Below are 144,179 nucleotides of genomic sequence, written 5' to 3' on the forward strand. Positions count from 1 at the left end.
CAAGTTTTCTGCTGACTTATCCCAAATACTTCAGTAGGTTCCCAAGAGGCTTATGTATAGATTGGGGGGGGGGGGTGCTCTTTTTTGTTTTTTTTTTGACAGCCAGAGTTAGAGAGAGAGAGACAGAGAGAAAGGTCTTCCTTTTCCGTTGGTTCACCCTTCAAATGGCCGCTATGGCTGGTGCACTGTGCTGATCCGAAGCCAGGAGCCAGGTGCTTCCTCCTGGTCTCCCATGCAGGTGCATGGCCCAAGCACTTGGGCAATCCTCCACTGCCTTCCTGGTCCACAACAGAGAGCTGGACTGGAAGAGGGGCAACCGGGACAGAATCCGGCACCCCGACTGGGACTAGAACCTGGGGTGCTGGCGCTGCAGCCAGAGGATTAGCCAAGTGAGCCATGGTGCCGCCCCCCCCCCTTTTTTAAAGATTTATTTGTTCATTTGAAAGAGTTAGAGAGAGATTCTCCATCCACTGGTTTCTTCCCCAGATGGCCACAATGGCTGGGGCTGGGCCAGGCCAAAGCCAGGAACGAGGAGTTTGTTCTGGTTTCCCACGTAGAAGGCAGGGACCCAAGTACTTGTGTCATCTTCTGCTACTCCCAGGCCATCAGCAGGGAGCTAGATTGGAAATGGAACAGCAGGGATTTGAAAAGGCACCCAAGTGGGATCCCAGCATTGCAGGTGATGGTTTTATCTATTGTGTCACAGCATTGTCTTCCAGAGCGGTGGCTCTGATTGCTACAGTCACACTGTGTGTCTTCTAGTACTCTGGTTCCTGCCCACAGAGCTTTAACACTGAAACTCTGAGCCCAGGAGCCACAGGCTTCTTTATGAGATGGGGAAATGGAAGAACTCAAACTGTTGGGTCCCTTGGCCCAGGGGGTAACCAGTTCTGTTCTGGTGTATTTTGTTTCTGTTCTGCATATGAGATAAGTTTTTCAAAGATGATTATTATTTTGATGAGCTTTTCAAAATTGCTGCCATTATCTAGTGTGCATGTGCATATTCTCTGCCTTCTGTCCCCAGCAGAGGAGAGCTGTTCTCAGATGAAGTAATTCGTACTGACCTGCAAAAGCAGGTGAATCAGGCATCAATAATGCAGAACCTTCCCTGTCAACTTCACTGTGTAGATCAGGTCAGGGAACAATCATACATCTGACTTGTATTTCTCAACCAGAAATGGTTTAATCTCAATAGGTGATCTTAATGACTTCTTCCTCCATGAAACCTTACCTGTGTCTCACCCACCCTCCATACCACTCTCTGAACTTCCATTGCATCCTAAATTTACCTCTAAGGTCTTATCAAAATGTGTTGTATTTGTCCTTTTTCCTCATTTCCTCCTAAGGGAAATAACTGTTCATTATCTCTGAAGCCCTGGTTTTTATTATAATAGCTGTTGATGAGTTTAGACCAAAGGCTAGCAGGAAAATACAAATAATTTTTAGAGATCATCTGACAGGCATACTCATTAGCTGAAAGCAGCTGTCTAGAAATGGTTCAGTAGTTAATTATTGATGTCTGACATAGGCATGGACAAGGTCCTGGGGGCTCTAGTTTAGTGTTAGATGCACACCATTTCAGAATTAGAGTGCATGATCTACTATGAAAGCAAGTACGCTGTCACTTTTTCATAACTTCCCTAATTTAGAAAAATTTGTAATTAAAGTCTGATCGGATGGATACCGATTCAGAAGGCCATTCTGCTTATGTGTTTATCTTTTTCTCTCTCTTCGATAGAGAAGTTCTTAGGTATCTATAAACAGAGTGATCTAAACTAAATCATTTAGAATGAGAGGGCATCCATGCAATATTCTTTGTGAGAACTCTTGCCTCTTCTATTGAAGCACTATGAAATGGAACAAAATATGAAGAAAACATTGTGAAATGTTTCACATTTCGGATGGAATGAAGCCCATATTCTGAGGAAAAATTGTAAATGTTTTCGAACTTTTATTTTCAAAAATGTGATATCCTTGGTGTCTATGTCTGGAAGTATTTTCAGTTCCTGTATTTCCTAACATTTATACTTTCATAATGTTATACAATTTAATAAAAATACAGAAGTACATAAATAGTAATATATAGTTATAGATATACAATGAATGATACAGCTTTTTCTTTGTATATAAACACACAAAAACTATATCTATTGCTATTATTACTAAATAAATAATTTGGTATATGTATTTGATTATGCATCACCATACATCTGGTAGGCATATGGTGTAACTGATGGCTTAGCAATATCTACATACCTTTCAGCTGAATGTCCATGTAACTGGCTTACATATAACCCCTAAAATTGATTACTTTTTTTTTTTTGACAGGCAGAGTGGACAGTGAGAGAGAGAGACAGAGAGAAAGGTCTTCCTTTGCCGTTGGTTCACCCTCCAATGGCCGCTGCGGCCGGCGCAATGTGGCCAGCGCACCGCGGCCGGCACACCGCGCTGATCCGATGGCAGGAGCCAGGTGTTTCTCCTGGTCTCTCATGCGGTGCAGGGCCTAAGCACTTGGGCCATCCTCCACTGCACTCCCTGGCCACAGCAGAGAGCTGGCCTGGAAGAGGGGCAACCGGGACAGAATCCGGCGCCCCGACCAGGACTAGAACCCGGTGTGCCGGCGCCACTAGGCGGAGGATTAGGATTACTTTTCTAATTAAAGATATACACCACTACTGATGATACTAATAACAATTAAAATCCAGTTATGTCTTTTATTAATATGAAACTGTTATTAAAAATATATGTGAGAATACCATGTAAGATTGGCAGTCTGTGATAAAAAGGCGAGTTTAAGGGTGAAAAGCCTAAAACTGTGAGAAGATGATGAGCCAAGTTTGCTGTCCTTGATGTATCAGAGCTCCCCTGCTTTTCAGCCTGCATGAAACATCCACACTGGATCACACTCAGTCTTCATTGACGTTATTGGCTGTGGCAGAGATTGGTGATCTCCCAGTATTTACCCCTCCTTTCTTTTTGTAGTAATATAGCTCCAAGTTTTAGCTGGGCATGTGTGTTTCCAGCCTTCATTTCAGCTGCATGTGTCCACGTGACCAAGTTTTGACTAATGGGTTATGCAGAGAAGTGATATTTGCGACTACCAGTTGTATCTTCCACTTCTCTCTTTCTGCTTTCGGCTAGATCAAACGGAAACTTAATGGCAGGAGGCTGAAAAGTCATCTCAGATCAAAGGTGGGATCTGTATATTGTCAGCCAGTCTCTAGCAACCTGACATGTAATCATCACAAGAAACATGAGAAAGATCATTATCCTCTCCATCTTGAAAGGACGATACCGGGGCTTGGAGAGGCAACAGAACTGGCCTGCAATTGCCTAGTTAGTACCTGGAGTACCAGGAATCAATCATACAATTGTCTGACTTCAAACCTTTATCCTTCCTTACGTTGTTTATATACGTTGACTTCCCATTTTTAAGTTACAATATTTGAAAGAGAAATATTCTTATTTTATGGGTTTCAACAACGGGAAATATTCCAAATGACCAAAATGAACAGATTGAATATATTTTTGGTACTATTCTATGGCAAGGATGTTTCATGGCAGTCTTATGCTAAAATGGTACTTAATGAAAGGCTTCCTGGGAAGCTTGCTCCATCCATAGCCTGCCTTCAGAAGTTCAACTTCATAGCATTGAAGTCATCCATCTATTTGACAACAATGTTTTGAGAACCCTCATGTGCCAAGCACTGTCCTTAGTGCTGGAACACAGTGATGAATAAGAGTTTGGCAGGGCTCCTGTCTTCTAGGAACTTATTTCATCTTTCACTTAAGGGTGAACAGTACCAGCAGCCAGGTCATCACAGACTTTGTAGCTTGTAATTTATTCTGAGGGCAAGTGTCTGAACCAAGTAAGTAATGTGATATTTCTATTGTATACAGATCATTCTAGAAACAGTATGGGGGAATAAGAGGAAACCAGAACAGAACATCTAGCTAGGAGGCTAGATGTATCTTGTTGGGGGATAACCACTGGGTTGTGCCTTTGGTGATAGAACAGCATGTAGGCACCACACCCTGCTGAAAGGAAGTCTGATTGCTCTCTGATCAAGAACACAAAAATGAAGAAGGGAGAAGTAACACAAGGCATTACTTTCCTTTGCATACATAGTTCAGCCCCACTACTACTGGCATCAGGAATCCTTCTTCCAAGACTTTTTGCCTCCTTCCTATCTCTCTTGAGATAGTGTGGAGGGATTCAGGTGGTTATCCTCATGGTGATGGAAGTGAGAAAGACAGTGCAAAAATTGCAGAAGGTCACAGATACCACACCATGGGGTGACATTCAAGATAGAATCTGGAGTTTCAGATTTCAAGAAAGAACTGAGTAAAGGAGAAGAAAATAAATCATTGGGTAGAAAGAAGGCAGTCTCTGTTTAGATGTGAGGGAGTAGTGACACAGACAGGACTTAAAGTAACTTCTGGGCAGCAGCTAATTGATGCCACCAGCTGAGTAGAACTATTGCAGACCAGAACAGACAATCCAGTCAGAAGTAAAGCTATGGCATTTGGGTAGACACTGAGGAGCAAAACAAAGACAGGACCAGAATAGCAGGTGAATTCACAAGAGCTCTGTGGTGAGCCAAGGGAGTATCTGACTGAAGATTTTTTTTATTTGCTTGTTGAAAACATGCTCCAGTGCACAGAGACTCTGGTTGCCAAGGAACTCATGTTAAATGTTGAGATGCCTCCCCTCCAAGGACCTATCCTGCCTGACCTCTCCCCTTGGTCTCCTTCTCACCTTCCTAGGCTCCTCTCCTCCATTTCTGTCCAAAGCTAACACACACACATATCCAGTTGTTTCTTTCTGTCATTGATTTGATTTCTACTAGACCTATGAGGATTCTACTTGTTTCTTATCGTGTCAGCTGACCTTAGAAAGACTAAGAGAGACACTGAGAGAGAGAAATTATGACTAATGTGAACCACACTTACTACCACAGTAAGTCGGATGTCCATACATGAAGGATTTGAAGGTATAGAGAAGATAACAGAAAACCACAGTTCTCAGATAGTTGAGCATCTTCTGTGTTTCTGTGTACCTCCTGCCGGACTTTCTAGAAGCACTTGTGCATATGGGATTAGAGACATTGGCCCAGCCTCCCAAGCATTTTACAGAATTGAATTTTGTCTCCAGCATAGCAGGTAACACTTGGCCAAGATTGTCTTAGAGTCTGACTGATCCACATGTGTACCTTCTTTGTTTCAACAGTAGATCTTATTGTTCACTAAATCTTGGATTGAGTGTCCTCAATACACAGCCTTGTTTGTGCAAGCCCCAAGAGAATGACAGCAAGTTCTTCCTCTCATCAGATGATCAATGCAGCCTTACCAAGTACTTACTACTAGATTCTTACCGCCATTGAGTGTGTAGCTTTCTTCTCACACCCCAAGACACATGTACAGCTACCTATTCGCTGCTGCCACTCTCCCTGACCAGACTTTTTGAAGTCTCTCAAAGCCTGGAGCTATTTTCAAAATTTTCTTTCATACTCCACTGTATTTTATTCAAATGAATTTCCTTACTGCATTCTGTACATGATCATAGATGTTAAGTCTTTATATTTGTTTGATTATCTTATTTCTTTTAAAAATATTTGTTTTGAAAGGAAGACAGATAGGTAGGAGGAGGCAGATCTTCCATCCACTGGTTCATTCCCCAGATGCCTGCAGTAAATGGGCACAGCTCGGCCCAGCTGAAGTCAAGAGCCTGGATCTCAATACAGGTCTCCTGTATGGATGACAGGGACCCAAGTATTTGAGCCATTACTTATTGTGTGCTAGGGAGTACATTTAATAGTAGCTGGATTCAGAAGTGGAACTGGAGCACAAACCTTGATCGTTCTCTTTCTTTATTGTCATGGCTTTGTCCATATCTGTTATCATCCAAGTCTTCATCATAAGAATTTACTGTCCAGGTGGTAAAGATGTCTCCCTCCTCTGAACTCCCATAGTAATAAATTTTTCTTATTTACAGATGTTTCTCCATTTCCAGACTGTCCTGTCTATATTTAAAACCAAGCTCACATAAAAATATTTGTGCAATGTCTACTACTTGTCATTCAGTATGCTAGGCACAGGACATAAGTCCCTGTCTTGATAGAACTGAGGAAAGCACAATAAATAAGGTGTTTTAACCATATTAATCAGCTCAGAAGGCCAAAGTTGTGATGTAGCAGATAAAGCTGCCACCTGCAATGCAGGCATCCCTTACGGGCACCAGTTCATGTCCTGGGTTCTCCTCTTCCAATCCAATTCCCTGCTAATGGCCTGGGAAAGGCAGCGGAGGATACCCAAGTACTTGGGCCCTCGTCACCCATGTTAGAGACCAGGATGAAACTCCTGGCTCCTGGCTTCAGCCTTGTCCAGCCCCAGCAGTTTTGGCCACCTGGGAACTGTGTCAGAATACAGAAGAGCTATCTGTCTCTGTATCTCTCTCTCTCTCTCTCTCAATAATTCTGACTTCCAAATAAACAAATGAATCTTAAAAAAAAAAAAAAAAGAACAGCCCAGAATTTAAAGTGATGCCAAGTTTCCTTTGTGATCTTGTGGGACAATACAAAATAACTAGAGATCTGGGTTTGAATCCCATCAACCCCTGTCACTATCTGTGAACAAGGAGCAATGGCTCTAACTCTGTGATTTACTTCCTTCATTCACCAAATGGAGATATTTTTATGTACTTCATAATTTTGTATTATTGAGAAAAGTATGTATGTTCTACCTTTGTGCCAGGAACATAGCAAAAATTCATCCCTTCTTTCACTTCAGATGAAGCTCAATCCTTGGTTTGCATTTTACTAATGATCCTAACTGATGTCTGAAACTCAAACCCTGTGCTTATCCTGTACATGAAATTCTTTCTCTGGTGTGCATTTATTCAGGCAACTTCTATATGTGACACTCTTTGTCACATGGCTGACTCCTACTTGTGGGGAGCAACTGGGAGCAACTCGGACTAGACTAAGTTACTGGAATTAAGACTTATTCTATGCATCTGCTCTCCCACAATATGGCGCTGAGAAGGGAGAAATAGCTTCTACACAGCTGCCTCCAGTTCAACCAATAAACTGTAGGACCTGCTCCTGATTGGAGGAGAGCAGCATACTCGGCGTGTGGGTAGCAGAGTTGGGATTGGTGGAAGAGGACTATAAAGGAGGAGAGAGACAACATGCACGAGGAACATCTAAGGGGAACATCTATCTGAAGGAACACCTGTGCAGCCCCCGAGAGAGCCGGCCGGCGGTGTGCTGCTCCCCCGCGGAAGTGGGGAAAGTGGCCAGGGGGAACCGCCCTTCCACGGAGGTGGAAGGGACGGCAGCCAACCCAGGAAGAACCAGCAGTAAACCCGGGGAGGGCCGAGAAGACAAAAGAACAGCGCAGGGTCCTGTGTCGTTCCTCCATGAAGAGGGGGAGCAACACTACTTATTATAACAAGTTCAGCCAAAGTGTCACTTCCTGAGGGCACTGTGACCATTAACCACCCCAGTCACCTCGAGTTTGGTCAGTCTTCCTTAACTATGATGTCATAGCACTCCATCCTTCTTCATAACAATTGTCACAAATTGAATTAATTCTGTTTTTAAAAACTATCTATCACCAGCCAGTGCCATGGCTCACTAGCCTAATCCTCCGCCTACAGCACCGGTACCCCAGGTTCTAGTCCCTGCTTTCTACTGTGGCCTGGAAGTGTAGTGGAGGATGGCGCAAGTCCCTGGGCCCTGCACCTGCATGGGAGACCAGGAGGAAGCACCTGGCTCCTGGCTTCAGATTGGCACAGTGCGCCGGCCATAGCGGCCATTTTGGGGGTGAACCAACGGAAGGAAGACCTTTCTCTCTATCTCTCTCTCTCACTGTCTAACTCTGCCTGTATATTGGGTATATTCTCAGGAGTGGGATAGCTGGGTCAAATGGTAGATCTGTATTTAGTTTTCTGAAGAATCTCCATACTGTATTCCATGAGGGTTGCATAAATTTGCATTCCCTCTGTTTGATATCACCTCTGTTTGATAGTAAGCTTGAGGAAGACAGAGGCCTGTGTTGTCACCATGATTACTAGCACCAAATGTCTGCCACAAAGAAGGCACTCAACAAATACTTACATAATTAATGAACTGGGGTTGGCTTGCAGTGGTAGTTTGAAACACAAGAGTAAACTCAGAGGACACACAGTCAACAGTTTTTGAAAAAATCCAGTAATATGAAAAAAATGCTCAGAATCACTACCCATTGGGGAAATGCAAATAAAAAAACACAATGAGGTATCACTTTAGCCCAGTTAGAATGGCTCTTATGCAAAAATCAAAAAATAATAAATGCTGGCAAAGTTGTGGAGAAAAAGGTACCCTAATACACTGTTGGTAGGAATGCAAATTTATGCAACCCTTATGGAATACAGTATGGAGATTCTTCAGAAAACTAAATACAGATCTACCATTTGACCCAGCTATCCCACTCCTGAGAATATACCCAAAGGAAATGCAAACAGAATATGAAAGAGTTATCTGCACTTCTGTGTTTATAGCAGCTCAATTCACAATAGCTAAGATATGGAATCAACCCAGATGTATGTACACACACACACAGACACACACACACAATGGAATACTACTCAGCCATAAAAAGAATTAAATCCTGACATTTTCAACAAAATGGACACAACTGGAGATCATTATGCTAAGTGAAATAAACCAGATCCCAAAAGACAACTATCACATTTTCTCTCATTTGTGATAGTTAATATATAGAAAGACTATCAAAATTATGTGGATGTCTTATCATTTCCAATGAGGATCAGACCTGCCTCAACCTTTAACCCCCATGCCCTTAATCTATAAAAGGAGCCCTTACAATCGCTGACGCGTGACTTCCCCGGCCCCTGGTCTGTTGCTCTGTTGGGACTGGGGAACCTCGCCCAGAAGCAGAACCCCAATAAAAGACTGTGAATTAAAAAATAAATAAATAAATAAATAAATATTGCTTCACTGAATCAATAAAAAATTTAAAAATCCAATTAATCCTGACTACCACTACTTCCAGAGATTGTTCTTCTTGAGCACTTTAATGACCAGTCTTCAGAAGATTATGGCATTAAAGGGTGAGGGTTTTCCGTGAACCAAAACAAAGGGTCCTCCATTCTATTTTCCAGCTAACTAGTTTCTCTGGACAACAACCCCAGATTGCCTATGATGAGCTGTGCAAGTTCCAACAAATGGAATTCTTAATGTCAAATGTTTCAGACCAACCAGCAAGCTGCTTCCAGCTGAGTGTAATAGCAAACCCACAAAGGTAACTGATAATTTGAGACAGTTACAGCTGGACTAACTACACTTACTAAAGTAGTCATGCTGTGGTACCATAATCCTTCTGAGACATAAGACTCCAAGCCCCAAGACCTTTCAAATTTGAGTGCCTTACAGAATTTTAACTAAAAGCTGTCTTTACCTGCTGTTAGGTAAACAGGCCATTCTCCCAAAGTACTGTAAAACAGCCTTATCTAGTCTATGCTCATAACCAAAGAGATGCAATAAAATATCTTCCCTCCTTAAAGTATGCCACCAAGTATAGCAACGATAAAAACAAAAATAAAACTTGGAATCCCTTGTGCAGTTTTGGTACAGTTATTTCTATAGAATATGAGGCCCAAATCCTCAGAGTGTGTAGCTAAATAAGCACTGTGCCTATTATTACCAAAATGCAAGACACAGTTCCAGATCTACTTCCCAGCTCCCAAAGCTTCCTGAAGATTGACTGTGTAGAGCTGAGTTCTCTGAAGTCTAGCACGTCCACTGACCCAAGGGCCACTATGATAAGAAGTAGAATAGATCATAATTTTAACTTAGGATATATAGCTTGAATAAAATTTCACATACCTTTTATATTTTAACAGATTGCAAGTAACTCTCCTTATAGAGTTACAAAAGATGGCTGAGAGATGTGAGAATAAAAGGGAATTGGTACCTGTTATAGGCTGTCTTTTACGTATCTGAAGAATATTGTGCAGAAATTGAATAAAGTCTATTCCCACTTTGCTATCTCTGGCATTTTTCATATGCTAGATCCTGAGAAATTTCATTCAGCTCTACTTCCTTTTTGTTCCAGATATATAACTACTATTAACATGAAACAGGGAGGAAAAGCAAGATTAATGCACCTCATTTTCCCATAAAAATTTTTCTCAGAAGAGAAAAAGGATTTCTCTTCATCTTTCATGCAGAAAATTCTTTGTAAGTTTCTATGAAGTTCTCCAGCCAAATAAGATCTGATACTACACCAAGTGGAAGAAGCATATCTTTGCTCCCTAGGTTTCATTCTATGAATGAACACTGCTTTTGGTTCCAATATTCCCTGCCTAATGAAATATTTCATATTGTTGCTATTGGAAATACAAAGACAATACCATCATCATCAACTCTCTCATTTAACAATGAGCACTGCAGTAAGCACTGTGGGAACAGGAAATATCATGAAAGGTAGGCTTCCAATTCCAGACAAGATGGGGACAACCAAAAAGCCCTACCGAATAAAAACATATAGGTAATGCAAGTGAAATAGTGGACATCAAATAACGAAGAACAGTGATCTTTGAGAGTTGGGAAACAAATGAGATGAAACCTCTCCTTATTAATGCCTTGAAAGAATTTACAAGTGGCACAGTGAAGGGATGCGAATTGGAGGAACCTAGAATACTCCTCGAATGAGACAATGAAGCTGAGAGCCAGGATCTTCATCTGGGTCTCTGATATGGTTGTAAGGGCTTAAGAACTTGGGCCATATTCCACTGCTTTCCCAGGTGCATTAGCAGGGAGCTGAGTTGGAAGTGGAGCAGTCAGGCTCAAACCAGTGCCCGAATGGGATGCTGGCAATGCAGGTGGCAACTTTATCCAATAAACCACAGCGCTGGCCTTGAGAATTATATTCTTAAGGAGGAAAACAATTAAGCAATTGAAATTGACCCAGTACTGACACAGAAGTTAGAATTTACAGATAAGGATGTTAAAACATACGCAATCGCCATGTTACATATGTTTGAAAAGGTAAAACAAGATTATTACAAATTCCAACTGAAATTTTGTGAATGAAATCTATAATATAGGAGAGGAAAATTATACTGATCTGGTTAACCACAGATTAGACGGCAAAGGAATTGGTTAGCAACAAAACTTATCTAAAACTTATCTAAATATGGAGTTTTAGGCTCCTGGCTTTGACCTGGTCCAGCCCCAGCCACTGAGTCCTTGCAGCAAATGGCAGATGTCTGTCTGTCTCTCACTCTGTCTCTCTATAATTGTGCCTTTCAAATGAATACATTTTTATAAAAATAATCCAAAACAAACGCAGTAGAGAAGAATTTTTAAAAATCCAATGAAGAATTGGGGGTTTATGGGATAAATTTAAGTGACCTAATACATAGGCAATTGGTATCCAAAAGGAGAGGAGAAGATAAAAAAAAATTTAAAAAGTAATAGCTGGGGCCAGTGCTGTGGTATACTGGGTAAAGCTGCCACCTGCAGTGCCGGCATCCCATATGGGCTCTGGTTCAAGTCCTGGTTGTTCCACTTCCAATTCAGCTCTCTGCTATGGCCTGGGAAAGCAGTAGAAGATGGCCCAAGTCCTTGAGACCCTGCACCCACACGGGAGACCCAGAGGAAGATTCTGGCTCCTAGCTTCGGATCAGCCCAGCTCCAGGTCTTGTGGCCATCTGGGGAGAAAACCAGCAGATGGAAGACCTCTCTCTCTCTCTCTCTCTCTCTGCCTCCATCTCTTTGTAACTCTGCCTTTCAAATAAAATAAATAAATCTTAAAAAAATTTTAATAGCTAAAACTTTCCAAACTTTTTGAAACTTACAAACCTACAGATCCAAAATATTCAGCCCATTCCAAGCAAAGGAAACATGAAGAAACCTCCACTGAGGCACATCATAATCAGACTACTGAAAACTAGTGATAAAGAAAAAATCTTAAAGGCAGCTAGAGAAAATAAGACGTTGTGTACCTAGGAGCAAAGATAAGGATGACAGCACATTTCTCATGTGAAATGGTATAAGCGAGAAGGCAGTGGGGCAACATTTTTAAATTGCCAGGAGGGGAAAACAAATCTGAAAAATACTGAGAGAAAAAGGAATCCTATAACCCACAAGTATCTCCCAGAAATGAAAGTCAAATAAGAATGTTTTCAGACATACAAAAGTAGAAATAATTCATCACTGACAGGTTTGTGCTACAAGAAAGGTAAAAGAAAGAACTGCAGACAGAAGGAAAAGGATACCAAACAGGAATGTATATCTGCAGAACAAAATGTTGATTAAAAATAATAAAAGCTAGGCTCAATATATAGCTTTCCTCTTTTCTATATATCTCTTTTAAAAATGATTGACTCTTTAAAACAATGACAGTAAAGGCAGTGTAGAGTGTGTAACATATATAAAAGTTAAATGTGGGGCTGGCATTGTGGCACAATGGCTTCAGCTGACCTCTTCAACACTGGCAACCCATATGAGCTCTGGTTCAAGTCCCAGCTGCTCCACTTATGATCCAGCTCCCTGCTAATGCACCCGGGAAAGCAGCAGAGGATGGCCAATCCGAGCAGTTGCTGCCATTTGGGGAGTGAACCATTGAATGAAAGATTTCTCTCACTCTCTGTCTCTCCCTCTCTGTAACTCTGTATTTATTTCAAATAAATAAATAAATAAATCTTTTTATTTATTTATTTATTTTTTTTTTTTTTTTGACAGGCGGAGTGGACAGTGAGAGAGAGAGACAGAGAGAGAAAGGTCTTCCTTTGCCGTTGGTTCACCCTCCAATGGCCGCCGCTGCAGCCGGCGCACCGCGCTGATCCTGGCAGGAGCCAGGAGCCAGGTGCTTTTCCTGGTCTCCCATGGGGTGCAGGGCCCAAGCACCTGGGCCATCCTCCACTGCACTCCCTGGCCATAGCAGAGAGCTGGCCTGGAAGAGGGGCAACCGGGACAGAATCCGGCGCCCCAACCGGGACTAGAACCCGGTGTGCCGGCGCCGCAAGGTGGAGGATTAGCCTATTGAGCCACGGCGCCGGCTCAATAAATAAATCTTAAATAGTGCATAGACTAAGAGGGGACAATTAGAAGTATAACTAATATAAGGCTTTTGTAACATAATGTGATATATTATCATTAGAAGGTAGATTTTGACAATTTGATGATACAAACTCTAAATCCTGAGAAAAAATATAAGAGCAAATTGAAACTAAAATAAATAAAAAAATATTTATAGAGGATTGACAAAATACACACAAATAGAGACAAACTAATAAAACTAAATTCTGGTTCTTTGTGAAGAAAGGGTGGAAGTGGGGGAGAAAGGAAGAGAAGGAAGAAGAAAATAAGAAATAGAAATTGATTAAGTGATTAATTGAGGTTTATTCTAGAAAAGCAAGCTTAGTTTAATGTTTAAAACCAGCATTAACCATATTAACAAAACGAAATAGGTTCATTTATGTTATGATTCATAAAGCCACGGTCAGGAATTTGCTTGAAGGTAGAAATCCATGTAAATCATTATTATTTTATTCATAGTCTTGCAGTGCCTGAGCTGTTGTCTAGTTGTCATTTTCAGGTTGCTGGATGATACTTATAAATGCATAGAATATCTTTATTTTTTTAAATATTTATTTTATTTATTTGAAAGAGTTACAGAGAGAGGTAGAGACAGAGAGAGAGGTCCTCCATCCGCCGGTTCACTCCCCAACTGGCTGCAATGGCGAGAGCTGCACCGATCCGAAGCCAGGAGCCAGGAGCTTCCTCTAGGTCTCCCATACGGGTGTAGGGGCCCAAGGACTCGAGTCATCCTCCACTGCCCTCCGAGGTACACAGCAGAGAGCTGGATTGGAAGAGGAGCAGCCAGGACTGGAACTGGCGCCCATATGGGATGCTAGGCCAGGGCTTCAACCCGCTGCACCACAGCGCCGGCCCCTAGAATATCTTTCTTAATTGTAGATCTTGTACATTTGTTTTTCCTGTAAATAATGTTAATACCTGTTCTCAAGATATAACATTTGATTGTTTATTTTTGATCTCTTTTTTCATGTTGGCATTTGTCACTATAAGCTTACCTCTTAAAACTTTTTTTGTTATATCACATATCTAGGTATTGATATGTCGTTTTCCATTTTTTATTTTCTCAAGCTATTTTATTTCTTCATTGACCCATTGATTATTTAGTAGCATTTGTTCAATTTTCATATATTTGAGATTTCCCAAAATGTCCTCATGTTATTGTCTTCTAGTATCATATTATGATGTTTAGGAAAATTCTTGATATTATTTCAATATTCTTTGATTTGTTGGGATACATTTCACTAATAAAGTATGAGCCAAACCATCCTGGAGAATGTTCCATATATGCTTCAGAACAGTATGTATTCTCCGGATAGGAAACTCTGTGTATGGTATGTTTGTAAAGTCCATATGGTCTAGAATGTAGTTTTTGTCTCCAATGTTGTCTTATTGACTTGCTGTCTGGGTGGAATGTCCATTGTTGATGTAGTCCGTTTTTCCTTTCATATCTGTTAATATTTTCATTCAGCATAGACATTAAGAGAGTGTTTGGGATGCTTGCATCCCATATCAGAGAGCTTCGACTTGAGTGCCAGCTCCACCCCAAATTCCAGTTTCCAGCTAATGCACAACCCAGATGCAGCAGATGATGGCTCAAGTGGTTAGGTCTCTTGCACCCATCTGAGAGCTCTAGATTGAGTCTTCAGCACCCAGCTTCTGCCTGGCCCAGTCCTGGCTGGCATATAGCTTTCAGGGAGTTGAGCCAACAGAGGGAAGATCTCTGGTGCTATTTCTGTCTTTCAAATAAATAAAATAATAAATCAATTTTAAAAAAGTTTAATATTTACTATATACATTGCTTCTAATACTGTAGTGCATGTATACTTACAATTATTATATCCTCTTGATGAATTGACCCTTTTATTGTTTTTATAGTGACCCTCTTTATACTTTTTTACTTTAAGTCGATTTTTTCTGTGTTATTATAGCTACTCATGCTCTCTTTTGGTTTCTACTTGCATGGGTCATCTTTTTCCACCCCTTCACTTTGAGTCTATATGTATCCTTTCAAGGGAAGTAAGTCTTTTAGTAAGAATATGGTTGAGTTTTGTTAATTTTTATTCACTCAGTCCCTCTGTGTAATTTTATAAAATTTTATTCATTGACACATATGTGTCATTTTCTAAAATTTTATTTATTGCTATATATGTGTATATAATTAAGCAGTACAATATGAGGTTTTGATTTACATGTATATTGGATAATAATCAACTCAGTCAAACCTTTATCATTTCCTTTTGGTGAATACATTCAGAATCCTCTCCTACAACTATTTTGATATCTATAATGCACATTTTAAATTATATTCATGCTACTGTGCCCTAAAACACCAGAGCCTATTCTTCCTGTCTAACCATAACATTGTATCCATTGACCAAACCCCCTACACCAATCTCTTCTCCTCATTCTCTTCTAACTACTATTCTACTCTCAACTTCTATGAGATCAAGTTCTTTAGACTTTACCAGTGAATGAGATCATGTGGTGTTTGATTTTCTCTTCACTTAACATAATGTCCTCCAGGCCTGCCTATCTTGTCACAGAAGACAGTACTTATGTCTTTATGGCTGAATAGTATTCCATTGTGTATTTATATCACATATTCTATATTAATCTATTGATTTGCATTAGAGTTGATTCAATATCCTGGCTGTTGTACATAATACTACAATAAACATGGGGGTGCAAATGTCTCTTTCACATTTTAAAAATGTTTTTTATTTTAATTTTTAGTTTTTAACAGATTCATTGTGATTTGTAGTACAATTTTAAGAGTGTAGGCATAGTTCCTTCCTACCCACTTTCTTTCTCACCCTCCTTCCTTCTCCCATTCTTTCATTTTTTTAGCTTTTCAGATAACATATTTTAGATTTATATTGTAGTAAAAAAGCTTAATACTTCATAAAATAAGTTTACTGAGTGAAAAGCAAAATGACTCTTATTTAGTGGGAATATAGACAATGGCTATAAAGAATAATTTATGGGCTGGTGCCATGGCTCACTTGGTTGATCCTTTGCCTGCGGTGCCAGCATCCCATATGGGTGCCAGTTCTAGTCCCGGTTGCTCCACTTCCAGTCCAGCTCTCTGCTGTGGCCTGGGAGGGCAGTAGAGGATGGCCCAAGTGCTTGGGCCCCTGCACCCGCATGGGAGACCAGGAGGAAGCACCTGGCTCCTGGCTTTGGATTGGCACAGCGCTGGACATAGCGGCCATGTGGGGAGTGAACCAAGGAAAGAAGACCTTTCTCTGTCTCTTTCTCTCTCACTGTCCATATCTCTACCTGTCAAATAAAAAAAAAGAAGAATTTAATGGAAAAATGACCATTTCACCCATACATAGTAAATTTTAAAGTAATCACGATCATTAAAAACATAGTAATATAACATTCTTAGCCATTGGTTTGACAAAAGTATAAGAGTTCTACAAAACTATAACTTGTTACAGTACAGGTATACACAGAGACATTTTTATCTTTCTTTTTTGTTTCTTTTTTAAATTTTAGCTCTCATGAATAAGGGAGAACAAGGGGTATTTGCCTTTCTGAGTCCAGGTTATTTCACTCAATGTGATGCCCTCCATTTGTGTTTATTTTGCTGCAAACAGTCAAATTTCATTCTTTTTTTATATAGCTGAATAATATTCTACTTTTTAATATATTATCTCATTTTCTTTACCCATTTATCTGATAATGGACACCTGGGTTGGTTCCAAATTTTAGCTATTATAAACAGCACTGTCATAAACATGGAGGTGCAGGTATCTCTTTGATATACTGTTTTCAAGTTTTTCAGGTATCTACCCAATATCAGGATCACAGGATACTATGGCAAGTTGATTTCTAATTTTTCAAGAAATCTCCACACTCTTTTCCACAGCGGCTGTGCTAATTTATATTCCCACCAACAGCATATAAGTGTTGCCCTTTGTCCACATCCTTGCCAGCAGTTGTTACTGTTTTGGATTTCAGCCATTCTGATAGTGGTGAGGTGATATCTCACTGTGGTTTTGATTTGAATTTCCCTGATGGCTAGTAATGCTGAGGAATTTTTCCTGTATCTGTTGGCCATTTGTGTTTCTTCTTTTAAGAACTGTCTTTTGTCCATTTTGGGATCATATGATAGGTTTTTTTTTTTTTTTTTTTTTTTTTTTTTTTGACAGGCAGAGTGGACAGTGAGAGAGAGAGACAGAGAGAAAGGTCTTCCTTTGCCGTTGGTTCACCCTCCAATGGCCGCCGCGACCGGCGCGCTGCGGCCGGCGCACCGCGCTGATCCGATGGCAGGAGCCAGGAGCCAGGTACTTATCCTGGTCTCCCATGGGGTGCAGGGCCCAAGCACCTGGGCCATCCTCCACTGCACTCCCTGGCCACAGCAGAGGGCTGGCCTGGAAGAGGGGCAACCGGGACAGAATCCGGCGCCCCGACCGGGACTAGAACCCGGTGTGCCGGCGCCGCTAGGCGGAGGATTAGCCTAGTGAGCCGCGGCGCCGGCCATATGATAGGTTTTTTTTAGTATTTTTTAAGGAACATTTATACTGTTTTCCAAAATGACTTAACAAATTTAAATTCCCACCAACACTTTACCTACATCTGCCCCAGCATTTTTTTTTTTTTTTTGGTCTTTTTGATAATATCTCTTCCAACTGGAGTGAGAGTGTATCTCATGGTTTTGATTGCTATTTATTTTTGAAAGAGTTACAGAGAGGCAGGGAGAGACACATGGAGAGAAACAAAGATCTTTCATCTGCTGGTTCACTCCCCGCATGGCCATAACTGCTGGGGCTGGGCCAGGCTGAAACCAGGACCCAGGGACTTCATCTGGGTCTCCTACATGGGTAGCAGGTGCCCAAGTACTTGGACCATCTTCTGCTGATTTTCCCAGGCAACTAGCAAAGAGTTGGATCAGAAGTGGAGCAGCTTTACCCATTGTGCCACAATGCCAGCCCCATTTGTTGGCCATTTTTATTTTATGTTTATTTAATTTTATGTTTTGAGAACTGTCTATTTAGATATTTAGCCAATTTAAAAACTGCATTATTTGGGTTGCTTGTCTATTTGTGTGCTATGGAGTTGTTTGAGTTCCTTGTGTATATGGATATTAACCTTTTGTCCAATGTATAGCTGACAAATATTTCTCCCATTCTTTAGGCTGTCTCTTTGCTCTGTTGATTGTCTCTTTTGTTGTGCAGAATGTTTTTTTAGTTTGATGTATTAACATGCATACACCTTCACTTTTACTCTATCCTCTCATGTATTTAATGTTTTGATGTCAGAACTTACATAGTTTTATATTATATATTTCTTAAATTATTATTGTTATTATTATTTTAGTGGCTTTTCCTTTGAGCTTTCGTACTAAATACATAAGTGATTTACACAGCACTATTATAGTATTAGAATATCCTGAATTCGAGCTTGTCTTTACTTTTACTAGTGACTTTTATATTTTGATAAGTTTTTGTGTTGCTACTTAATGGCCTTTTCACAGCATGAAATTCCCTTAAGCTTTTCTTTAAGACAAGAAATCCTTCAGTTGTTGTTTGTCCAAAAAAGTCCTTATTTCCAACATTTCCGAAGGGCAGATTTGCAAGTAAAATGCTCCTGGTGGCAGTTTTTTATGTTTGTTTTTTATTTTTATTTATATTTTCACATTTTGAATATCTCATCCCATTCTCTTCTGATTTGAAACATCCCTACTGGGAAATCTGCTAGCCTTATTAGAACTCCCTTAAATGTCATTTACTTTCTTTCACTGATTTCAGGATCTTCGCTTTGCCTTTGGCCTTTAACATTTGTATGTGATAGGAGGAGGTTTCAAGGAAAGTTCAAGTAAAAATGTAATTAAAAAGATAACACAAATTTTTTACGAAGTTACTGAAGCCCCCTCATGTATCTTGGTTTGTATTTATTGAAACTTACCTTTCAATACCTGGTATTTATAATTTTCCCTAGATTTTGAAAGTGTTCTGTTTTGTCTTTCTCTTCTCTCTTAGGCACTTGTATAGCTTGAGCAGTTCTTTTTATATTACTGTCTCATGAATATCACAGGCTTTGTTCAGTAATCTTAATTCTGTTTCCTTTTTAAAAATCTGGACTGTATGTTTTTAAGTAATCATCTTTGCTGTTGATACACTTGATTGCATTTTTCATTTCACTCATTGTTTTACATTGCCAGAATTATTGTGTCAATTTTTGTAACATAATTTTCTCTGTTAAATTTTGTATTTTGGTCATTTCTCGTTTTCAATTTATTGAATTGCTTCCCTGTATTTTCTTGAAGCTTGATGAGCTTCCTTAAAACAATTGTTTTCACATTATTCTGCAGTTTTTTTTAATTATTTATTTGAAAGAGTTACAGGGAGAGACACAGAGAGACAGAGAGAGATATTTTCCACCCACTGGTTCACTCCAGTTGGCCATAAGGCCAGATCAAGGTCAGGAGCCAGGGGCTTCATCTGGCTTGCTCACATGAGTGCAAGGGCCCAAGCACTTAGGCCATCCTCCATTGCTTTCTCAGGCACATTAACAGGGAGCTGGGTTGGAAGTGGAACAGGTGAGAATTGAGCCAGTGCCCGATGCCAGTGCTCCAGACAGTGGCTTAACCCACTGTACCTCACTGCCTGCCCCCTTTCAGCTGGTTTCTATATGTCCATTGTTGGGGGAGAGGGTCATCTACTGGGAGATAATTATGTTTTTTGATGCTGATAAACCTCCTTGGTTTTTCATGTTTCTTGTTTCCTTCAGTTGATCTCTGTGCATTTGAAGAAGCAGAGAGTTACACCAGTTTTTGCAGACCAGGTTTGTCTGGGAAAGCCCTTCACTAGGCAGCCCATCTAAAAATTCATGGCAGGCTTTCTGGTGTGGTGCAAGAGCAGGCTTTCTGTTTGAGTCCTCAGGCGTGGTGCCTGGGTCCAGGGCATTGGCCTTGATGTCTGAATCCACTGGAATAGACCTATTGAACGTATCTGAAGGGATTATTGTTGGTCTATGAAGGTGGAACTAGAGCCTTACCTTCAGAGGCCAGCCTGAAGCCTGGATACACAGTGTTGAACTTGGTACTAGTATAGTCCTTGAGCCTGAACTTTCAAAAGATAGCCAAGCACTAGGGCAGGCTGGAATCTGGATCTATTGTGATAAGCTTGAATCCTATGTATATTGAGCCTCACCTACAGCTTTAGTCTGATGGGGTGGTCTTGGACTCTCATTCCATGGTGTCCAATTTGGCATTAGGGTCACCTGGATCTTCAGGACCCTGAGGCTACAAGGATTGGTCTAGAATCCAGGACTGACCAGCCAGTGTTGGGTCCATTATGGAGCTTGGGTCCATGTGGCTTGTCCAGAACCCAGGTTCTTTGATGTTTGTCTGCAGCCTGGCACCATAGGGAAAAACTTGAAGTATGCACCTGCTGATGCTAGCCTACATGTTCAGGTGCTGGCAAACAGGCTAGATTTGCAAGGGCTGCCTGGGCCTTGGGCCTTGGGTATTGCAAAAGTCTTTATTCTCTTTTCATTGCTCCTCAAATCTTCATCTCTCTACAACATGTCTTCCTAGAAACTAAATCAAATAGACATAAAATATTTTATATATAATATTTCTCAGTAATTATTTACAAAGTTTAATGATAAACATCACCAGGGAACTCACTGTTTTACCTCTATTTTCTAACATTAACTTCTAACATCTTTTACTTTTAACCCAGTTTTCTAAGGATAGATCCTTCTTCCATGAGATTATTTTCGAACTTTATTATGCTGTAAAAATGTGTTTTACTACTTCAGAGAGTTATAGATAAAACTGACTCTACCTAGCAACTCTGAACTTTTGTCTTTTAAGAATTTATTCTCTATCTGCTACTTTCAGATATGATAGACTAACTGATCCTGGACATACTTTCCTGCCACAAACAACTATAAAACTAAAAATATCTAGATAGATAGATGTAGACATAGATGTAGGTGTATGTAGATGGATACCTTCAATTATTAAATAGTATTCAGGGTAGGAAAAGTTATTGAGGAGAAAAATCATGTGGGTGATGCCTCTGTTTGCCCTGGTTTTCTGCATGAAGGCACTTTATGACAAGAAGAAGGATTTAACCCCAAGGAGAGGAAGGAAAACAACCCAGTATATTTTATGATATCATCATAACAAAATTAGTAAGACCTGAAGATGTAATTATCCACATATATAATTTCAAATCAATATCCCTTATTAACATAGTTGTAAATGGTACCAGCAAAATATGACCAGCAATGCATAAAAGTATTAAATAGCATATTTAAGAGGGAGGAGGAGTTTAATCCTTATAATGCAAGTCAGTATAGCATTGACAAGTCATAAATATAATTCAAACTATTAATAAAGTTTAAAAGCCAGTAATTATTAATTGTTATGGAAGAGGCATTTGAAAACATTTTTCACCCTCCCATGAGATCAGCACAGCTCCAGCTGCTGTGGCCATCTGGGGAGTGAACCACTGGATGGAAGACCTCTCTTTCTCTTTCTCTTCTTCTGCCTCTCTGTAACTCTGTCTTTCAAATAAAATAAATAAATCTAAAAAAAGGTAATAGCTAAAACTTTCCCAAACCTTTGAAACTTACAAACCCACAAATCCAAATGGACTTGAAAGAAAAAGCAGTCTGACAATATCATCAACCTGAAAATACTTAATAAATCAGTTTAACTGGAGATGTACAAGAACCCTGTATTGAAAATTACAAAGCATTATTAAGAAACTGTGAAGAAGTCCTACACAAGTAAACACATATACAATAATGTGATGGTGTCAATTCTCCTTGTATTGATTAATAGATACAATGATAAACTTTCAAATGGTTCTTTTTGTAGAAATTATAATCTAATTTTAAAATTGATATGAGAAAAAGGGAAGGATGTGGAATAGTCAAAGCAAATGTAAGAAAGAACAAAATGGGATGATGTTATTATAAAATAACAAATTTTAAAATTTAATATAAAGCTACTATGTCTGTATGCTTACATATCCTTATATATCCTTTGCTATATTGCCATAATAAATTAATGGAATGGAGTCCAGAAATACACTCACACATTGATTTTCAACACATGTGCTGAGTGACCGCTCTAGGTTCAGTGAGACTGTAACGGTGCTCCTAAGGGATTTTGTTTCTTCATGCATCTTCCTTTTGTCAGTGGTTGGAAGGCTCCAGATTGCTCTGGTTCAGCCTCAGCACCACCTCAAGAGGGTGCTTCACAGACAGCTGCACGCTGATCCCTTCAGAATGGCAGCTTTCAAACTTTTCTTGGAAGGAAGTCTACAGTAAGAAATACACATTGCATTATGATCCAGTAAACACAAACATGCCTAAATCAAATAAAAGCACACATAATATGGATAATACTTTGTAATTCTAGTCTAGCATTTTAGGCAACATTATTTCGTGGCATTATTTCTCTTTAAAAACAAACAGTAAAAAAATAAGTACAGTTTCACATTAGACATGGAAGCCCGGATACCAAGAGCTGATGTTAGGTTTTCTTTTTGTTATTCAATAGATACATGATCCTGTTAAAATTTACTCCCAATACTTTATTTTATTTTTCATGGTTTTATAAACTTAGTCTGGATATGTTAAATCATTTTGGGTAATTTTGCTACAATGTAGTATTCAATGTATTAGATTAAGACCAGAATTCCCTTTGTTTTTACAGAATAATTCTTCTCCCTATTATTTGTGATGCTATACTCTATTTAATTTTTAAAAGATTTATTTGTTTATTTGAAAAGGGGAGAAAGAGAGAGAGAGAGAGAGAGAGAGAGAGAGAGAGAAATAGAAATTCTCCATCCACTGGTTCACTACCTTAATGCCTGCAACAGCCACGGCTAGGCCAGGCTGAAATCAGGAGCCAGGAACTCCATCTGCGTTTCCCATGTGGGAGTCAGGAAACCAATTCCCAAAGATGTCAACTGCCACACATCAACAGGAAGTTGGGATTGAAAGCAGAATAGCTGGGACTTGAACCAGGAGCTCTACATGGGATGTGAGTGTCCCAAGCAGTGCCTTAACCTACAGGATCACAGCCCCACCCCTATGTAATTCTTAAATGAGGTTCACAGCCTCTTGAATTGATTTAATGACTAATAATGGGTTAAAGCTTGGTATCAGAAGAACATTGCTCTAGAGTTAGCAGTTAATAGAAGGCATTAACTTTAATGGAAGTTTTTAAATTAATTTCAAAAAATTCAAATGTAAAGGAATGAATTATTTCTAACATCTTGAATACATACACATAGGAGAGGTCTTTAGAAAATTCAGGAGAAGTGTGAATTCTGGGAAAACTGCATGAATTTCAGATTTTTAAATATTTATTTTATGTTTTATTTTTTAGGGTGAAAAAACGTCATGTATTTCATTTATACAGATTTAGGATCATAGTGATACTTCCCACTCTGCCCTCCTTCTCGTTCACACTCCCACACTCCTTCCTCCTTCCTTTGGTATCCTTTGTTTTAATTTTTACAATAATCTATTTTCAGCTTATTGTATACTCATAAAATTAACCCTACACTAAGTAAAGGATTCAACAAATACAAGGAAAAAACACTGTTCTGCAATAGTGGAGAGAAGGGCTGTAAACAATATCAAATCTCAAAACATCGATTTTAACCATAAATATTGCATTTTTGTATTAGTTATCATAGCTGAGGGAAAACATGATATTTGTCTTTTTGAGACTGGCTCATTTCACTAAGTGTAATGATTTCTGGTTGTATCCATTTTGTTGTGAAAGAAAGGATTTCATTCTTTTTTACAGCTGAATAGTATTCCATTGTGTGTGTGTGTGTGTGTGTGTGTGTATCACATTTTCTTTATCTAGTCATCAGTGGATGGTCATCTGGTTGATTCCACATCTTAGCTATGTGAATTGTGCTGCAATAAACATGGGAGCAGAGGTAACTCTTTTGCATAGTGATTTCATTTCCTTTAAGTAAATTCCCAGGAGTGGGATGGTTGGATCATATGGTAGATCTATCTTCAGAACTCAAAGTAATCTCCACACTGTCTTCCATGTTGTCTATACTGGTTTATAATCCACCAACAGTGGATTGGGGCACCTTTCCCCTGACATCCTCACCAGCATTTACTGCTTTCGATTTCTGTATGAGAGCTATTCTAATTGGGGTGAGATGAACCTCGTTGTGATTTTGATTTGCATTTGCCTGATGGCTAATGATCCTGAGTATTTTTTCATGTTCTCTTGGCCATTTGAATTTCCTCTTTTGAAGAATGCCTAGTCAAGTCTTTTGCTCATTTCTTAACTGGATTATTTTTTTTGTTATTGTTGAGTTTCTTGAGCTCTTTATAGATTCTGGACATTAGTCTTTCATCAGTTGCATAGTTCCAAGAGAAACTGATCTTTTAATTATAGTTTTCTATGAACTTTTTGAAGTTCTCTCATATTTACTTATATGGAATATAATCAGGTATTCTTACAATAGACACAGTGATAAATAATACAGATAAAAACCATACACTGTTTATTGCAGCACTACTCACAATAGCCAAGCAATGAAAACAACCTAAGTGTCTATCAAAGGAATAAATGGAAAGAAAACATGTGGTACATATATACAATGTAATACTATTTAGCCATTAAAAGGAGACAACTTGCAATTTGCAAAAATGTGGATGAACTGGAGTTGATGGTGTTAAGTGAAATGAATGAAATAAGCCAGGCACAAAAAGACAAGCATTATATTATCTTGGTCATACAGAGAATCTAAAAAAGTTGATTGCATAGAAATTGAGAGTAGAATGGTAGTTACCAAGGACTTGGGAGAGCAGAAGGTAGGAAGAATAATTTATAAAATTTCTTATGAAAAGTCCCTTGGGAAGGCGGCATGATGGAGTCTGACATGTTATCTTTCAGCAAGCCTGACACAGACAAGGTTTCCCCAGTAACAGAGCATATCTCAGTGAGCAGATGAGCACCTATCTAACAATAACTGATAGTTAGATAGCAGCTAATGATCTGATGTTGTGTTCATATTCACTAACAATAATGTATCACATCTTTTTCTAGGGAACAAAAGGAGAAAAGACTTTGAAAGTTTTCACCATCAACAGATGATGAACATCTGAATAGATTAGATTTAAAAATGTGCTATTTTCTTCTGCATCTCCAATGAACGTTTTTTTTTTTTAAATCTCAGCATACATTATATTTTCATGATTAACTTCCTCTGAAAACTAGTTACTTCAAGTGTTAAAACATAATAATACTGGCTTAAAACATATTGCAGTGTATCTTCTATGTTTTCATGTAAGAAAATTCACTCTGATTTTTTGTGCTTTGGAATTACACAGTTTTGGGGTTTTGTGAATTCAGATAAGTACAGACACACACCTTGGGTTTGTCCTCTGCCTCTGGTCATCATTATACATTTGGCTTCCCAGTTGGATGCACTATTTTTACTTCTAAATTTTCTAGAATTAGGGCATGAAACCAAAATCCCACCGGGGAAAATTTCCCATGAAAAGTCCCTTGATGGGGGTGGGGAGGCTGGTTGGCATTATGGCATAGCAGGTAGAAGCTGCCACCTGTGATGCCAGCATCCCCTATGGGTGCCAGTTTAAAACCCATCTGCTCCATTATATAGTTCCTTGCTGGCCTGAGAAAGCAGTGGAGGATGGCCCAGGTATTTGGGCCCATGATACCCACATAGGGGACTTTGAAGAAGCTTCTAGCTGCTGGCTTTGAGCTGGCTTTGAGCTGGCTCAGCCCTGGCTGTTGCAGCCATCTAAAGAGTGAGCCAGCGGATGGAAGATCTCTCTCCCTCTCTCTTTACATCTCCCACTCTCTCTAATGCTGACTTTCAAACAAATGAATAAATCTGAAAAATGAAATGAAAAGAAAAGAAGAAAAGAAATGAAATGAAATTCCCTTGGGCAGGTGACATGCTAGAGTATGATGTGTGATGTTTCAGCAAACCCAACATAGGCAGGGTTTTCCTCCGTGTTGAGCAGAGTTCTCAGCTTTTAGCTATGTGCTTCAGGAACCTATTTGTTTGTACTGGGGGCCAATATGAAAAACATAAAAGTTAAAAGCCAGACTCTTTGGGGCAGATGTTGTGGAACAGCAGAGTTGAGTCGTTGCCCAGGATGACCACGTTGAATATCATAGGGCCCAGGTTAGAGTCCTGCCTTTGCCTCAGATACAGATTCCTGCTAATGTGCACCATAGAAAACAGCAGATGATAGATAAAATGCCTGTGTCCCTGTACCTGCAAGAGAGATCTGGATGGAGTTCCTGGCTCATGGCTTTGGCCAGGCCAAGATCCAGCTGTTGTGGAAATTTAGAGAGTGAATCAGCAGATGGAAAACCTCAATCCCTCTCTCATTCACACTCTTGCTCTCTCCTTCCCTTCTTTTTTCCTCTCTCTCCTTTCCTTCTCTCTCATTCTTCCTCTCTTGTTCACTCAATCTTCCATCTGCTGGTTCACTCCACAAATGGCCACAATTACTGGAGCTGCTCTGATCCAAAGCCAGGAGCCAAGAGTCTCTTCCAGGTCTCCCATGTGGGTGCAGGGGCCCAAGCACTTGGGCCATCCTCTGCTGCTTTCCCAGGCATATTTGAAGGAACTGGATGGGAAGTGGAACAGCCGGGACTCTAGCTGGTATCCATATGGGATGCTGGTACCCATATACTTTCCTCATAGGTGTTTGTAGGAGTATCTGTGTATACTACTCATATAAATATATAAACACACACATAAAACCTAAATATTTGAAACTTATAGGCACTGAAAATTATCGCATTGACATTATATCCATGGTACACATGAGAAAATGATGCTCAGACAGATTAAGGGAGTTATTTATTGTCTCTTAGTTAATGAATGGAATAACTAGAATCAGCTATTGGACATGTTTCTGCCCCAAACCCATGCTACCTCACAACTCGAAGATAAAACAAGCAAGAGGAAATATACATGCAGTGTTCAGCAATCTGCACAGATTGTAAACTGATCATTGCTGAGGCACTCAAGTCACTAGGACAATGTATTCAACCAGAAAATAGCCTCCTGTGTCCAATTGCTCATAAGCAAGTTTTGAGTATTTTCCAAGCCCAGTGCTAATGTGACAGGGACTTGGACAACCTGCTACCAAGTAAACAGCAGGGTTACGTTTTTGACGGTTTGACTAGTGATTCAGATGTCACTCAGGAACAGCCTGAGGGCACATGCATTCTCTTGCTCCTATTTCCTGAAAACCAAATGGACAGAGTTTCTGTCAGAGCCCGTGTGAGGCGCAGCTTTGGCACAAATCCCGGGACGACCATGTAGCTACCACAGCCCTTAAAGTCTTTATATTCCGGAGTCATAAGAGCAGGATCTGGTCTGAATTGGAAAAGGGAAACTCTACATTGTGTCCCAGGGGAAGAGAAGGTAGAGAGCAAATAAATAAATTTCACTGATATCAAAATAGAACTTGTGAATTTCATTATTAGGTATTATAGGAAATTTTCCAATTTTTCGGTTTTTCTGTTTATTTAACAAGCTCTGGGATTATTTTCACCAGACTCCATGATGACTAGGTCATGCATAGAGTAACAATTTTCTGTTGTATGATACTCAATTATCTTTTTAGAAAGTCTGACAGTCAACAACAGTGGTAATTTCTTTTTTAAGATTAATTTATTTTAAACAATGACAAAAAGAGAGAGAGAGAGAGAGAAGAAAGAAGTCTTCTACCTACTGGCTGATTCTCCTCCTCATCTCCCCCCTCCCTGAATAGTTGCAATGGTCAGGGCTGGGGAAGATTGGAACCAGGAGTCTGGAACTGTATCTAGTTCTCTCAGATGGATGGCAGGGTCCCAGAGATGTAGGCCATCCTCTGCTGCTTTCCCAGGCACATTAGCAGGGAGCTGGATCAGAAGCAGATTTGAAGAGGCACTCTACTATGGGATACCAACAAAAAAGCAGGGGCAACTATTTAAAGTTATGATATCTCTGGGAAAAAAAATGAGCCTTTGCCTCATTTTCAAAATGCAATAAAAATAGATTTAGCTTGAAAATTGATTTTCTTCTTGATCAGCCCTTGACCCGACTGTTGATGTACAATATAATACTTTATCCCTTTTAGTATTTATTTTGTTCTACTTAATACTACTGGTTGAACTCTGTAATTAGCACACAATTATTCTTAAGTGTTTAAATTTAACTGAAAAGTGATCTCTGTTAAATATAAGAGTGGGAATAAGAGAGGGAGGAGATGTACAATTTGGGACATGATCAAACTGACTTGCCCCAAATGGTGGAGTTAGAAATGTGACTTGATCAGCATAGCCCTGACTGTAGATGAACAACTTAATATGTTATCCCTCTTAGTATTTTTTTGTTTGTTCTACTTAATACTTTTGGTTAAATACTATAATCAATACACAATTATTCTTAAGTGCTGAAACTTAACTGAAAAGTGATCACTGTTAAATATAAGAGTGGGAATAAGAGAGGGAAGAGATGTGCAATTCGGGACATGCTCAAGCTGACTTACCCCAAACGGTAGAGTTAGAAACATACCAGGGGATTCCAATTCAATCCCATCAAGGTGGCATGTATCAATGCCATCTCACTAGTCCCAGTGATCAATTTCTGTTCACAATTGATCATAATGATAGGACTAAGAGTCAAAGGGATCACATAAACAAGAATAGTGTCTGCAAATACTAGTTGATAGAATAAAAAAGGGAGAGAATGATCCAACATGGGAAGTGAGGTACACAGCAGACCAATAGAACGGCAGATGTCCTAAATAGCACTCTGGCCTCAGAATCAGCCCTTAGGGCATGCGGATCCGGCTGAAAAGCCCATGAGAGTATTTCAGGCATGGAAAGCCAAGACACTCTGGGGGAAAAAAAAAAAAAAAACTAAATGAAAGATCTCCACAAGTGAGATCCCAGTGGAAAGAATGGGTCATCAAAGAAGGAGGTACCTTTCTCTGAAGGGAGGAGAGAACTTCCACTTTGACCATGGCCTTGTCTAAATATGATCAGAGTCAGTGAACTCAGGGGCTTCCATAGCCTTGGCAACTCATGACAAGAGCCTAGGGTGATTACTGATGCCATAAACAAGAGTGTCAATTTGTTAAGTCAACAACAGGAGTCACTGTGCACTTACTCCTCATGTAGGATCTCTGTCCTTAGTGTGCTGTACATTGAGATTTAATGCTATAACTAGTACTCAAACAGTATTTTTCACTTTATGTTTCTGTGTGGGTGCAAACTGTTGAAATCTTTACTTAATGTATGCTAAACTGATCTTCTGTATATAAAGAGAATCGAAAATGAATCTTAATGTGAATGGAAGGGGAGAGGGAGTGGGAAAGGGGAGGGTTACGGGTGGGAGGGATGTTATGGGGGGGAAGCCATTGTAATTCATAAGCCATACAATGGAAATTTATATTCATTAAATAAAAGTGAAAAAAAAAAGAAATGTGCCAGGGGATTCTAATACAATCCCTTCAAGGTGGCATGTACCAATGCCATCTCACTAGTCCCGGTGATCAATTTCAGTTCACAATTGATCATAATGATAGGACTAAGAGTCAAAGGGATCACACAAACAAGACTAGTGTCTGCTAATACTAACTGATGGAATCAAAAAGGGAGAGAACGATCCATCATGGGAAGCGGATACACAGCAGACTCATAGAATGGCAGATGTCCTAAATGGCACTTTGGCCTCAGAATCGGCCGTTAAGGCATTCGGATCTGGCTGAAGAGCCCATGAGAGTATTTTAGGCATGGAAAGCCAAGACACCCTGGCAAAAACAAAAACAAAAAAAAAAACAAAAACACACAAAAAAGCCAAAAACCTAAATGAAAGATCTCTGGGAGTGAGATCCCATTAGAAAGAACGGGCCATCAAAGAAGGAGGTACCTTTCTCTGAAGGGGGGAGAGTACTTCCACTTTGACTATGACCTTGTCTAAATAAGATCGAAGTCAGCGAACTCAAGAGGCTTCCATAGCCTTGGAAACTCATGACTAGAGCCTAGGGAGATTTCTGATGCCATAAACAAGAGTGTCAAATTGTTAAGTCAACAACAGGAGTCACTGTGTACTTACTCCTCATGTAGGATCTCTGTCCTTAATGTGTTGTTCAATGTGAATTAATGCTATGACTAGTACTCAAACAGTATTTTATACTTTATGTTCTGTGTGGGTGCTAACTGATGAAATCTTTTTAATATATACTAAATTGATGATCTGTATATAAAGATAATTGAAAATGAATCTTGATGTGAATGGAATGGGAAAGGGAGCAGGAGATGGGAGGGGTGGGAGTGGGAGGGAAGTTATGGGTGGGGGGAAGCCATTGTAATCCATATACTGTACTTTGGAAATTATATTTACTAAATAAAAGTAAAAAAAATAAAAAATAAAAAATAAAAATAAAAAAAAGATAATTAATTGTCTTCAGCATAGGCTTATAAAACCAATGCTATAATATATGCCTATTACCTTTTCAAAAATAAGAACTGGAGTGAGGTCTCCCAGTCATGTGAAAAGCTGGCAATGTCTTCCCCTTATTATCTTGCTACTGGTGTTATGCTGCTTTGACTACTGTTAGTGACCAGTTCTCAGGGAAGCATCACACACTGTGACAGGGAAGTGACATTGATCTTGCATCTTGTTGAGACTGATCGTTTTTCAGAAAGTTGATAATTGACCTATGGAAAAGAAATCCCTCCATTATTTTCTGTGGGATTGTAGAAAATCTGCATCCAAGTCCAAATATTGGGCTTGGCATTGTTGATCATAACTGGGAAGCAAGGCTGGCAGATTAGTGATGATCATTTGATCTCCAAATGTGCTCTGAAAACGCAGCTGGATGAGGCATTAATTATGAATCTTCGAGGAAGATCATGGTTTTCTCCTTCCTGTACATGAGTGTGCCATTTTATTACATGCTCCCTTAACTAAGAGAAAATAAAGGAAAAAAGAATTCTTTACAACACCCCAACTTAAGTTTTTTTTGAGATATTTTATGTATTTTATCTCCCATAGGAGATAAGTATTATGACTTCCATTTGATGTAAGAGAAAACTTAATTATACATGATCTCAAAACAATAAATAGCAGAACTGAAGCTCTGCCTTCATCTGTTCTCTGTTGTCACTGAATACCAGAGATAGGGTAACTTATCAAGAGGTTATTTAGCTTACAATCCTGGGAGCAAGGAAGTTCATTGTTGGGATAGCAGTGGCTGTGGCTGCTTGCTGTGTCATAATATGGTGGGTGATATCACACAGCAGGAGCATACACAGAACAGAGAGGACAGAGGTGCTGACCTACCTTATAACCTGTTCTGTGGTAATAATCCAGTGCTGTGAGAGGGAGAACCCTCTCCCTCCCTTGAGACAACATTAATCTACTCACAAGGGCTGCATCCCCACGATCTAAACACCTCCCATTAGGCCCCAGCTCCCAACGCTGCCACAGTGAGAAATTAATCCTCAATTTGAGTTTTGGTTGGGACAAACCTAAATAGGGTTTAAACCATAGCAAATACAAATGCTGATCAGACAATTTCTAGAAGCCATTTGTTCTCATTTATATCCTGTCCCCAGGCAGAGAAATCTAGACTCATTAACTTCCTCGTTATAACCATCAGTACGAGATGGAAAGCAGATTATCTGTTTCTGTCCTCATATTCTACAGTGTGAATGCTTAAGGTGAAGGTCATTGTTAAGAAGGGTAACCCAGGTGGGAAGGAATCTGCACTTCATGACATGGGGGAATGTCAGAGACACAGAGAAAGTGGAGAATCCATGACCAACAAGCAGGATGGGCAGCTTCAATATCACACAAGCTCACACAGGGAAGAAGGATTGCCCATATTCTGATGGCTCTTAGAGAGAGGCAATGCCAGCCCACTGCTAGAAGTGATTTACTTTGATTAGAGGACATTTCCAAAATGGAACAGATTACACCATGTGATGTTGACACAGAGACTTAACAATCCTTTAAGGCTGAAGAGAAGGCTTCTGCACTGGATATAGGATCGCATGGGATGACTTCTACTGCACTTCCTGCTATTAGTCTTTCATCCTATGACTAGAACCCTGTGTTGTGGATCTATGGTGGCTCTTAGCATTCCTATAGCCAAAAGAAGTATGATATAGGGAAATGAGAACCCAAAGAGCATGGCTTAAAAACTATTTACTCAAAAACAAAGCAAATCAATAAAGGTATTCATGAGGATGCTGCCTTCTTACATTAGATATTTCTGAAAACTAAGTTTAGAAGTCTAGCGCCCAGCATTTTCACACAGCCAGTTAAGCTGCCACTTGCAATATTGGCATCCCATATCAGACCCCTAGTGTGAGCTCTGGATGTTCCACTTCCGATCCAGTTCCCTGCCAAAGTGCCTGGGAAGGCAGGAGAGATGGCCCATGTCCTTGAGCCCCTGCCACCCATGTCGGAGATGCAGACAGGGTTCTAAGCTCCTAGCATCTGCCTGAACCAACCCTGGTTATTGAGTCATTTGAGGGCCATTTGAGAAGAGAACCAGTAGATGGGAGGCTTCTCTCTGTCTCTCCCTTTCTCTCTCTCTCTGTCACTCTGATTTTCAAATAAATAAATAAATCTTTGGAAACTTTACTTCTAGATCAAACAAAAGGAACTAGGGAATTAGGAGGGAGAATTGTAGCATTAGGCAAGAATATTAGATAGTAACACTGAAAGCAGTCAGGGATATCTTTGGCTTAGGGAATATGTCTTGTTCTTCTGCTTATCCAGGGCAGCATCTACCACCCATTTTTTAGACACAGAAGATATTCTATATTCCTCAGAGCTTTCAAAAGGACATAAAACTTAACAAAAGGCAGAATTCTAATAAATGGGGAAAATGAGAGAGTTATATGCATTATGCAAAATAAAATTTCTTATTCTGTGCATACCCAGTCATTGTGAATGTCAAAATCTCTGTAGAATGTGAGCTGAAAGAGAGAGAGAAAGAGAGAGAGAGATGCTGAGTGGTCTATCAGGTAGACAGTCATTAGGAGTCTATCAGCAGAGATATTCTTTACAAGTGACCATCCTTAACACTTACCTTCAATATTTTCAGATTTAATAAATAAAAATATGGATCTCCCAGTTAAATTAGCATTTTATGTAAATAATGAACCATTTCCTTATATGAGTTGTTATAACAATAGTGAGTATCATATTGATACAAAATGAATTTTCTATTTATCTGAAATTCAAATTAAAGATTGAATATACTGTATTTTTTAATCTGGCAGCTCCAGTCAGATTAGAGCCCAAGACATAGCATTTGATGGAAATAGAGGGGGAAATGAAGTAACTGAAGACACATTGTGAGGAAGATGAATGGATTTCATAAGCAGGAAGTCATAGTTACTGCCAGGGAAGGATAAAAAATGACCCAAGCACTAGAGCTGCTGCCATGCCAGGAGGGTGCTGGGGCCCCACTAATAACACTGAAGTTCTTCAAGAGGTCTAAGGAGGCTCTGCTGAGATGACTTCCCAGGCTTTGTATCTCTCCACGGCATAGTACAGTGAACAGCCAGTTACTGAGGATATCTGAGTGAATTTCTATTACTGGAAAGCAAAAAGTCTATAACTGCTACAGATAATGTTATTTGCCTGCTCAATATTCATCCCCACTTAACCCTGATGTTGGTTGGGACAGTAATTTTCTCATATGACTTAAATCAAGCAAGACAACCTGGTTGCATTTCACAGTCTCCCTTGCAGCTAAAAAGGGCAACATGGCCTGTTTCTGACCAAGACTTCTATATTGAAGTATTCCTGAATGTAGTTTCTACAGAAAATTTGCCTTTACTAGGGAAAATGAACAGATGCTGCTGATGTATTCACCCCCACCACAGTCTTCCTGCCTCAAATAAGGCCTGGGTATCTCGAATGTCAGAAGCCTTGTTGTGACCATGATATAGTAAACATGAAAAATGAAAGCTAACGGGGGCCAGCATTGTGGCATAGCGGGGAAAAGCCACCACCTGCAACATCAGCATTCTATATGGGCGTCGGTTCATGTCCTGGCCATTATTCTTCTGATCCAGCTACCTGCTAATGTGCCTTTAAAAGCAGCAGAAGATGGCCCAAGTGTTTGGGCCCCATTGGTAGGCCAGGATGAAGCTCCTGGCTCCTTGCTTTGGTTTGGCCCAGTGCTGGCCATTGTGTCCCTCTGGGGAGTGAACCATTAGATGGAAGATCTCACTCCCTTTGTCTCTCCTTCTCTCTGTGTAATTCTGTCTTTCAAAATAAGTTAATAGGCCGGCGCCGCGGCTCACTAGGCTAATCCTCTGCCTTGCAGCACTGGCACACCGGGTTCTAGTCCCCTTCGGGGCGCCGGATTCTGTCCTGGTGCCCCTCTTCCAGGCCAGCTCTCTGCTGTGGCCAGGGAGTGTAGTGGAGGATGGCCCAAGTCCTTGGGCCCTGCACCCCATGGGAGACCAGGATAAGTTCCTGGCTCCTGCCATCGGATCAGCACGGTGCATCGGCCGCAGCGCGCTGGCTACAGCGGCCATTGGAGGGTGAACCAACGGCAAAGGAAGACCTTTCTCTCTGTCTCTCTCTCTCATTGTCCACTCTGCCTGTCAAAATATAAAAATAAAAAATAAATAAATAAAAAAATAAGTTAATCTTAAAACTGAAAGCTAACATGAAGAATGGCAACATGAATGAATAGTTGATACAGCACTTGCATGGTCACACACAAGTATTTGGTTATACAAAAAAAGCAAGAACTTGTTTACTTATACTACTGTGAGTTGGGTTTCTTTTACTTGCAGCCAAATCTAATCCTAACTGATAAATAAATCTGTTGACTTAGAATCCACTGAACATTACCATACCTCAAGTTTCATAACAAATCATCACAAACAAGAAGACTTAATTGGCCCCCCCATAAATATTCGTGACTTTATAACTCTTTAGAATTACTCTTACACAGAATTCAAGCTCATTCCTCTCCACTTATTTGAATTCTGTCTTTTGTTAAGATTTATTTCCTTTTTGAGATATTCTATCATCTTAGCCTACATTGATTGTTTACCTATTCCAAACCTGATGATGTTTGTAGCCTAAACCATGAAACATTTATTTCCTACTTGGAAAAAGCAACCCTCTGTTCTTTAATTGTTTGGTTCCTGTGCTGTTTTATATGCAACATATTCATTTTTGGATGGTAAAACTCTGGAGGGAAAACACTGTGCTCATACTCATTGTTATTTTAGTGTCTATCATGGTGTTTTCTGGGGGTAAATATTTGCCTCGACACTGGTGACAATGATAATGTTTTTGAAAGACATGTGGGAGTTACTTGGTTGGACCCCAAGTCATGAGTTCTGGAGGACAGGCTAGCCTAGGCAGATTCACCAAGGTAGCCATAACTTGAGGGAGAACCAAGCAGAGCAGAAACTTACTAGATATGGTCCTTTAGCAAGTTAGTTAACACCTCTAGGCTGCATTTTCTCTTCTACAAAATATAGAGTGTTACTATGAAGATTAAAAATAATGTTGATAAGCACATCTCCCAGTGTCTCTGACATAACAGGCATAAGTATCATTAGAATTCAAATTTAATCTCCTAATATAGTCTAACCAAATTATAAGCTTTTTTGGCAGAATTGAGAAAGGTTGTAATTGTGTATTTCCCTAGTGTTTTTAAAATATGCTGAACTAGTAAACAGAATTTCTAGTTATAATTTTAAATTTGTCTCTAACTGGCTGTGTGACCATGGATGGGTCACTTAATCTTTCTGGGACTCAGTTTTCTGTTCATAAAATGCAGATATTCAGAATTTATTTACCTGCTGAGGCATGTGAAATAATGTATGAAAAAGTACTTTGAAAAAGCATTATATTAATTTAAGGGAGGGAGGAAGGAATATATATATAGATTCAAGAATCATCAAAAGATGCAAATTTATTCATGGCTTGAAAAATGTCCAAATTTTAAAAGCACATTGAATGATTTAGCAAAACTGCAGCACTTAGGAAAGAATTCAAAGACAAATGAGCTAGACTTTAATTAAATGGAACTGAGATGAAATTAAAACAAAAACTCATTTCCCTAGAATAAAATGCTAATGCATTTAAGTACACACATTTTAGCACTATTTAATTTTTTAAAGAAATACTTGTGACCAATACGAATCACATTTAGGGTCATTGTCCTTAGTATTTTCAGTGTTAGGCTTGAGACAGGGCAGGTGTCAACCTGATACTGGATGTAGTCTACCATCATGAGGGTTCAAACTCTTCCTCTGCTCAAAGATGTGCAGAGGCAAGGTTGAGGAATAAAAATTTTCTATCATCCCTGCTTATTGCCTCATTTCCAATGCTTCCTGGAATATGATTATGCAGTTTTATTTATCTGTGGGGGTGGAATGTGGTAACAAGGGTACAGAAGTGAAAAGGAAATCATGCAACATTTTATTTGTTAAAAGACATATGATGTTAACTGTCTCTGGCCTCCTTGCTACTTGGGTCAGTGGAGGTCCCTGGATGAGAGTCTTTACAGTGATAGGAGCCTACGCCACTTCCAGTGCATTCAACGTTTCTCTTCTTTTTTAAAGATTTATTTATTGAAAGGATTACAGAGAGAGAGGGAGAGTTAGAGAGATATTCCATCAGCTGGTTTACCACACCCTCTATGGCCACAACAGCCAAGGCCAAGCCAGGCTGAAACCAGGAGCCAGACCTCCATCTGGGTCTTCTATATGGGTTCAGGGGCCCAGCTGCTTTCCCCAGGCCACTGGCATGGAGCTGGATTGCAAGTGGAGCAGCGGGAGCTCTAACTCATGCCTGTATGGGATGCTGGTGTCACAGGAGGCAGCTTTACCAGCCATGCCACAATACCAGCCCAACATTTCTCTTCTGAGATGATGGTTCTACTTTCTTGGTGAAATGAACATTCCCTCATTTCCCCAGTTGCAAAGTATTTCTTGTAGCAGATCTCATCTGTACTGAACATCTGGGGATTTTTCTCTCCTTTGTAAACTATTTGTGTCCATGTCTGATTACCCATAACAGATTGTGAACTCTTAAACTGCTAGATATGTTTTTGTACCCCTACTCCAAGGTTTTCTAAGCCAGTGCCTTTGACATTTCTTGAGAGATTAGTTATGTCATTTGAAGTTTTAGTTTTGCTATATCTCTAACTGTTGGCTGTTAGGCTAAGGTTTATTGGTTCCTATTGGGATCTATGAGTGATCTTTTACAGTACCCTTGACTTTTGGTCACTCTAGCTGTCACATTTATCTATCTGAATATCTGTGTGAATTGGTCTGATTAGGTGAATATCTATGGATCCAGCAATGTGGCACAGCATGTTAAGCCACCAGCTAGGATACCATATAAGTTCTGGTTCAAGCCCCAGCTGCCCCACTTCTGGTTCAGCTCCCTGCTAATGTACCTGGGAAGGCAACAGAAGATGGTCTACATGTTTGGAACATTCAGATGGAGCACCAGACTCCTGGCTTTGGCCTAACCCAGCCCCAGCTATTATGGCTATTTGGAGAGTGAACTGATGGAAGGAAAATCTTTCTCTGTCTCTTCCTCTCTCTGTAATTCTGATTTTCAACTAAATAAATACATCTTTAGAAAGATGACTATCTATGACTTTCATGAAAAAAATCTCAAAAGTAATAGAAAATCATTGCAGTCTTCTTGCCTTAATGTTGTAGAACTTCACATTGTAGTTCTCATTTTTTACTTCACATTAGATAGCTTTTTTGAAATACATCAAAAATTATAATACAGTTGGTCTGGGGTGGAACTCAAGCATGAGCACTTTTAATGTGAAGGTAATGCTGGTCCCTAATTTCAGAAACCTTTTTCATTATTGGTTATTGGTTGGATGGCATTCCAACCTCCATTCTGTGAGAATCTTTACCATTCCTACAAGGAGCAGTTTTTTAGAGTATAATGTTAAGTCAGGCTCTAATTTGGTATTCTTCTGGCTCAAACTCCAAAATTATTCTTTTAGTCATTTAAAGTTTCTGTCACTGTACTCAGTTCCCTCTTATCCATGATTTCTAATGAAGAACATAGATGTTTTCTTCCTATTGTCTGGCTGTTTACCCCAGGAAAGAAAGAAATGCATTATTAGTAATGCTCAGGGGAACCTTTCCTCATATGGTCATGTGTAAGTACAAAATAACCTTGCAAAAAATAGCGTTAGCAATTAGGAGGCCTCCTTCAGACCACTGGTGTCATAACCCTGGCAAGAACAGCTTCTTGTACATTAGCTTTGATTTCTATGACTCACCAGAAGACACAAAACTTGATTTCCTTCCCCCATTTCTCCTATGCTAGCAGTTGACAGCTTTTGGAACAGAAATGGATTTCTGAAACATTGTCAGATAGATATCTTCTGGGCATACTTCGTGACTACAGTGTTTATCTCAATTTGCCATTTCCTATAATTAGGCAGCACATTGCACATCTGATTCTTTGTGAGATAATTATTCATTGTGTAGATCATACCAGGCTCTTTACTTCTCTGCCTTCTAGAGGTAACCTCATTGGGCATTTTATCTCTATTAGTAATTCTGCCAAAGTATGAAGTGTAGAGGAAGGAAAAAGAAAATCAGTTTTACGTGTGCTTCTCTTATCTTTGTTCAGGGTTAGGTAGGTGAAGAGGTCAGATTTCATAGCTTAAGCATATTTTGCTGTTGCTCATGGATGTGTTCACCATCCTAGTCCAAAGTACATGGAGATTTCTAAGAGGCTAGCTCACTTTGTAAATGTCTTTTTAAGATGCTTTTTTTCTTCCTTTGCTCAGAGTGGCAGATGAGGTTAACTTCACTTTTACTTCCACTGAATAACTCTCCAATGTCAAAGGCCACAGCCATCTTTACAGCCTGAATAGGACCATGATAAGGTGACCAATAAAGAATATAGAAAAAGAAGGGAAATTAAAAGTTTGTACATATAATGAAGAGAAATTATGCAAGTAGAAGCAGAGGCTTAAGTAGCTAATGGGGAATGTAGACAAATATGCCTGAACAGAGAACGTGGCAAAACCAGTGAAAGTTCTTGTATTACAAAGTCAGTTGGCAGTTCTCATAGAGCACTCACAGGATACTTAGTGCTGAGACTTCTTGATACAGCTGGATGTATAATCTTGAACAGACAGCATGATAAGAAGAAGGACCACCAGCTGCCTTTATACTTAGGGCAAACCAATCAAAACAATAACCAAGTTCTCTCGAAGTATGGATTTTATACCATTATGAAATACAGAGATCATGGAGACCAAACAATTTCAGTATTGGGAAAAAGAAAACTCATTTTTGAAGCAAACTGGACTTCTCATCAATCTTTCTTCTAGGGACTTAGTCTATATTTCTTAGGTTTTAGGGGAGTCCTATTGTATAGTAATTCAAGATATGGGTCTCAGATAGGCAAGGGTTCAAATCTCAATGCTGTCATTTATTCACTGCGTTACTTTGTTTTTATTTATTTATTTATTTATTTATTTATTTTTGACAGGCAGAGTGGACAGTGAGAGAGAGAGACAGAGAGAAAGGTCTTCCTTTGCCGTTGGTTCACCCTCCAATGGCCGCCGCGGCCGGCGCGCTGCGGCCGGCGCACCGCGCTGATCCCATGGCAGGAGCCAGGTGCCAGGTGCTTTTCCTGGTCTCCCATTGGGTGCAGGGCCCAAGCACCTGGGCCATCCTCCACTGCACTCCTGGGCCACAGCAGAGAGCTGGCCTGGAAGAGGGGCACCAGGACAGAATCTGGCGCCCCGACCGGGACTAGAACCCGGTGTGCCGGCGCTGCTAGGCGGAGGATTAGCCTAGTGAGCCACGGCGCCAGCCTCGCTGCATTACTTTGATATTTTTTAAACTACTTTGAGCCTGGCACAAATATGTGATTAATATATATGAGGGAACTTCATAAAGTTTATGGAAAATGGAATTAAAATGTTTATTTTGGTCTAAAATTGCTTAGCTTTTCATGATATACATTTCCAATAACCTTCTGAAGCTCCCTCATATCAGCTTCCATCATCATCATCATCATCATCATCATCACCATTATTATTATTATGTCAACCATCAAAGACAATTAAGCATTTAGCATGATCTTAGGTACCAAGATAGTTCATGAACCTAGAGAACCCTGAAGGCAGTCTAACGTGGAGAAAATAGTATGTTTCCAAGGCATATAGACCTTCATTCTCGTCTCAGCTCTACCAACTGTTCTTTATGATTCATGAAAAGTTACTTAAAAGGTTCATTTCCTCACTTTAAAAGTGAAAGTTCTAACACACAGCTAATAGTTATATGTGAATGAATGGATGATAAAGTAACACATGCTACATGGTTAGCAAAATGTTTGCTTTCTGATTGTCCCACAAACAATGGTCCTTCCCTTGCTCTCCTCTGCAATCTTCTTGACACCAAGTGTCTAGGTTGGTGTGGAGAATGGCAAGTCATATTCTGACCCTAACACAAGACTTAAGTAAGCAAGCAAGTTAAGGTAGAGTGAGGGAACATGCATAATCAGATAGAAGAATCAGTGGAACAATGCATGGTGAAGCCAGCATTGGAGCTGAGATCTCAGATGTAGAATGGCCATGAAATGTTCACTAGTAGTGGATGAGATTAACTCAAACAATGTTGCATTAGAAAGCATGGGGTGAAATCTTTACTTATTGTATGCTAAACTGATCTTCTGTATATAAAGAGAATTGAAAATGAATCTTGATGTGAATGGAAGGTGTCGCTCCCCCTCTTCGTGGAGGAGCAACACAGGACCCTGCGCTGTTCTTTCGTCTGCTCGGCCCTCCCCGGGTTTGCTGCTGGTTCTTCCCGGGTTGGCTATTATCCCTTCCACCTCCGTGGAAGGGCAGTTCCCCCTGGCCGCATTCCCCACTTCCGCAGGGGAGCGGCACACCGCCGGCCGGTTCTCTCGGGGGCTGCACGGGTTCCCTTAGATGTTCCCCATAGATGTTCCTGGTGCATGCCGTCTCTCTCCTCCTTTATAGTCCTCCTCCGCCAATCCCAACTCGGCTGCCCACACACCGAGTACGCTGCTCTCCAATCAGGAGCAAGTCCTACAGTTTATTGGTTGAACTGGAGGCAGCTGTGCGGAAGCTGTTTACTTCTCTCCCAGCGCCATATTGTGGGAGAGCAGATGCATAGAATAAGTCCTAATTCGAGTAACTTAGTCTAGTCCGGATTGCTCCCCACAGAAGGGGAGAGGGAGTGGGAAAGGGAAGGGTTATGGGTGGGAGGGACGTTATGGGGGGGAAGCCATTGTAATCCATAAGCTGTATTTTGGAAATTTATATTCATTAAATAAAAGTTAAAAAAAAAGAAAGCATGGGGAAGGCTTCGTGAAGTCTTTTTGCTTCCTAAGACCTTATGAAGTACTGGTAGCTAATAATCATAGCAATATATCTTTGATTACTGGGCAGGGCTGCAAGATGGTTAAAGCTCAAGAAGTATAATCAAATATTGGCCACTAATATGGCTACATTGTAAATTTAGGAGATTGAAAGCTTACAAAGAAGTTCCAGGGATGGGAAGAGGATGGATTTTGTTACTGTTGTTCTCAATACAACCATCAGAAAATTAATAGGCTATTAACCCTTTTTTATGATACTAAGTACTTTGTTTATTAGTGTTTGTTTATTAGTTTGTTTATTAGTGTCTATGGTCTGCATTGTGGTTAGCACTTCAAGATGGCATTGATTGAGAACTAACTCAATTTGCCAAGAAACTCTGTATTTACTCTTTTATTCTCAAGTTTAATTTTTGAAGCCAGCATGTCCTTTTTGATGGGCTGACAGCCTCTGACAGAACAGTTAAATAAACAAATCATTAGTCTGAGAACAGACATGCCACCACAAGCCCAACTGCCCAATTTAACTGATCACTGGTGGATGCTAGTCATGACATATGACATCCAACTTTCCAAAAACCAAAGTGCCTGTACTGTTTTGTCAATTATTATAAAGAGTGACAGCTTACAAATGTGCTGAACCAAGAAAAAGAAATAAAAGTTGTACCATGTCACTGGTGCTTGTTTTCTGAGGTCTGTTCTTTTTCCTTTGACAATAATAAGTTATTTCTGTTGGATCACACAAATACAGCTTGTTGCTGTAATCAGTATCTGCCCTGTATGAACGTGTTTTTAGGAACAGGCAGTGGCTGTAATTCTAGTTATTCAAACCTGCAATTTTTCTTCCGTTAAATAACAGCTTTTATTTGGAGCATTTGTGTTGATTCCATTCCAACTTCTTTTCTTACGTTGGAGGACGATGGCCCCCGGAGCCCTTGATACACCCTTTCCAGCTAGGAATTATTTTCTAATAATACACACAGGAGAGTTGCTCCCCAAAGGCAAAGGCTTAAACTCCAGCACCTGCCTTCTTGTTTCTTAACTGAGTTCTGAGTGTTCTTGCTGAGTCAACTATGGGAATGGAATCAGCTTTCTCTGTATTGAGTAGATATGATTAGCGTGGGAGAGGAGAATTTGTATCTGCAAAGGGCTTTAGAAATATTACTTTGCAAACCTCAGTTAAGAGGTATAATAGAAGTCCTATATAAGAGGTATGATAAAAGGCCTTTGTTTATTTCTTAAAGAAATGGCCTAAAGGAAGCATAAGTATGAAGAGTAGGAGGCAATTATTCCCTCCTGGCTGCTTTGCTGGTTACCAAAATAAAATGGTCTTGGCAATGTGCTTTTCTAATTTCTCTTTTTCCATGGAAACAATACTCAGGAATGATTGTGTAGTGTCCTACATACAGTAAGGTTGGAAAGCAAAAGTACTAGGGTCTGTCCTATTAAATGTATATTTGGGACAACACACCCCTGCCCTAGTAAGGGTTATAGCTAACTCTTAGAATGCTGTTAAATATACCAACCAGTGTGGAAGGTTGATATCTGCGCTGTATGGCTATAGATTTTATGCTTACACCAGAAATAATAAAGATAATTATAAGAGCTAACATTCATCAAAGCATTTACTATGTGCCAGTGTCTGGCTCAGCAGTTCACACATATAACTCATTTACTACTTACTGCTGCACCATAAGGTAAGTGGAATCCTCTCTACATCTGTTTTTGTTGTTGTTGTTGGTTGATTTGAGACAGACAAAGGTCCTGCTTGCTGGCTCACTCCCATAATGCCTGCAAAGACTGGGGCCAAGTCAGGCCCCAATCGGGAACTCAGTCTAGATCTCCATGTAAATGGCAGGAATCCAATCAGTTGAACTATCAGGACTGTCTCCCGCCCCAGAGTTTGCATTAGCAAGAAGTTGGAGTCAGGAGCTACATCTGGGAATCCAACCCAGGCACTCTGATATGGGACATGGGGGTCTTAATCTACATTTTGACCACTAGGCTACACACTCATTGCCAGTCCCCTTTTGTTCAGATGAGAAAACTTAATGATTCACATAATCTGCAGAAAATCATATAGTCTAATAATTTGTGGAGCCAAGAATTGGATCTAAATCTGACATCAAATTTTGTACTCTGTTTTTTAGGCTTGCCTCTCCGTTTAGTCTAAAACACCAACTTCAAGCTTTGTATTTACCAACTGAGACATCTATTTCTAGAATGGACCCATAGTTAAAAGTTTCATTTCATATCTTCTGGGTTTTCTTCTGTCTATGTTAGAATAATAATAAATATTTAGAAGCACAGAAATCTCAATAACTTTCTTCCAACTCCTTTGAGACCTTGAATCATCAGTTTTCAGCTTTCTCTACAATGCTTACCATCTCTACAACGGCTATCATGTCAACCTTGCCTCTTCTTCATTTTAAAAAAATCCCTATATTCCTCCCATTCTTAATCTGGTTGTCTTTCTTGATGAGACTTTTTGACAGATTGGTCTGTATGCCTGTGTAGCTGCATTTCTTTATCTCCTAATCACTTGCAGTCCACCTCACTCTGTAAAGCCACTGAAGCTTCTCTTACTACCATAACTATGACCACTTAATTGTCAAATCTAGAGGCGACTCTCCAGCCTCTGTGCCTTCTGCCTTCTCTCAGAATCTCTTTCCCCACTCTCTCCTTCTCCTCTTAAGTTAGTCTTTGTTGTTCCTCTTCCCTTTTCCCGCTTCGAGTATTGTTTGCATGTATCCTTGAACTTGTGCATGTCATTCAAGACTTGTCTTCTTTATTGTAACATCTTCGTTTCTAGCATGTAAATCTACCGCCAATACTTTCCAACCATCTAATATTTATCTACTCAAAATAAAAATATTGAGTGACCAAATACCTATAAGGCACTGTGCTTGAGTTCGTGCCCTAAGAAATGTGGGGTGTGGGGGGCTGGCACTGCGGTGTACTGGGTTAAGCCACACCTGTGGTGCTGGCATACCATATGGGCGCCAGTTCAAGTCCTGGCTGCTGCACTTCTGATCCAGCTCTCTGCTAATGTGCCTGGGAAAGCAGTGGAAGATGGGCCAAGTGCTGGGGCCTCTGTACCTATGTGGAAGACCCAGAAGAAGCTCCTGGCTCCTGGCTTCGGATTGGCCCAGCTCCAGCCATTGCAGCTATTTGGGGAGTGAACCAGCAGATGGAAGACTTCTCTCTTTCTCTTTCTCTCTCACCACCTCTCTGTAAAACAAATACATTGCAACTATGAGTATCTGACTTGTATTTCCAATCGCCTGCGTGGCATTTCACTTGCATATCAGTTGCCTCGAACTCAGCATGTCTTTGATATTATTTATAATATTTGATATTATTAATAATATCCTGCCCAGAAAATTCCTTTGAAAAGTTTTAAGGTTTTAAAAATATTTAACCGACAAAGAAAATGTACATATTTATGGGATACCATGTAATGTTTTCATGCATGTATACATTTCATAATATCCAAATCAAGGCAAACATAAATGTCCCCTCGAATTTTTATTATCTGTTTGTGAAAGCATTCGAAATCCTTCCCTTGAGCTTTTTTTAAAACTTTTATTTAATGAATATAAATTTCCAATGTACAGCTTATGGATTACAATGGCTTCCCCCACCCCATAACTTCCCTCCTACCTGCAACCCTCCCCTTTCCCTCTCCCTCTCCCTTTCCATTCACATCAAGATTCATTTTCAATCCTCTTTATATACAGAAGATCAGTTTAGCATTCATTAAGAGGAGATTTCAACAGTTTGCACCCACATAGAAACACAAAGTGAAAAATACTGTTTGAGTACTAGTTATAGCCTTAAATCACAATGTACAGCACATTAAGGACAGAGATCCTACATGAGGAGTAAGTGCACAGTGACTCCTGTTGTTGACTTAACAATTTGACACTCTTGTTTATGGCATCAGTAATCACCCTAGGCTCTTGTCATGAGTTGCCAAGGCAATGGAAGCCTTTTGAGTTCACCAACTCTGATCATATTTAGACAAGGTCGTAGTCAAAGTGGAAGTTCTCTCCCCCCTTCAGAGAAAGGTACCTCCTTCTTTGATGACCCATTCTTTTCACTGGGATCTCACTCGCGGAGATATTTCGTTTAGGTGTTTGTTTGTTTGTTTGTTTTTGCCAGATTGTCTTAGGTTTCCATGCCTGTAACACTCTCATGGGCTCTTTAGCCAGATCCAAATGCCTTAAGGGCTGATTCTGAGGCCATAGTGCTGTTTAGGACATCTGCCATTCTATTGGTCTGCTGTGTATCTCGCTTCCCATGTTGGATCGTTCTCTCCCTTTTTTATTCTATCAGCTAGTATTTGAAGACACTAGTCTTGTTTATGTGCTCCCTTTGGCTCTTAGTCCTATCATTATGATCAATTGTGAACAGAAATTGATCACTGGGACTAGTGAGATGGCATTGGTACATGCCACCTTGATGGGATTGAATTGGAATCCCCTGGTATGTTTCTAACTCTACCGTTTGAGGTAAGTCAGCTTGAGCATGTCCCGAATTGCACATCTCTTCCCTCTCTTATTCCCACTCTTATATTTAACAGTGATCACTTTTCAGTTAAGTTTCAGCACTTAAGAATAATTGTGTATTGATTACAGTATTCAACCAAAAGTATTAAGTAGAACAAACAAAAAAAATACTAAGAGGGATAACATATTAAGTTGTTCATCAACAGCTTTTTTATTATAGTTGTTAAAACAATACTGAACATTATCATTATCTGTAATCACTCTACTGTGCAGTAGACCATCAGAATCTTTTTTAAAGATTTATTTATTTATTTGAAAGAGTTACACAGAGAGAGGAGAAGCAGGGGGTGGGTCTTCCATCTGCTGGTTCATTCCCCAATTAGCTGCAACGGCTGGAGCTATGCCGATCTGAAGCCAGGAGCCAGGAGCTTCTTCCAGGTCTCCCATGTGGATGCAGGAGCCCAAGGACTTGGGCCTTCTTCTCCTGCTTTCCCAGGCCACAGCAGAGAGCTGGATCGGAAGAGGAGCAGCCGGGACTAGAACCGGCGCCCATATGGGATGCCAGCACTTCAGGCCAGGACATTAACCCACTGTGCCACAGCACTGGCCCTGACCATCAGAATTTCTTCATCATAACTATAACTCATCACCAATGCCCTTGAAGTTTAGATTAAAAATATATCTAGGCAGTTCATGGACAACGCGACTTAGATATTTAATAGGCAATTCAAACTTACCGATCATCAGATATTATTTCTGTTGTTACATCATTGTCCACCTATTCATCCAACCTAGAAACCTCAGGGTTAACCATGATTACCCTCTTTTGCTCAAAACCTGTGTCAATTTTCAGATTTTTCTGCCAAATACTGCAAAGTGGTCATACATAAACAAATCTCCTTTCGTAGTGGCAATTCACACACCAAAATGCAAACTCCCTGTACTTGATATAATTTGTCTTAGAAAGTCAAGCAAATTTTGCCTTTAACCCAAGATATATCTCTTTTGTTTGAAGTTTACTTCATAGATAGAGCTCTAAAATAAACAACCACAAAAAATCAATAGCATACAGCAAAGAAAAAATTTATTTAGTACATCTGCCAGTCAACTGGCCTCAGATGAGGAACTCTGCTGATTTAGCTAGGCTTGCTTGCCCATCTGGAACAATTCAACATTAACCAGTGTGGTCCATGCTTGACTTGGGGGGATAAGCTGGAATCCATGTATCTCTTATCCTCTTCACAGGTTAAGTAAAGAAGCTGAATTATAAGTGAGGTGCAAGAAAGTGAGCCTAGTCAAGTAAGTAATTTCCAAGCCTTTGCTCATGTCCTGTTGTCTAACATATCATCAGAGAAAATAAATCAATGGACAAACTCAAAGCTGGGGGCAGGAAATAGACTGTACCTTAATAGTGAAGGTTATAGCAAAGTCATTGGCAAAGGTTATGATCATTAATGTTAACTGTCATGACCATAAAAGCATTTTAAATGACATAGACAAATTTATGCACATTTTGTTGTATAACTGAATATGAAATTGATTTCACAGAAGATGGGCCATGTGTTTATTTTATGAATCTTCTTGTCTACAAAATGTGGCTAATCATGACATTTTTGAGAGGAGTAAATTGCTTAGTCCATAACCTGGCATATAGTAACCACTTGACAAATGTTAACTATTATCAATATTATTACTTCTGAGAGAAGATTGAAATGTATACTCTTGCAGTACCTCCCTCAGCTTTTCAAACTTGTACTATGACAAACATATACCCTAGGATTAGCCATGGCTTTGAAAACAAATGAGATGAGCCTGCCAGACTATGCCGAATTTATGCCCCCATCATGTCACCACATATACTAATTTGAGAAGTTCATTAAATCAAGATTATAAAAATTCCATGCTATATTAATGGAAAAATATCATATCTTTTCCAATCTTTTTCTTTAAGCCTGAACTTTCAGGAATCTGCATGGTTAGAAGCCCCTAAAATCAAATAAACCTATACATTTCCCTGTCCTTCCTTGATGGATCACCACTTCAAAACAAATTCTTCCCTACCCTCATTACATTTTTGAACTGGAAATAAAAGGTAATTTGGACATAAATTCGTTATAAGTAGATCAATAATCTCCTCTGCTCCCGGCTGCAATTCTGTTACATAGGATTGGAACACATTTACCACTCTCAGCACCTAGGCCTCCAGTGATTGTGTTCTGCAAATCAATGCCTCATAATATAATTCAAACTAATCCCATAATTGAGTCTAATTATGAACAGCCTCAGACAATTATTACAGAATTATCGAAAGCAGAGATTGAAGAGATTTGTTCATTTATCCCATGTTCCCCCTGCTGCCTACAGTTCCCTGTTGCTTTGCTTTCTAGTGATCTGTCTGGTCTTGTTTTAAGACTTGTAAGAATTAGTCTGATTTTTAAATTTCATACCACACTTAGAATTATAATATGTTTTATCAGATGCTTTTCTGCAGAGTTTATTTTCAGTGATACTTGCCTCTCATCTTTCTTCTCAGATTTGTGTTTCCTTTGGAGAGCTACAAGGCAATCCAGACTACAATCCATTCCCCACAGAGGACATGTAAAATGACTTTTTAAAAACAGATAATGAAAAGTTTAATGAAAATTAAAGACAGGCCCAGCTACTCATATGGGATTTTGTTGCTCTTGTTCTTGCTCTGTCCCATCAGCTTCCTTCTGCAACAGGCTGAGAGTAGTGGTAGCAAAGATGGACCTCGATGACTGGACTTCCTCAAGGGATTTCCTAATTTCTATATTAACCCCTTACCAGAATGCTGATTGGTTCTGCATTGTGTGCCCAGCCTAGACCAATCCTATCCCAGCTTTGGATGGGACATACTGACTCGCCATATAGACTCCCATGTCCGTCCTTGTGGTAGAGGAAGTAAGATCTGTTAATCAATAGCCCCACCACCACCATCACCATAACATCAGTAAGAGAGAGGGCTAGCTCTTTAATTGTCTAATTCTTGTAAGAAAGGGATTTAGGGACAAAGCAAAAAACAAATAAATATTTACTACTTTTTAAAAAAATTTATTGATTAAAGGAAACTTCATGTATCTCATATATAAAATTTTAAGATCATAATACTTCACACCCTACTCTCCGTCCCTCCCTCACTCCCACCCACCTTTCTGCTCCTATTTTTCTTCTAATTTTTACAATGACATGCTTTCAATTTTCTTCATGATCACAAGCTTAACCCTCCACTAAATAAAGAATTTAGCATGCAGTAAGTAGAAAAAATCACTGTTCCTCAAGAGTATAGACAAGGACTAAAAACAGTAATCAAATCTCAAAATGTCAATTTCTCTCATATACATTACATGTTTTATATTCTTTATGTTAGTTACCTCAAATCAGGGAAAACATGTTTTATGTCCTTTGGGAACAGGCTTATTTCACCACACATAATAGTCTCTAGTTATATCCATTTTGTTACAGAACAGAGGATTCCATCCTTTTTTATGGATGAATAGTATCCCATTGTGCTTATATACCACAATTTTTCCTTTCATCAGTTGATGGGCATCTGGATTCACTCCATAGGCTATTGTGAGTTGAGCTGCTGTAAATGTGGGAGTACAGATAACTCTTTCATATGCTGATTTCATTTTGTGAGTGTAAATTCCCGAGAGTGGAATGGCTGGGTCCTTTATTAGATCTATTTTGAAATATCTAAGGAATCTTCATACTGTCCTCCATAATGGTTGCACTAGTTTGCATTCCCACCAACAGTGGACTAGGGTACCTTTTCCCCCAAATCCTCATCAGCATTTGTTATTTTTAAATGATTTTTAGTGTTAGCTAGGGTAAGGTGATACCTCATTGTGACCTTTATTTGCGTTGCCCTAATGGCTACTGATCCTAAACATCTTTTCTTGTATCTGTTGGCCATTTATATTTCATCCTTTAAAAAATACCTGTTCATATCTTTAGCCCATTTCATAATTGGTTTGCTTGTTTTGTTGTTGAGTTTCTTAAGCTCCTTACAGCATTTCCACTGTGTTTTCCTCTAGTAATTTGATCATCTCAGGTCTTAGATTTAGAGCCTTGATCCGCTGTGGGTTGATTATTGTATAGGGTATAAGGTAGGGGTCTTGTTTTATACTTCTGTATGCAGAGATCCAATTTTCCCAGCACCATTTGTTGAAGAAACTGTCCTTTTTCCAGGGAGTGATTTTAGCTCATTTGTCAAAGATTAGTTGGTTGGAGTTACTTGCAACTTCTTCAAATGTATTTCCTCAGGATTTAACACCCTGAATCAGCCCCACCTGCTGTTCCAGCTCTCTAAAGTGCACAATATAAAGTTTCTTTTTGCTGAATTCTGAACAATTTCGGAGAAAGTGAAAAGATAACATCCTGAAATTTTGAGTATCCGATGAGCCTGAGCTGTTAACTATACGAAAGAGGATGTGCTGGGCAGTGTGCAGAGGAGGGGCAGGGAAAGGAACTAAAGGACTTCTACTTGCCCTTCTAATTCTGAAGACCTGCAGCCAAGTGATGTTCTTGATCCAGGGTTAACTATATGATCATTAAGTAAACTAAAAATAGATCTTTGTAAAAATTAAGAGTGGGAATGTGAGAGGAGGAGGAAGAAGGGTTGGAGCGTGAGCAGGAATGGGGGTGAGGAAGGAAATGTCACTATGTTCCAAAACCTGTGTGTATGAAATAGATGAAACACGTAAAACTTAAATAAAACTTAAAAAGTAAAAAATCAGCTAAAATATAGCATCCCTGTCATTTCCAAATTATAATTCCTCTTCCCCTGCAAACCAAATTTTAATCAAGAGTTGGGTCTGACTTCTGTTAACCAAAGATATGATCCTGTGGATAGAGGAATTTGTGTGGTTGGATTTTGTGCATGTCATGGCAGCCCGTGACAAATTGTTGTGGAGGGCTACCACTGGAGGTGGGGAGGAGGAATCTGAATATTTCATCTACTAGGAGTCAGTTAAAGAAAAACCATGTCTTCATACCATGACAATCACCTGCTTGGATAGTCTTTCTTGGTAACAGATGGAATTCTTAGATTATACCTTTATCTTCTTTTCCCCTCCTCAGCAGAGCAAGTCATTTTGCCACTAACATTAAAAAAATATACATATGTTTCCTTGTCCTTTCTCTTTTCTTTGGTGAATTTGCACCAGAATATAAGAAAAGAACTAGGAGAAATTGAACTTATTTTTGATTGGTGATTTTGGAAACATAGTTCTACCACAAGTGATTTTTAATATACATTGAAAGACATCTGATAAGAAGTTAATAACAAAATTCAATGAATAAAACATTGTTGTGGTTCCTCTGTGACTTTGTCTTATGCATAATTTTAAAAATGCAGAACAAAAATTCTGAGAGGAGCTAGCAGCTAGGAGAAAACTTCCATGCAATCCTGGAATTTGTGTAGTTATAAATATTGTTTATAGCCCTTGCCTATATTCCTGTAGAAGAGTGATCTCTCTATAGTTTGTTGAGTGCTGTATTTACTGGAGCATTAAGCCTATAATTATAAAGTAAATTAAAAATATGCTACCACAAACATTAAAATAAAAAAGAAAGGATGAAGGAGAGAGGAAAGGAGGTATCATTATATTCTTAGAAATATATCTATGAAATACATGAAATCTTTTTTTCTTTATATTAATTTATAAAATCAGTTTGGAGAGAACCAGTATTTACAGAGGATTATTGAAACACTAAATCCAAACATTATTTCTGATACTCTAAAATGCATTAGATTAAATGACCAATCCTGAATATTGATGAAAATTATGCAAGACTGAAACTGAGAGATTGACATTAAGGAATGGGGCTTCTCCCCAGAAAGATATTAACCTGACTTCTGGGCTAGTAACCACTCACACAGTTTTAAGGAGGATCAGGAATATTCAGAATAGTGTGATTTAGGTCTATTAAAACTGATACAGCTGTGCCACTCTTGGCTACCCTATAAAACTGCCTTTGAACCCCAATCCATATCTACTTATCTCAAGAAGTGAAATACATCACTGTGTATTGAGGTTTTCTGTAACTGGTTTTAACTTGGTTGCACTGTAGTTTATACACAAACTTTCTTAGAAAGTATCTTAAGGAGCCAGTATTGTGGCGTGAGGGTGAAGCCACTGCCTGCAATGCTGGCATCCCATAAGGGCATTGGTTTAAGTCCAAGCTGCTGCACTTCAGATAAAACATGCTGCTAATGTGCCTGGGAAAGCAGTGGAAGATGGCGCAAGTGCTTGGGCTCCTGCACCCATGTGGGAGACCTGGAGGAAGGTCCTGGCTTCTGGATGTGGTCTGGCTCAGCCCTGGCCATTGAAGCCATTTCGGGAGTGACCCAACAGATGGTAGCATGCATGCTCTCTCTCTCTCTCTCTCGATCTCGCTCTCTCCCTCCCACCCTCCATAACTCTGGCTTTCAAATAATTTTTTAAAAAAATCTTAGATGATGATATTATGACCTGCTCAGCTTCCCCCTTCACCTCACCACTTTTATACATTCAACTCTTGGACTCTTCATAGATGTTCCATGTACACAGGATTCTTGGGAGTTGTCTGACCAATCTGAGGGCCCTAGGCAAATATTTAGGCACACATTTCCTGTCAAGTTAACCTAATCTGACTGTAATCAGTACCTTAGGCTTGAGGAAAATTTTACTTATGTCTAATGAACAATCAGTTACTGACATGGGGTTGGCAAGACAGCACAGTGGCTGCTTGTGATAATGACATCCCATAGCAGAGTACGAATTCAAGTCCTGGCTGCTCTGTTTCTGATCCCTCTCTCTGCTAATGCCCCTGGGAAAGCATCAGCAGATAGTCCAGGTACTTTGGCCCCTGCCACCCATTTGGGAGACCAGAATGGGGTTCTGATTCCAGACTTCGGCCTGGTCCTGAGTCTTGGTGCCATTTGGGGAGTGAGCCAGTGGATGGAAGATCTCTCTGTGTCTCTGTCTGTGTCCCTTTTTCTCTGTCACTCTTTTTTTTTTTTTTTTTTTGGACAGGCAGAGTGGACAGTGAGAGAGAGAGAGACAGAGAGAAAGGTCTTCCTTTGCCACTGGTTCACCCTCCAACAGCCCCCGCGGCCAGCGAGCTGTGGCCGTTGCACCGCTCTGAACAGATGGCACGAGCCAGGTGCTTCTCCTGGTCTCCCATGGGGTGCAGGGCCCAAGTACTTGGGCCATCCTCCACTGCACTCCCGGGCCACAGCAGAGAGCTGGCCTAGAAGAGGGGCAACCGGGACAGAATCCGGTGCCCTGACCGGGACTAGAACCCGGTGTGCCGGCGCCACTAGGTGGAGGATTAGCCTGTTGAGCCGCGGCGCAGGCCTCTTAACCCCTTTTCTATTTCTGCTTCCTCTACATCTAAAAAGCTTAGAGAACCAACATTCTAGCTATTAAGGATTCAGACTATTCAAACTACTAATTGTTCTCCAAATAAATTTCACAAAATCAGATCTTTGAAACTTGACAACATTTTAGACAGCATTTGATCTACCTGGCTTATGACTATTGCAAGGTGTCCCGTGCATAACAAATCTTCCCAGGCAGACGAATCAATTAATTCACAGGCTTTTATTGGGGTTCCGCTTCCGGGCGAGGTTCCCCGGTCCCAACAGAGCAGGGGCTGGAGAAGTCTCGCGTCAGAGATTGGGAGAGCTCCTTTTATAGATTCAGGGCATGGGGGTTAAAGGTTGAGGCGGGTCTGATCCTCATTGGTTGACCTTTAGGCACCCGCAGGGACCTTGACAAGGACTTTTCTTCCGCAGAAGTACAGGTAGGAACTTTCCATTCCCGGAAGTATAGGCCTTCCCTCCTTGCGGATCCCAAAGCTACCAACTATAAACAGAGTGGATGAGAGAATTCTGGTTTTGGCAAGTGGAGAGGCTTCTGCTTATTAGGGAGGATGTATTTATGGTTAAGGTCACAGCAATGGAAGATGTTCCTTGTCTGTCTCTCCATTGTGATCTTATTTGATGAGGGTCAGACAGAGGGTTGACAAGGAACAGATGAAGGCGTTTAGCAGTGATAAATGTATGTTCTGTTAGAATGACTCTTGTGCCCAATGAAATAAGAACTTATGTGTAAGTCTGCTCTATTATAGCTTTACAATTTTGTAACTGAATGTGTTTAAGAATTCACGCAGTAGTTACTCTCCCCTCCCTAAGTGTGGGAAAGCCCTATGAAATTGTCCCAAACATTGTCAATATTACTTAAACACAACGTATTATATTACTATTTGTTGGAGTCTTACCTATTCTGGGCTGATTCATATTTTGTCCTTTTTAGCTTAATTTTTACTTTTGTCAATACTATATATTTATAATAGAGAGTAAAAATTTCCATAAAGATTGTTATTTGAGTTAGAAGTTCTGATTTCCATTGTATAGAATGACCATAGATAGTGAAAACATATTGTATGTTCCCCCCCAAAAAAATAGAAGAAATGATTTTGAATGTTTTCACCAGAAAGAAATGATAAATGTTTGAGGACATAGATGTATTTACTCTGAACATTATAAGATCTAGACGAGTTGACAGAATTATGTGGTATACTGAAATGTGTACAATTTTTATGTCAGTTAAAAAATTTAAAAATATTTTTAAAAATTAACCTAGAGAAAAACACCTGTTCTAGCAGTTCAGCCACTGACATCCAATATTGGAATATCTGGATTTAATTCCTAGCTCTTGCTCCTGGTTCCAGCTTCCTGATAAAGTGTACCCTAAAAGACATCAGTGATAGCCCAAGTAGTTGGGTTCCTGCCACCCACATGGTACTGAGTTCCTTGCTACAGGCTTCAGCTGGCCGAGTTCCAACTGTTGTGGGTATTTGGGGAGCAAACTAATAGGTGGGAACTTTGTCTATTTGTCTCTCTGCCAGTCAAATAATAATTTAAAATATTAAAACAGCTGTCCTCTCCCCAGACCTATGCACATTTCCTGCTTCTCAGAGGTAACCACTTTAAATGTGTTTGTTAATTTTAATGTTCCATGTCTCTAATTAAAATGACTGTTGTGTTATTTCTTGGCTTGGGGGAGATTTGAGTATGAACAATTAGAATCCCAGGGGAGAGGGTTTGGCTCTCTTTCAACACCATATCTTGTGCTCTATTTTCCTGAAATGATGTATCATGATTATGATTAAAACAGCATTCAGTCCTTACCTTAGTATGAAAACACTACTCACAACTGAATATTTTATTATTACGCTAAAAATATTTTATTTTCTTGCATTGCTTGTTTTTGTGTATGTAAAAGCTGTACTCTGTTCACTTAGCTTTCTATGTATTAACATACATTCATCAACAAATTTACAGTTAGCTAAACTCTTCTCCCAGATATACAGATATATCGGGCAACTCATCAGCTACATTTTCTTATAGCTCTCCACCTGGTTCCAATGTGAAATGTTGTCTCTCTATCTCACAGAAGACATCTTGGGCTCTCCCCTTATCATTAGCATGAGGATTCTGATACTTAGATCCTGTTTCTTTTTTCTTGGCCTGCTTGCTTATGTTTCTGAGACACATTTTTCTAGCAGCCTTCTCAAAAAGGGTGTTCAGAAGGGTAGACATTTTTGGTAACTTTCAGATATGAAAATCTCTCTAGTAGAACCTCACAGCTATATAAAAATGTTCTGGATGTAAATTTCTCTGTTAAAAATGAATTTGTTTATAGTTATGAGGCACAGATCTGTTCTGGTACTCAGGTTGGTGTTGAGAGGACCAAACCCATCCTGAATCGTTATCTACTGTGGGTGACCTAAGTCTAACATCTTTCAGTCACTGATGTTGTTAAATTTTACAATAACATATCTAGGTATGGGTCTACTTTCCCCAATTGTGCTAAACATTCAGTGGGATCCTTTAATCTAAAAATTCAAGCCTTGAAACTTCCTTGAAACATTTCTTGGCTTATTTCCTCTCCTGTATTTTGTATGTTCTCTCTTTCTATGTAGGTTGGATGGGAAGCTTTCTTAATTAACACTGCATTTCTCAGATTCAGCAACTTCTTGTTTAGTAGCCAATGCTCTGGGAGTTTAATTGAGGGAAGATTGCTGTATATTTGGCATAATTTATCATTCAGTCTTTTCACCTTTTTCTGGTTTTACGTACCTTTAACTATATCTGGAGGTGACTCCTGCTATACTCTCTCTAGAAAATTAGCTTTCACATTCCTTCTAGAATTGAAGAGGGATAATGTACATGACTTTATGGAATGGTGGGTTTGGAAGAGGGTATATATGGAGATCCAATATCTTACTCAGACCAATTCCCAGGGAATAGGTTGCCTCCCATTTCTGAGCCTTGCATGGATTTGGTTTGCTCTCTGGCTTTCTCCAATGTGGGGTCGTTTATCACTTATCCTTCTGCTTTCATGGCTCTGATCTTTTCTTTCCTTTGTGGACTTTTAGAATTAACTTAATTTTTTTTTTTATTTTGGTGAGATTCCTAGGACTCAACATGGTAAATGATATCTGTCGAGCTAATCTTAAAGGTAAGACCTTAGCCATGATTTTATGAGATAAATAACAGTAAGAAATGGATAGCAATAGTTATACATTAAAGGAACTACACTTGCTGCTTGGATCCAGACCAGTTTCAGACAGAAGTGCTCAACCCTCTTCAGTAGAAGGTTTTCCCATATTAAGCACACACACACACACACACCAGTGTGATACCACCTTTTCAATGGATAATAGCCCATTTTAAATTGCTCATTCTTCTCAGAAAGCAATTTGTGACAAATACAGACCAAGAGACATCAAGTCAGAAGTGTTAATATTTGGCATCTATCATAATTACTATAGAATTTTTAAAGATTTATTTATTTATTTGAAAATCAGAGTTACACACTAGAGGAGAAGCAGAGAGAGAGAGAGAGAGAGAGAGGTCTTCCATCCATTGGTTTACTCCCCAACTGGTCAAAACAGCCAGAGCTGAACCAATCTGATGCCAGGAGCCAGGAGCTTCCTCTGGGTCTCCCTTGGGGGTGCAGTGGCCCAAAGACTTGGACCATCTTTTACTGCTTTCCTAGGCCACAGCAGAGAGCTGGATTGGAAGTAGAGCAGCTGGACTTGGACCGGCGCCCATATGGGCTGCCGATGCTGCAGGTGGCGGCTCTACCCGCTACACCACATGGCTGGCCCCACTTACTGTAGTATTATGGCAGAGCAGTTCTCATTCACTTACTCATTCAATTATTCTCTGAGCCTCTACTATGTGCAAACACCAGCTAGACACTCACCAGTGCTGCCTGAAAGAGATATGAAGAAAAGTAGCAGAGCTAGTAATTCCAACAACTGCAATCAACTTTAAGGCAGAAACTCAAGGGGTATGAAGTTATGGAGAGTTCATAAGTATGATCCAGTCTCAAATTCCTCACAAAATGTACAAACATTTGTGATAGGCAAACATTGATAGTTATTACCCCGTCTTCTCCCTGTTGAACTAAAGTGTTATATCCAGTGTCCAAATGTGATACTTGAGGATTATTCGATAGCTATAATGTCAGTATAATAAAATTGTAGCCCTTTCTTCCTTCCTCTTCGCCCTGGTCTCTTGCCAGTAGGGGGCTGACTGTAGCCCTGCACCTTCAGGGCGTGTGGCCTTCATGCCAACCCACCCTATGCCTCCTGGCTTAGATGCTCTTCCACGTGGCTGGTTCCTGGTACTCAGTATGAACCCTCTCTCTTAGATAAAGCTCTCTTCGTCACATCTTTCACACTGAATAAAAGCTTAAAATGTAAAAATAAATAAATAAATAAATAAAATTGTAATCTTTTTAAAAATACATGAGATTATCATGACCTTATATCTTTGCTCATTGTTGCAAAGCAACACAGAGTCCAAGCTGGCTCTGGTTCAGTTCGGTGTTCCTGTAAAGGAGGTCTGAGTCACAGGTCCCATAATCCTAAAATATTTGCACAATACTTTCACATGCTCTGTGAACCTTAATATACACAAAGGGAATTCACAAAGCCCTGTAAGACATTGATTGTTTGACCAGCACTTTGTAGGGTATTTCTTAATAACTTTCATTAGTGCCATTTGTCCATAGCTTAAGAAACTTGGAACCAGCAACTGCTTTCTATGGTTTACAGAAAATTTAAGTTTTCTTGCTTGTATAAATGGGGATACCTTAATAACTAAGAAAAGACTTTGGAGCTCGATTACAAGGCTTAAGTCTTGCCTGTCATTTACTGGCTGCATAATTATGACTATACTACTTGCATTCTCTATGTTTCATATATTTCCCATCTGAAAACTTGGGCCAGTGATCACAGGATTAACATGGGGAAATGCATGTTGAGCACTTTGGCCAGTACTTGGTCCTTAATATTCTAATTATTATCTATTGTTATTGCTCCAGATACAATTAATGTGTAAAGAAAAATATAAGAATTTCTCTTTTAGAGAAATTATCCATCTCTTCCCTCTCTTTGTGGCATGCATTTGATTTCCTTTTGACTGTTAAAATTCCCATTTCTTTTGACAACAAAAATAATATGACTATTAGTATCCCATTTTTATGATAAGCAAACTGAGATTCAGATGCTAAATGACTTGTACAGTGTCCAGATTTAAACCCAGGTCCTCTAATCAAAATCCTGTGCTCATATCATTACATCAAATGGCCTCTGTATAAACAGTAAATGACAAGAAATTACCGATATCAATTTGCACACATTTTGTTTTAATGAAATGACTTTGGCTCTTGTCTTTGAAGAAAATGCTGACAGCAGTGAATCCATCTACAAGGATATATTAGAAAAATTAATTCAGCCCAAGGCGATTCTACAAGACTGCATCTATTGAAATGGCTGTGACTTTGGGTAATTCAGTCTCCCAAACCTACAGTGAGCTTAAAGCCTTGCTTAGGAAGAAGAAAGTCTCTAGCATCTAGCTCCAAAGTTATTGAAAGAAAATTGTCAAGATACATACAATTTTAAAACATATGTCCAATTTTATGCTATAAGTTTAAAATTCAAGCTGTGGAGAGGAGTAACATATTTATTAGGAGTTTAAAAATGCTTGAAGTAGCTGAAGGACCAGATTTGCACTAAAGATTTCTTACTGGTTTTGTTGATTTTTAAGTTGAAACATGTAGTAACTTTTTTTTTTTTTTGACAGGCAGAGTGGACAGTGAGAGAGAGAGAGACTGAGAGAAAGGTCTTCCTTTTGCCATTGGTTCACCCTCCAATGGCCGCCATGGCTGGCGTGCTGCGGCCAGCGCATCGCGCTGATCTAATGGCAGGAGCCAGGTACTTATCCTGGTCTCCCATGGGGGGCAGTGCCCAAGTACTTGGGCCATCCTCCACTGCACTCCCTGGCCACAGCAGAGAGCTGGCCTGGAAAGGGGCAACCAGGACAGAATCCGGCGCCCCGACGGGGACTAGAACCCGGTGTGCCGGCGCCGCAAGGCAGAGGATTAGCCTAGTGAGCCGCGGTGCTGTCAACATGTAGTAATTTTTGTTACCCTCTTCCTTATCTGTGGTGAGGACGGGGACCTTAAAGTTGCAAAGCACATCCAAATGAGGCTTTGACATATTGTTCAGTATTAGTATAAGATAAGGATTTTGTCCTGTAAATGCTGACATGTGTCCAGAATGAATCTATAACACAAGGGAAAAGGTTCCACCAACCAAAGGAAAGGGGGCAAGAGAAGTGGGATTATAATTACCGCAGGAGGAGTAAAGGAAGGAGGAAGAGAGCAAGACAAAGGAACCCAGGCTCTCCACTGGAGGAAGAATCTGTGGATTGACTTTTTATCAATGACAGCTGCAGAGAAATGTTTTGTACTTGTTGCAGTCCTCCCAGTGTGTTCATGAGATGCTATTACTAAGATTTTTTTTTCTTGCACTGCTATGCACTGCTACTATGTTTCTATTTTTTTTTTTTTTTACAGGCAGAATGGACAGTGAGAGAGAGACAGAAAGAAAGGTCTTCCTTTTGCCGTTGGTTCACCCTCCAATGGCTGCTGCGGCCGGCGCACTGCGCTGATCCGAAGGCAGGAGCCAGGTGCTTATCCTGGTCTCCCATGCAGGTGCAGGGCCCAAGGACCTGGGCCATCCTCCACTGCACTCCTGGGCCATAGCAGAAAGCTGGCCTGGAAGAGGGGCAGCCGGGACAGAATCCGGCACCCCGACCGGGACTAGAACCCGGCGTGGCAGCACCGCTAGGTGGAGGATTAGCCTATGTGACCTACCATAGGACTACAGATGCATGAGTATTACTGAGCATGAGATGAAATAGAGTTGTGTAATGTAAAGAATAAAAAATGGAGAGACAGAGAGGGAGGGGTAGAGATAGAGAGAGGTGTCTCCCATCTGGTGGTTTACTCCCAACTGCCAACAAGGGCTGAGAGTGAGACCCCGATTTAAGTCAGGAGCCAGGAAATTAATCCGGGTCTCCCACATGGACAGCAGGGTCTAACTACTTCTACCATCACCTGCTGCCTCCCAGGGTGTATATTACTGGGGCACTAGAAACACTTGAAGAACTGAGACTGAAACCCAGGCAGTCCCATATGAGGTGCGCACATTCAAACTTCTAGGGTAAATGCCTTCCCCAGATCTTTTTTGAGAATTCAAAGACTGCGCAACGATCATCACTAGATCCTTTTTCTTTTTTTAAAAAAAGCATAAATTTAGAATAAATGCTTAAACATCAGTAAAAACCCTGCCTGAAGATAAAACATCAAGACAATACTGCTAAGAACCATCTGAGGCCCTGGAGTCTTCATGCAACTGAAAACTTCCCACATATCTGAAACAAGAAAAAGTTGAAAGAGCAGTTGAATACATTATTTCATTCTCTAACATCCAGTACTTTTGTATAATTAGATTCTCATTGCTTTTACATTCTTTGTTTTAAATATTTTTAATAAATATAATATATAAAAACAGAGGACCTTTTTGCATTCTTTGTTTCAGTGTTTACATCAATCATGCAGCAAAGTGGTTTCTTGAATACTGAGGTATAGTCACCATGCATGTCTATACTTCAGACAGAGACTGTCCAACCATCCAGCGTGACCAGAACAGCTTGGAGCTGACCTGTGCCCCTGCCCTGTCCCCTCACTCCCAGATAGGTGGAAGAGCTCTCAGAGTACAGTGGCCTTCACCTTGGAATAAAATAACTTGTCCTTATCCTGGGCTCTGTAAGAGTTCAGTGATAGTTTGGAGAAAAACAACTCCTTATTTGGAGCTGTTTACTCTTTCTGGCTTTCTTCCTTCCCTAGGACCTCAAGGGGCCCCTCCCTGAAAGGAGGGAGCTCTCCAGAGGTACCCACCAGGCTAATCTTGACTTGGGAAGCTTTTTCTCGCCTAGAGGCAGCCAGATCTTTGACTTCAGCACAGGCAAGCCTGAAATGGGCAAGATTACTTCTGTCAGCCTTGTTTAATAACCAGCTCTGTCCTTTTCAAAGCAACATTTCCCAAGTCTGAAGTGACATTAATAAACCAGAATTTTGAAAGCATAATTTTGTGAGTAGAGGCTGAATGAAGTAAGATACTCTGGGCTATTCTTCATGAAAATCTGGTGATGGGCAAAAAGACAAGGGCAGTATCTGAAATCCTTGGTCCTCACTTGAGTCATCTGATCTGCTGAAACCTTCTCCCAGAGCTGCCTTGATAGCAATGCAATTGGTAGATTCACACTTTATTCTGCAATCTCTAGCAGAGATGATGACAAAGCCAAGTTTGCCTAAAGACAGGTGGAAGAGATGTGTGTGAGGGGGCAGGGGTGGGGGGAGGAGAGACTGGTAAAAGAAAAGATATAATTGATGCTCAATTGTGCAATTGAGCCTCAGCTGCATCATGTTTGAGTAATTTCACGCCAAAGCCCAGATGGGGATGTGAAACACAGTTTAAGAGTTTATAGGACTTGGTCTTAATAATATTTTCATGCTTGGCATGGACATTCTAGCAAAAGAGAAAATGTTTTTTAGCTAATTAGATCCATTAGCACATTTCCGGGAAGGGGAAGGTAAATCAGTACCTTGTGTGATGAGGGGAGGGAAAGGATCCAGCTGGATGCAGCACAGACACTGAGAAGAGCCATCGTTTCTGATGGGCCAGCAGACTCCAGAAGGGCTCAGACTGCGGGACTGGGAAGGCATCCAGCGTCAAGATGAGCCTCTCAGACAAGCCAATGCTCATATGCAGACCCGCTTAGCCAGAGAGAAAGACCCAAGTCACGAGTTATGTACACACACACACACACACACACACACTGCCCCATTATGAACCAACACCAGTGGCGACCTCACAGCATCTGCCATGTGGCATTAAGATCCAGGTACCTGCATTCTGGGGAGCTGCAGAATTTAGATAATTGTTGCTCCTGACACAGAGAAACAACAACACTGTGGAAATTTAGGTTGGATATTTGAGACTATAGGAGAAACCCATTCAAGATGGATACTGAGATCAACATCTTTGTCTTGATAGCCCAGACATTTTTTTCTCTCTCTCTCTTTTAGGAAGCAGCCCAAGGGGTGTGCCAGTGAGAAGTCGAAGGGAGGTGCTGCTCCACTCGATCAGATTTAAGTGGAATTCATTGGCTCCACCAATGAGGTCCTTGGAAACTTCAAGAGGCTGCTCGTGTGAAGGAGGAGCAACTGGTCCAGGAAGAGGGCCTGTCTGGCAAGGCATTGAATCAAAGGAGCAGCACAATGTACAGGTAAAGTTCTATGCTCACCTTGAACTGCACCATGATAGGGAAGGACAGAAGGAAAAGATCACACAGGGATGGAGGCCAACCATTGTCCTGGCAAACATCCCTCAGTGTCCAGCAAAAAGTAGAGGAAAGGGAGGCTGTGAGACAGAGTAGGGACAGTCTTCTGATTAGTGCCACTGCTATAGAACGTGGCATCACACTGACCTACTTCCAAATCCAAGCTTAGTAATTTCTTCTTCATTTACTACCTTTCTTGGGAATAAAATGAATTTTTAAATAATATCTTGAAGGGCACTTGCAGGCATTAAGGGAAAGAATGTCTAAATTACTAAGCACACCACACAGAGAACACTCAAGTGTTACTGGTGCTGCCAAGAAAAGGAAAAGTGTCCTCCATGGAAGTGAGATGAGCAGGTTTCCACAATCAGAGTGCCTGTTATACAGCTGCACTCTAGCCGAAACCTCCTCTCAGGCACTGCAGACAATTGTTGCAAAAACAAAAACAATTGAAACCAGGAGCACAAGGATCTACTTCTGTTATGGAATGTCTCAGAGAAATTCAACATGGAAAATGCCTCAGCAGTAATTTGAATCAAAGCTGAGACCCAACTTCTTGGTTTTGTTGAGTGGGGGTCCCTTTCCCTGTAGCATGAGGTCTCCCAGAGCTAACTACTTAGAAAGCCCAAGGGAGTAATACTGCATCCTGCACTCCATCCTCTCTGCTTTCTACTCTCTGTGTTTCCTCGTCTCTCTTGCTTAGCATTTGGCTGTGGAGACATGTAGTTGTGGAATCCTTGTAGCAGGAGATGCTCTTGGATTTCCACTTTCGTAGTTACAGGGAGACTAATATGTCTTTGCCAGTTCCAGTTCCAAATATCTTAAGGTAGATGGGAAATGTGCATAACCAAGTCTGTGATGGGCACTGTTTGGATCAGGTGTCCAGGGCTGGATCAAGTACCATTGCCACTGTTGTAGACTCACATCAAATTACCCTAGTGGCTCCCATTATAACCACGAAGATGGGGCAGAGTGGGAACTTCCCAGAAAAAGTAGAAATCTAGGTTAGCATAGTTTAAAATGCGTTGCCCCAGAGTCCTCTCCATACTGGAAAAGTGATGTGAGGGAAGCAGATTTTTTTCCCCATCCTTGGATTTCACAGTCCTGTCATGCTTTAACCTTGTTTTCTTTACAGAGGAAGAATGAGCTATGTCATCATGATGAATTGAAGAGTTCCTGTAATCTTGGAAAGGGGGTGAGTGTTGGAAGAATTTTGTTTTTGAAATATGTATTTTGGAATCTGTCCAATGAAAATAAGTCAGAATTTACTTAACCTCATTCTACTAATTGATGTTTTATAAAGGTTAAGATGTGGAAATGAGCCTTGCTTGTGCCACATAATAGCTGCATGGTCCAGGGTATATTGCTAGACTTGGCTTCTTCATGTTTAGGATGATGATAATAAAGATATCATCCATCCAGCGTCATGAGGCATACTAAGTACAGTGTTCATGATATAGCACACAAGATACATTAGCTATCATTGTTTATACCCCCTGAATCAGTTTCCATTCAACAGATTCATAATATATAACCCTGAATTACAGCTATTAGTATTTTCCCTTCCTTCAAAGATGATTGACCCCATGAGCACAGTGATTGCTTCTTATTTCTTTGTATCACGGGCCTGCCATAGTGCTCCCATAGTAGAAGTTCATTAAATATTGACTGAGTGAATTCCAAATGAGTGATAATTGGGCCAGATGGCTGGTTGCCCCACATACTTTTTGCTGTCTCTTGGGGTTCTGCAAGCAGATAGCACCCTGTGTAACACATAACTGGGATATACATTCTTGCATCTTCCACAGTTTCACATTTTATGTACTTACTTATTTGAAGGTGGAGAGACACAGATAGATCTCCGATCTACTGGTTCACTCCCAAATGTCTGCAACAGAGGGGCTGGGCCAGGCCAAAGCCAGGAGTCAAGAACTCAATCCAGGTTTCCTGTGTGAGTGGCAGGGACCCAATACTGGTACCATCACCTGCTGCTCCCAGGTTGTGCATTAGCAGGAAGTTGAAATCAGGAGCAGAGCTGAGAGCAAGATCTAGGCACTCTTACTGGATGTGGATGTCCAAAGTAGCATCTTACCCACTACCCCGAATGCCAGCCATGATATTTTCAATAATATTAGAGAATTAATTTCATTTGTTTGTTCATTTTCTTATTCATTCTTTTAACAAACTTTTATTGATATTACTAATATTCAAGAAATAGGTCAATTTCAGTTTAGGCAGAAACAATCAAATTCACATCTTCCATGATGTTTTCATGAAATACCTAATCCTAGTGGCAGGGGTTTGGTGTCCTCCAGTGCCATTCTATTAGCCCTATTGCATAACTGCTGTTTAATTCTCTATCTACCTCACTTACTAGTGACCTCCTTGATAACAAGAACCATATACTTTATTTCTGTGTCTTGCTCAATGACTTTTACATAATAGGGTTCAGTAAGTGGGGAACAAATGGATAAGTAAGTGGATAAATTATTTCCAAAGTAATTCCAGAGAACCATGATAGCCTTTGCATATATTCATTCCTTATTAAATCTGCAAGTCCATTCAGTGAGATCAGAAAAGCAGCGAGTTTTACAGGTTGGGCTTCTTTAACCTTGCAAGTCTTGCATGAATGGCTCGAGTGAAAGACATACTCATGGTCTCTGAAACAAAACAAAGACAAAAGAAAAGCAAAAGCTAACACTGAAAATAAAATTCAGTTTTAAGAAAACACCTCAATGACATACTTTCCATTTATTTTCCAAAGAATAAGAAAGGAAAGGGGAAAGAGAGTGGAAGCATGAGCAGGAGGAAAGGTAGGGTGGGAAGTATCACTATGCTCCTCAATCTGTGTATATGAAATAAATTTAATTTGCTCATCTTATATAAATAAAAAATATTTAAAAAGAAAATACCTCTTCCTCTAATCTTAAATTTTCTCTTTATTGCAGAGAAGAGCCACACTTTCTCTATTCTCACCTTTGCTCTTTGCCCTCTGAGCTCAAACTTGTCTTATTAATCATTTGAAACTATTGTTTCCATAGGAATAGTCTAATAGCTTCCCAGAACAAGGCAGCAGCTTTGGCAACTTTTGCACACTTGAGTCAGACACACAATTGCTTTGACTATTATAATTTTAAAGGTGTTTTTTAAACAGATTTTTAACCAAGCTTTGAAATAAAGATTAATTTTAATGCTTTATTTTGTCTAAAAGAAAAACTTATCTAGACAATCGATGGGTTGTTCTTCCTCCTCCAAGAAAATAATAGGCCCTAGTAACTGGGTCACTAAAAATTGCCCCTGCAAGAGGTGTGAATGGACAGGGGAAATAATTTCCAATATTGTATACCACAGTAGGGTAACCATGGTTATTTAAAATTAATTCTATATTTCAAATTAGATAATAGAGAAGATTTTCAATGTTCCCAAAACTAAGAAAAAATAAATGATTGAGGTGATAGATATACTATTACCGTTATCTGGTCATTATCCATATACTGAAATATTCCACACTGTATGCAATAGTCATAATTATTTTGTGTCAGATAAAAACAATTTTTTTCATGATTATAGCATTTTTTTATTTTTATTTTTTATTTTTTTAAACTTTTATTTAATGAATATAAATTTCCAAAGTACAGCTTACGGATCACAATGGCCTCCCCCCCATAACGTCCCTCCCACCCGCAACCCTCCCCTTTCCCACTCCCTCTCCCCTTCCATTCACATCAAGATTCATTTTTCGATTCTCTTTATATACAGAAGATCAGTTTAGCATACATTAAGTAAACATTTCAACAGTTTGCTCCCACACAGAAACATAAAGTGAAAAATACTGTTTGAGTACTAGTTATAGCATTAAATCTCAATGTACAGCACACTAAGGACAAAGATCCTACATGAGGAATAAGTGCACAGTGACTCCTGTTGTTGACTTAACAAATTGACACTCTTGTTTATGGCACCAGTAATCACCCTAGGCTCTTGTCATGAGCTGCCAAGGCTATGGAAGCCCCCTGAGTTCACTGACTCTGCTCATATTTAGACAAGGCCATGGTCAAAGTGGAAGTTCTGTCCTCCCTTCAGAGAAAGGTACCTCCTTCTTTGATGACCTGTTCTTTCCACTGGGATCTCACTCACAGAGATCTTCCATTTAGGTTTTTTTTTTTCCCCAGAGTGTCTTGGTTTTCCATGCCTGTAATACTCTCATGGGCTTTTCAGCCGGATCCGCATGCCTTAAGGGCTGATTCTGAGGCCAGAGTGCTGTTTAGGACATCTGCCATTCTATGGGTCTGCTGTGTATCTCACTTCCCGTGTTGGATCATTCTCTCCCTGATAAAAACAATTTTAAAGGTTAAAATTTCAAATTGACTTCTAAGTGAGTCATATTTTAGTTAAGATTTTTAAATAGTATATGTTCATTTAAAACTTTTTTGAAAAAAAAACACACAAAAAATTTAGATTTATATCCCTCCACGAAGATTCACTTTTCATTAAGCCTGTGTCCCCAGACATTGGATGAAAATAAGCCATATTATATACACTGAAATTTCAACTTGTTGAAACTTGAAAGTCTAGTATACACTTAGTATCTAATTCATTAACAGGTTCATTTTCCTCTAATTTCTGTAAGAACAAAATGAAACACCTTGGTTTTCTTAAGCCAAGAGCAATTGCAGAAGACTGCCAACCATGTTAGATGTTCACCATTGATGTAACAAAATACGATTCTAAGGGCTTTAGGAATTTTAACTCGTTAGTTGTCATAACAATCTTATAAAATGTGTAATATCTGTATTTTGCATGAGGTATCCTGGAGCTTTAACAGGTAGAGTAAATGAGAGAGATAGTATGTATGATGCACTTATATTCTCAGGAGAGTTGCTGAAATACTCTAAAAATCTGCTCCAGATCAAATGTTTGATTTACTTATAAAATTAACTATTTTTAGAGCAATTATAGGTTCACAGCAAAACTGAGCAGAACACAGAGTCCTCATATTCTCCTTTCCCTACACAGGCATAGCTTCCCCTACCACCAATATCCCATGAGAGAGTGGAACATCCATTATAGCTTATGAACATGATTATATTCAGCGCTATGAGTCCAGCTGTGACTCTGGACGATTTCCTTAGCATCAACACTCTTTCTGTTCCTCCACCCTTGGCCCAACAACTATTGTCCACAGCATTTTTTTCTGATAAAAGTTCAGAAGTTATTATACATCTGCAGTTAATATATTTTGGCATACATAAGCAATCATTTTGTCATAGGTAGTTTAAGCTTCAACTCTAGGGATAATCAGTTAATTTAACTGAAAATGAACATTTAAAAAGTCTTCAGGTATGTCAGGAGGACCATACTCCAGGGACAGCTAAAACTTGTATCTGATAGCCAGGTCTTATTCAATTCTTAAAGCTTTGCTGATTAATAAGAGAAATGACAGAAATGGCTTTATTATTGGTGAAAGTAATGACTTTTCAGTTAAACCAATAAGTGTTAGGAATGGACTTTCAATAAAAATTATAGGTGTTAAGATATGTGCTTTGGCTTATATATCTTAGAAATATTTCCTATACGTGTTTGAGATAGGCCTGGTAGCTTATGCAACTCATTCTAGATCCAGCTGGTGACTCAGATTCCCAGTTGGCTTATGCCAAGTGTAAAGTAACAGGATCCTATCTCTGGAATCTTGTCCTGAGTATCTCAAGTAAACATTCCTGGGAAGTGGTGCACAGAGCACCTGCAGTGACAGAGAGCTAGGACTTTGTTGAACCCAATGAACAAGTTGTGTTAACCATTTTGGGCTTGACTATTAAAGCATGCTTGTTTGGTAAAAGTCTTCGTTTATGGCAGAATGTAGCCAGAGACTTATTAAATTTTAATATTATAGAGTAAGATACCAGCCAGTAGTCACTAACTCTTACCTACTTAAACTTCTTTTGAAGCTACTGTTATTTATCAAAAAGAACCATGTTTTGATGGTGAAATGATAGAATCTCAGTTTTAATAGGCTTACCAAGAAGTGACTAGGAAAGAGAACAAAGAAGAAATCTGCACACTCCTGTTGCTGAACCTATTGTCAATTTCCTGCCTCAGACATTGTTTTACTTGTTTTTCTCTTTGAATCCAAGCTCATTGGTGTGTTGCTAGAACCCACTCTTCTTTATTTCTCTGCATGCTTGGCAGAGAACATTGTCACTGTGTTCCTGGCATAATTTTGCTCTTCCTTAGTCTTGACCTCTCCCAGTTGGATTGGCCTGAGGCCCATGACATTTGTTTTTTTCTACATAAAAGTGGTTTTAATAATGATGGTCATCCTTTTCCTTTCCTTTATAATACAGAAATATCTCCAGGGTTTAGTACCACATTTGCTTCCTTCATTTGTTCATCTAGAAGATGAGTGATCCACTGATGAGCCAGTCTAAGCAAAAGTTTGAAATTGGCAAATTTTATCTTCAGGGCTCTAAGTATCTGTATGCACTTGCACCACAAGGTTTGATCCTTTGCCAAACAGTTCTCAGGGAAGGGCTTTTAACCTTGTTGTTACTGGGGTATTGTCACATGGTGGACTTCTGAGCAGGGAGTGAAGGCAGAAAAATGCAAGCAAGGTCTACGTTCAACAAATGTCAGCTACCTTTACCTCTCACAATAGGCACATCTTAGAGGGTGGATTATAAAGACTGAAACCACATATGTGCCCTCAGGACATCAGAGGGTGACTAAGTGATGATTTTTTTTTACAGCCACTCTTCCCTCTGCTGTTGGGTTTGCAAGGCAATGAAATAGAGAGGCTAGCAGAACCCATGTCTGGGCTAGAGAAAATTCCTAAAGAAGTATGCATTATATAGATTGTGGGAATACTGCACATTTGGTTCTGTGCATGAAAATTTACTTTCTAAACTACCTTCATCCTAAGACACTGTGGGAGAAAATACAGTATATGTAGCACAGAGGTTTTTATGACACTGATTTTGCTTCCTAAAATCACATATGGACATCCTGCCTGCTGAGCACTGTCTCAACAGGCAGAGATCACAGCCTGCTGTGTTGATGAAGCCATTTCCCCCACAGTCAGCCACCAGTGGCCCAGCTTGAAAGCTCTGGCTCCCTGTCTGATTGCAGTGGAGTGCAGAATGCAAAGTCTTCTGGGAATTAGCACTTCTTGAACCTGGCCTACATTTTGATTACAGAAACCAAAAATAGGTAAGCAACTGTAGCACTCCAGGTAGGAGGCACTGCAGGTAAAAAGCATCTGCTTTGTCCCATAGTGGGAGGCAGAGTTTTAAGAAGTGTTAGTTCTAGCACTGGCTCCATCCCAGCCTGTGATTCTTTTGGGGGGAATGGCAGGAGCAATGCATGCAGAGGGCTTGGGGTGGGGGCGCAGGGTCCGTACAGGGACACCAGGATGCTACACGTCCTTGTTCTTCCTAGAGGCTCACAGATTATCAACTGAGAAAAAGGTTGTGAATTCTTCACAGATACTTAAAATAACTCCTACTATTCAAATGTAATATATCATTATAGTGAGACTATGTAGGCGCTTTTTGAAATAAATGAATTTAGCACAAAAGCTCCATAGCAACAAATGATCTTTAAGTACCTGAGTCCCTGTCTTCTGCACCTTCTTCAATCAAGGAGACTAGTTCTTACACATCGAGTATTTTACCTTCACTTGACTCTCATTTCTCAGTTTGTAGAAGAGGGTTCTACAATTCTCGCCTTCTCTCCTCATCCCTTGCTGGGATTGGAAATTAAAATGCTGTCTTCAGGAGTGCCCTAAGTGCCTGGCTCTCCTGTGACTGCCTTTTTTTACCTTCTGCCCCATTTTTTCTTCTTTCCTATAATTGATCTGTTCTGTAAAACCATGGAATAGCGTTTAGAGAGTAGAGGATTTGAGTAACACAGGTTTGAATCCCATTAGTATCTTTTGTAGTTGGATGGCTTGAACACATTATCTACTATCTCTGGATTTGAGGCTCTTCATCTGAAAAGATAAGTAAGGATAATAATATACAACTTGTTGGTTGCTGTGAGGCAAATAACACATGAAAAGGCTTTAGAGCTGTGCTTAGATCAGAGTTGGTATGACGCTATTTACCTTACATGCCTCCAACCTTCTCCATCTATTCACTCTCTTAAAATAGATGCTTGTGCTTTACTTTATAAAGATCTCAGATCATGTAAAATTGTGTCCCTGGATTCCGGATTAAGAACTCCTCCTCCAAACCTTCTTTTACAGGTGAGAGGAATATAAATATTAGATAGTCGTGAGTTGTCTTCCTTTAGCCGTGATAACAAAAACAGACTTCCCAAAGCCGTGTTCATCCTTGATGATGTTTCATCACCCTGGGAAAATTAGCTGATGTCTCTGCACCTGACTTTCAACAATAAGTTTCTGTGATGATTTAATGAATCAATGCATGCAAAGAACTCAAAATACTTTTTATCAATTAGTAAGCATTCTATAAATGTGAATTGTTATTAATAGTAATAAGCATAATACTGTATATTGAGTGCCAAATAACTTCCAATGAAGTGAATGTTCTATGTCTACCATTCTTTGCCAAAATATCCAGAAAGACCTTTTATTAATATCTCTCTTCTCTATGTACTTCATACTGCCTCACCTTAAAGAATACATTCCAAGAGATGAAAGACAAGAGAAGCCGCAGTATGGAAAGTCCAAGAAGTTAAAAGCCAGAGAAACTAGGCTTTAATGCATACACTGTCATTAAATAGTTTTGTGACCCTGGCAAATGATCTTTCCTTTTCAAGTGTCAGCTTTGTCATTGTCTTATCAACTAGCTCTTGAGAACGTATCCTAGCTTCAGCATCTCATGAATCTGTGTTCTACACCAATAACTACAGATTGGAGGGAGATGTTTACAGAGATCAGAAAATCTACCTCTTCCCCAGTGCTTCACATTTGGCTGACTTCCTTGAACCTGACACTGGGAAAAAGAAACTCAGAACATTTTAATTTATGGCCCAAACAAAAGGTACTCTTAATTAAAATTTAGAATCCAATTCCACAGACAATGTCTGGAAGTAAGCCCAGAAGAAAAGAGAGATTACAACATAACCAAATAAACTTGTAAAAGCTTAAAAAAATGGTTGAAGAGAAATCTGTGTGTATCTATGTATATCAAGGCAAGGTCATTTGAGGATAAAAGAGGGTAAGAAAAACTGACTTGGGCATCCAGCCTCAGCTCAGTTGGTCTATAGACCTATGTGTCCCCTCTAAATGGTCAAGAAAATAAACAGTCAAAAGCTCTTTTGCTTTGAAGGATCATTTATGGACTGTACCATATAGTAAAATGTAGATGGGTATCCATTTCTGGGAGACATGACTACTAACTGGAAGTATGAGAAAACTTTTGGGATGACGGAAGGCTAAGTATGTGTTGTAGTTTTCTGGGTGTGTATATGTCAAAATTTATTAAATGGTACCCTCGAAATGTGCAGTTTATAGTGTGTCAAATATACCTCAGTGATGCACATCAAAAGAATTCTACAATCATTACAATGATCACCTTATCTTTTCATGATCTTATTTATATGGCTTCTTTGGGGATCCTTTCTAAAAGAATCGCTGTTGCCAGAAACAGAGCTTGAGCGTCACTGGCTGCCTGGCCAAATCCCATCTCAGCAGCACTGAACTTGATCTTAACTAATAAAAGTGATACTTTTCCCCTCTTTGCATAAAGGATGTTTCTTTCCCAAGAAACGATCCTATGCCTACTTCCTTCTGTCTCAGTACAGCTTCCTGGTAACAAGATAGTCTCTGATGGCCTAGTGAATCATACTGAGCAACGAATGTAACAACAAGGGAAGTAGTCAGGAAATAATGGATAGATACTGAGACCAGGAGAAATGATACAAAAGGCTAGAAGAAGAGGAAGACTTCTGAGGAAGTCACGGTACTATCTTAGCCTACATGGCCTTTGTTGTGTGTTAACTATGAGGTGTAAACAGTATGATGCAGAAGCTTAGGAACTCCACTGATAAAGCACTATAAAGTACAGCAGGAAGATAAGGGAACAAGATCATTTTTATGTTATAGTTATGTAAAACTGAATGTAACTCCAGGTTGCCAGAGATCTTTGTAATGATTCTTTGGGAAGACTTGTAAATATGTATCAAGCATATGCTTTTCATTTTAATGTGAGAGTAACTGATAAAATAATGCATGTGAGTGTACTTTGTAAAGTATAAAGCATAGGTAACCCTAAACACTAAGTGTCCTTTAACACAGCTCAGAAATGATGATTATGGACAAAATGTGTCCTGATAAAATAAAAGGCACAAAGAACAGAATATAGAAATCCTAAAAAATCTGAGTGTCTTTATAGAGTTTATTTCTGAGATATTTTAAGAGAATCACATCAATCAAAGAGTTTCCAAGGGGTGATATATGTTAACAGACTCTATAAAGTATTATGCAAAATGCTTGTTTTGAATAATATACATGCACTTATGAGCCTGTATTCATGTCTATATTTGCCCCTTTTATATATTTTGAATGTTGTTATATGCCTTACCTTTTTTTTTTTTTTTTTTGGACAGGCAGAGTGGACAGTGAGAGAGAGAGACAGAGAGAGAAAGGTCTTCCTTTGCCGCTGGTTCACCCTCCAATGGCCGCCGCTGCAGCCGGCGCACCGCGCTGATCCTGGCAGGAGCCAGGAGCCAGGTGCTTTTCCTGGTCTCCCATGGGGTGCAGGGCCCAAGCACCTGGGCCATCCTCCACTGCACTCCCTGGCCATAGCAGAGAGCTGGCCTGGAAGAGGGGCAACCGGGACAGAATCCGGCGCCCCAACCGGGACTAGAACCCGGTGTGCCGGCGCCGCAAGGTGGAGGATTAGCCTATTGAGCCACGGCGCCGGCTGCCTTACCATTTTGACTTCTGTGCGATGTTAGAAGTCTGGCTCTATACTCAACTCAAGAGTCTGGCATTGTCCTACAGCAATTCTGAAAGTTTAAGATTGCACCTGTTATATTGGTCAAGTCACAGCTACATTCTTGCAAAAGGAGAGACTGTGTTATTAGCTTAGAACACATTGAAAGATCCTTGTTTTAGCAAAGCTCAAACTCTTTATGCTGCAATGCACTGCGGAATTCAGGTGTGGTTTTCTTGGCCATTATGTCGTCAAGGAATTCCTTCTTCCTACCTTGTCAATACAATGACACAGCCCTAGTTGATGAGGATGTCATGTCCTTGACCCCAGTGATTAGTTTAGCTAGGGGCACATGATCCAGGCTGGGCCAATGAAGTCATAATTGAGATTTTTTGATAGAATTATTGATATTAAGATAATCAGTTTTCAATAGATCTGCTAAGGTTGTAAGACTGAGGCTTCTTGTGGTTGCCCTAAAATAGAATTTATTACAAGATTAGGCCTATATGTAGAAAGGAAAGCCAGCCTAGAGATGGGTAATGTTTGCATATCAACATTTGCTTCTCTGGATCAAATCATTCTCCAAATCCAGGCATATCAGTGTATATTCCAAATGCATGAGCCAGTAATTTATTTATTTCTGAAATGAATTTTTGAGCTGAGTTTCTGCTATTGGACACCCACAAATAGCAATAATATATTAGGGTTTTAAAATGAAGGTCCTCAGAGCTATGGAAGTTATCACTGGTGCCACCTTATCAAGTACTCTTCCCACCCAAACTGCAAGGAAGAGTTAGATTTCAGAGAAGTAATATCTATCTTGGGGAGTATCAGGGATGTCTTAGCCACAAATTTAGTGCTAGAATGGCTCAAAACTGCCTTTGAGGCCAGCACCGCGGCTCACTAGGCTAATCCCCCACCTTGCGGCACCGGCACACCGGGTTCTAGTCCCGGTCGGGGCGCCAGATTCTGTCCCGGTTGCCCCTCTTCCAGGCCCGCTCTCTGCTGTGGCCAGGGAAGTGCAGCGGAGGATGGCCCAAGTAATTGGGCCCTGCACCCCATGGGAGACCAGGATAAGTACCTGGCTCCTGCCATCGGATCAGCGTGGTGCGCTGGCCGCAGCGGCCATTGGAAGGTGAACCAACGGCAAAAAAAAGGAAGACCTTTTTCTCTGTCTCTCTCTCTCACTGTCCACTCTGCCTGTCAAAAAAAAAAAAAAAAAAAAAAAAACCTGCCTTTGAGTACTATTAAAGAGATAAACCTAGCAAAAAATGCTGGTGCAATGGATATTTTCAATGTCTTCTTTGGACAGTGAAAGATATACAAAGCAGCCTCTTTGACTTAGGTGATTTTCATTTCTGTTTGTCTAGTCCAAAAAATGCAGGTACATGTTTATGTTGACCATATCTTATCAGACTGAAGACAGAAAGTCATTCCAATTTTCCTCTGTGATAGGAACATCCTAAATATTTACACACTATTCTGCACATACTTAAGATTACCATAAAGGTTCTTGGGAGCAGGATGGGGATCAGCAACTCTGGTGTGTTCAGGTATTTTAGTGTAAACAGTGAGGGGCAGGAGGGAAACTTAACACTCTTTGTATTTCATTTTTATGCTAAATGAATCTTAAAATGGTTCCTGTAGGTCTCATGTGCTGATACAGTGAAGTTTTCATCCCTCAGGAATAAATTTAGAAGACAGAGTCTGGTATATCACTCATCTCAAAAAGCCTCCAAATAAGAAGTGGTTCCTTTAAATGTTTGGTAAGTTGACTCTATGTTTTCCAACAGGAGTCATATGTTTGCCATGACTAATCAACAAGAAACATTTGAGGTAATTTATAATACAGAAATATCACTGGTGTGGATCTTACTGGAATCAATTCTCTAGAGAAGAAATTAATTTTTTCCTAAATCAATATGTATTCTCAGGACTAGAACTTTCCTTAAGTTAGAAAATGTAAACTAACCTGTTAAAGTGAAATGAACACTATGAGAAATGGTGACTTGGTCAGCCCTTGCCCTCACTGTTGATGAACAACTTAATACATTATCCCTCGTAGTATTTTTTTTGTTTGTTCTACTTAATACTTTTGGTTGAATACTGTAATCAATACACAGTTATTCTCAAGTGTTGAAACTTAACTGAAAAGTGATCGCTGTTAAATATAAGAGTGGGAATAAGAGAGGGAAGAGATGAGCAATTCAGGACATGCTCAAGCTGACTTGCCCCAAATGGTAGAGTTAGAAACATACCAGGGGATTCCAATTCAATCCTGTCAAGGTGGCATGTACCAATGCCATCTCACTAGTCCCAGTGATCAATTTCTGTTCACAATTGATCATAATGATAGGACTAAGAGCCAAAGGGATCACATAAACAAGACTAGTGTCTTCAAATACTAGCTGATAGAATAAAAAAGGGAGAGAACGATCCAACATGGGAAGCGAGATACACAGCAGACCAATAGAATGGCAGATGTCCTAAACAGCACTCTGGCCTCAGATCAGCCCTTAAGGCACGTGGATCTGGCTGAAAAGCCCATGAGCATATTACAGGCATGGAAGGCCAAGACACTCTGGGAAAAAAAAAAAAAAAAAAACAAAACAAAACAAAACAAAACCCTAAATGAAAGGTCTCCACGAGTGAGATCCCAGTGAAAAGAACAGGTCATCAAAGAAGGAGGTACCTTTCTCTGAAGGGAGGACAGAACTTCCACTTTGACTACAACCTTGTCTAAATATGATCAGAGTTGGTGAACTCAAAAGTCTTCCATAGCTTTGGCAGCTCATGACAAGAGCCTAGGGTGATTACTGAGGCCATAAACAAGAGTGTCAATTTGTTAAGTCAACAACAGGAGTCACTGTGCACTTATTCCTCATGTAGGATCTCTGTCCTTAATGTGCTGTACATTGAGATTTAATGCTATAACTAGTACTCAAACAGTATTTTTCACTTTGTGTTTCTATGTGGGTGCAAATGGTTGAAATCTTTACTTAATGTATGCTAAACTGATCTTCTGTAGATAAAGAGAATTGAAAATGAATCTTGATGTGAATGGAAGGGGAGAGGGAGCGGGAAAGGGGAGGGTTGCGGGTAGGAGGGAAGTTATGGGGGGGGGAAGCCATTGTAATCCATAAGCTGTACTTTGGAAATTTATATTCATTAAATAAATGTTAAATAAATAAATAAATAAATAAAAAGAAAGAAAATGTAAACTAGTCTTTGACTACAAATTAAACTCCTAGACAGTGGATTGCAGAATATTAATATAAAGTGCTATTTGCTTATACAATACACATACATACACATTTTTAGGAGTAGCTGAAACTTGAAGTCTACTCACATTTTAAATTAAGATTTATGTGTGTATTTTATTTGAAAGGTAGGGTTACAGAGAGGGAGAGACAAAGAGAGGCCTTCTATCCCCTGGTTCACCCCCTAAAATGGATGCAACAACTAAGCATGTGCCAGACTAAAACCAAGAACCAAGAACTTCATCCTAGTCTCCCATGTAGGTGGCAGAGGCTCAAGTACTTGGCCATTAACTGCTGCCATCCCAGGCATATTAGCAGGAAGCTATATGGGAAGCTGAGCATGTGGGACCTGAACTGGCACTCCCATATGAGATGCTGGTGTTGCAAGCTTCAACTTAACCTGCTGTGCATACCACCATCCCCTATGTTTACATATTTACCTTTGGATAAAGGAAATATTTATCCTCTAACTCTTCATCAATTTCTCTGATTATTTTCTGCATCATTAAAGAATAAAAACTTAAGTATTTTCCTGCAGCCAAATCTTCATATTCCATTTGTTCTATATTCTTTAATCCACCATTTTTGCTGCTATGATTCAATATTCAAATAAAAAGCAATTTTCTGTATTGTGATATGCATGATCCAGTTTCCACTGTTTAAATGTCCAAATTAATTTAACAGTTATCCTAGTTATGTCAGCTTTTGAAATGTTGAAATGCAGTCTCCTGAATGAGTGGCCAGTAACTGACAGTAAATCCATTTTCCTGCATATAAGCATACTTCAAAAAGTTCATGGACAATTAGAATGAAGCATAAGTCTATTTTGGAGAATAAAGATAATGCCTTACTAATTCAATGGTAAGGATGAAATGTGCTACCTGGAGAATGATTGAGCACCTGTTGCTGGGGTCATATTAGCCAGAGACCCCAGGTGCATTGCATGTATCATTATCACATTTCCATGAATTTGTTGAAGTGCTCTCATATTTGATATTTTGATCACAGATCAAGCCTTGAATTTTTCCATTAAAAATTCTTTTAAAAAGCAGGAAGGATATAAAATGATGGGTTTGGAGCTAGCATATTCAAGGAAGGCGGGGAGTGGCTTTGGGGTTTGTAATGACGGACAAAGATAGTGAAATGCAAAGGTGGGTAACAGGAGTCTCAAGCTGGCAAATATAAGGAAGTAAGGAAAATGGGCCTGAAGGTGAAAACCCAAGGAAGATGCAGGAGGCCCTTCAGGGTCAGTGGCACGAAAGCTATAGAAATTAGAACCAAACTTCAGTTGGAACAAGAAGGTGAAGGGAATATGCAGAGCAGGGCATTCTACTAATGACTGACCTTGAGTTTAAGAAACAGCTTCTTGAGTTTAGGAGTGGAGAGGAGAGGAAAGAGGTCAGAAGGCAGCTATGAAGAGTGTGGTGGGGCTGATGGTAACAGCTGAGGAATAAACAGGGGTCCTGAGCTGCTTATGGTGACCTGCAGTGCAGGGTCATAGGCAGAATTCTTTTTTTTGTTTGTTTGTTTGCAGAGTGGATAGTGAGAGAGAGAGAGACACAGAGAAAGGTCTTCATTTAGCCGTTGGTTCACCCTCCAATGGCCACCGCGGCTGGCGCACTGCGGCCAGCGCACTGCGCAGATCCGATGGCAGGAGCCAGGTACTTATCCTGGTCTCCCATGGGGTGCAGGGCCCAAGTACTTGGGCCATCCTCCACTGCACTTCCTGGCCACAGCAGAGAGCTGGCCTGGAAGAGGGGCAACCGGGACAGAATCCGGTGCCCCAACTGGGACTAGAACCCGGTGTGCCGGCGCCGCAAGGCGGAGGATTAGCCTAGTGAGCCGAGGCGCCGGCCGGCAGAATTCTTAAGATGATTACTGACATCAGTGTGTTAGTGAAAGTATTTTGTGAGTTAGCTATTTCTGTCCCTTAACAAGATCTTAATTATAATTGTTATTTTTCTTACTTTATGCTATAGTCCCTTCAGTCATTATTCATTTGGTGCTGTGTTTCCCCAAATTTGACCTTTGAGAGCTGCTTCAAGCCAACTCTGACCCTTTTGAAATCCTCCCAATAATTCTTTGACCACTTCCTTACTTTTTGCCATAACATGAAACTGTATTTTTTTCTGTTCCATATCTGGGATCAGCCATTTATTTCTGCAAGGAAGTCTGGAGTAGAGAATGGTATTTAGAAATCAAGATCTGACTGCTAGACAAGCTTGTTACAACAAGGGTTCCATTGCCTCTACGTCTGGTAAAGGCACTCAGATGTGTTTTAAGGAAATGTTGCAATCACATTTTATATCAATTTTTTCCTTACTTTGCCCCATTTTACATGTTTGTGGTTTGCTCCTCTAAAAGTCAGAATCATGTTCCTCCAAAATATCAATGTATTTGAACCATCTGTTCTACTTTACAATGTACACAAAATAGGCTGAGAATTACTACATCAAGACTATGGCCAACAACAAACCAACTAAATGGACTTCAAGATATCTTTACTATTTTTTTTTTTGCTTTTAGAATATACCCCACTAAAGATACACAGAGTACTATATTCAAAAGTTGTTTATTAATACTCTTTTCTTTGTAATGTATAAATTTGATATAAAGCTAGATTTGCTTTGGTTTGTTTGTATCCAATGTTTCATTTTATACATAAAATGTTGTGGCTTAGATTTACATTTTTGATAACACATATGAAACATGAAAAGGATCTTCAGAAATTCATGAAAAATGCATACTTTGAAAAAAACTATGCAGAAATTTACAGTTTTTATAAGTCTGTTGACTTAATAAAATAAAATTTTTAATTAATTTTCCATAGATATAATTCTAACAATGTGATGATGTTTTCTCCTTCCTTATCTCCTTCTTCCTTTCCTTCTTTCTTTCTTTCTCCCTCCCTCTTTTCTTCCTTCCTTTTTTAATTTTCTAGAGAATGTATTTTTAACTTACACTATAGTCAAAGGCTTAATGTTCCAAAATATGCATAAATTTTATTTTTTGCCACAAAATAAACTTGTACCAATGTGCCAGAACATGATATAGTTGGAGGCACGAAGGACAAAATGCTGGTTTGAAAATAACCTCTGTTAGAACATGAATTCTGCTAAAGTTGAAACAAGAACAAACATCAGATTTATGGTGAAGCCTAGCTGGAAGAAAGGTTAAGTCATTGATTATTTACAAAGAGTTTATAGGTAGAAGCACCAAAGAAATCAGCAGTTTACAAATGGGCGACTTATTTCAAGAAGGAACAAGATGATGCTGAAGATGGACCCCAAGGTGGCAGACCATCCACATCAGTTTGTGAAAAAAAAAATCAATTTTGTTCTTGCTGTAATTTAAAATGACCAAAAATTCAAATGAGAAACAACAGCTACCACCACTAAAATATCAATTGGTTCAGCTTACGTAATTATGACTGAAATATTAAAGTGGAACAAACTTTCTGCCCAGTGGTGCCGAAATTCTTACGTCCTGATTGGCTGCATAAAAGACCAGAGCTTTCAGTGGAAGTTTTCGTTAAGTAGGATCAAGATCTTGGAGTATTTCTTTGAAGAATTGTAACAGGAGATGGAACATGGGTTTACCATCATGATCCTGAGGACATAGTACCATCACAGCAATGGCTTCCAAGAGGCAGAGTGGATCAGTCTAGAACAAAGGTTATGTCAACACCTTTTTGGGATGCTCTAAGGCATTTTTTTGGCTAACTTCTTAAAGTGCTGAGAAATGATAGTATCTACTTGTTAGGAAAGTTTTCTGAGAAAGTTAGACAAAATTTTAGCAGAAAAATGTCCAGGAAAGCTGCCCCAGATAATCCTCTTCTACCAAAACAATGATCCTGTTCATGCTTCTTACAAACAAGGGCAATTTTACGAGAGTTACAAGGGAAAATCATTAGATACTCACCTTAAAGTCCTGATTTGGCTACTTTGACTTCTTTCTTCTTTGTAATACATTTTTTAATATTCACTTATTTATTTGAAAGACAGTAAGAGGGAGAGACAGACACATACACACACACACACACACACACACAGAGAGAGAGACAGAGACAGAGACAGAGACAGAGAGAAAAGCTTTCATTTGCTGGTTCACTCCTCAAGTGACTGAAATGACTGTAGCTGGTTGAGGTTAGAGCCAGGAGCTTAGAGTTCTACCCTGATCTCACACATGAGTGGTGGGGGCCCAAGCACTTGGACCATCTTTTGCTGCTTTCCCAGGCACATTGTTTGCAGGGAGCTGGATCAGAAGCAAAGTAACTGGCCCTTGAAGTGGTGCTCCAACATGTGATGCTGACATTGCAGACTGCAGCTTAACTAATTGTGCACAGTGCTGGCCCCATCTCCTTTAAAATCTTAAAACTATTTAAATGACAGACAATTTTATTCAGTTAATAATGTAAGAATTACTGCATTGACAAGGTTAAATTTCCGAGATCCTCAGTTCTTTACGTATGGACAAAGTGGCTGGTATTAGCATGTACAAAAGAGTCTTGACCTTGATGGAGCTTAGATTGAGAAATAAAGTTTATTTTTAATTTTTTCTTTTAATTATATTTTTTACAAACTTTTAGACATTCCCTCGTATAGTCTGTATGAAAAAAATCTTTCATTTTTCTTAAATTTTTCTATAGATTTGTGTTTCCCTTTTGTTTCCTTTTCCTGTTTAAATAACAGTATCTAACCAAGAATCTTTGCTCATGTAAAGAAACATGTGGTCATGTCACATGTTTCTTTATTTCCGTGTATTCTAGAATAGCTACCTCTAACCCCATCCCCCACCTAGATGTTTCATGACTGACATGTTTTTAAGAATCTAGAATAATTGTCTTGTTAAGTGCCCCAATCTTATTTTTCTGATATTTCCTCATGAGTAGATTCAAGATAACACTTCCCATTAAATCATACCAGGAGGGATACAATGTCAGTTTGCTTCAATATTTAAGTTTAAGTCCTTTGCCCATTTCTTAACTGGGTCATTTGGCCATATGGACATCTGCATTGATACCTCTCATATCTCCCTATTGTAAAGGCACTTTCATTTCTTGGTGATTAATAAATAATTACAAGTTGATACTTTGATACTAAGTAAATTCTGTAATAAATTTGCACCAATGATTGCACCACCCTATTAATATTCCTTGCTTGGCTCAATTATAATAATAATGTTAGTTATCTTATGTTACATTTTTAGGTACATAATGATACTGTAGTTGTTTAGGCAAATTTCTTTGTTCTTAGGTGAATAGATTTAAATATTTATGTAAAAAATGTTATAATGTCTGCAAAATTAAAATGTTCAGCAGGAGAAAAAACAGAGAGAAGCAAATGTGATGAAATCTTAACAGCTGGGGAATCTAGATGAAGTATACATGGGTATTCATTGTACTATTCCTTTTTAAAAAAAGATTTATTTATTTATTTGAAAGTCAGAGTTACACAGAGAGAGAAGGAGAGGCAGAAAGAGAGAGAGTCTTCCATCTGCTGGTTTACTCCCTGATTGGCTGCAATAGCTGAAGCTGTGTCTATCCAAAGTCAGGAGCCAGGAGCTACTTCCGGGTCTCCCACGCAGGTGCAGGGACCCAAGCATTTGAGCCATCTTCTACTGTTTTCCCAGGCCATAGCAGAGAGCTGGATCGGAAGTAGAGCAACCAGGACTCATACTGGCACCCATTTGGGATGCTGGCACTGCAGGTGGTGGCTTTACCTGCTACACCACAGCATCGGCCCCTATACTATTCTTTACATTGCCTGTAGATTTGACATTTTTTAAGCTAAAACACTAGGGGAAAAAAGACTCTCCACTCTTTATTTTGGTGAGTCTCATATTTCAGTTCAGCTAAAAAAACACTACATGCCATCACCCTTCATAAGTCTCTTAAGTAGATTTTATGATTTCTCCTAAACTGCCCCAAGTTGTTTTGATAAACTCACAAGATTATTTCTGATGAAATTACAGAGTCAAGTAAAAGAAAAATGGCATCTGTGATCCAAAAAGGAAAAAAAATAATCTGTCAAAATGTTACTTTGAGTCTTTGTTGTGCCCAGCAAATAATGTCACTTTATTATTTTTAATCCCAGTAAGAGAAATTTAAATTTATTTTAGAAGCACATATAAACAGATCTCAGTAGGATTTGTTCTTATCAATTTATAAGTCTAGTAGAGACACATGTTGTTCTATTTAAGTGTGTATTATTGAGATAAAAGTCTCATTAAAAATTAGATGGCAAGAAGCAGGCGTATTGTGCAGCTGTTCAAACACAATGAGATGCCTGCATATCATATTAATGCGTCTGGGTTTGAGTCCTAATGTCATTCCTGTTTCCAGTTTCCTTCTAGTGCACACCCTCAGAGGCAGCATGTAATGACTCAAACACCTGGGTCACTGCCACCCACTGGGAAACCCATATTGAGTTCCCAGTTCCTGGCTTTGGCCTGGTCCAGTTCCAGCTGTTGCGAGCATTTGGAGAATAAACCAGTTCACTGAAATTTTTTTTCTGTCTGTCTCTGTCTTTCTCTCTGTGTTTCTCTGCCTTTCAAATAAATCATAAATTTAAAAATGATATAGTAAGTTGCAAGACTATTAAAGCCATTCTTGTTTCAATAGACACTACATTCAAATCTTAATTCTTAGTATGGCAATGGCAAGGGCAGGAAGGATGGAGTTATACATTGATTTACATAGGACCTCATTCAAAAAGAGCATGAACCGGGAGCATACTGTGCGCATCCACACCTTTCCATGTTTTACATATTCTACATGCCGAGGTCCCATTTTCCCAGCACCATGTAGAGAGGAGAAGCAGCAAGGGTCTGGAGCATGTCATTTAGAAGGGAAAATTCATCCTTTCCATGCTCAGAATTAAGCAACTTAACAGAAGGCTTTGTAAAGAGTTCAGAACCCACCTGCTCCTGAGCCTGGCATGTGGGGAAGCTAGGGGGGGGCCCACAATGATCACAGAGCCTAGGCTCCAAGTGCTTGCTCCTTGAGGTGTGTTCCACAGCACAGGCAACACTTAAAGCACCATCTCAGGCCCCTATCCAAGACAGTGTAATAGAATCTGCCTTTAAGCAAGATCCTATGCACATTCAACTTCTAGAAGCACTGTTTTGAAAGTGGTTCTCTGCTTTACCTTCTGTATTGTAAAGTCACCTTGGAACTCAAAAAATTACCAGTGCCTGGTGTGTTGAGCTAAACTATATCTTTCCAAATAGATACATGCCAAGTGCTAATGCCCCAAACTTGTGAATATGAGCTAATTGGAAATAAGGTCTTTGCCAATGTAATGAGGTTACAATGAGGTCATACAGGAGTAGGGTGGATCTTAAATCTAACGGTGTCTTTATGAAAGAGAGGAGAGAAAGATCTGGATATAGATACACAGAAGAATTGCAGGGAAGAAGCCAGATAATGAAAGGGAGAGACTGGAATGATAAAAGGCAAGGAATGCCAAGGATTGCTGAAAACTACTAGAAGCTAGGGACATGCAAGGAAAGGTCCTCCACAGTACCTAGAGACATGGTGTGTCCCTGCTCAGAGTTTGATTCAGAGTTCTAGCTCCAGACTGGGAGGGAATATTTTACTGCAGCTTTGAGCCAGCAAGTTTGTGGCAATTGTGGTGGCCCTAGAGAACTAATACACCACTGATTAAATATTTCTAGGGTACAGTCTGAGTATTGGGATTTTTTTAAAATACTAAGATTGCAATATACAGCCAAAGTTGTGATCCACTATTCCAAATATGCAAAGCAGACTATTTATTTTACCCAGAAACCTTTTACTTAAGGCATATAAACTTCATGCACTTCATAAATACAGCTATAGAAAATATTGATTCTTCCCATCCTACCAACCATCCCACCCACTGTCCCACTTTTCTTACTCTGCCTCTCCTATTCCCATTCTTATTTTTTACTAAGAGCCACTTTAAATTAACTTTATACACATATAATTAACTTTATACTTAGTAAAGAGTTCAACAAATTGTATGGAACAAAAGCTATCCCTCAAAATTTGAGACAAGGGCTGTTCAAAGTCATTGCATCTCAAAGTGTCAATTTCACTTCTGTAGAATGCCTGTTAGGTGCTCTATTAGTTATCACAGACCAGAGAGAACATATGCTATTTGTCCTTTTGAAACTACCTTATATCACTAAGTGTAATGGTTTCCAGTTGCATCCATTTTCTTGCAAGTGACAAGATTTCATTTTTTACAACTGTGTAGTATTCAATGATGTACATATCCCATGATTTCTTCAATTGATGGGCATTTTGTTTTATTCCATATCTAGCTATTGTGAATTGAGTTTTGCAGTATCCATGGGGGTGCAGATATCTTACATATGATGATATCATTTCACTTGGGTAGACTCCCAAGAGTGGGATGGCTGGGTCAAATGGTAGGTCTATATTCAGATTTCTGAGGTATCTCCATACTGTCTTTGACAGTGGCAGTACCAGTTTACATTCTCACAAACAGTGGATTAGGGTACCTTTTTCCCCACAAGCTTCCAGCATTTGTTTGTTGATTTCTGTATGAAAGCCATTCTAACAGGCTGAGGTGAAACCTCATTGTGGTTTTGATTTGCATTTCCCTGATGGCTAGTGATCCTGAACATTTTTTCATGTGTCTGTAGGCCATTTTCATTTCCTCTTTTGAAAAATGCCTGTTTAAGTCCTTTGCCCATTTCTTAACTGGGTTGTTTGTTTTTTTGTTGTTGAGGTTCTTGAGCTCTTTATATATGCTGGATATTAATCCTTTATTAGTTGCATAGTTTGCAAATAATTTCCCCCAGTCTGTCAGTTGCCTCTTCACTCTGCTGAGTGTTGTTTTTTGTTGTTGTTGTTTTGTTTTGTTTTGTTTTGTTTTTTGAGTACAGAAGCTTCTCAATTTGATGTAATATCCAATTTGTCAATTTTGGCTTTTATTACCTGTGCAACTGGGGTCTTTTCCAAAAAGCCTTTGCCTGTGCCAATGTCGTATAGGGTTTCCCCATTTTTTTTCTGATAATTTGATGGTATCAGGTCATAGATTTAGGTCTTTGATCCATTTTGAGTGGAATTTTGTGTAAAGTGTAAGGCAAGGGTCTTGCTTCACACTTCTACATGTGGAGATCGAGTTTCCCCAGCACCATTTGTTGAAGAGACTGTCCTTGCTCCAGGGATTGATTTTAACTCCTTTGTCAAAGGTAAGTTCATTGTAGATGCATGGGTTGATTTCTGACATATCTATTCTGTTCCATTAGCCTATCCATCTGTTTTTGTGCCAGTACCAGGCTGTTTTGATTATAGCTGCCCTCTAGTATGTCCTGAAATTATGTATGGTGATGCCTCCTGCTTTGTTTTTGTTGTATAAGATTGCTTTAGCTATTCGAGGTTTCCTCTGTTTCCATATGAATTTTACCATCATTTTTCTGTATCTGAGAAGAATGTTCTTGGTATTTTGATTGGTATCACATTGAATCTGTAAATTGCTTTTGGTAGTATGGACATTTTGATAGTATTTATTCTTCCAATCCATGAACATGGAAGATTTTTCAGTTTTTTTGTGAATTCTATTTCTTTCTTGAATGTTTTATAATTCTTATTGTAGAGATATTTGATGTCCTTGGTTAAATTTATTCCAAGGTATTTCATTTTTTTGCAGTTATTGTGAGTGAGACTGATGGTAGAAGTTCTTTCTCAACCATGGAATTGCCTGTGTATATAAATGCTATTGATTTTTGTGTGTTGATTTTGTATCTTGCCACTTTAACAAACTCTTTCATGAGTTCCAATAGCTTCTTAGTGGAGTCTTTTGGATCCCCTATATAAAGAATAATGGCATCTGCCAATAGGGATAATTTGACTTCCTCCTTCCCAATTTGTATCACTTTGATTTCTTTTTCTTGCCTGATGGCTCTGGTTAAAACTTCCAGGACTATATTGAATAGCATTGGTGAGAATGGGAGTCCCTGTCTGGTACTAGATCTTAGTGGAAATCCTTCCAACTTTTCTTAAGTAAGTTGCTGGCTGTGGGTTTATCAGAAATTGCCTTGATTGTATTGAGGGATGTTCCTTCTATACCCAGTTTGCTCAGACTTTTCATTATGAAAGAATGTTGTATTTCATCAAATACTTTCTCTGATCTATTGAGATAATCATATAGTATTTGTTCTTCAGTTTGTTAATGTGATGTGTCATATTGATTGATTTGTGAATGTTGAATCATCCTGGGATATATCCCACTTGGTCCAGGTAAACGGCTTTGCTGATGTGTGTTGTTCGAGTCAATTGATTAGTATTTTGTTGAGAATTTTTGTGTCTATGTTCTTCAGGGTAGGTGGTCTGTAGTTCTCTTTCTCTATTGTGTCTTCTAGTTTTAGGAATTAAGGTGATGCTGGCTTCATAGAAGGAGTTTGGGAGGATTCCCTCTCTTTCAATTGTTTTGAATAGCTTGAGAAGAATTATAGTTAGTTTTTCTTTAAATGTCTGGTGGTATTCCACAGTGAAGCCATTCGGCCCTGGTCTTTTCTTTTTGGGAGGGTCTTTACTACTGATTCAGTTTCCATCTTGACTATTGGCCTGTTTAGGTTTTCTAAGTCTTCCTGATTCACTATTGGTAGGTTGTATGTGTCCAGGAATCTATCCTTTTCTTCAGTTTTCACAGTTTGTTAGCATACAGCTCGTTGTGGTAACTTCTGATAATGTTTCATATTTCTGTGGTATCCATTGTTACATTTCCTTTTTTCATGTATAATTTTATTGATTTGGGTCTTCTGCCTCTTTTTTTTGGTCAGTTGAACCAATGGTGAATCACTTTTTTTTTTTTTTTTGAAAAGCCAGCTCTTCATTTCATTGATATCTTCTATTTTTTTGTTTCAATTTTGTTTATTTCTTTTCTAATTTTGTTATTTATTTTCTCCTATTAGTTTTGGGTTTAGTTTGCTGTTGTCCTTGAAATGCATTGATAGCTCATTTACTTGATGCCTTTCCAATTTGTTAATGTAGGCATGAATTTCTATAGACTCTCCTCGTAACACTGCTTTTGCTGTATCCAATAAGTTTTGGTATGTTCTATTGTCATCTTCATTTGTTTCCATAAATATTTTGATTTACTCTTTTGATTTCTTCTTGACCTAGTGTTTCTTTAGGAGCATATTGTTCAGTCCCCATGTATTTGCATATGTTCCAGAGATTCTTGAGTTATTGATTTCCGGTTTCATTCTATTGTGGTCAGAGAAGGTGCATGGTATCATTTTGATTTTTTTGAATTTGCTAAAACTTGTTTTATGGTGTATCATGTGGTCTATCCTAGAGAAATTTTGATGCACTGCTGAGAAGAATGTGTATTCCAGAACAGACTTTTAAAAAGTAGCAATTTTCTACATGATGCTTGCAAAATGTAAAGGGAATAGATAATGGTTAAAAAAACATAACAGTGAGATAACTGCTAATTGTTGCAAGTGCTTCTTTTTTTAAATTATGCTCAAATTACTGCTATAAGCATACAGTATATATAAATTTATGTGACAATGCCCACTGTTTCACTTTGAAGATTAACAAAATATATTTAAAGTTTTAATTTGAGAGATAGAAACACATAAACACACACACACACATACACACACACACAGAGAGAGAGAGAGAGAGAGAGAGAGAAAGTGCACATTCATATCTGCTGGTTCATTCCTTAATACCCACAATGGCTGAGACTTGAATGGAATTTGAATGCACTGAAGCTGGGAACCAATATCTCAGTCCACGTCTTCCAATGAATGGCAGGGACTCTACTTGAGCATCACTGCCGCCTCCTGTGATCTTCATCAGTAGGAAACTGTAATCAAGAATTGGATCAGGATATTAAAACCAGGTCCTCTGGGATGGGATGAGGGCATCTTATCCAATGTCTTACTTCTAGGCTAAATGCCTGTCCCAAGAAAGGATTTCCATAGAAAACAATATAATCCAATGAGAACACATTGGCTCATTTCATTATACCTGCAAGACATTTATTCATTGTTTTACAGGGCCAGGCTCATTGTCTGCTAGCAAGATAGTGCTTAGGAGGAAAGTCAGTGACCCAACATCACAAAGCAAAGCTAGGAAAGTGACAGCAAATGTTGGTCCCACAATTCTGATCTTACTGCACTTGTAAAATTGAAGCTTAATCTGAATATTTAGCCTAAAACATTTTAAGTATATTTATTTACAGGAATTTTATAAGAATACAGTTAAGTGTGTTGTAAATAATGCCTTATTATTAGAAAAGAATTTCAAAGAGCGAATCGGATTTACAACATACAACAATAGTTATTTTTGCCTATGTACTGACACATGTATGAAAATTAAATCCGCAAAGCCCTCCTATCAAATCTTCAGGATATTTGGCAGAGAATTTGACAATCCCCATGTCATAGTTATGCGATATCCCTACAGACATGTGAAAGCTCTCTCCTTGACTCAAATAGGTATAAAACTATAGAAAAATATCTCGAAAGATTGATATATTCTAAAGGGTAGAATTATGAGTGGCTTTTTAAAAAATTCATGCTTGATTTTACTTACCCATATTTTCTAGTTTTTCTACCATAAACAAGTAGACCATTTTTAATAAAAAATAATGGAGTTTTAAATTTTTAATATAAAGGCCAAAAGCAAGGAACACAAGAGCAATAAATATTCAAGGTGACTTGCTAATCCATGACACAAACCCTGGATACTGAGTTTAGAGTTATCTATGGATGTTAAAATATCCTGGAAAATGTTCCAAATGTGACTCATTACCAACCACCTAGCTTATTGCCAATTCCCTATATGAATTTTAGCTGTAGAGAACTTTTACCCTTTCCTATAAAAAAAGAAGGAATTAATAGTAAGTCAGTAAATTATTGCATTTATGTTATATTATGATGAGTCAGTAAAAAGAGAAGCATCAAACACTACTATGACCCACACTATGTATTTGTAGTAGAGAAAGGGAAAGGAAGGGATTTGAATTGAATGGAGTGCTTGCTCATGGAAGGCAAAATAATACAAACTTTGTAAATGAAAGCCCATTCAATTATTACAGCTGCCATATGAGAGAGAGTGAAAGTGAAGCTCAAAGATTCTTAACTCAATCATGGTCACACACTTAAGTGCCAAAGCCATGTCTTTAACACGATGCTTTTTCCATTTCAAGCCTGGAAGAGTCTGAGGTTTTTTCTTTTTAAATATTATTTAAGGTATACAAATTTCATGCATTTCATATATGCAGATTTAGGAACATAGTGATACTTCACACCCGACCCTCCCTCCTGCCCATGTTCACATCCTTCTTCCTCCTCCCTGTACTATTCTTACTCTTAATTTTTACAAAGATCTATTTCCAAATTAATTTATACTCATAAGATTAATCCTCTACTAAGTAAAGAGTTCAACAGATAGTCTGAAGAAAAAACACAGTTCCTCAACAGTAGAGATAAGGGCTGTAAATGATCACCAAATGTCAATTTCATTCCAGTGCATTACATTTTAGGTACTCTATTAGTTATCACAGATCAGGGAAAACATATGGTACCTGTCTTTTGGGGACTGGCTTATTTCACTGATTATAATGGTTTTCAGTTGCATCCATTTTGTTTCAAAAGATAGGATTTCAGGTTTTTTTGTTTGTTTTTTTAAGCACTGAATAGTATTCTGTAGTGTATATGTGCCATAATTTCTTTATCCAATAATCAGCTGATGTACATCTGGGTTAATTCCATATGTTAGCTATTGTGAATTGAGCTGTAATGAAAATGGGGGTACAGATAACTCTTTTATCTGCTAAGTTCATTTTGTTTGGGTAAATTCCCAGGAGTGAGATTGCTTTTTCCTATTTTCAGCTTTTCTAATTTCAGTTTTCTGTAGTTCTATCCCAATGGCTGCACCAGCTTACACTTCCACCAATGGTGGATCAGGGTACCTTTTTCCCCACATCCTAAGGAGCATTTATTGTTTGGTAATTTCTGTTTGAGAGCCATTCTAACTAGGGTGTGGTAAAGCCTCATTGTGGGTTTTGATTTGCATTTCCCTGATTGCTAGTAATCCTGAGCATTTTTTTCATGTGTCTGTTGGCCATTTGAATTTCCTCTTTTGAAAAATGCCTGTTCAAGTCCTTTCTTGGGAAGGGCCTGAGTTTTAAACTCAGAATGCAAGGATGTAATGTGCATGGAGACCCACAGATGAGGATTTCCACAGGGCTCTGTTTAATGTTACATATAATGAGAAACTGCTGAGCTAAGAAAAATGCTGAGGAAATAAAACACGGGTTAAAATGAAGAAATTAGAAAGAATAAGATAATTAATAAATAGTTATAAGAATAAAAAAGCAAAAATAAAAAGATAATCATGACTAAGGAAGTTTTGGAAGGCAGTGAGCTGGGTAAAACTGTGATACATCAAGTCAACACACTTTAGAAAAGAGAAGGAACAAAACAGCATCTGTTGTTAGTGTGTCATATATATTTTTCTTACTAAATAATTGTGATTTTTTGAAGTCTCATACTTCCATGTAAGCGCTATACTACATTAATGAAGACCGCAGTAGCGGAGTAGACAATTTCACAGCCTAATGTGCATGAGAAAGATGGCACAATTCAAAGGATTTCTGTTTGCCCAACAGCACTCTAGGCATTAACAAGATTTGGTAACTGTAGTTATTTGAGGGGGCAAGATGAGACGCAATGATAAAAGCACATATCAAATTAGAAATAGAAGAGAATTTCCACAACCTGATACATGGCAAATAAAAATGCACAGGATATATACATAATAGCAAAAGTCTGAGAGCCTTCCTCCTAGGATCAGGAACAAAAGGATGTCTACTCTGCCACATCTTTCAACATTATATTTGAGGAACTACTAAGAAGAAGAATAAGAGGTATTCAGATCAGAAGAAGCAAAGCTACCTTTGTTTGCAAATGGCATGATGTTGAAAAGGTATGGGTCATATGTTCAGGGTAGTGATAAGGTACCACCTGGACGTATATGTCCCATATCAGAGTGCCTGGGTTACAATTCTAGCTCTGCTTTTGATTCAAGCTTCCTGCTAATGTGCACCCTGGGAGGCAGCAAGCAATGGCTCATGTACCTGGATATCCACCACGATTTAGGAGAGCAGGACTGAGTTCCAGGCTCTAGTCTTTTGTTTGGCCCAGTCCCAGCTATTGTGGGCATTTTGTGAGTGAACTAGTAGATAGAAGACCTCTCTGTCTATCTCTATCTCTGTCTCTTTTCCTTTCAAACAAATAAAAACAAATTTTAATTTTTTTAAAAGCAAAAGAAAAATATTAACCAAAAGCCACCAAAACTAAAATACTTTATTCTTCAAAAACTACCATCAAGAAAGTAAAAAAAAAAGCAGCTCACCAAATGGGAGAACATTTTTCTAAAGTGCATGGCTAATCAGGGACTTAGAAGCAGAATAATTAAAGAACTCCTTAAACTCTGTAATTAAGACAACTAACACAGTTAAAACATGGCGTAAGTGTGCCTGGGATGCCTAAAGCTCACATGGGAGTGCCTGGTTGGAGTCCTGGCTACTCCTCTTCTGATCTAGTTGCCTACTAATGCACATCCCAGGTGGCAGTAGATGGAGGCTTACGTACTTGAGTCCCTGTAACCCATGAGGCAGACCTAGGTTGAGCTCCCATTGTTTACTTCCCAGATGCTTGCAATAGCCAGGGCTGGCACGGCTACATCATAGAATAAAGGAATGAGGCCGGCGCCGTGGTTCAATAGGCTAATCCTCCACCTTGCGGCGCCGGCACACCGGGTTCTAGTCCCGGTTGGGGCGCCGGATTCTGTCCCGGTCGCCCCTCTTCCAGGCCAGCTCTCTGCTATGGCCAGGGAGTGCAGTGGAGGATGGCCCAGGTGCTTGGGCCCTGCACCCCATGGGAGACCAGGAAAAGCACCTGGCTCCTGGCTCCTGCCAGGATCAGCGCGGTGCGCCGGCTGCAGCGGCGGCCATTGGAGGGTGAACCAACGGCAAAGGAAGACCTTTCTCTCTCTGTCTCTCTCTCTCACTGTCCACTCTGCCTGTCAAAAAAAAAAAAAAAAAAAAAAAAAAAAGAATAAAGGAATGAAATAATGGAGGTTAAGCTATATCATTATAAATTAAACTAATAGGAAGGTGGAGGAAGCAAGGGAGCATGGGTGGCAGGAAGGGGAGGGTAGGAAGTATCACCATACCCCAACTCTGCATGTATAAACAATACATGAAACTTGTCCACCTTACATAAATAAAAAAGACAAAAAGAAATACCGGTACAAGCTGTTAAATGGATGAATCATGCAAACACTGTGCTAAGTGAAAGAAACCAGACACAAAGGTTATATATTAGTATGAAATATCCAGAGAATTACAATGCATAGAGACATAAAGTATACAAGCAGTTTCCAGGGACTGGAAATAAAGAATTCCTGTTAATGGTTAAAGTTTTTTTTTTTTCAGGGAGGGAAATGAAAATGTTCTAGTATTAGATAACAATGCTAGCAAGATTTCATTGTTCGTTGCAAGAGTGGATTTTGAGGGATGTGAATTATATCTTAATAAAACATTTGTATAAAACTAAAAAACATGAGGAAGTCTAACAGTAGTCAGGAAGGAGAAAATGCAAAAATGAAATATGAATGAAATGCAGTTAAAACAGTATGTGGAATGGTAGGGCAGTAGTGCGTACTCCATTCTTCTGCTTATTCCCTGTACTGGATGCTTGACTGAAGATTGAGAATAAAGATGGACAGTCCCTCTGGAGGTGAAATGGCCCCAGAGAAAAAAATCTACTCCTGACTTTTGAGAGCGCACAATGACAGTGGCCACTTCTTCATCACTTTAAAGTAAAGTCTTCCAAGAAACATAGCCTACAAATATGTACCTTACCATCCAAAAAGTAAGGATCAGGAAATGCTTAAAGAATGTCTCTAAAATGAGAGGCATTGGAGTTCAAATGACATCATGGAGATAACAGAAGAGAATCAAACTGAAACTCCGTACCCTGGAAAACAAGGACAAAGGACGAATCTGAAAAGAAAATCAGAACAGCTCTTGGAAATAAACAAAAGTGCAAAGAAATTCCATCAAAGGACTGGAAAGCCAAAATTGTGGAAATCACTCAAAACTGAAAACAAAACAAAAACTGAATTTGTGAAGACATATGTGAGACTCATTGGAAATCAATCCATAATGTTCAGTGTCTAAAAAGAGAAAACAAAGAAATTGGAAATTGGAAAGAAGGGTTTGTCCCAGGTCAGCTTTCCAAAGAGATGGACTCTGAGACTGAAATGGGCAAGCAGGACATTTACAGCTTTCATTATAATCTTATCATTATATTTTATAATTTAAAGATATTCTCAAATCTTGAAGATTGTATATTAGTTCACTTATTTCATTTATTATTTTAAAGATTTATTTATGTATTTGAAGGCAGGAGTTACATAGAGAGAGGGAGAGAGGCAGAGAGGGAGCAAAAGAGAAATATCTTCCATCCACTGGTTCATTCCCACGTGACCAGAACAGCCAGGGCTGGGCCAGGCTAAAGCCAGGAGCCAGGAGCTACATATTCACTCTTCCCTTCCCAGGTCTGAACACCGGGAAGTAACAGAATAAGATGGTACCATGTGAGAGGCTAATAGGCAGGAAAGCATTTTGGAGGCATTACAGATCTTCGGGGAGAATCCAAGGTTAACATCTCCATCAAACAAGCTTGAGCAACACCAGTGGCTTCGGTTTGTGACAGAGAGGTCCATGGGTACCTGAAAAGGTCTCCGTCAAAAGCTCTGAATAGCATAAGCCAAGTGAGAGGAAATACAACAGTGGGAGAATATTTGACCACATCTTAATGCCATTTAAAGCTAAAAGAAAAGAGAAGAAGAAAGGAGAGCAAGACTGACCTTGTCTGGTATTAACATGAGGAAACGCAGAGCCTGTGAAAGCCTTTTGCTGCCAAGGTAAACCATCACTGTGCAGTATGTCAACTTGGATTTAGCTCAAAGATACTGTTGTTAACACACTAAACATAGATGGCAGCATGCTAAGAACTTCTAGGACTCCATCTAAAACACCCAGGTTAATCCTATATCACATGCTTGCTGTTGCTGGAACCATCTGGTGGAATTTATGGGTCAATGCAGAGCCCCTTATGGGCTCTATATTTACTCACCAGGGGTGAAAGAATCATCTTAGTAATCAAGAGGTGTCCTCTGATTCGCATCCAAGTAGAGGAGCCAGCATGCTTGAAGTCAGCAAGCATTCCAGTCATTTCATTTCAGCAATTTATACCCCATGCACTTTCTACTTGGTGATATGGTTGGCCCAGGAGTAGGCCTGAGTTGAGTAAGAAACCATTTTTATGATACTTCCAGTCAAAACTAGAAAAAAATAACTTTAGAGGGAAAATTGATCTTTTTTTTAAGATTTCCAGGCTGATGCATTTCATATAGATAGAAAGAATGTGGAGATGCATACTAAATCCTTCACACACACATGCCCCCCACCCCAGTAAGAAATCCAAAGCAAGAAGAACATTGTATGCAAGGTTGAACAAAAAGATACTGATACATGGATGTAATGATTAGCAATAACAAACCAGTTATGTCTGGAAATGTCTAGTTGGTCCCTTCCACACATTTATTTAGATACAGATGATTGAGTTTTACAGACTTATGTAATATGCTTCTCCCATAAAGAAGTGATCAAAATGTTTCAAAAGAAAGAGCCAGTTTAGGCAATGAGCAGACAAACATAGAATTCTGATCTCAGATTTTCTGCCATCTATGACTTAAGAGGCTTTATCCTTTAAAAGTAAACCTGAAAATTAGAAAACCCAAAGCCCTCCACAGCAAGCAAAGTAGCTTTGCCATTTTGGTTCTGAATGCTGTTCAGCTCATAAATTAATCAGTTATAAACTCTTAGATAAGAAATCAGACATAAGACGTCTGGGTAAAACAATCCAGCCAAATCTATTTCTGTTCCTGCTTCAGTTTATACATTCATAAAATCATCATATTAATGCTATCCTAAAAAGGGGAATTGAACATAGACTCATCTAGCTGGTATAAGGCAGCTACTAACCTAGATCACTATTGATAATTTTTTAAATCAGCAGCTATATTCTTCTAATAAATTACAAATAGTATTGTGGTTAAACTTATGAGCTTTTGAGTTATGTAGACCTGAGAGAGATTAAATATTAATTCTATCATTTACTGTAATACTTCAGAAAAGTTATGTAACCCCTCAAACATCATTGTAAAGATCAGTAAGATAACTGCCCAACCCAGTGCCACAAGAAGGTGCTTGATTAATTGTATCTATTGTTCTGCTGTAATAACAGTATAATGAGATTAAGGTAATTGCTGGATATCCAGTAGCTTAGTATGATGAAATATTTTTAAGTTAAGAAGATTCACCCAGGTGTCTGTTTGAATTGTGATACAATTGCCACATCTAACTAGGAAAAAAGCTATTTTATTCAATATCCTGACTTCAAGTCCCCCGGCCACTAAGAAGATTGTTTTATTTTGATGGCTAGGAGAGAGGACTAGGATCTTTTTAATCCAAAAAGGCCATGATTTACTCTAGAGGAAAAATAAGAGTGTGTTGGAATGGTAGAAAGCAAAGAGGAACCTGAGTGGTATGATGTGAGAGGCAATTTTGACAGAGATATGAAATGAGTGAATGGGAGAGAATCTGAAAGGAAGCTTTAGGATGTGAGAAGGGAAAAGCAAGAGAGCAAGGGAATGACTTTTAAGAAAAATTAATGTTGAGAAATCCCTCTTGAGAAACCAAGAGCTGCTTTTGGAGTGCTATGTCAGTATCATGGACTGACAACAATGATGTCCTTTGAGAGATGAAAGTAAAACTAGGAATTATTTTTACTGGACTCTATTTCCTCTACTGTGATACTATGCCAAATGTGGTCTGTATAGGGGATTGGAATATAAATGGGTGACACACACACACACAGTCATACAATTAGAATTAATGAAGACTCACTAGGTGTCGGAAAGGTACATACAGTTGGAACTTTGGAGGCAAACACAGGTGAACTTATAAGAACAGCTACTTAGTCCCTGCTGTTTCCCAGATGTCATAGTCATTGCCGGAAGTTGGGCTGAGCGTGTACTCTTTCTCCTGTGGACTCCTCCTTCTGCTTGCCGGAGTCTAGTGACATCACTGGGCCAGCGCACTATAAGTTGTGCAGAAGTGAACATCGTAGTTGGGAGCGTGGGCATCTTCAGAACAAATAAAAGGACTTAGGAACTATTGCACTTTTGTTTTTAACAACTTAGTAATTATCTCACATAAAAACACCAGAAAACTAAATAATTCCACCAGTAACAAAGGAGAGCAAGATTTCCTGGGTACCAGGAATAATAATAATTGCTATATTCATTATAGGAACTACTACTGTTTATGAGTAACTTTATAAACAGTATGTTTTATAAACCATGTATTTTATAACAGTACTAATGCTCAGAAAACATACATAACTTCACCAGGATCACAAAGCTGATAAAATAAGTTGTGAAACTGGTTTAAAACTCAAGCTTTGTTTCTTTAGCAATTGATTGGCATGCGATGCTACCAAAACAAAACAAAACACTTTTCCCTACATTGTACTGAAAGTATATATTTGAGTATCCTTAAGGTAAAAAAAAAATACAAAGTGAAAAACATTTGTAACTTGATGCTCAGACATAACTACTGATAATATTATTTTATTTATTTATTTGAAAGCAGAGTTACAGAAAGAGAGAGGGCGAGACGTGGAGAGACAGAGAGCTTTCATCCTCTGGTTCACTCCCCAGACAGCCGCCATGGCCAGAGCTGAGTTAATCCAAAGCCAGGAGCCAGGAGCATCATTTAGGTCTCACAAGTGGGTACAGGGGCCCAAACACTTGGGTCATTTTTTGCTGCTTTCCCAGGCTACAAACAGAGAGCTGTATCAGAAAAGCAGCAGCAGGGACTCGGATCATTGCCCATATGGGAAGCTGGTGGTGCAAACGGAGGCTTAACCTATTATACCACAGAGTCAGGCCCCACTAATAGCATTTTGAAGTATTTTCTCTTGGTCCTGTTTTCTTTGCTTATATCTTCTTAACTCGCTTTTAATTAAGCTGTTTTGGCACACTCTAAGCTTATTCCCAAGTAGATCAAGTCCCAGCATTTAAACAACAGAAGGAAATACCTTGTTATTTCCCCACAAATTACCAAATGATGATGCAGGATCTTCACACTACTTGTTCTGCCTTTTCTGTAAATCATCTGTCTCCCATCTCATCTCTCTGAAACCATAAACCTTTGAATTACTCTTCTCTGCTAAGAACCTGAGCTGCCTGCTCTCCTGACTAAAGCTCTTCCCATGAGTATATCCAATTAATCCATCCAGGCTGCTGTGAGACATAAATGTTCCAACAACCTAAGTATTGTTAATAAAGCTAGACCCACAGACCCCTCAGTCAAGCACGACAAACCAGTAAGCACAATATTTACAAGTTAATCCTAATGAGTTAATCTACAATTGCCCTAATAAACTATTAATCTTGGTTGATAGCACAGAAAATGAACATGAATTTTCCAGGCACTGGTTTAGAAACTAAATGGAGCTGAATTGTGATCCTGGCCCTACCCTCTTCCAGGTGTGAAAATGACTTAACTTCTTAAGCTTCAAATTTCATCATCTGGAAAATGAGAATAACCAAAAAATGGAGACTAATGTTCCAGGGCTGCTATGGGATTAAATTATAAAATACTTAGAAATGGTGTTTAATGGAAGTTAGATTCCTCAACCCTTTAAAAATTGTGTTGTTAATTAAATGTATCATGTGTTTAAAAATTGAAATAGTATAATATTGTGATTAAAATATTTATTTCAAGAGATTTGTTGCATATGGAGACATAAACATATATTTTAAGGTAATTTAAGCTTTCCTTATTATTGAAAGTGATTAGGCATATTTAAAACTATGGAATCAACCTGCTATTTTTAAGATTCATGGTGACTGAAAATCAAAAAAATGGCTAATTCAATATTTTATGCTTTAATTGCAAAATTATTTTCACAGGAGCATAATATTATCAAATATAACTTTGAACCACATGATCAGAGTTAATCACCATCAATTTGTCCTGATTATACTCATAACGATGTGCCTCTAGCTATATATCAGCTTCTTTCCTGATTACAGTCAAGAAAAACAGTGAAAGAAGCAAAATGAATGACATCACATAAATTGTACCCAGTGAGACAGAAGAAGACATAGACCCGCAGTCACAGAAAATGGGAATGAAGCACTAAACAAATGCAAACAGCCAGGCTGTTTTTTAAACAGGAGAGGTTGGTAGGGGAAGGGCGAGATACTAAATAAGTGACAGATTCTTCTTATTATACACAAGGACCTGGGCATGGAAATTGATGAAAAATGAGTGTCAGCTCAGTGCTCCCCAGCATTCTGCTGCTATGTGCATCTGTGGATTCGTCCTTTGATAATATTCCTGAATGTTATCTAGTCGTGACTTGGCGAGGACCATGTAGAAAGAAAACGGCTCAAAGGAGAGACTAGGGGAGTCCATCTCAGCAAAAATAGAAATATTAAACAACATACAGAAAAAGCCTGTGGAAGCCTACAACTTGGACCTTGTGCTTTTCTTTGGCCAATGTTGGCTATGGTGCCATGTTGCCACCTTCACAGACTAGAAACAAAGAAACAATATCAAAACTCTCTAAGTCTACATAGTAGACTCCCCATCCTGGGGGATGCCTTGGGCCTCACCCAGGTGGATGAGGAGACAGAAATTTGTAGACTAAGTGGAGAGATTTGTGAATCTAAGTCCCTCAGGAAGGTTCAGTGATCAATGAAGGAAAAGCCGGCAAGGCCCTACCTCACACACGTCTCATGGTGCTTGCCGTATCCTGCCCTGGGCTGATGTTTTCCCTCTGTGTTCTTTGTACTTCTGAGGCCTGAAAAGGGCATTTGCTGAGAAAGTGGTTCTGCAGCATGATGTGAGTCGTGCCATTCATCCTGCCAGGGTATAAATGACAAGTATGGTAATTAAGAATGGAAGAAATGCCAGTGGCAAGAGCAGATTGGAATAAAAGACTGATTACTGGGCTGAGCCAGTTGCTTGCCTTTCTGGTGAGAGCCTCTGCAGTGTCTGGGAACTTGGCATGTAATCAGATGTGGCAGAGGAGGCCGCCGATAAATAAGTCTCCTTGGGGGTAGATATATGATCCCCATTGCTCATCATGAGATGCTGTCCAGCAGGGTCTGGCATCCCCATGAATAGATGGCTCTCAGTTTGGCCTTTGAGTCGAGAGAACAGGTTGCAGGCTCCAGAAAGCAACATTTACTGTGTGACCAGAACCTGCAATGAGCCTCCAGGCACTTTTCTCTAGAGATGCTGTAGTTCAGTACCTGTGTCAAAGCACAAACTAAAATGAAGAAAATTAGGAAACAGAAACCCAAAGAAAGTGACCTACCAATGTTCCTGAAAACATCAAACACTTCAGAGGAACAGAAAATGCTTGAAAAGATGTGGGAACTGTTTCTGCTTTTTTTTTTTTTTTTCCTCTCTCTAGGGAAAAGATCATATATTCAAGCTGCATACTAAGTTCCAGGGAAGAAAAGATCAAATTTTATTTTGTTTCCTCTTTATTCTCACCCACTCTAAACTGTAGTCTGAATTCAGTGGAGAAAAAATTTACTACATGTAAAGCAGAATTTCTTTTCTCTGTCAAGTTGTAAATTGTATTGAATGGCTTTTCATGATTTTTTAATTTCACCAATGTGAAATTGGTAGTGATTTATAGCCTATCAGACCTGAGAAAAGATTTCTGAAGATGCAAACTAATTGAGATGTAAAATAATTTGTCTTGAAATAAATGTTTTCTTCCTAATCATGGGTAGATTTATCTTGGTTCTTTTAGGTCCTTGCAAATCAAAGTCCTGAATAAGCCTTTCTTCATTCAAATGTTAAAAAATCACAAGCCAGGGAACAGTACAAGGGATAATAAGGAGCTCTTCAGTTCTGTAGGTTATTATAATTTGTTTGCAGAATACAGGCAAACTGCATGAAATATTGATTCACTCGGAATATGAACACACCTTCCACCTAGGAGCTGAGCCTCACAATGCCTGCACGTGACATTGTCTGCACACAGAAGGATCAGAGATGTTGGGCCCTAATACAGTGTTGTGTTTTTGTTTTAAAGACAGTAATTAGGATAAATTAAGGAAGAGGAAATAAACTACTGAACATGATACTTTACTGCTGGCTGGTAATAAATTGGCAAATCTTATAAAATTCATTCTCACTGAGGGCCAGAGGTGGGTAACCATATATTACTGTAATGCTGAGCACTGTGGCTCTTCTTGCTGTCCAAACTCAGCTTTCCCACAACAGTGTGAGTTTTCTGTGCATGCCATTAAGCAAATACACAGTGAAGATAGCTCATTTGGATGTACCTAAATCTTAACGTTCTTAAGGCTTGAAACAGAATGTTTTAAAAGTCAGCTTCTATAAATATAGGACAAATAATATTCATCCCTGCCCATGGAGTAGTTCTTCGAGGTCACAGAGGGTAGAAAGAGATTTACCTCCCTGCTCAGTGTATTGTGCCCAGATCTATGCATATCTGTCTAGAAAGCTTTGGAACATCATTATTTGCTGTCATGATATCTACAGCATTGTTGAGTCATGCAAATACTTTAAATGAAAAAAAGAGGATAATTTTGCAATTTAATGGTAGCTATCTTTAATTGAACATGTATTACGTTCTAGGGGCTGAGCTAAGGAATTCATGTATGCTTTCTTAATCATTAACCATTTAGATAATGTTACATGGTTATAATTACCTTTCTTTTAAAAATATGAATGGCAGGACTTTATTTTTAAAGTTGTTTTATGTTTATTTTTATCTGAAAGGTGGGGGTTAGAGGAAGAAAGATCTTCAATCTATTCTATTTTTTCACTTCACAAATGCCCACAATAGCTGGAACTTATTCAGGCTGAAGTCAGGAACCTGGAAAACCATCTGGGTTCCCCCATGTGGTAGAAGGGACTGAAATACATGAGCCATCACCTACTGCCTCCCAGCATACAGGTTAGCAGGAAACTGGGTAGTAAGCAGAGAATCCAGGACTCAAGACAAAGCACCTGCCATATGGTATGTGAGTGTACAAAGCAGCAATTTAAGCACTCTTCCAAATGCTTGCCCTTTTAATTATTTTATCCTTATTCTATAAATAAAAACCAGAGGACAGACAAATATACTAAAATTTTAGATGACACAGTAAGTAGCAAAATGCTGCTGAAATACTGGTAGTACCACAGTAGAGCCCATTACTACCCATACTACTTTCACAATTTGATCCAATTCAAGTTCTATAAATTTAGATTACCAGCTCATATCACCTGATCCAAACTTTTTATTTTATGCCAAAAATTATGATAATTTGAAATACCAAAAAAAAAAAAAATGCCAGTGAGAAGGCCATTGTGGGGCAGTGGGGTAAACCACTACTTGGGGCACCTGCATCCCATATCAAAGTGCCAGTTCATGCTCTGGTTATTCCACTTCCAATTCAACTCCCTGCTAACATGCCTGGGAACAGTAGATGATAGATCAAGTACTCGAGTTCTTGCTACAAATGCGGGAGATCCAAATAGAGGTGCTGGCTTCAGTCTGGCCCAACCTGTTCAGGCATTTGTGGAGTGAAACCAGGGAATGGAAGATATTTTTTCTCTCTCTCTCTCATAAATAAACAAACAAACAAGCTTCTATAAAAATAGATAAGAACTTTGACTTAATCCTCAGACCTGAGGCCCCTAATTAAAGTCCAGAGATGGTATCTAGGAGTTTTGTGAACTCTAGAAATTAATGAAAAATTATGAGTCCATGGTTTCTTTGTGTTCTCGGGCAATTTAGGATTCTATGGGCTAAGTAGACTCTGGCTGGATCACCTGGAGTTTTGGAAAAGGGTTGCAAAGATTATGTAATACAGAGGGTCCTGGAAGCGTGTGACCTCCATAATGATGTCAAAAGACAATATAAAGAGAATCGAAAATGAATCTTGATGTGAATGGGAGGGGAGAGGGAGTGGGAAAGGGGAGGGTTGCGGGTGGAAGGGACGTTATAGGGGGGAAGCCATTGTAATCCATAAGCTGTACTTTGGAAATTTATATTCATTAAATAAAAGTTAAAAATAAATAAATAAATATTAAAAAAGACAATAGACAGCCATTTCCTTGCAGATAATGTGGAGACTTTAGAAGCACTATTGCTTAGTGCTTAACAAATTCCAAGCACTAAATTCTCAGTCTGTGTTACCATATTAACCCAGGCACCCAGATGCCAGAACCTCCACTTCTAACGCACTCTGCAACACTGCCTCATGCTCACAAGTAATTGACTATGGATGATGTAGAAGAAGGGTGAAACTGATTTATCAACTAGAAATTGGCACATGGCTACTGGGGTCATTTAGCTGATCATTGCCTTATTCTCCCCGGGTAGAGAAAGTACTGTCTCCTTGCATACTTTATTGTTAAGAGACTGGTTGGGTTTATCAGGTGGGGGTGAAGGGGAGATGCTGCAATCTGCAAATGGAGCATGGCAGCAAGGCAGGGTGGTGGAGTAGCAGGGAGCGATGAATGGGAGCCCACTAAGGAAAGAGTGGGAGTGGGTAGGTGGAAAGATGGGATTTAACCTAAATGAAAGCCAAGAATGAAGCAAGTGTGTTTCAAAGAATCACTGTGGATTAGGTGAACTTGTAGGGAGATCCTGGCAGAGGAGCCTTCCTGAAGATTTACAAGAGGTTGCAATCTTGGGTAGCACTAAGAGTGGAGCAAACTGGAGGAAGAAATGAGGAGTGCAGACCAGAATGATGGAGGCGTTCTCATTCAGAACCAGGGAGAATTCCTAGCAACTGCCTATTTCTGTGTTTGGTCCCACCCTGAAGAGGTTCATGCCACTTATAAAAGGAGAACTTGAGAGGCCAGGGAAGCTTCACACTTGACATCCACAGGAAACACTTTGCCTTCAAGCTGTTGCCTGGATTCCTGGGGCAGCTGGGAGCTCCACCTACTTCTGGGCCTCTGTGTCACTTAAATGCAGTGATCTGCTTAAAGTCACATGGCCAGTATGTGGCAGTAATGCTGGGATTTGAGCATAGATCTGTCTCCAAAGCCCACATTCTGTCCATGGCACAGCACTTCAAATGAAGCCAGGCTTCCATTAAATGTCAGAAGAGAAAACAGAACTATATAACAATGTTCTTCCCAAAATGGATTCATTATTGACCAGTATTGATCGGCCATTCCAGGGTCTATTCCCAAGCCCAGTTTTTGTTTAGCTCACCATTGTGTATCTCATTTTGATTGCTTCTTGGCTATTATCTTCTAAATATTTTCTCCTTTCTTTAAAAGATTTATTTATTTATTTGAGGCAGATTGTTAGGGAGAGGAAGAGGCACAGGCAGAGGCAGAGAGAGAAAGAGCGAGAGCAAGAGAGTGAGACAGAGAGCAAGAGTGAGAGAGAGATCCCTCTGCTGTTTCACTCCTCAAATGGCTGCAACATCCAGGCCTGGGCCAGGCCAAAGCCAAGAGCCAGGAGTTTCTTCTAGGTCTCCCATGTACGTGACAGGGACCCATGCACTTGGGCCATTTTCCTCTGCTTTCCCAGGCATATTAGCAGGGAGCTGGATTGGAAGTGGAGCAGCCGGGACTTAAACTGGTGCCCTTATGGAATGCTGGCGCTGCAGGTAGCAGCTTTACCTTCATGCCACAGCACTGGTCCCTATTTTCTCCTCCTTATGACTATCATCAGCTGTGTTAAATGCAACATCTCTTTATGTAAGAACTTTACAAGACTATGGAACTTCAGTTTATCACACAGATAAGTTTAACATGGCTACAGTAGAACAGGTTAATCTTGTTTGTTTCTGGTACAAACATTAAGGAAAATGTAGCTTCAGAAAAATCTGATTCCTCTCCTGAGAAGTCTGCTCCCTAGTGTTCTACAAACAATCTGGAAAGGTACAGTTGCCCAGTGAGCCTTGGAATTGCTCTTCCAACCAATTTCACAGCTGTATTGGTTTCCTTTTCAACTAGGTGCACTGTAGGCAGAGTTTTACATCAAAAATCACACCCAGCTGCTGTTCTGCCACTTAGTTTCACTTTACTGTCTTCATTTCAAAAATGCATTAGAATGTAAAACATATATAAGCATTTCAAAAAATGTTAGGCAATGTAGAATCCAAGAGAAGTCATATAAAACCCACCTTCCTGCTATGACTACCATTTAGCAGGTTAATGGGTTCTTTTCTTTTTCCTTCTTGTCTATTCAAGTTGGTTCCAGTAACAGTAGATATTTGATTTTGTATTTGCTTCTGTCTGGTAATATTGTAGTGTGAGTATTTTTTCACAAGACTGTAAAATCCTTAAAGCTATTATGTAAAGGCCATAAAGATACAACATCAAGTAAATGGATGATAATTACTGTTTGAAGCCATAACTTGATACCCGTCAGGTTATTTCATTTTTTTTACTACAAACATCATTATGAATATCTTTATCTATCTGGGTTATTTTTCCACATTTTTGTTTTATTTCCTTAGTTTATTATCCCAGAAATTGAAACAAGGGTTAAAAAGCAAAAAACATTTTTATGCTTCTTAATATTCTTAGGAGATGTTAATTGACACACACACATTCACAACACAACTTGGTATCAGTAACAGCTCATCGGGACAAGGATAAATTTTAGGGAATTGTGATGTAACAAAGAAAAGGAATGCACTTGATAACAGAAATACAAGATGTTCATGACTGTGTATGCATAAAGGCTGAATTATGCTGAACCATCTTCTGCAATATGTTAAAGTTATAAATATTGCAAAAGCATTAAGGTCTTACATAAGAACTCTAACAGATACATAATACTAAATTACCTTCCTCAAGTGTTCTACCAGTTTAAAATACCTCCAAAAATGAATGATGGTGACACTATCTCAGAACCTTCCCAAGATTATATAGTACCTATTTAAGCCTTAGATAATTTAATAAGAAATATTTTATTCCCATATGCATTGATTGTATAGGTTGGCTGAACATTTAACTATACATTAGTAAACAGAATACATTTTATTGATTTTCTGCGCATTTTCCACAGGCATGCCCCCTTAGAATCTACTTCTACCTAGACCCTGCCAAATTAAAGAACCCCCATTTCCACCTCTCAAGAGTCTTTCTGTTATGCATGGTGATGTTTACATTTCATTACATTGTCATCTCCTCACAGCATGGATCCCTTCTCAGGTGTTTTATGTTTTGTGAAGTCCTGTGTAACTCCTGTGACAGTCCATAAATCATAAATAATAAAAGTCCTATAGCCCTCTTCCAGTAGCCTTTGATCAAGGGCAACTTTCAACTGACTTCACATGAGTACATATTAAAAAAAAGAAGAAAGAACCTTCTCGATGGGTTGGTTGTTTATCTGCAGTCATCAGCCAGGTTGCTGAGAGGGAGATGTCAGAAAACACCCCATATCAGTTCCCTGTGAAACTCACACTTCCTGGTAGACACTCAAGTGAAGCAAAGCTCTGTGTATCCAGGCTTGCTGCTATGAGATCTTTCTTGAGTGTAAGAATTCAATACCCCTTGGTCTTGCATCTTTATCAGGAAACCTTAATATGTGTGGCCATCTATGACCTCAACCACTTAAGACAAAGGCAAGCTGAAAAACTGTTTAGGTTTTACTGTTAACTTTTTCACAATAGTTTTTGATGGTAACTATGTGTGGTGATATTTTGGTTAATTAACTTGATTGTGGTAATTATTTCATAATGTATACAACTATCCAAATATCACATTGTATGTTCTTTTAAAAAGTCTTATTAGAATGCTGCCACATTGTAATGAGAGAGAGAGAGACAGAGAGAAAGAGAGAGAGAGAATCTCTACAATCTACCATTCCATTAGTTCACTCTTCAAATGTCCCACAGCAGCCAGGGCTGGGTCAAGCTGGATCCTGGAGCCAGGAACACAATACAGGTCTTGCATATAGGTGGAAGGGACACAATTATTTGAGCCTTCGTTTGCTGTTTCCCAGAAGGAACATTAGCAGGAGGAAGGAATGGAGAGTGGAGTTGGTACTTGAACCTAGGCACTCCTACTATGAGATAAAGGCACCAGAAGTGTGCAGTTTTAAATGTATCTTAAAATATATGTACACATATCCTTATCACATCTAATCTACAATAAAACCAATGGTTCAATTTTTCAAATTTCTCATAAACACCCATGCTTAGGGTTTTTGTTTGTTTTTTTCATTTTTTAATTGTGGCCATTATTTTTGAATTTATATCCAAATAAGACCCATAGAAATGGGCAATGTCATTTAAGTTCCTTTTAACCTGTGGATTTTCCCTTCAGCTCTTTATATTCTTTGCAATTTCTTGTTGCAAACACTACTTACTTGTCTTGGAAGAATTTCCTACAGTTTGGATGTTGCTCATTGCATTCCCATCCTGAGGCATTCCATGTTTCTCTCCTTTCTGTATTCTTTAAGTTGATCATTGGCTTTAACTATGTGATTAAACTCAGGTTTGGTTGTTTCTAGCAAGGCGATTTCTTAGTGTTTTGTTCTGCCATCAGGAAACGTATAGTGTTTTGTTCCCTTTATTTTGTTATGAACTATTGATGATCAATATTTGTCCAGAACCATTAATTCAGTAAAAGTTGCAAATGGTAATATTCTAATCCCATAAACCCTTCTTTATTTATTGAAAACATTTTTAAAGAGAAACTATTTCATAGACTTTTCAGTAATATTGTATAGTTCTAATGAAAATGATAGGATAAATGCTCATTCTTTCCTTTAATTGCCAGGTACCAAAACAATGCTTTGTCTGACTAATAGAATTTGTTACTGACAGTAACCAATATGAGACTTTTTCAAATATGTCATGGATTTAAAATTTATAAATATGCTTCAATAATTTACATTTCTTTCCTCTATTAATACTGAAATTTCCAAATCTTTTTTAAAAAGATTTATCTATTCTAAAAGCAGAGTTACAGAAACAGGGAGGCAGAGGCAGTGAGATCTTGTATCAACTAGTTCAGTACCCAAATGGCTGCAACAGCTGAAGCTGCGTCAGGCTGAAATCAGGAGCCAGGTACTTCATCAGGGTCTCACATATGGTGACAGGAGCCCAAGCTCTCGGGTCATCTTCCACTGCCTTCCCAAGAGCATTAGCACCCAGGGCTCAAATGCACATTCCTATGGGATGCCAGTGTTACAAGCAGTGGCTTAACCTATTGTATCACAACACTGGACCCAAATTTTCACATCTTTAACCAGGAGCCTGTTCAAGTTTTCTCCTCAATACTTTTGACACAACTTCAAAATCTTTGATAAGTGCCTTGCTTTCTGGTAATGATAAGATAGATCAAGCTCATTTTGCACATTTTCTGTCCAAATCTGGAATTTATCAGTTCTCTATGAAGCCATAGTTTCTTATAGTGGGAAATGGTATTTTAATAGTGCAATCTGGATGGTACAAATGTCAGCAGTACTGAATAGTGACTATTTCTGCACCTTTTCAGTGAAGAGAGCTACACAATAAAAATAGTGTATCTCCAAATTAAAATCCATTATGAGTTCATCCTCATACTTTGAATTTGAACTGAGAAGTATAGAGATTTTTATCTAGTTTATTATATGGTACATCTGTATCTCCTCCTTCCGAATTTTTAAAAACACTGAGAATTAAAGAAGAATATTACATAAGTACTCATTCATTTTATTCCACAATATATAAACGCCAGTGTGAGAATAACAATAGCAACACTACTAGCCAAAAGCACAATTACTGTAAATACTTTAGTTGTTTTCTAGTTATTTTTATTCTTAGGTTGCATCCCACTAGGAAGTATAGTCAAACAGCTGTGCTTCAAGGTTACTTAGAATAACTCTCCTTTATGTGGTACATATTTACTGAGTACATATTTACTTTATATTTTTGGGGGTTGTTCTTTTAAAGAAATAATTTTTATTTCATAATCATGCAAAATATGATAATAGACCCAAAGTGGTCTATAAAACAAAATATTCAAACAAGTCTCAGAGTGGGTATTTGGCACAGTAGTTAAAATACCACTGTAGAAGCCTGCATCTCAAAATTGCAATGACTGAGTTCAAATCTCAACTCAGTTTTTAAGTCCAGTTATATACCCCAGGAGGCAGCAGGTGATGGCTCAAATACCTGGGTCCACACCACCTGAATGAGAGACCTGGACTGAGTTCCTGGTTCCTTTCTTTGACCTTTCAAACAAAATGAAAATAAATAGAAACTCTGAAAAAGTAAGTACACCACAAAAAAAAATCAAATATTTGTGAATAACTTTAACCAAAGAAGTGAAAGCCATCTACAATGAAAATTATAAAAAAAATTGTCAAGGGCACAAAAAGTGGAAAGATATTTCTTGTTTATAGATTGGAAGAATTAATGTAATTAAACTATCTATATGATTTAAACAACCTACAAATTCAATATGCAATCCAAAATAGCAATGAAATTCTTTGCAGAATTGTAAAAAAATCATAAATTTCATAAGGAATCATGAAAAAACAAATATAATCAAAGTGATCCTGAGCAAAAAAAAAAAAAATCAAGTTGTAGGTATTACAATACCTGATTCCAAAGCATACTACAAAACAATAATAAAAACAGCATGTCAAAGGCACAAAAACTGACAAATAGATCAAAGGAACAGAGAGCCCAAAAATTAATACATTAATACAGCCAATGGATTTTTGACTAAAGTGCCCAGACCATATACTTAGAAAGAATAGTCTCTTCAATAAATGGTACTGGCAAAACTAGATTCATGTATGAAGAAGAAAGAAATTAGATCCCTCCCTTCCACCAAAAACTACAATCAACTCACTATGGAACAATTGCTAAAACAAAATATAGGGAAAACACTTCAAGACATTGCTGTATGTGATAACTTCTTGGAAAAGACCCCCAAAGCACAGGCAACAAAAATAAAACTAGACATATGGTATTATATCAAACCAGGGTGGAGAGCATTGCTGTGTTCTGAATCTGTATATATGAAATGCATGAAATTTGTTAACTTTAAATAAAATTAATAATTTGTTAAATACAAAAATGAACAACACCACCAAAAAGCTGAGAACTGCAGAAAACCCAGAATTGAGGTTCCTTTAATCCATCCTTAGAAGAAGCAAAGCCACTTGAAGAGTGGGACTCCTACGCAAACATGCTTTCAGCCCACTTTCCATGTAGGAGTGAGGAGAAATGAAATAATGGCATACCAATGTTAAAGGAACAATTTTAAATCAGTTAAGCATGGATTACCTACCAGCCAATTAGTCAGGTTGTATCCTGCTCACTTTGGTTGTCTAAATCGTATCTTTATATACGGAATGCAATGAGTCAAACTCCTTCCAACTAATAAAGCTAACAGTCTTTAGCAAACATCTAGTTGTAATATACTGTGTTAGACATGATATAGGAAGAATGAAATGGAATTGTACTTTTGTGACAGTCCTTAATCAGCCACATTTCTACAAGGTTTGAATATGACCATATTTAGCTAAGAGCCTGGCTGTTTCTTGCTCTGCAATTCTGAATATTGTGAATGTGAGTCCTAAAAACATCAAGCAAACTCCTGTTGTTGCCTTCGAGGCTGATGTTGCTCTGAGTCAGTCATACCCCAGGTCACAGACAAGAAAATTCTCAGTTGACCCACTGAGATGGTGGAGGCACTCATCTGAGTGAGAAAAAATGCTATCAGATACCAGTCACAAGTGACTGTGTAACTAGAGTGCAATGTTTTTGATAAATGGAGACACCAAAATGGATTATCAGTTTGCATTTTCTGAGTAGCTCCAGTTGATAGATCCCATATGACAGACCATTTCCAATAGCATTTTGCCCTTGGTAGCAGCACAAGCCACCTACTTTATGGTTCTTTCATAGTTTTCTGACAGCTGAAATTTATATAGCACAAACCCCTGTGTCTAACTTACTTTTAGACAAATGTTCCCAGTACTTTAGTGCTTAGCAGAGGAATAGTCCTCCATTCTTGGGAATAATGTGTTTTAGTTATGATGTGCAGGATATCATGTACTCTATGATAACTCTTCAGGACAGTTAGCACCCTGAGGTAAGAAGCTTATTTATTTTTATATTCTCACCATCTAGTCTTGTGTACATTCACTAAACATCTGCAGAATTGAACTGAATATACAATTAATTAGCTGAAGGAAATAGGGAAAGCCTATAGAAAACATGTAGCAATGTTGCAGAGGTATTTCCTGGAAACAATTATTCACTTAATAAATATCTGTCTAAGGCTAACTCATATTTTGTTTGATTCACTTACATTTGGGTATTCTTGGTTGTAGCTACCAAAAAAGTATCCCAACTAATACATTTTTATATGTCAAACATAATGGTCATATGCATTCTTTAAACTATAACAACTATGACAAGCAGTTTATATATTATTCCCAAACATCTTGGAAAGAGAGAGATTTACCTAAGTCCCTAATGACCTAACAATTAAGAGGGAAAATCAGTGGAGCAGTTAACTGGTGTTAATAGGGGAGAGAAACCTGCAGATATTACCCCAATATCAAACACATATTTTTTCTTCACCTCTATTCATGAAAAGGGTATTAAAACTCCCATATTACAAATGATAGTTACTAACTTAAGATTCTTGATTGGAATCACATAACAATAAATTGATAGACACAGAAATTGACCCCAAGTCTGGCTGGTTCCATCCCCATGTTCTGCCTGCTGTTCCATATCAGAAGAGAAGAGAGGGGCCACTTCTATACATTGCCCATGCTTTATTTTATTGAAGTTTTACTGTTTTCTTCCTACTTTGATTTTCAAAATATTTATCCCTTAATCTTTAGACCATTTGTGAATTTGTTAAGGGAAAGTGATCTAATAGTATTCAATAGATTTGGAAGAAAATCTGATAAAAAAGAAAGTTTTTACCCTCTCTCTAGTTCCTGAATTCTAGCATATCATCTCCAGGTATATTAACCTTGAAATATCTGAAATTTGCACAAAGCCTTTCCTATTATGATCTTCTCTTTCCTTGCAGTCCAGCTTTAAGAATCTCTGCCATCACCTTGACATTTTTCTTATCTATGACATCTGATAAGGACACAAACTCCCCTGTTATAAAAGTCTTACATGGGTTCCTGATGAATGTGTATTATGACATAGCTATGCATGGATTTCAGAATTGTTTATATAAATGTGAGCTTATCTTTTAATTCCATTTTCCATAAACTTGTTGAAGTATTCATATATAAAATGTAGGTAACCTGGCTGTTAGAAAGCAGGGACCATGCAACATGGATATTAGAAATTAAAGGCAGCTACCCCCAAGAAAGAAGAGCTTCAAAGACATCTCCTGCTACACTTAATTTATGGGTAAAGAGACCGGTGGGAAAACAGTCAGGAAATGAAGTGATAGTAACTCAGAACCTGAATTTGCTCCAATATTTATGATCTCAGGGAGCAGAGGGCAGAAAGGGAGTAGGAAACTAAATTAGGGTGAGCTGACAAACGGACCCATCCTGGCTGAAAGCTGGCTGGATCTCACCTGGGGACCTCGTCAGGGAATTTTACAGTGGTTATTCAGTGCATGATTTTGATTGCCCACAGAAGTTGCTGCCAACTTTAGTATACACTGACAGAGCCCATTGAGATTCCAGACCTTTAATACCCACTGGTTGGGATTCACACACTCTTGCAAGCTTCCTCGTCTCAGCTAATTCATAATAAAATGTCTACTTTCAAAGGTCACAGCTTCCTTGTCTCAATAGGACAACCACATATAAATATAATATCCAATAAACCTGATATCATATGAAATTCAGGTGACCTAATGGTTGCCAAACATTTCTAACCTTTGAGAATCAGCCTTACCTTTAATAATACAACATAAAATTGACCTTAACTTTAACAATAAAACTCCTATCCAACATAAAGGGGAAGACCAAGTGCCTGCCTCATCCCTCATTGTAGACAGGAATGCTTTTTTTTATAATGTGTCTGGATTTCTAATAGTCACCTCTAGGGCTGATGCCTCATTTCTCTTTAATTGATCATTTTGCTCATTTCTCAACTTCTGTGAGGGTCACCTTTTGCTGACCTACTGTAAACAAAATATGTACCAAACTCCTTTTCTTTGAATTCCCTAAATGCCAAAATAACAAGGCATATATGTTATCAGAATTCCATGAACTTTGGAGAAAGTTGGGGAGATTACAAAATAATACCTCTAAATTTAACAGATAATAGTGTTTTTAATCAAAGGGCCAGCCTTCCTTAGGGGCCAACACCTCCCATCAGTGCACTGCTGAGCCCTATTGGAGCGTGTGAGAAAAGGAAAAATCAGTAATATTGATCCTGCTATTAAAATTTTTGATATTTTGCTCATTGTGGACTTTTTGCATTAATCATGATTTTTAAATATTACATTAAAATATTATTTACCTTGATTATTGAGTTTTTGATGTCCTATTAAATTTTGTACCTGAAGCAAATCTTACCTTATCCTAGTCCTGATCTGTCTACCACTTCCTATCCCAATTCATTGTTTTCCTAGTGGAGCATTCTTAAGCTTTATAGTACACTAAAATCACAGGAAAATTATCATCAGAAATGTCAGCAACTCATTCATTATCACTGATATGTACCTTAGGATTATCAATTGTTAATAATAACTTTTGTGAGTTGAATTACATCCTCCAAAAAACTGGAGTTCTAAACCTTGCTATTTGTGAGTATGGCCTCACTTGGCCGTAGAGTCTTTACAGACCCAAATTAAGATATGGTCTTGCTGGAGTAGTGTAGGCCCTTAATCCAGTATTACTGGTAAGAAGAGGAGATGGGACAAAGAGAAAAATACACACAGAAAGAAGGTCACAGGCAGAAGAGCACGTGATAATGGAAACAAAGGTTTGGCACACACAACAGCAAGCCAAGGAATGCCAAGGACGGCCAGGCACCATCAGGAGCTAGAAGAGGGAGCACGGCCCTAGTGATATTCTGATTTCCAACTTGTACCCAGGAGAACTGTAATACATGCCTATTGTTTAACTCCCCTAGGACATGGTACCTTGTCACACAAGCCCTGAGAAATTAATATAATCACTTATCTTTCTTAGTAATTCTAGTGTAAGTGGTCCACAAAGCTTAAATTTTATATTAGTCAAGCTTTTCATCATAGTATGTCTCTGGAAATATACAGTGTTCCTTGTTTTATTCATTAGGCAGAACAATTTAATGTTCCCTGTATTATTTACTTACCTACCAGACCATATCCAGGTCCTATATTTTCCTAACAAAATCAGCTTAGGAAAGTACATTGTATATTGGTTGACTTAAGAGTTAATCCCTGGTTAATCCCTCTCATCTCTGACGCCTGTCTTCTTTTCACCAGACCAGCAGTCTCTCACTCCTGGAATATCTAAGAAACCCCATCCTTGACTCTGCCACAGCAAATCAGATAGATGTGTTCTGCTGAGAAAGAACTTTATGGCTTTTAATAGTTTGTCCTTAGCTTTCCCTGGTGTTGAATTGCCACAGGGCCAGGAAATAATTCTTTATCACAACTTGCTAAACACTTAATGCTGCATTACTAATATATTTTACTTTGTTGTTTATTGAAATAAAAACAAAAATCATACATTCTTGAAGCATTCACCTTTAGTCTCACAGTCTCAGAGACTGCTATAAAATTGTTTCACATTAACCACACAGTTAAACCCTTTCTCTTCCAGGATTTCTAGGAAATGAGACATCTGTAGCATCTGATTAGTATCGTATTTATAGGTGCCTTCCCCCTGCACATCTGTGTAAGTTGGGCTGCAGAGGTTTGGATGAGGTGGCAGTGAAGACACATTGATGGAAGGAGGTGGGTTGAGGTAAAATTAGCAAGCATCATCAGTTCCACCTCCATATTCACCTGTCAGAGATCAGGGAAGAGTCACAGGCAATTATGAATTCAGGTCCCTGAGTCCCCAGCATATATTATGAACCTGGATTCACACAGGGGTCAGAAAGATGAACTCCTGCCTTCTTCACCCTTCCTTGGAATCCATAAAAATGTTATATAACATTCTCTTTCTTGCTTCGGAGGAATGAAGAACAATAAAAATTGAGGTCAGGGACCTTTGTCTGCAATCCCAAACCATTCACTTATCCAAAAATCATTGCTAAAATTCAGTAACTGTGATGAGGATACAGAGATGAGAACATAAAGTACCATCTCTCATTTCTAATGTCCGAATGGGGAAAATAGGCATACAACTGAAATAGCAGAATTATAAGTACGGTAACAGAAGTGCAAGAAAAATATAATGGGGATACTTTATGGGAAGGATTAAAGATAAGTAAGAATCTGAAAGGCCAAGAAGTTGAGGGATGGAAGGAAACAGACATTTTAAAGTGAGGTTCTCCAGTAATGGAAATGTACTCTATGTATATCATTCAAGATACGTGGTTGCTGAGCCTTTAAAATGTGGCTAGGGTTCTTGAGCAAATGAATGTTTGGTTTTACTGATTAGTTTAAAATTTCACTTACATTTAAATTGCTAGGGGCTACCCTATGGACAATGTAGCTTGGGCAAAAAAGTAACATTATGTACAAAAGCACAAAAATCTAAAAGGAGAGCACATTGTCACAGAGTAGCAGGTGTTCAAGAGGGTGGGGCACTGGGCTTTGACAGGAGCAGTGGAGAGGAGGAGGTGGCAAGGCCAGGAATGTTGGTTGGGATCAGATTTACAAATGATCTTATATGATAATAACATATAAGTGATGCCATAGAAACATTTGTGAACAAGAAAGTGATATGAGAAAATCTCATTTTAGATTGTTACACTGGCTTGGTTGGCATTTATAGTTATTTAGTATTTGGAACCATTTAGCTGTGTGTGTGTGTGTGTGTGAGAGAGAGAGAGAGAGAGAGAGAGAGCGCTCTCGTGTACATGTGCACATGTGGGAATGTGTATGTGGTGAGGAGACTGCAATTACATGGGTTGTGGGCATTTTTCTCTACCTAATGACATCTCTGAGATCCCAAGAAGGAGAATATCCAAGTTTACAAGATCTTTGTTTTTCAATACATCTTTAGTATTTAAGTTTTTAAACAGTTATGTGGTGAAACCTCATTCAGAAGTTTTCCTCAGATATAAGCACAATAAGAATAAGACAGACATAGATTTCTTAAGAACTGGAGCTGAGCTACAATTGCTTCCATCTCTAACTATTACACAATACCTGGCACCCAAAAACTCATCACATATTAATAGTAAATATGGTTTGTTTTGTGAATTATGAGAATAAAATGTTGGATGAATGACAGTTCCTCTCTCTCCCAAAATCAGTCTCTCACTTGCCTTCTCTTAGATGTATTTTCTAGAACTGTTTCTTAAAAGAACAGTTATGGGCATAAAATGAAGTAACAACCTGGCTTGGAATAAAATTGTCATCTATCAGTGCTTTACAGCAGCACTGTAGCAGAAACTTGAGCCAGCCTGGTTCAGATGGATCAGATCCTAGTCTACCATTTTCTCATGGTGTGCATGTGGGCAACATACGTGATCATTTCTCTGACCCGGCTTCCTGAGGTGGAGGTTATTTTACTCACGCATTGCTCCATGTGAGGCATGAGTTGGTTCATAGTAAGTACTCACTGCCTGTTCACCATCTTTATTAAAAATCCAAGCAATCTTGGCCTGTTCTTGATCATAATTTATAAGAATCCTGAGACACATTTATTTGCAATAGTACTTGCTAATATTTATTGAGATTTCACCCTGTGCGGGTGTTATATCTGCACTCTCATTTTCACATCGACTCTACAAGGCAGATACTCAAATTCCACTTCATAGATAAGGTAACTTTTCCTTAGTTACTGAGGCTGAAGGTGGTCAAATCAAGATTCAAATCCTGCCAAGAATGGATCAGTACCTAGGCACTAAATTAAGCCATAAGTATACGGAAGATTGCACCAGGATGGTATGTAGAAAAAGAGAAGGAACAAGAATTCCAAAGAGAATAATAAATTTCACAGAGTGAGCAGGAGAAGAGACTAAGCTAGCAACAAAGAAAAATTGCCTGTTTACTGGAGTATGGCAGACAATTTCATACCCTGTCTACATTTGCTACATAACCATTCTAACTCAAATTCCAAAAGGAAATCTGCACATACCATTATTTGTAGCAAAAGCAATTTAAAAAAATTAATTAAAATGTTGTCACACTTCTTTGAAGATAACAGCTGCACCTGTGCCTTAGAACCAGCTGAGAACTGTGGCTCTTCACTGCCTGGTTTTCTACCTTGGTATTGTCATCCAGCTTCCTTTTGCCCTGATACATTTCCAGGCTTCAGATGCTATGCGTGTGTTTCCATTCCAAGACAGCTTTACCATCCTGAGAATTTATTTATTTGGGATGGGCTCCCCTTCCCTGAAGCTTCCTAACAGTTACATCGTGCCAGCAACAACTTGTGTTCTGTAACTACTCTCTAAGTGGTTGTGCCACAAGGAAAACTCAGTTGTTCTTTGCAGCACTTTTTTTAGTCAATGCATTAGTCTTCCTTGTAATTAGAAAGGTTATGGCTGCGATGTTTTTATGCTCCGTAAAGATATTCTGTACCCTCTCCGAATTATAATCAATGTTTGAAAAGAGCATTATAAGCAGTTCCCTGCTGCCGTTGCCTGACTAGCACACCGCAATGCACCAAGCGAATGTGAATAAGCCCCAGCTCTGATGGATTCCCTTTGTGTAAGTAGGGATGGATGCCAAGTGACAGCCCGAGAGGTGCTGGAACATTTCCGAATTCCAGTGTGGTCCTGCACAAGCGTGGTGGGAGCAGAGATGATTGATATGTTGACTTGGGAAGCAGCTTGGTGCTGTCTCCGTGAAACCTGCTGTACAGACTGTCTAACAATGTTGAACCTTGTGACTTTGTGTTCTGTAGGAACATGACCTTCAGTGGCCTCCTACGTCAGAGATTTTTTTTTTCCAAAAGCTGCCAGAAAGGAAAAAGGAAAGAAAAAGCCGTTTTCAGTCTCTTTGTGTAAGGCTGTCCTGTAAGTGTCTTAGAATAGTAGCCAGTGCCTTTTTGAAACACATACACTCACATACACAGACTACCAACACATAAAAGTGGAGACTGGGTCATTTTCTTTCTTTTTTCCAATCAAAATGGGCTTTCTAACTCAGTGTGACCTGTCTCCGGTATTCCATTGTGACTTGAGATACCCCCTATACAAGTTTAGAACTAAGTCTGCATACAGCAAATGTTCAAACACATGAAGCAGTACCCTTAACAAAGACTAGGAAAGGTCATGTCTCTGGAGGGAGACTGGGCCACAGCTGGATGATTCAGCCGCGGCTATCGTGTGCACGAAGTGGCAGACAGCTGTAATTTAAATGCATTTGACTGGCTGACACATTGAAAATATTTTAGGACAAAGCAGAATTTATTACAAGATTGGTGTCTGATTGTGATTTCCTTTTTTCGGTCCATCAGATGAAGGACCATGAAGGCAGACGTATTTGGCTCAGGAAAACTGAACTACTTCTCTCCTTTCCTTGTTGATGTCAGCTTAAATCTTTTTTTTTTTTAACTTTTATTTAATGAATATAAATTTCCAAAGTACAGCTTATGGATTACAATGGCTTCCCCCCCATAACTTCCCTCCCACCCGCAACCCTCCCCTTTCCAGCTCCCTCTCCTCCCTCTCCCCTTCCATTCACATCAAGATTCATTTTCGATTCTCTTTATATACAGAGGATCAGTTTAGCATATATTAAGTAGATATTTCAACAGTTTGCACCCACATAGAAACACAAAGTGAAAAATACTGTTTGAGGACTAGTTATAGCATTAAATCACAATGTACAGCACATTAATGACAGAGATTCTACATGAGGAGTAAGTGCACAGTGACTCCTGTTGTTGACTTAACAAATTGACACTCTTGTTTATGGCATCAGTAATCACCCTAGGCTCTTGTCATGAGTTTCCAAGGCTATGGAAGCCTTTTGAGTTCACCAACTCTGATCATATTTAGACCAGGTCGTAGTCAGAGTGGAAGTTCTCTCCTCCCTTCAGAGAAAGGTACCTCCTTCTTTGATGACCTGTTCTTTCCACTGGGATCTCACTCACAGAGATCTTTCATTTAGGTCATTTTTTTTTTTTTTTGGCAGAGTGTCTTGGCTTTCCATGCCTGTAATGATGTCAGCTTAAATCTAATAAGGTGAAACAGACTTCAAACTTGGACATGACAGAGTCTTCTACTCTGGGCACACTACACCTGTCCTTTGACCAAACCCACAAATTCCTTTGGGACCTATTTTGAACATTAAATTCTATTTTCTCTGCTACTATATCCGTGATCATCAAACATCTTTAAGAAGTTGACAGTCCCTTTCCCTGTGTGTTTTTTTTTATTTGTATCAATGTGCATAGTATTTTCAAGAGAAATTATGTACTAAATTGTGTTAATGAACACATTATATGAATTTATACATATATACATATGTATATTGTGTATGCACATCTATGAAAATATAGAAAGACATATATGCATATTTCCATATATATGAGAATATAATCCACACCATGCACTTGACAGAGAAACACAAATAACTTAGAAAGACATTGCAGGCCGGCGCCGCAGCTCAATAGGCTAATCCTCCACCTAGCGGCGCTGGTACACCGGGTTCTAGTCCCGGTCAGGCCGCTGGATTCTTTCCCGGTTGCCCCTCTTCCAGGCCAGCTCTCTGCTGTGGCCAAGGAGTGCAGTGGAGGACCGCCCAAGTGCTTGGGCCCTGCATCCGCATGGGAGACCAAGAGAAGCACCTGGCTCCTGCCTTCGGATCAGCGCAATGCGCCGGCCGTGGCGGCCATTGGAGGGTGAACCAACGGCAAAAGGAAGACCTTTCTCTCTGTCTTTCTCTCTGTCTTTCTCTCTCACTATCCACTCTGCCTGTCAAAAAAAAAAAAAAAAAGAAAAAGACATTGCAGTTCACTGATTCTGTTCATTTTGTCAGTGTAATCTTAGATGCTAATAGCCTCTTGAATTAGCTGATTGAAGAGTGTTTATTCTAGGTCTATATGATATGAAACCAGTCAATTCAGAGAAATATATATTATTTCTATGTACATTTAGTTAGCTTTATTGTATAGAACAAAAACTGCTTGATTACATTTCACATTTCGTTTGATTGTACAGCATCATAAAATAATTTTGAATTAAAAGTTGGCTAATTTATTTGGCTTCTATTGTGGTTCAGAGTTTAAATAAACTTGTCCAAGGAGAACAAAGTTCCTGTGGACTTACAAAAAGGGGATAGTGATATAGTAACTAAGCATTTCTTAACTTGTTAATTTCTGAAAGAAATGTGTCCTCATGAAAGATTGTGAAATTAAATAAAACATAGATTCTCTTAGAGTGACTAGGCCAGACTTGTTTACCTACATGGAGAGGAAAAGTAAGGTTGAATGATTTATTTAAAAAAATGCTAAATTGTATTTATTTATTCCATCATTTATTTAATAATTTTTCCTGAGTCCCAACTATGTACTACAGTATAGAAGTGAACAAGACAGTACCTCTTCCTGCAGGAGCCAAACTGTATATAATAGGCTGTGAGTTAAATGTGAATCCATGGTAGGGTGTCAGTCCCCCAGGAACTCACACTGAGAGGAATCACAAGGCCTGGAAAGACTGACTATCAAGGACACTGGCATGAATATGTGCTCTAGGAGGTCAGAGCGAGTCCAGTGTGAACAAAGCAGCTGAAGAAAGCGTCACTGGCAGGTAGGGTTTGACTCTCACTTGGAGGATGAGCATCACTGGGAGTAAGAAGGATGGAAGGGCCATTTAAGCCAAGGAGAAGGCAAGAATCAGGACAATTACACTGAAATGAACCTCCTGTGTTTGGAGGGCAGAAAGGAAACTAATGTGGCTATAATAAAGAACTGGAGTATGAAATGAGATTAGAAGGAAAAGGTAGTCACCAAAGAGAAAGGCCTTTGTGATGTACTGGGCGTGTGGAATTGAATCATAGGCAATAGGGAACTACTCAGTGTTCATCTAAGTCAAGGCTTTATGAATGCTTTATATTTCTCCCCGCTTTGCAATTATGACATTATTTTTAAGCAATGTTTTCAGACTACAGAAAGATCATTACACATTGAACCAACCATATTTACTTTGTTATGAAAGATGTGAGGCAGAAAACAGCTGACAACAATGGCTAAAGTGATGTAGATTTTAATGAATTTCCTTCTCCCTGGTGTTCATTATCCCCTGCTTTTATAAATAGGTGAGTACAATTCAACTGGAGAATAATTATGAGCTTCTGTAGAAATACTGTGGAGAATCATTTGATTAAATTCCACCCACCATCACTCCCCATTCTGCTAATAATGACTTCTGGGCTCCTCAGCATTGTTTTGTTTCTCTGTTCAAGAAGAAAACAGAAATGAAATACCAGAGTTAGAGCAAAGCAAACAAAAAAATATCTGGACTTATTGAACTTAGATAGCAAGGTCACTTTATTCCTCTCCTTCTCCAGACAAGCCCAAGGAAGTGAGTTTGGGCAGTCTAGTTAGTGCAGGGTTGTACTTGCTTGGGGTAAGGCATCTTTGTGTCTATAATTTCCTGATGATTAGAAAAATGTTTACTTTTTTGCTAATTCATTGTGATGGTTGTTATTTAATTCTGACATTTTGTACAAGCCATTTGGCTTAAACAATAAAAGCTTCATGCTATAAAATTATGTGATATTACTTTTTCTGGCTGTTGATAGTAATGATATTAATAATAGCCACTTTCTATTAAAAGTTTACTGAGTTACAAATACTATATCTACACTATTTCATTTGGTCATCACAACCATCCAAAGTTAAGAATAGGCAGTATTTTCTTTTCATGGAAGTCTGGGCATAAAAATGGCCATACAAGTTCAAACCATCCAAGTAAATCTTAACAATCAATGGAAAATTACTATTGCTTTTCTCTTGTACCTTTCGAAAAGTTTTCTCAAAACATTAAAACTCTATAAATGTCTGTTACAAATGCATATGGAAGTGAAATAGTAAAACTAAAATTCATTGAGCACATCATGATTTTAAAGAATTAAGTCATTTCACTTCAACAAGTTTCCCCTTTGGTGCTCAGTTAGTTGTCTCCAATCAGGGAGAGCATATGGTATTTGTCCCTTTGGGACTGGCTTAATTCACTCAGCATGATGTTTTCCAAATTCCTCCATCTTTTTGCAAATGACTGGGTTTCGTTGTTTTTGACTGCTGTATAGTATTCTATAGAGTACATGTCCCATAATTTCTTTATCCAGTCTACTGTTGAGGCACTTGGGTTGATTCCAGGTCTTAGCTAATATGAATTGAGCTGCAATAAACATTAATGTGCCGACCGCTTTTTTGTTTGCCAATTTAATTTCCTTTGGGTAAATTCCAAGGAATGGGATGGCTGGGTTGAATGGTAGGGTTATCTTCAGGTTTCTGAGGAATCTCCAGACTGACTTCCATAGTGGCTTAACCAGTTTGCATTCCCACCAACAGTGGGTTAGTGTCCCTTTTTCCCCACATCCTCTCCAGCATCTATTGTTGGTAGATTTCTGAATGTGAGCCATTCTAACCGGGGTGAGGTGGAACCTCATTGTGGTTTTGATTTGCATTTCCCTGATTGCTAGTGATCTTGAATATTTTTTCATGTGTCTGTTGGCCATTTGGATTTCCTCTTTTGAAAAATGTCTATTGAGGTCCTTGGCCCATCTCTTAAGTGGGTTGTTGGTTTTGTTTTTGTGGAGTTTCTTGATCTCTTTGTAGATTCTGGTTATTAACCCTTTATCTGTTGCATAGTTTGCAAATATATTTTCCCATTCTGTCGGTTGTCTCTTCACTTTCCTGACTGTTTCTTTTGCAGTACAGAAACTTCTCAATTGGATGCAATCCCAAATGTTAATTTTGGCTTTGACTGCCTGTGCTTCTGGGGTGTTTTCCAAGAAGTCATTGCCGGTACCTATATCTTTCAGGTTTTTCCAATGCTCTCTAATAATTTGATGGTGTCAGGTCATAGATTTAAGTCTTTAATCCATGTTGAGTGGATTTTTGTGTAAGGTGAAAGGTAGGGGTCTTGCTTCATGCTTCTGCACGTGGAAATCCAATTTTCCCAGCACCATTTATTGAATAGACTGTCCTTACTCCAGGGATTGGTTTTGGACCCTTGATCAAATATGAGTTGGCTGTAGATGTTTGGATTGATTTCTGGTGTTTCAATTCTGTTCCATTGGTCTATCCATCTGTTTCTGTACCAGTACCATGCTGTTTTGATTACAACTGCCCTGTAGTATGTCCTGAAATCTGGTATTGTGATGCCTCCAGCTTCATTTTGTTGTACAAGATTGCTTTAGCTATTCATGGTCTCCTGTGTCTCCATATAAATTTCAGCATCATTTTTTCTAGATCTGAGAAGAAGGTCTTCGGTATCTTGATTGGTATTGCATTGAATCTATAAATTGCTTTTGGGAGAATGGACATTTTGATGATGTTGATTCTTCCAATCCATGAGCATGGAAGATTTTTCCATTTCTTGGTATCCTCTTCTATTTCTTTCTTTAAGGTTTTGTAATTTTCATCATAGAGATCTTTAACGTCCTTGGTTAAGTTTATTCCATAGAATGGCAAATGTCCTAATAGCACTCTGGCCTCATAATCAGCCCTTTAGGCATGCGGATCCGGCTGAACAGCCCATGAGAGTATTTCAGGCATGGAAAGCCAAGACACTCTGGGGAAAAAAAAAAAAAAAAAAAAAAAAAAAACCCTAAATGAAAGATCTCCACAAGTGAGATCCCAGTGGAAAGAATGGGTCATCACCAAAAGAGATCCTCACCACGACATGTGGTAATTAAACTTACCACAGTGAAACATAAAGAAAAGATCCTAAAATGTGCAAGAGAGAAACGTCAGATTACTCTCAGAGGATCTCCAATCAGACTCACAGCTGACTTCTCATCAGAAACCCTACAAGCCAGGAGGGAATGGCGAGACATAGCACAGGTGCTAAGAGAGAAAAATTGCCAGCCCAGAATATTATATCCTGCCAAGCTCTCATTTGTGAATGAAGGTGAAATAAAGACCTTTCATAGCAAACAGAAATTGAAAGACTTTGTGGCCACTCGTCCGGCCCTGCAAAAGATACTTAAAGATGTGCTACACTCAGAAACACAGAAACACGGCCATCAATATGAAAGAAGGGAAAGGAAGAACGCCTACCAGTAAAAGAGCATGGGAAGCTCAAAGCATATACTAGAAAATATTTCCGGGAAAATGGCAGGGCAAAGTCACTACGTATCAATTGTCACATTGAACATTAATGGTCTGAATTCTTCAGTTAAAAGACACCGTTTGGCTGACTGGCTCACAGAACACAACCCAACTATTTGTTGCCTACAAGAAACACATCTCTCTAACAAAGAGGCATGCAGACTGAAAGTGAAAGGTTGGAAAAAGATATTCCATGCCAACAGAAACCAAAAAAAAGCAGGTGTAGCCATATTAATATCAGACAAAATAAACTTTAATACAAAAACTGTTAAGAGAGACAAAGAGGGACACTATATAATGATTAAGGGTTCAATTCAACAGGAAGATGTAACTATTATAAATGTATATGCACCTAATTACAGGGCACCGGTCTATTTAAAAGATATGTTAAGGGACTTAAAGGGAGATTTAGATTCCAATACAATAGTACTGGGGGACTTCAATACTCCACTCTCAGAAATAGACAGATCATCCAGACAGAAGATCAACAAGGAAACAGCAGATTTAATTGACACTATTGCCCAAATGGATCTAACAGATATCTACAGAACTTTCAACCCTACATCTACAGACTTCACATTCTTCTCAGCAGCGCATGGAACCTTCTCTAGGATTGATCACATACTAGGCCATAAAGCAAGTCTCAGCAAATTTAAAAGAATTAGAATCATACCATGCAGCTTCTCAGACCACAGCGGGATGAAGCTGGAAATTAGCAACTCAGGAAACCCCAGAAAGTATGCAAACACATGGAGACTGAACAACATGCTCCTGAATGAACACTGGGTCATTCAAGAAATCAAAAGAGAAATCAAAAACTTTCTGGAAGTAAATGAAGACAACAACACAACATATCAAAACTTATGGGATACAGCAAAAGCAGTATTGAGAGGCAAATTTATAGCAATAGGTGCCTATATCAAGAAATTGGAAAGGTACCAAATAAATGAGCTTTCAGCGCACCTCAAGGACCTAGAAAAACTGCAGCAAACCAAACCCAAATCTAGTAGGAGAAGAGAAATAATTAAAACCAGAGAAGAAATTAACAGGATTGAATCCAAAAAAACATTACAAAAAATCAGCCAAGCGAGAAGCTGGTTTTTTGAAAAAATAAACAAAATTGACACCCCATTGGCCCAACTAACTAAAAAAAGAAGAGAAAAGACCCAAATCTATAAAATCAGAGATGAAAAAGGAAACATAACAACAGACACCACAGAAATAAAAAGAATCATCAGAAATTACTACAAGGACCTGTATGCCAGCAAACAGGAAAACCTATCAGAAATGGATAGATTCCTGGACACATGCAATCTACCAAAATTGAACCATGAAGACATCGAAAACCTAAATAGACCCATAACTGAAACAGAAATTGAAACAGTAATAAAGGCCCTCCCAACAAAGAAAAGCCCAGGACCAGATGGATTCACTGCTGAATTCTACCAGACATGTAAAGAAGAACTAATCCCATTTCTTCTCAAACTATTCAGAGCAATCGAAGAAGAGGGAATCCTCCCAAATTCTTTCTATGAAGCCAGCATCACCTTAATCCCTAAGCCAGAGAAAGATGCAGCACTGAAAGAAAATTACAGACCAATATCCCTGATGAACATAGATGCAAAAATCCTCAAAAAAATTCTGGCCAATAGAATACAACAACACATCAGGAAAATCATCCACCCAGACCAAGTGGGATTCATCCCTGGTATGCAGGGATGGTTCAACATTCGCAAATCAATCAATGTGATTCACCACATTAACAGACTGCAGAAGAAAAACCATATGATTATCTCAATTGATGCAGAGAAAGCATTTGATAAAATTCAACACCCTTTCATGATGAAAACTCTAAGCAAATTGGGTATAGAAGGAACATTCCTCAATATAATCAAAGCAATTTATAAAAAACCCACAGCCAGCATCCTATTGAATGGGGAAAAGTTGGAAGCATTTCCACTGAAATCTGGCACCAGGCAGGGATGCCCACTCTCACCACTGCTATTTAACATAGTTCTGGAAGTTTTAGCCAGAGCCATCAGACAAGAAAAAGAAATCAAAGGAATACAAATCAAGAAGGAAGAAGTCAAACTATCCCTCTTTGCAGACGATATGATTCTGTACTTAGAGGATCCAAAGAACTCTACTAAGAGACTATTGGAACTCATAGAGGAGTTTGGCAAAGTGGCAGGATATAAAATCAATGCACAAAAATCAACAGCCTTTGTATACACAAGTAATGCCATGACTGAGAAAGAACTGCTAAGATCAATCCCATTCACAATAGCTACAAAAACAATCAAATACCTTGGAATAAACTTAACCAAGGACGTTAAAGATCTCTACGATGAAAATTACAAAACCTTAAAGAAAGAAATAGAAGAGGATACCAAAAAATGGAAAAATCTTCCATGCTCATGGATTGGAAGAATCAACATCATCAAAATGTCCATTCTCCCAAAAGCAATTTATAGATTCAATGCAATCCCAATCAAGATACCAAAGACATTCTTCGCAGATCTAGAAAAAATGATGCTGAAATTCATATGGAGGCACAAGAGACCTCGAATAGCTAAAGCAATCTTGTACAACAAAAACAAAGCCGGAGGCATCACAATACCAGATTTCAGGACATACTACAGGGCAGTTGTAATCAAAACAGCATGGTACTGGTACAGAAACAGATGGATAGACCAATGGAACAGAATTGAAACACCAGAAATCAATCCAAACATCTACAGCCAACTTATATTTGATCAAGGATCTAAAACTAATTCCTGGAGCAAGGACAGTCTATTCAATAAATGGTGCTGGGAAAACTGGATTTCCACGTGCAGAAGCATGAAGCAAGACCCCTACCTTACACCTTACACAAAAATCCACTCAACGTGGATTAAAGACCTAAATCTACGTCCTGACACCATTAAGTTATTAGAGAACATTGGAGAAACCCTTCAAGATATTGGCACAGGCAAAGAATTTCTGGAAAAGACCCGGGAGGCACAGACAGTCAAAGCCAAAATCAACTATTGGGATTGCATCAAATTGAGAAGTTTCTGTACTGCAAAAGAAACAGTCAGGAGAGTGAAGAGACAACCAACAGAATGGGAAAAAATATTTGCAAACTATGCAACAGATAAAGGGTTAATAACCAGAATCTACAAAGAGATCAAGAAACTCCACAAAAACAAAACCAACAACCCACTTAAGAGATGGGCCAAGGACTTCAATAGACATTTTTCAAAAGAGGAAATCCAAATGGCCAACAGGCACATGAAAAAATGTTCAAGGTCACTAGCAATCAGGGAAATGCAAATCAAAAGCACAATGAGGTTTCACCTCACCCCGGTTAGAATGGCTCACATACAGAAATCTACCAACAACAGATGCTGGCGAGGATGTGGGGAAAAAGGGACACTAACCCACTGTTGATGGGAATGCAAACTGGTCAAGCCACTATGGAAATCAGTCTGGAGATTCCTCAGAAACCTGAAGATAACCCTACCGTTCGACCCAGCCATCCCACTCCTTGGAATTTACCCAAAGGAGTTTAAATTGATAAAGAAAAAAGCGCTCTGCACCCTAATGTTTATTGCAGCACAATTCACAATAGCCAAGACCTGGAACCAACCTAAATGCCCATCAACGGTAGACTGGATAAAGAAATTATGGGATATGTATTCTTTAGAATACTATACCGCAGTAAGAAACAACGAAATCCAGTCATTTGCAACAAAATGGAGGAATCTGGAACACATCATGCTGAGTGAAGTAAGCCAGTCCCAAAGGGACAAATACCATATGTTCTCCCTGATCGGTGACAACTGACTGAACACCAAAAAGGAAACCTCCTGAAGTGAAATGGACACTATGGGAAATGGTGACTTGATTAGCATAGCCCTGACTGCTAATGGACAACTTAATACATTATCCCTCATAGTATTTTTTTTTTGTCTGTTCTACTTAATATGACTGGTTTAATTCTGTAATTATCACACAGTTATTCTTAAGTGTTGAAAATTAACTGAAATGTGATCCCTGTTAAACATAAAAGTGGGAATAAGAGAGGGAAGAGATGTATAATTTGGGGCATGCTCGGGCTGACTTGCCCCAATTGGTAGAGTTGGAAACATACTAGGGGATTCCAATTCAATCCCATCAAGGTGGCATGTGCCAATGCCATCTCACTATTCCAAGTGATCAATTTCAGTTCACAATTAATCATAATGAAAGGACTAAGAGTCAAAGGGAGCACATAAACAAGTCTAGTATCTGCTAACACTAACCGATAGAATAAATAAAGGGGAGAGTGATCCAACATGGGAAGTGAGATACTCAGCAGACTCATAGAATGGCGGATGTCCTAAATAGCACTCTGGCCTCAGAATCAGCCCTAAAGGCACTCAGATCTGGCTGAAAAGCCCATGAGAGTATTTCAGGCATGGAAAGCCAAGACACTCTGGCAAAAAGATCTCTGTGAGTGAGATCCCAGTGGAAAGAACAGGTCTTCAAAGAGGGAGGTGCCTTTCTCTGAAGGGAGCAGAGAACCTCCACTTTGACTATGAGCTTGTCTAAACAAGATAAGAGTCGGAGAACTCAAGGGGCTTCCATAGCCTTGGAAACTCATGACTGGTGCATAGGGAGATTACTGATGCCATAAACAGGAGTGTCAATTTATAAAGTCAACAACAGGAGTCACTGTGCACTTACTCCTCATGTAGGATCTCTGTCCTTAATGTGCTGTACACTGAGGCTTAATGCTATAACGAGTACTCAAACAGTATATTTCACTTTGTGTTTCTATGGGGGTGCAAACGATTGAAATCTTTACTTAATGTACACTAAACTGATCTTCTGTTAAAAAAAAAAAAAAAAAGAAAGAAAGAAACTATCAATTCCCAACTTGACTCTCACTGGGATTAAACATGACAATAGGTCTGATCTGATTTCATCATCATTTAAAAAAAAATCATCTATTATTTTTCACTTTATGTTTCTGTGTGGGAACAAACTGTTGAAATCCTTACTTAAGGTATACTAAGCTGATCTTCTGTATACTAAGATAATCAAAAATGAATCTTGATGTGAATGGAAGGGGAGAGGGAGTGGGAAAGGGGAGGGTGGTGGGTGGGAGGGACGGTATGGGGGGGAAAGCCATTGTAACCCATGAGACGTACTTTGGAAATTTATATTCATTAAATAAAAGATAAAAAAAAAAAAAACAAAAAAAAAAAAAACAAAAAAAAAAAAAACAAACTTGGCTGGCGCCACGGCTCAATAAGCTAATCCTCCACCTTGCGGCACCAGTACACCGGGTTCTAGTCCCGGTCGGGGCGCTGGATTCTGTCCTGGTTGCCCCTCTTCCAGGCCAGCTCTCTGCTGTGGCCCGGAAAGGCAGTGGAGGATGGCCCAAGTGCTTGGGCCCTGCACCCCATGGGAGACCAGGAGAAGCACCTGGCTCCTGCCTTTGGATCAGCGCGGTGTACCCGCAGTGCGCCGGCCGCGGCGGCCATTGGAGGGTGAACGAACAGCAAAGGAAGACCTTTCTCTCTGTCTCTCTCTCTCTCTCTCTCTCACTGTCCACTCTGCCTGTCAAAAAAAAAAAAAAAAAAAAAAAAAAAAAAGAAGGAGGTACCTTTCTCTGAAGGGAGGAGAGAACTTCCACTTTGACCATGGCCTTGTCTAAAAATGATCAGAGTCAGTGAACTCAGGGGGCTTCCATAGCCTTGGCAGCTCATGACAAGAGCCTAGGGTGATTACTGATGCCATAAACAAGAGTGTCAATTTGTTAAGTCAACAACAGAAGTCACTGTGCACTTACTCCTGATGTAGGATCTTTGTCCTTAGTGTGCTGTACATTGAGATCTAATGCTATAACTAGTCCTCAAACAGTATTTTTCACTTTATGTTTCTGTGTGTGAGCAAACTGTTGAAATCTCTACTTAATATATGCTAAACTGATCTTCTATATATAAAGAGAATTGAAAATGAATGTTGATGTGAATGGAAGGGGAGAGGGAGTGGATAAGGGGAGGGTTGTGGGTTGGAGGGACGTTATGGGGGGGAAGCCATTGTAATCAATGTTCTGTAATTTGGAAATTTATATTCATTAAATAAAAGTTTAAAAAAAAAGAATTAAGTCATTTCATTTTTGTCAAAAAAATCTTATCAAGAGTAGAGGCAATAGTGCTTGTCTTCTTATAGTCACATGAATTGTGATATGGATTGATATCTTTTCTATCCCTTGCAAATTATCTTACTCTTTTTATGTTTGGATGAACTTCAAACATCTCATCTTTTGATCTTTAAATGTTGTGAAATATCTCCAAGAGTCTCTTCAATGTGAAAGTTATTGCTATCATCATTTCCTCCAGGACATCATCCTTTCATTACAACCACTTTCTCACTTATGTCTGTTACATCTCTTCACCAAGTCCCTCTAGTAGCATATCCAGGTCTCCCCTGAACAGTGGCCATGTCAATGTCCCCGTGGCCAGCCAGCTAGTCCTTCTACAATTCCACTAATTCTCAATTCAAACTCACTTCCAGTGGCATCATATTTTTTTGGTTGTACTTTCCTCTTTATTGACAAATTGCCTCTTTTGATCATCCATTTTTCTAAAACCCATGCATTTGAGCTTAACGCTAGGAAACCAGGAGGTAATACAAGAACACATTTTGCTGTCCATACCTAAACTGAACACACAGAGGCCAATTGCAGACAAACTTGACAAGAGGTGGTGTGATTGGGCACTGATTTCGATGCCCATATGTTATTTACATAGTAATTTTGGGATGAGGAGATAGTAATGAAGTTTGTAGCTTATGCTACTGATCAGTACCTGAAATTTTGAACCAAGCTATTGGGAGACTAATATTATTTAACTCAGTTGTGGAAATGGAAATTCTTGTGTGTCAGGACTGTGCAAAATGAGGACTGCCTATACTCGCTTACCTTGATACAGCTAGTAGTGCCAAGGTCTTGATTTCCATTCACATCTGCCTCGCTCCTAAGCCCATGCTTTGAGTAATGCCTTGCAGTCAGTTTAGAAGTGCATGTCTCGCTAGAGAGAGGTACTTTATCTTTTCTGGAGGAAGTATGAGCTGGAGAAGCGATAGGTGGAGAAGCATGAGAGGAAGGAAAAAGAAGCCGTGAAGGAAAAAGAGGAGAACGGGGTGAGAGGAGAGGGAAGGTAGAAAAGGCTGAAAAGAGGGAATAGGAGAGAGGAAGGGAAAGGAAAAACAAGCTGAAGAGCAGGCAGAAGCAAGAGAAGAAACAGAGCAGACAATGGGAAATGAGAGTGACAAGAAGAGAAGAAAGAAAAAGGAAAGCAAGGTGGACAGAGGTCAGCTTTCCCAAAACAGTGAGTGACCCTGGGCACTGTGAAATGCTGGAATGCTGTGACCTCTAACTCTTGTCCCCTTCCTCGACTAACTGAGCTCCTACCTGAACGACTGAATTGGCATGATGTTCATTTTTCACTGCCTTGTGCCTAGAAGTGCTCCCTGACTCAGCGGTACATAGGACTGAGTGAGCTTCCAAATTACAAGATTGCCATAAGAGCTTTTGACATGATCTTGTGTTATGTAATGATTGATGTAAGAATAAAAGTACATAATGTAAAATAATCACTTGTTTACCAAAATGCTTTCCATATGATTAATGAGGCAAATACAAAAATCTAATTTGAGAAAACCAATAGGATTTGGACTGTAGGATTTAAAAAATTATATCCATATACAGAAATAACAAAATTATAAACAAAAAATAATCAACAACTCCAATTATATAAATATTTAAAGGCCCAGTAAAACAAAGAGCAACATAACTAACATAAAAAAGAACACAAAAGATGATGAAAAATATTTTCAGCAAGCATGAAGATTCCTGGAAACTGGCAAGAAAAGTATCCAGGCCCAAATAGCAAATGAATAAAGGATATGACAAGACAGATCTCACAAAAGGGAACACAATTACTAAATATTTGGGGAAATAATCTCCAAAATTATCAAAAATATGACCAGAAACGGGGTATTTTCTTACACATGTAACATTAGCAAATATTTTAAGTGAAAATCCCTATTCCTGTTCAAAATATTTTTAAATTATTATCTGACATATGAAGGGGAGAATTTAAAATTGTTCAAGCCTTTTAAAAAGTAATTTAGTAATGTATTTTATGTGCTTAAATAAATTTATAGTTTGACTCAATAAAATAAATTACTGATAGGAGTATCCTAAAAAAGAGTAAAATATATTAAAAACACATGGGCAATGACCGGCACCGTGGCTCAATAGGCTAATCCTCCACCTAGCGGTGCTGGCACACTGGGTTCTAGTCCCGGTCGGGGCGCCGGATTCTGTCCTGGTTGCCCCTCTTCCAGGCCAGCTCTCTGCTGTGGCCCGGGAGTGCAGTGGAGGATGGCCCAAGTGCTTGGGCCCTGCACCCCATGGGAGACCAGGAGAAGCACCTGGCTCCTGCCTTCGGATCAGCACGGTGTGCTGGCCGCAGTGGGCCAGCTGTAGTGGCTATTGGAGGGTGAACCAACGGCAAAAGGAAGACCTTTTTCTCTGTCTCTCTCTCTCACTATCCACTCTGCCTGTCAAAAAAAAAAAAAAAAAAAAACACGTGGGCAAGGATATTTCCATTGTAGTATTGTTTATGAGTTGAACAGAGAAGTTAATATTATAGATCTATACCAAATCTTGCAGCTACTATAAAACTAACTTAATAAAAGCAAATATTTATAATAAAATAATAAAGGTTCAAATTTTGTGAGTGCCATCTTATATATGTATTCTATACAGATATGGCATTCTACATATGTGGGCTTAGCATATGTATGTATAAAAATAAGAACCATGAGACAAAATGGACAAATGAGAGAAGTCAATTGACGGTCATTTGAATTTAGATATGTTCTTTTAAAAATTCCCCTAATTCTTATATTTTGTGCCATACCTTAAAAAGTACACATTTTCACACCATACTTTTTGGTGAGATCAATCTCACCAGAAGCTGACAATAGCCTCTTTTTTAAAAATTTATTTTGTTTTATTTATTTGAAAGGTAGAGTTACAGAGAGAGAGAGACAAAGATTTTCCAACAACTGGTTTGGGGCTGGACCAGATCCAGGCCAGGAGCCAGGAGCTTCTTCCAGGCCTCCCACACGGATGCAGGGGCCCAAGCCCTTGGGCCATCCTCCGTAACTTTCCCAGGTACATTAGCAGGTAGCTGGACTGGAAGTGGAGCAGCTAGGACTCAACCCAGCACCCATATGGGATGCTGGCACTGCAGGCACTGGCTTAACCCACTGTACCACAGAGACTCCCCCAACAATAGCCTCTTATTGAGTAATGGGAATCAAGGAAATAATCAGAAAAAAAAAATGCTTCACAGGTAAATATGAGGCCACGGAGTACAATGCCTAACAAAAAATTCTTTCTCTATGCCTCATCAGAATCCGTGTGAAAGACTAGAACCTAAGGTAAACCACAAACAAAAAGGAAGGAGGACTTCCTTTGGAAACTTCCTAAGAGGAACCAATACTAAAATACCCCAAAAGAACTTTATTTTTCATGCCCACATTGAAGCCATGGCTCCAGGCCTTTCACCAGTGAGTTAGTCATTTCAAACAGATTTTTTTTTTTTTCATTTTGCCTCAAATTAAACTCTGTTAGTAACGACGAACCAAACTATTTCCTCTAGCTAATCATATAAGCACCAAATAAAAATGGTTATGTAGTGTGATGAGGCAGTGCCCAAATCGCCTACTTACTGGCTTAGTAATTAATGCAAATAAAATGCATGGAGCTACCACATAAAAATATTCTGAGACACGTTATGTTCGCAATCAATTGTTTTATTATCCTCAGTGCCTTGAAGTTCCGTGATATTAATACCAATATACTTTCATCAGCTGAATCAATAAAGATATGTGATAATGAATGTTTCATGTTCAGTCTTGAGGATAATAGAAAAACTGACTACAAAACGACTGGAGTCTCTTTCTATTTCAATTGAAATCACTATGGAAGCCGCGGGATTGTCATCCAGGCAGCTCTTCCCCTCTTCCAAGTATGCAGGGTGTTGACTGCTCTCTGCCACTTTATAGGCTCTCACATGAGGGTTGCTGCAAGAGGGTAAAGCCATGCTTTTCTGGGCTCTGGAAGGCTGAGTCTTGCCAGGGCGTTCCTGGGAAAGTCCTCTTGAGCTAGAGAAAGCATGGCTGTAGGGGCTGCTCTTCTGCCCCCTTGGGAAGGGCAAGACAATGTCTCTCTCCAACAGCAGCAGAGAGCTGAAGCTCTTCTCATCACCTCTTCCACAGAGAATGGCTCACAGGTGAACAGCCACACACCAGAAAGCTAGCTTGAGGGCTGTCCAGCTGGACAAAGAGAAAATCACCGTGCAGTGTAGGAAGTGTTGTGATGGGATTGTAAATGGTGTTTGAGGAACCCATGGAAACAGCACCTAGCTCTTTGCTAGACATTTGCTAAAGAAGGTGAAAAATGATTGGAGACATTAAGAAAGAGAAGGAGCTAGCCAGTAGAACTAGAGGAAGTGAGGATAGTAGGAAGAGATGACACCGTGCAAATCATTCATGCAGTGGTGGATAAACCAGACAAATTGTCTACCCATGTGATAGCAGCTAAGCTTATATGGTGAGACAAATAAGGTAGAGATACTTGATAAGCATTATGATAAAAATAAATAAATCAGTGTGGGAGGAAAGAAGAGATGGGGATAGATATTTTAGGTAAAATCATCCTGGAAGACAGCTTTGAGGAGGTGACATTTGGGAAAAAATACATTTGAGTGAGGTGAGAGTATAAGCCATGTGAATTGGCTTAGTAATTAATGGAAATGAAATGCATGGATCTTCCACATTAAAACAATTTGGGTGAAGCGTATTGCAGGATGAGGGAACAGAAAGTACTGTTCTGAGGCAGCAACAAGCTTGGCATACTGAAGGAATAGCATGAAGATCAAAGTGGCTGATGAGGAGGTAGGGAAGGGAGCCTGCGTGTGTGTTATACAGAATCTCTTAGATATTGTTAAAAACTTTTTAAAAAGATAACTTTCACTGCTGTGCAAATAAAAAGATAGTGGAGTGTGGGACATCCAAGAAAACTAGAAGACAATCTCAGAAGCTATTGCAGCATCACCAGAGGTAATAGTCACTTGGGTTAAAGTTGTAGCCAGGGGAGGGAGAAGGGTCAGATTCAAGATTATCTTGAAGGTGCAAATGACAGAACTTGTTAATGAATTGAAAATGAGGTATAAGAGCAAGAGTGATGCTTCAATGTTCATTTATAATCTAAATGGAGAGAATGGTGGTGTCATTTTCTGAGATAAATATTGAAGGAGAAATGGGTTGGGGAACTGGGAATCATGAATTAAGCTTTGAGTAAGTGAGCCTGAATATGCTAATTGGAAATCCAGAGTCCCAACTACTTTTCAGGACATACCAATTTGGAATTCATGGTGGGGGGGGGGAGGGCGGGGAGTTAAGGCTTGCAGTAACCATTTGGAAGCTATCAGACCAAACAATAGTTAGGGAAGATGTAACAGGATAGCTTACCTAGAAACCAAGATCAGGTCAAGAAGATGACTGGGGCCTCCATGCTTGCCCATTTTGTATAGAGGTTGGGAGTGGGGGGAGGGATGAAGTTAACAAAGGCAACTGGAAAAGGAGTGGGCAGTGATATAAGATGAAAACCAAAATCTTTGGTGTCCTGGAAACCAAGAAAACACTTTTGAAAAAAGGGCCTTTATCAATTGTGTCACCTGCCTCTAAGATAGAGATGGAATCTTGACCACTGGATTTAGCTACAGCATGGAGGTCTTTGGTGATCCCCCAAATTGTGCAAAGTGGGAGGGACAAAAGCTTGGGTAGACTGAAATAATAGGAGGAAAGAAAGAAAACCCAGTAAATACTGACAGCTTAGAATTCTTTCAGGAAGAATAGTGGAGAAATGAGGTGATGGCTAGAGGGGAATGTTGGCCTAGAAAAGATTTTTTAAAGACAGAAAATATCACAAAGTGTTTGATTACTGATAGAAAAATAGGGGAAATTGATGATGCCAGAGAGAGAGAAGAGTTGAGGAATAAAGTCCCCCCAAAGATGAGAGGGGTTAGGATCTAGGAAAGATAATTGGAGACAAAATTGGAGTGATGCTCCTTTTTCCAAAGTCCCTGGAAGACAGGTAGCATCTGCCAGCACAGATGTGGGGAGGTACCTAGGGCAGAGGCTATCAGTTTGTTGATGAAAAGGAAAGCAGTTCAGTAAGGAGTAAGTTGTTGAATGGATACATGATACTTTCTGTTAATTAACTCAAAAGAATTTGTTAGACACTGATCTTACATAACCATGACTTGGATTTGAAAGAACTGTTTACAGGAATTTCCCTGGGTGCTTGAAATGGAATGGTTGTATAGTTTCTTGGCACACCCGCTATAAATACTAACAAGAATGCATAGTGGCAGGCATTACTCTAAGCATTTCACATATATTAAACCAAAGAATCCTCACAACAAATCCAGAAGATAAGCATGATCGTTATTCTCATTTTACAAAGGAGAAAATTGAGGCACATAGAAGTTAAATAATTTACACACACATACAAAAAAAATCACACAGGCACAAATAGCAGAGCTGGAATCTCAGCCCAGGGAATCTGATGCAAGAGCTCAGGTTCAGTCTTCAGCTATGCTGCCCTTCTGATGAGCAATCATCTCAAAAACAAAACAAAATAAAACAAACAAAATAACAAAAAACTGTTTTTAAAAGGTATGCATCTTCCATGTCAGTCCTTTACTGCATGACCTGCACAAGGTTTATGAAGTGTGTTCAGTTGAATTAAGTTTGGCCTAAAGCTGCCTCTGTACATATTTGAATTTGGCCTAAAATTTTCTGCAACACATTGAATTATAATGTAAGCATACTAAAACTTACTCTTGCAACAAATAACTGAATGTCAGCCAATCAGAGCAGCTGAGCTTGAGTCAACCATGACAATCAACTGTTCAAACCAAGTTCAAATAAACACCAAGCACTAACCAACTGAGCCATCTCTGTCCTTCACTTCCACTTTCTGTACGCCATTCCTTTTCTCTGGCTATAAATGTCTCCTGTCTATGTGGTCAGTGTGGTGGGGGTGTGGTGGTGGAGCATCCTGAATCATTTTCTGTCCAGTCTGCTGCCTGATTTTAGATTCACAAATAGAAGCCAATTAAGGTCTGTAAAACTAAATTCATTGTGATTTTCTCTTTTAGCAAGTGTGACTTTGGGATGAGCTAGTGCAGGCATCCAACCCTCCCAGGTCTGGTAAAGAAGTCTGACAGGCTGGCCTGTGGCCCGTTCCCTGAAAGGCCTCCCTGCTTCCCCTGTGTGTCTCCTTAAACAACCACACCATCTGAAGCACACTGAATATCTCAGAACAAGGGCTCACCCTGAAGCTTCTCCAAAGCCAATTGTCTAAGTATATAACCTAGCTTTTGGCCCAGTAGGCAAACATGAGTATGGGATAAACAACTGGTACTCATCAAAAGTGCTGTATTGCATATAAATGAGGAATATACTTTTGCCAAGTTAATTCACTGGCATTTTTAGATGGTCCAATGAGGCAGTTATCAATTACCTTGATTAATAAGGAAAGCAAGTGACTCTGTCACATCACTGTCCCTTGGAGGCCAGGCTGCTGCCTTTCATGGAACAGGTGATGAGAAGAAGGGCTGAGGCCCAGAAGTCGCTTGGGCAGCCAGCCAGGGTGACAGGAAGAAGAAAGGGGCTTTGGTTAAAGGCAATTTTGTTGAAAAGAACAGAAGTTGCCTCGAGGTAGCATAAGTAAAAATAAAAGATATTTCAAGGGCAATATTTCTCAAGACCATCTAAAGACAAAGAATAAAGTTTATGTGTGTTGAACAAGAACAGACTGAAATTTGAAAACCAAAGAAGACATCATGTTCTTAGGAATCACATGGTCTCTCTCTTCTCTGTGGTTCTCTTTCTCTCTTGTACTGGCTTCACCTGCTTATATATGGCTCCACTTGGAGACACCAATCCTCACTCTACCTGGTGCTTCATGAGTGTCTGCCACAATCCCATTGGCTCAGCCTCAAACAAAATCAGTTCCAAATTCCTCTGAAAGAGGTTCAGCCAACTAGCTGCAGCTGCCCCTAAATTAGGTGCTCCGGTTTTCAGACAGTTCAGTTAGTCACAGCCATAGGGAAGAGGTCTTGTGACCCCAGAGTAGCTGCGGCCAGTAGGGGAGGCAATTTCAAGTCTGAGACTGGGCAGAGACCTTAAAACAGATCCACTACAAAAGAAAATTTCTCGGTGGCCTTATAACATAATTGCTAAAATATCTATGGGGTAGAGGAAGGAAACATTATGGATTATAGAGAGGAAAAGACAGAAGATAGGTAAAAAGATAGAAGGGGTCAGGCCAGAAGGATAAATGAATGCAGAAGTGAGCTCCAAGCAATAGTTAGATTACAGCTACAAAGGATGTCAGTCTTCTACAAACATTAAAACAGCATTGAAATATACTAGAAATATGGGGCAAGTTAACTCAGGCTTCCACATGTGGCTGATGTGAGTATAGAAATGTAGATAGGATCACCTGACACTGATCTAGACAGTGTCCTCACCAGGGTGTGTGTGTGTGTGTGTGTGTGTGTGTGTGCACTGAGCATTTCTGCTAGTTACACAGAGTAGCTGTAACCCAGACCAGCCCACTGATCTTGTGGAAGTCAACTCTCAGAGTCAGGAAATTGGAAAATGGCATCATGCCTGACATAGAACTATTTAGCAAACACAAAGAGTTTATTTTTATCTACATTTCAGATCCTTTAATGTGTCTCCAAGGGAGTCACTTCTGCATCAGGAAATCACAAAGGAGAGCTGGAAAGAGAACAGAACCACAGAAAAGTGTTTTTGCAAAATTGTTTTCACAACATTGACTCTGCTTCTGCCAGCAAAAATGATTTAGTAACAAAGTGCTTCAAGATAAAATATATGTTAATAGAAAGTCAGTTTATTGTTACTGCTATTAAATGTTTAGGGAATATCAGTTTGGAGAGGTGCCAAATTACAACTTTGTCTCAAAATATGTCTTGGCCCAGCTGTGGCTTGGGCTGTAGTAAACCAGGAAATAAATCAATGTCCAGTCCTCAGTGATCATGCAAATAATGTTGGGAAATGAAACTCACCCAAGAGAATATGACAACAAAAAATTCTAGATTCTCATTGCTATACTGTATGATATAAAAAGTCAAACTCTCACTTACCCAGAAGACCAATGCAAAAGGAAACAAAGGGATGAGGTTATTGAGATACTTGCGTGCTCCTTCCTTGCTGGCACTCACAGACTCTGGCAACAAGAAGGCTGTCACCCGATGAGGTCCCTAGACCTGGCACCTCCAGAACCCTGAGCCAACAGAAACTTTGTTTTGAAAGTGGCCTACCTCCATGCTCTGTTTTGAATAGAATATGGTACTCATGTAGGTAGTTAAATCCCATAGGCTGTAGGAAGTGGGTATTTATGCCATCACAGCATGCCCTCAGAGTTCTCTTAAAATGTTGTTATAATAGCCTCAATCGGACCCCTCTGCTCTCTCTGCTTCCAGGAACACCATGCAACCCTTTCTCCATATGACCTCCACCCTTGCCATCTCCCACCTTCACCAAAGGGCTGAGCCAATGGGATCTACTCTATCTTGGGCTGTGAACATCTGAAACCATGAACCAAAATAAACCTCTTTCCTTCATCAGTAACTTGTCTTATGTATTTCATTGTAGGAATGAAAAGCTGACTAATATACTCAGGCATTTCTTTATGGTAATAAAAAACTGATTAATGAAATAATCCTATAATCAAACTTAATTTAGGCTGAATGAGAAACAAATGAAACCATTTCTATGACATTCCTTCCTTTCTTAATCCTCACATTCTCACATGGTCATCAACATAGATCCACAGACTTCTCTACATTATAAGAACTAGTAAACTTCCACAGATGTGAAAGTGACAGTTTCTTATCCATATAGTAAATTTAAATTTCCTTTTTTCTTTTCTTGATGCAGTGAATACCAACTTCAATTAAATTCTCTGAGTATTCATTAAATCGAACCATTTATAGAGAACCTACTGTGTATAAGACAGTGCACTAGGCAGAAAGACAAATGCCACATGTTTTCATTTATATGTGAAGTCTAAAACAATCTATCTGAAAGAGTTGAAGAGTATATCTAACAGGGGTGGGGGTTGTTTAGAGGGTGCAAAGTTGCAGTTACACAGGAAGAATAAATGAACACATGCTAAGTATTTAACATGGGTATGTTACTAAGCTTGATCCAATTATTCCACATGGTATACATAGATTATAATGTTGCTGTGTATTCCACAATAATATACAATTATAACTTATCAAAAATAGTATTTTAAGTGAGTGTGCTAAGTATGACAGGAACCATGGTGTCAAACAAGGGTTTATCATCTAATACAGGAAATCACCTCTTGGGCGTAGCTGGGAGGGGGATTGTGACTTGGAACTAAACAAATGTATACATGGAAAATACCAATCTGTAGCCTCTGGGATGAAGTTCAGAGCAGTAAGAACACAGTACCCTAAGGAAAGGCATCAGGCAACTGATGCTGGCCAAGTTAGCACTCAAGACCAGGAAGGGCCAGTGGAAACCAAACAGCCAGCTAGACAGAGATACAGGAGCACAGAGCAATTGCACAGCAGGTGAAGGTTAGACCTAGGGAAGCTCAGAAGTCAGAGGTGGTAACTAAGGGCCTTACTCTCAGGGCCCAGACCAAGGGTAACCACCAGCAGAATTCCCTAGGCTATGGCAGCTTTAAAATGTGTCCAGAGAAGCCCTGGGAGCCTGGCATTGAGGAGAGGTAAGGACAAAGTCATAACAATGCAGCAAAGAAAGCCTGAGATGTTACAGTATCACAGAAACCAGGTGGAGGACAGACATTTTAAAGAGGAGGCTTTGGTCAGCAATGAAGTCAGGCTATGGTCCCAGAAAAAAAAAAAAAGAGCCAATCTCTACTTAGGAAGTTGTTAGAGACCTGCAGGAAAGCCCAGGAGAGGGATAGCTGAAACCCTTGGCTAAGCAGTTCTCCGCTCCTTTGCTTGCTCATCCTGCTGGGTTTGTATGAAGGGCATCTTCATGACAAACCCCACACTCATATATGATGAATCACATTTCCCCCAGAGAGTCAGCTCATGTGACTTCCAAATAGGATGAATGTAAGTCATTTTTAATTTCGACAGGTGCTCGAGTGTGTTTCCAAACAGAACAGGAATTTCTTTCTAACCTTGCTATTGTGAGAGCTCAGAGTCACTCACTGAATTTAATTCTTTTCTGTGATCAATTGTTTCATGACAGGAAGATGTCTGAATCCCGATGGGTATCAACTGCAGGAATAAGACTTACAGAACAGCAACAAAGGCAGTTGAAGACCTGCATGAAAAACGAGGGTGGTGGGCTGACCACCATGGTGTGAGAGACCCAGCCCTGAGGTCATTCCAGGTCAGTACCTCGTTCCTATCAGCACAGCTCCAGGGCAGCCTGCCTGGGTACTCAGTGGAAGGCAGAGAGCACGCCACAGTCCAGAAAGGAGTTTCACACAATGAGGAGTGAACAGTGCCCTTCTATGGGATTTTGGTGTGTTGAGCCTAAGGTGTTTTCAAAAGGGACAGTCCTTGCTTATTGCACTTCACATGGTACCTGTATTTCTTAGAAGTTAGAGATTGAAATCTTTCCCTGTATTCCAGCTGTGATTTCAGCTGATTAACCTCATCTGTGTGCCTCCGTTTCACTGTCTACATAGGACTGAGAAAATCCATCTTCCAGGCAGGGCTAATAGCCGCATGTAAAATGTCTGGCATGAGTGGAAGCTCCGTAAGTGGCCATATCCCACTGTTGCTGACAGATGGGTCCGCACCCCTCCAGCTTTAGTAAATACAACAGTCCAGTGAAGGAGTGCACCGCATGCTGGTGGAAATGGGGGCATCTAATGCTAAGCTTCTGGCATAGTCACTGCAAAAGAACAGGGCGGTGAATGAAGAAAGGGGCTGACTGTGTTGTGCTCAAAATGCCAAATCTGAAAGCCATTGTTTGTTTGGATACATCTTCCTAGGGATCAAAAATATGAAATAAAGAAAGAACAAAAGCCCTAAACTATCAAACCATTAGAGCGGAATGGGGGAAGATAATCCTACACAAACTGAAGAACACAGAAATAAAGAAGCAATTAAAGAATGAAATTCGGCCAACAGGAAAGAGAAGGGAATCTCAAGACATACCTGTTAAGGCCAAACCTGCCGAGTCACCAGGGATCAATTACGTTTGCATGTTCAGCTTTCCTAGCTAAGGTATGAGTTTCAAAGACCTAACTTAATGGAAAAATGAGAGGAAAATTAAGGTTTTTGAAAGCTGATCATGCACCCATTCTGTTGACATTTGCTTTATGGTTTTATAAACCACCACCTGAGAACCCTTTTTTTTTTTTAACCATAAATGCCAGAGTGGAAGTACTAGGTCTGCTGGCTTTGAGATCGACTTAAATTATCCAGGGTTTCAATGGGAGCCAGTGTAGACATCAGTAGTCAGCTGAATTTCAAAAGTCTGGCTTGGAGTTTAAAATGCCTTTAATCTTAACAGATGCTGGCTAAATGATCTTGAGCAAAACTAGTGACTGTCCCATGGATAAGTTAAAGAGCAAAATACATCAGGGAAGAAAGAGGAGGAGAAAGCAGAAAACATTAGTTCATGCAATCAGGTTACAAGTGAAAACACTTCGTTGGGCCAGAGGATACAGAAGTATGAGATTTCTTGGGAATGGTTACCAAAGGCCAGGGAATTTCGATTCCTGGGTCACCACATCCCAGGGTAGGCAGCATTGCAGCAGTTGTTTGTGGACTGTCCTGCTGCCAGAATGTAGCTCTCAGTGCCCAATGTCTGCACATATCAGTTTTGACTGAATCTGTCCAAGTGTTGATTTGGCGGGGGTGTAAGATAAGGGCATGTCCACCGTGAAGAGCATGGTGTATGAGGGACCTTCCCTGAGGGTAGGTCAAATAACTGCCCAATGTTTGTCCACTATGTCGAAGAGTGTACAAAGAGATGGACCAGAGAAAGAGGAATCCTCCATTGACAAAATTTCTTCATAACTAAGGAGTCCCGGGGGCATGGAATTGTATCTGCAATGGTATTTAAGTGACCAGAAAAGTGGAAACAGCCCAAATGTCCATTGGCAGAGGAACAAACAAAATGCGGTGTATACAAAAATTGGAATATTACTCAACCTCCAGAAAGAAGAAAATCCTGACACAGGCTTGGTTGAAACCTGAAGACATTATGCAAAGTGAAATAAGGCAGACCAAAAAATGACAAATACTCTCTGATTCTACTTATGTCAGGGAGTCATCAAATTCAGAGAGAGAGAAAATGAAATGGTGGTTGCCAGGGGCCCAGTCTAAGGAGGGATAAGGAACTAGTGTGTCATTGGTAGAGTCTCGGTCTTAGATGAGTAAGCTCTCAACATGGATGGTGGTGTTGGTTGCACAATAACATAAATCATTGAGTGCTCCTGTACTCTACACCTTAAATTCGTCAAGTGGTAAATGTTATATGTATTTTATTATAGTAAGAGAGAGAGAGAGAGAGTATACATATATATTATGGAGAAGGGAGCAGGCAAATAAAGAGAAAGGAGGTGTGTGGTTGCCTATATGAACTGTTTTATAAGAATTTTTTCTGTAA

The sequence above is a fragment of the Oryctolagus cuniculus genome, chromosome 1 (genome assembly GCF_051225735.1).
Source record: "Oryctolagus cuniculus isolate XC-2025 breed Fujian yellow rabbit chromosome 1, ASM5122573v1, whole genome shotgun sequence".
Classification (NCBI taxonomy): domain Eukaryota; kingdom Metazoa; phylum Chordata; class Mammalia; order Lagomorpha; family Leporidae; genus Oryctolagus; species Oryctolagus cuniculus.